The sequence below is a fragment of the Monodon monoceros genome, unplaced genomic scaffold (genome assembly GCF_005190385.1).
Source record: "Monodon monoceros isolate NGI ecotype Baffin Bay Population unplaced genomic scaffold, NGI_Narwhal_1 Super_Scaffold_12, whole genome shotgun sequence".
Lineage (NCBI taxonomy): Eukaryota > Metazoa > Chordata > Mammalia > Artiodactyla > Monodontidae > Monodon > Monodon monoceros.
The window spans coordinates 137,283,231-137,427,409 of NW_021703768.1; the positions used below are offsets into that span (position 1 = coordinate 137,283,231).

Sequence of the window (144,179 nt, forward strand, 5' to 3'; positions counted from 1 at the left end):
AAAATGTTAACTGAATTAGGGGAAATAAGTGATGTAATCAGTGAATACTTTAACAAGAAACTAGAAAATAAAAAAGACCCAATCAGAAATGAAGAATTCAATAGCTGAAATAAAAAACACACTAGAAGGAATGAAGAGCAGACCAAATGATACACTCTGCTTGATTTCCAAAACAGCAACGTTGTAAAATGGTCTCAGTAACTACACATTTTAATCCGGAAGCACTCCAGTATTGTTTCTGGATTGGTGCTTGCTGACATTCTGTCTGCCCCTAATTTTACTTTACACCTAGTGTAAAGAGAAACATGGCATTGCCACTTTGCTAAAATGCCATTTCTTAAGAATGACAGAATTTTCTTGATCAAACTGTGGAAAACAGGCTCCACCCAAGTTATATCACTCCCGGAAATTGTAATATATATTTATAAACTGTAACTCCCATTGTTAATAATGTGGAGGTATTGTCTGTCTCAGGCACTGCTTAAACCCCAGTGTTTAGAACAGTGCCTGAATGAATGAATGAACCTGTGCAAAACAGAACAAAGGAGGCTAAGAGAAACATATTTTTAAGGAATTTATCCAAAGACTCACAACTTATAAGTTGTACAACCAGAATTTTAACTACAGATTTCAGCCCAAACCCTGTGCGCATTCCACTGCGCCAACTGTTTCCATCTTGCTTCCAACGGTTAATGTCACCATGTCCGTGGAGAGCAGCATAATGTAGTAGTAGTTTGAGCCATATGGAATTTCCTTTCTGAGTTGAGTGCCATTTAATCTATAACATGAAGTATATAAAGGAGTCACTCTGCTAATAGGTAGGCTATGTTATGCAGAAGAATCAGTAAGTTCAAGGGCCCATATGTCAGGGAAGAGTACAGATTATTCTAGAAACTGACAAAAGGCCAACATACTTGGAATTTGAGTGACTGACAAGGAAAGTGTTTGAAATGAGACTAAAGGGTAGGCAGAGTCTAGATCCTACATGGTCCTGTAGGTTATATAAAGGAATTCAGATTTTATTCTAAGCACAGCAGGAAGCCACTGGTTTTAAGTTAAAGAGTGACATGATCAAATGTGAGTTTTTGAACAGTCACTCTGGCTATTGCATGGAGAAAGAACTAAGAATGGGCAAAATCTACATACATACACTACACCTTCACACCCCACATGCCACCTGTGGAAGGGTGTAAAGGATGGGGAAAGAGAGTATTTTGCACAGCATTAGGTACATGGTGACAGTGGAGTTTATGATAGCATTCCACGTCTCTGAACACCAGATAGAGATGTGTCTCCCTCTCTCTCTGTCCAAGCTGCCTGCCCTCTGCAGCAGTATGAGAAACCTCACGGGGAACGGGACCCTACCCTACAGATGGCAACTCTGATATGAATGGAACACTAAACTAGACATAATTTCATATGCAAAACATACAGCATGTAACAACTTACATGCTTTCTATTGTTAAGGTGCATTTTATTCCTGAATTCTATCCAATTGTTAGCAACGGTTTTCCTTAATTTTTTTCTATGGCCAGGTAATTCTTACCTCTATTTTTTTTTTTTTTTTTACCAGCTCTCTGTTTTCTTTTATTTTCTAGGATAAAATTCAGGCATTTAAAGTTGCTCATGGAAAAGGCAACCTCCCTACACCATTGCTGGGAATGTAAATTGGTGCAGCCATTATGGAGAACAGTATGGAGGTTCCTTAAGAAACTAAAAATAGAGGTGCCATATGACCCAGCAATCCCACCCCTGAGCATATATCCAGAGAAAACTATAATTCAAAAAGATACATGCATCCCAATGTTCATAGCAGCACTATTCACAACAGCCAAGACATGGAAGCAAACTAAATGTCCATCAACAGATGAATGGATAAAGAAGATGTGGTACATATATACAATGGAATAATATTCAACCATAAAAAGGAATGAAATATGCCATTTGCGGCTACATGGATGGACCTAGAGATTATCATACTAAGTGAAGTAATTCAGAAAAAGACAAATACCATATGATATCACTTATATGTAGAATCTACAATATGACACTAATGAACTTATCTACAAAACAGAAACAGACTCATAGATGAAGAGAATAGACTTGTGTTTGCCAAGGGGTGGAGTGGGTAGGGAAGAGACAGACTGGGAATTTGGGATTAGCAGATGCAAACTATTATATTTAGAATTGAGAAACAACAAGGTCCTACTTGTAGCACAGGAAACTATATTCAATATCCTGTCATAAACCATAATGGAAAACAATATGAAAAATAATATATATATATAATTAAATCACTTTGCTGTACAGCAGAAATTAACACATTATAAATCAACTATACTTCAGTAAAATAAATTTTTTAAAAAAGTTCCTCATGATCTGGTCCCTGTATCTTTCTCTATTCTCACCTTTATAAGCAATTCCCATTCATCCATCACACACATACAAACATGCATACACACACACTTTGTGCTGAAGCAGTAATGAATATAGTCATTGCATTCTATGATTTTTCCCATGCTTTTATATCTTTTGGGATGTTTGCTTTTTGATTCGACAAACTTGTATTCAATCTTAAAAGCTCAGTTGCTGTCATATTCCCAGAAAGCCATCCCTGGTACTCCTTTAGCTGGAGGCAGTTATACTTTTCTCTAAATTTTCTCTATACCTTATTTATGGATATATTAATGAATTCATTTATCAAATTGTTATTTATTTATTACCAGAATGAATTTCCTGTTAAGCGATTACTTTTCATTTGTTTTATGCTTCTTGTGTCTAGTAGCATTGGGCTTGAGGCAGTTTGGCCATTCAAGGAATATGTTCTAGATTGAATTCTACTTTTCATCTATACAGATATTCTGAATAACTACTATGCATGTGCAAATAAAGTAAATTCAGATTATGAAGTAAAAGTGGAAACCAGGATAATTATTATTAGTCATTTGTCCAGTCCCCCTTGCAAAAAAGTATTGCAACTTGACAAAAGGAAACACAACATAAATTCTTAGTGAGATTGCAAACATTCTTAGGCATTTTTTTTTCTTTGTGGTATTGGAAGTCTATATTTATGAAAGAGATAATGAAGAATAAAGGATAAATTAAAAGTCCAAAACAAGCTTTAAACAAACTTTAAAAATAATGTTTCCACTGAAGGCCTCTACCACAATTTATAAAGGTTTCTGGTCTTTACTCTTTTGTTCAGAATGCTGCTGACCTTTGAAATTCAAGGAACTGGGAGGGAATCATTATTTATTATTTGAGGTGGCAGTGCACAACCAGGCTGATTTTCGCTCTGACAAAAGAGATGAGAGCTTGTGAAAGTACAGGAAAAGTTAAAAAAACAACCAAACCAAACAAACAAAAAACCTCATCCATTTATAATCCTGGTAATAATAATAGAATATAACATACTTTCTAGACTCAAGATCCCAGAAATTAAAAAAGAGAATACATTTGCCATAAAGAAGAGGTTTAGGTGGATATAGTTTTCTGCTGAATGTTATTTCTTCCTCAGATTTCCTCGCCTCCTTTCACAAGGCCACTGGAATGTCTAAAAATAATGTTCTAATGAATTAATTACTTCAGAAAAAGAGTCACAGACCTCACATGGTTATGTGAATTCCACTAGATTCTAGATATTTGTGGGTGGGATCTTTGTTTATATCTTGTTCCCCCTACAGATCCTGTACCTAAAATAGTGGAACAAACACAGTGGAATCTCAGTATTTGTTGGACTAATGAATGATATATTGAATACCCAACTTAAATATAAATGGAGATAACTCTATTCTTTCCAATGGTCATGCAAATATATACATATATATGTATACATATATATTTTTAAAAGATTTTTTTGTTTTGTTTTTTAGATTTATTTTATTGAAGTATAGCTAATTTACAATGTTGTCTTAATTTATACTGTACAGCAAAGTGATTCGGTTATATATATATATATTTATACATTATTTTTCATATTCTTTTCCATTAAGGTTTATCACAGGATATCGAAAAGAACTCCCTGTGCTATACAGTACGACCTTGTTGTTTATCCATGCTATATATCTATAATAGTTTGCATCTGCTAATTCCAAACTCCCAGTCCATCCCCCCCCATCAGTTGAATGGTTCTTATCTCATCCCTGACATCTACTTTGTCACCAAATCTTGACTGTGTCTTCCCATTTCCATTGCTACCTTCTTCTTAACTCACCATCTCTCTACTGTAGGTCCTCCAACTGAACATTTTCTTCCTACTGCTGAGAGAGCGTTTTTATTGAAAATAGCTCTGATATTTCTCTTACCCAATCCTCTGATTGTTAAGTTTTGCCACATTTGTTCTATCGCCCAATCTATATATAAATATATAGCCATTATCTTTCATCTTTTCCTAAACTTTTCAAGAGTAAGATGTATGCAGAATGTCCCCACTCCAAACAATACAGTATTTATGTTCCCCAAACAAGGATACTTTCTCAAATAAAAATCATATAACCCTCTCTCAATTTAAGTTCCTCAATCAGGAACCTAAAATTGGTACAAAATTCAAGCCCACATTCCCATTCAAATTTTGTCAGCCGCCACAATTATGACTCCTTTCCCATTCTGGTTCTCAATCTTATCCAAGACACCATAGTGCACTAAATTGTCAGGTCTCTTCTGATTCCTCCATCCTGAATCAGCTCCTCAGTATTTTCATGTCTTTTTGTCTTTCATGGGTTTAAAGGGGGCAGGTCTTAAACTCTATAGCATGACGCTCAACCTGGGTCCATCTGATGATTCTTCTTGTCCTGATGGAGGTCATGCATTTTTGGTAGGAATTCCACAGAAATGATGTTACACACTTCTTGGAGCATCACTTGAGGGGACACCTGATGTGAACAATCCTTCCTTTGGTCACTTTAACTTTAACTACCTAGTAATACTGGCCTCTGCCAAGTTCTTCCCCTTTACAGTCATCATTTCCCCAGTTTAATTGATTAGCATTATATTGTAGGAAAGTATTTAAAAATAATTCCATAAACCCATTCCTTATCAAACCACCACCAAATAATTTTGGTATCCATTAACAGCATCTTCTTAATTAACCATGATTTCTGATGTTTGCCAAATGGCAATTCTCTATTTCCATTATCCCTACAAAATTTGTTGGCAATCTATTGTAAGGAAGAATTTTATTTCTACATAGGTTTATTTATATAGCTATAACATAATATATAGGCTATCTATAATAGAACCCACAATTCTATTCATTCATTCATTTGTTCATATATTCTACCAGTATAATATCATGGGTTAACATCTTATTCATTGGGGTTGCAATCTATCATTGTTATTTATTTTGATGCCAAAATCATCCCAAACTGTCTCCTATGTGCTTTAGGAGTCCCAAAATTCACTGAGCATTACATTAATTTCAGGTACAATATGATGTTCAAGCCTTATCTCATCCTTTCCCTGCCTAGTCTAGGAATAGTTAGTTCTCCAGGAAGCCCTGGTTCCTTTCAGTGAAGACATCATTTAGATGTCTTGGCACTCACTGTACTCATTGTTGTAAGATTGCTGTTGCCCTATTAATTAATGGGCAGAGCTTGGAAATATATGTATATGACTCCATATACAACTACAATTACTTATATGTATAGTTGTATGTATATGTTACAAAATCATGAGTCCATATTGAAATCTCCAGTTTTAGTCTAACACTTCATGCTTCTTTTCATCCTTTACTTTTCTTTGTTAATATCTTCTTTTGCTTCCAGAGGCTTCATATTATTCTCAATGCATGTATTTATTTGCTCAGTGTAACCACACTCTAGCCATGCAGGTCATCTCTTCTGTCATCTCCAACCTTCTCACATCACTCCCATTCTTGGTCATCAAGTCTTCCAGTCTGCTGAGCAATGTGTATCTCTAGCCCTTTTCCAGTGCCCTGCCTTCCTGGTCACCATCAATCCTACAATCCCACAGCTCCATGCAGTTCTGCAACTCCCTGTCCCCTCACCACCTCACATGCTAGGTGACATATGTTCTCCTTTACACAGGGAAGAGAAGGAAAAGAAAAACTACACATGAATTTTTAATAGCATTTTTGTCCACTGATGAGTACTTCACAGAAGATTCATCATAGTTCACACTGTACATTCCTAGAATACCAACAGAAAGAGAAAGGAAAGAAGAGGGAAAAAAAACATATCTCTTTCTGTTTGCTTTTGGGGTTATATATGTAAATTTGAGTCAACTAAAGAAATAATTCTACAATGGTACCTAAGACTTTGTCCCTCTGCAGTTCTATCCCCAGGGGAAAAAATTAAATTAAATTAAAAGGTGTTTATTTTATAATTCAAGAACTCTATCACTTGTAAACCCTGAAATTAGAATAAAAAAGGTTGTGGTGCAACACTAATTATATAAACAATTCTAAGTTTCTCTATAGAGAATACTCACGTAAAATCTTACGATTTTAATTCAATAAAGGCAACTATATATATTATATGCAAAGTACAGCCCTTATATAAGACCATATGTAGGTAGGTCATATTTACTGTCACTATTCAACAATAGTTTTATAAGTTCTCAGAAGTATCAAATTCTTCCACTTTCACTATACCACGCAACTGACTTTAAGACAACATAAAATTACACTTAGAGTATTCTGCTCCTCTCTTCCAGAAATACACAGTATTTTGATAATATCTTGATGGATGACTTGAGCCATAAACAATAAAATATCCCATGTCTAGAAAACATCCTGACTACAGACCTACAAAATTAGTAAGAATCATGAAATCTCACAGATCCTGAGATGAATCAGTTTATGGAATGATGATTCTTAGAGAGCATTTAATCCAATGCCTGAACTTCACAATAAGGGGTAATCATTGGGGGATTATACTACTTCACACAACAGGAAGCTTACTGTCAATAACTGTAAAGGGTCTGAGATTTTACTCTACCTGTAAAAAAACTGGCCTGTAACAGTTTCATGAATGCAAGTGAACACAAGACTCTGGGTCAGAAATAGAATGCTTTATTAATCACAGCAATAACATGGGCCACAGTGTCAGCTTTTGCACCGCTCCCATGAGTCCCATTTCCACAGGGAAAATCAAAGGGCTGGGTGATGCCTGTTCATAAAGTTGGTTGCATTACAGGAGAGAAATTCTAAGCTTAGGAAACCAGAATCTTTTTTAACAGGCTGTAATCTTGCCTAAGCTTTATCTTACAGGTCAATATTATCTTCATCATACTGAAAAGTAAACAAACCAGCTCTTTGTTGCAGAAGGAGATGCAATTTCTATATTCCAAGCCTGTTCATTATACAAACATCCTTGAAAAATTAATAAGAAACAAAGGCTGTCAGTACCACTGCTTGCAAGATAGGCAGAAATGCAGAAGACTCATGGGAAATTGTCTCTCAAGGCTTAGCTTCAGGTTGATTCCAGGATGGCTTTAGCAAGTCAGCAATAGCATCATGGACCCAGTGGTCCAGAGAACTTTGGTTCTCTGTTATCCTTAGCAAGTTGATGTTTTTACTCATGGTTGTAAGATGTTTACAGCAGTTTCTTGGTATCATATTGATGTCTGGCCTGATCTAGTGAAAAAGAGATGTTTCTACTCTTGCTTCTCTTTTAATGGTGAGGCCACATTGACAGATTTACATGCCTGTTCTTTTGGTCAAGATTGGGTCGCTCATTCATGCCTAATTAATGACTGTCAAGGGGTAGAAGACCTATCAGAATTCTTCCCCTCTATTTTCTTTTCTGAGTCATATGAAGGGGAACATCCAATCAAATGGAGATTCTGCAGCAAAGAAATAGGCAGATGGGGCAACCAACTGAGACTGCCAGGCTCCTGGATTCCAGGAACATTTCTACTTCTCTGCTTTAAAAATTTTAAACTTTTTTTTTTTTTCATTGCAAAGGAGGAAAATGGTCTTTCTCTTCCATATAGAATAATAGGATATAAGCAATTGCAAAGTTTTTATATTTTGGGAAAATCACAATGGTGGAGCTAAGTAGAACACACACTTTCATCCTATTATCTGAGAGTCTGTGATTCTTACTCAATTTATGAGACTGAAATTTAGAGATTTCCTTTTTTTTACCCTGAGGATTAGAGACAATGAATATCAATGTTACTACACCTTTAAGGAACCCTTCTCAAGCTTCTATTCTGAAGTGTTTCTTCTTATTTACAACTTGAAAAAAATATGAGTAGGATTGCTCTTAAAAATTGAATTTTCTTAAATTCCTTTGAGAGCTTATCATTATTATCTTCATCAAGAAGTCATCTCCTGAATTACCAGAGAGCCAATTAGCATGATTATGAGAGCAATTTATATTTGAATGGTACCTAAATAGGTATTTTATGGAAGGAAAGTGAAAAATATCTATTTGATTAATTTAATTACTAAAGGTGAAATTCAAGAAAAGAGAGTACTTTCCTTCCACTAGATTGGCTTTTCTTTTCCCCTAGGCTAAACTTTTACATCCAAGAGCTCTCAAACATGCACCCTGCTGTGATGTAATGGAATCTTATGAAACTGGATTACCAAGTACTTCTAGAAACCTAGGGAAGACTCTTTAATCTTTTAACTGGTGGAAGCTTAACTGAATATAATAAAGGCCTTTTTTTTTGAAGGAATGTGTTCTCATGTCTCCCTTCTTTAAGGGAAGTAATTACATACAGTGTTCTACCTGGTTTTTAAAATCTGATTTGAAATATGTCACATTTAGTTTCTAAACAGAGGACACTTCAGTCTTTGATCTCTGACATTGGTTCAAATGTTGTTTCTTTAGTTGGTTTTTGTTAGTTTTTTTTTTTCTTTTTTTAAACCAGGATTGTACCTTCTATCAAAATTTCAGGAAAATAAATGTATCCTAGTTCATACATACACCTGTCTACATGGTAGAAGGGGCAAAACTAGGGTCCTGGACCAGGGCTTTCACCCTAGAATAAGTTGCCGGGAGCACTTCACATAGTAAGAAATTTGAAGTAAGGTTCAGGAAGCCCCAGTTAGCCTCTGTTACTGTGTGACATTGGAAAATTTGCTTAACTGCCCTGGGATCTTTGTTTCCTTATTGTGAAGTTCAGGCACTGGATTAAATGCTCTCTAAGAATCATCATTGCATAAGCTGATTCATCTCAAGATCTGTGGGATTTCATGATTTTTACTAATTTTATAAGACTGTAGTCAGGATGTTTTCTAGACACAGGGAAATGCTTTTAAGCCTTGAAAATTCTTGTTTTATAAATGCTTTAAAGGTTCAGTTCCATGATTTTTATCTCACTGTTTTCTTTTCCATTTGTGAAAAACAAACACTAAGCTTCCTGGCTCTTTATCTTCCTAATTTCCAAATTATCGAAATATTATTGCCTTTTTTTTCTCATTGACTATATTTCTCCTATGGAAATAAACAGATGAATTTAATTGATATAAAAGAGAAGGTTCTACCGTGTGCAACAATGTCCTCTTCTTCTGAATTTGTGCTCTAGGACATCAGTAAAACTTTTAATAGAATAATGATAATAAAACAGAGGTAGTGAACGCCACAAGCCATGCCATATTCTCTTTGAGAACTAGGTGGAGTCCATATAAAAATAAACAAAACATAAGTAGACTATGCTCTTACATTATGTTCAGTAAGTAGGCTACTTTCTTGAAATATATGTCTAATCTACCTAATCATTATTTTCTAGTTAAACTACTTATTTATTTATTTATTAAGTCCACTGGGTATGCAACAGCATGACGCAATTTTCCACTCACTCAGCCTCTGCCATAATCTGATGGAGGTAGTGTTGCTTTCTGCCAAAAGCTTTGTGAGTAGTGGTTCTTGGATACATTCTCTTGCATAAGGGTATGTATTTCATGAACTCAAAAGGAAAAAGTTTCCTAAGGGAATAATGTCAGAGGTAAAATTCTTTTTAAAGGAAGATAGATGGTAGGCGAAAGCAGCATTGATGAACTTGAGTTCTACTTCTTCATATGCTGATTGATTTCTCCCAGAAATCTAGCTGGCAAGGTGGATGGAGGTGATGAGAGTTGTGGATGGGATATAAATAACTGCAACATCGTTGTTTTAATTTTAGAAAGGCTAAGGGATCCTAAAAATGTTATTGTCTCCCAAGGAAATAATCATTTTCTCTGAAATTGGGACTGTGCAGATTTTTGTTGATGCTGTGGTCACTGGTTCATTAGCTTAAATGGTACTACTTCAGTGAAAAGAACCCTGGCTTCAGTCACAATGCTCAAATGCCACAGTGGCCTGTTTCTCAGCATCCTCTCAATACCAGGAATGGTGAACCCTGGAAAAATGGAAGTCTCCTTGACTACAGATATGAAGAGATACGTAGATTCTGTGCTCCTATCCTGGGATCATGGGAAGTCTGCAAAGTGGCAGAGAAATCAAACCCATCTTCAGCATGGAGCAAGCTGAGTGTTAGTGGGAGAACCAGTTTAGATCAAATAAGCATCAGCATTTTGTGCTCTTAAAAAAGTGGTTCTTTAAAAATTGGAGAATGGAATTTTTTTTTTTTTTTTTTTGCGGTACGCCGGCCTCTCACTGTTCTGGCCTCTCCCGTTGCGGAGCACAGGCTCTGGACGCGCAGGCTCAGCGGCCATGGCTCACAGGCCTAGCCGCTCCGCGACATATGGGATCTTCCCGGACCGGGGCACGAACCCGCGTCCCCTGCATCGGCAGGTGGACTCTCAACCACTGCGCCACCAGGGAAGCCCTGGAATTTTTTTTAAAAAACTTTTATTTCATAGAATCAGTTTCCTCAGACATGCTATTTCTATTGGTAAAATGAGTCAGCATGCCTTTTTCTCCTATGACTGTTGGTTAGGTTCATGGAATTGGCATTGCTCCATGAATAAATACTAGTGGCCTGTTACTAGCCCATCAAAGAAGTTACTACTGCAGCAGTTTGTCCCCTCTTAATATCTGCTCTGGACCATTCCAGTAGATTCCAACTTGGCTTTCTAATATCTAGTTTCGTGCCCCACCTCACTTACCTCCTCAAATCAGTCTCTCTTATGCATTCTTCACAGTGACGTCAGAGAGGTCTTTAAAGAACACAAATTTGATCATGTTTCTTTTTGCCTAAAATTGCTTAAGAGTGCCACATTGCCTAGAATATAAAGCCTAAGTTCCTTAGATTTGCATTAAAAGTCTTTCACAGTTTTGCCTCTGTCTACCTCTCTAAATGTGTAATTCTGTCCCAGGACCATGTATCTACTTAAAAGCCAACTCAGTTTTACTCTCTAGCTATAGCAAAGATGCTGAAGTTCTTGGGAAACACCATACTGCTGTCTCTTTTCATTTACTACATTTTCTACCCATCTTGTATTTCCATTTCTTCTCTACTTGCAAAATTCCTATTCAACCCTCAAAACTTAAGTGAGCTTCTTTTGGAAAAACTTCCACGACATACTCAAACATTCTCTCTTTTCCCACATCCTCAACATTCGCACAGTAGCACATGGTAATTTTTTAATGGTTGTTTTATTTATGTATGTAATGTTTATGACTAATTTTCAGGATCTTTAATGAACAAATGTGCCTGCAATCCTATAAGAGGAGTGTGGAACGTACAGGGCGTATCAGGAATTGCATCCAATTGCTGGTAACAGACCTGGTTGGAATGGCTTAAACACATTAGGGTTTTATATTCTCACTGAAATCAAGACAAGAGGTAGGGCTGATGTGGTAGTGCCACAGAGTAAACTGAAGTTTCATTTATAGTGTTTTGTAGAAAAGAAAAAACTCTGACAGTTTTTCTTTTTGTAACACAAGTGCGTGATTTAAAATCTGCCTAGGCATCCACTTCAATGATGGCTATCTGGAATAAACACAGTGCCAACCACAGGGCCAGATAAAGAGCCAGGCCATGCCCCCCTACACGCTTTGTTTTAGAGATCTTGGTTAATTTCAATAACTGACTATTTGGAACATTGTTTCTCTCTTCCTGTGCCTTAAATTTCCACACTTAGGTTTTAAATTCACCAATACAGAATGAGCCTTTGAAACTATAGGCCCTCACCCTAGACCCCAATCAGGCTGATCTCCAAGTGCGCTGGCTCGCGCTCTCTCTCTCTCTCTTTCTCTCTCTCTCTGAGACCTGCCATGGGGCCCTAAATGTGCCATGTAATTTCCAGGACTTGTAAGTAACAAACCTTTTCTTTCCCCCTAAAGTTTCCTGATGGTTATTGCTGGGGGTGTCTTGTGTAGGGAAGCAAAATTTGCACCCCAATGTGTGTCTCTTTGACATGAGGATTATTTTAGGTTGACTATTTTTAAGAGAAAGAAGACTCAGGAAGTCTTTCTTTTTACTTCCCCCTAAGCTGCCTAAAGAATTAGATAAAAGGGGCTGCAACAGGAATGGAACTATCACCAAAGGTATCTACCAAGAACCGGTCTATGTGGGGAGAAGGAACTTGGCAGGGCCTGGAGAGTCCTTGGTAAAGTCCTGTCTGTGTCCCATTGTCTCTGCGTGGCCCAGCAAACATTTGTTTATCAAACATTTGTTTTTCCATCTCCATGTGAATCGCCTTCCTTCCCTTTGAAGTCCCAATCCAATACCCCCAAAGTTCCCTTTTGTCTTTAGCTGTAAATAGATAGTGCTTAAGGTGAGGGTTTTGGCCATTTTAGTGAGTTACTTGTTTTTCCTGGGTCTCTTGCATGTGAGAGACCCAGGAAATTAAATTAAAATTATTAAATTTTTTGCTCATTTTTCTCCTGTTAATCCGTCTCATGTCAATTTAATTCTTAGAAGGGGCTTCCCTGGTGGCGCAGTGGTTGAGAGTCCTCCTGCTGATGCAGGGGACACGGGTTCGTGCCCCGGTCCGGGAAGATCCCACATGCCGCAGAGCGGCTGGGCCCGTGAGCCGAGGCCGCTGAGCCTGCGCGTCCGGAGCCTGTGCTCCGCGACGGGAGAGGCCACGACAGTGAGAGGCCCGCGTACCCACCCCCCCCCACAAAAAATAAATTCTTAGACCAGCCAGAAGAACCTGGAAGGGCAGAGGAAAGTTTTTTCCTCCCGCACACTTGCAGTCATAATAAGAACCACAAGGGCTGGTCCAGCCACAACCCTGGTTATCAGTAGGCTGAGACTGGCACAAAACAGTGGTATCATGCTAACTTCTTGGATTTTATCCTAATAACAGCCCAATGTCACAAGAATGTGAACTACTGGAACTCCAGCCTTCACATATAACTACCAACCAGAAAAGTAAAACAAGAAAATGGCAAAATGGATCCCTTCCAATCTTACATACAGCCCTCTCTAAAGAACTTTTCTCATAACACAATCCGAAATGAGATTTACATTTCATTGTAAATAGAGGCTGGGAAATATAGTCACCTGGTTATTTTTATATATATATATATATATATATATATATATATATATATATATTACCCTAGCTCTACTCCTTCTCCAAATAAAACATAAAAACGGTGTTCCGTTACTAAGAAGGAAGAGATGTGGATAAATAAATTCTGCTAGAGGTGTTTCAAACTATGAAACCCTAATTTCACAAAACATTAGCATTTCTAGAAACGTGCATTCTTTGCAACACAGTTTTGGAAACAATGGTCTAGATAATCTCTTTTAAACATTTTTCCCAGTGTAAAAACATGTCATTAATTACTAGTTACCCAAGGAGTGAATTTCAGATCCCCTCAGATTTGATATTCTACTCTTCTATTAGATCAAAACCTGCCTTTTTAGTTAAGATAAATTTTTGTGTTCCCTTTGGCTCTGTGCATTTGTGAAGCATTTCCCTAGGATGATAATGATCTTTTCTCTTTAGAGGTATTTTCCAGAAACGCATCATTTTTCTTCCAAAGGACCATAGTCTAGACGCACCTGGAATAAAGCATGGGTCAGCTATTTTCTCATGCTAGATGCTCAGTTTTGGCACTTCTGCCCATCTTATTATGTAGACAATCTGTTGTCTGCTATGGCATCCACTAGAAGAAAAACTGTTATGTGCTGTATTTCAGCTGCTGTATAGAGCCAGGCTTTTCAAACAATGCAGATAAAAACCACCAATCATCTTGTCCCATGACTGAACCTAACAATCGTTGGGATACTACAATTCTCTATCAACTGATGACAAAGCTGCCTGCTTTATAAGGGAAGAAACATCTGCAGCATAAAAGATGCTGCATGAAAATACAGGCTGCTTATTCTGCAAAGATCCTGGCTGTGGAGCCAAATTGTTCAAAGGTTCAAATCCTGGCTCAGGCATTGGGTAGATGGAAAAATCTCAGTCAAAGAGCTTTACCTCTATGAGCTTGAATTTCCATCTCTGAAAGGAGCATCAAAGCATTTTGCAGAGTAATTTCAAGGTTTCGAAAAAAGCCAGTAAAGTGTTGAGCATGGTTCTTGGCACACGTGTTCCTCCATAATTTGTTGTTTTCCTTATCTTCGTATTCCTTCCCTACCCCTCGTCATCCTTTTCCTCATTTTTAGATTGCTATTTTTAGTAGCAGTAGAAGTATTAGTGTTTTAGTAGTAATAGAAAGTTAGTTGCAAATATACTTCATCCTGTTCTACAAACATTTTCAGGTAAAGGCATGTTTTTTCTCATTTTTTTTCACAGTCCATACACCTGCATTCCACTGTGCAAATGTATTCCTTATTTTCAGAAAACTCATGGCATCAATAGACTTTGTGTCTTTTTAAAAATAATGAGGGGGCTTCCCTGGTGGCGCAGTGGTTGAGAGGCTGCCTGCCGATGCAGGGGACACGGGTTCGTGCCCCGGTCCAGGAAGATCCCACATGCCGCGGAGCGGCTGGGCCCGTGAGCCATGGCCGCTGAGCCTGCGCGTCCAGAGCCTGTGCTCCGCAACGGGAGAGGCCACGACAGTGAGAGGCCCGCGTACCGCAAAAAAAAAAAAAATAATAATAATAATGAGGAATGTGAGCCAATTTAACTTCACAAAGGAACAGAGACAGCATCTATCCCACCTGACTGCCTACTGTACTCTATAATTTTCAACAAGATCTGGCTCCTGCACAAATGGCTAAATTCATCCTGTATCCCTTTTCTAATAACTCATTATATTCCAGCCACACTGCCTTTCTTTCTCTTTTTCAAGCTTCAGTGTTTACTCCTGCTGCTTCTCACTCTCTCCCTCTATCTCTTTTTCCCACCTTTTCACTCTCTCTCCCCCTCCTTTTCCCTGTCCTCCTGGAATGTTCTTTCCCCAAAACTCTACATGGCAGATCTTATTCTAAATGCTATCACTTCAGAAAGGCCTTCCCTGACCTCCCTAATTAAAGAAGCTGTCCTAGTGACATTATCCTTTTCATTTAGCTTCATAACATTTATAACCATCTGGGATTTTAAAATCTATTTATTCACCTATTTATATTTGTCCCTGTTCACTAGTAGGCATGCAGCGAGAGGAGGGAAATTGTTAGTCATGGCTAGTGCTCTATTCCTGGTACCCAGAATTATACCTGTCACCCGCAATGTGCTTGATATACCCTTGAATCAATGAATTAATGCTAAGTAAACATTTATTAAGCATGAAGAAAGGGAATCACAGGGTATTGTTTGCTCTTTTATCCTTGCTCTTTTATCCAGTTCTTTTATATGCCGTATCTCTTTATTTTTCTATGTTCTGTCAAGAACCATGAAGTATCTAATACTTTATCCTACTTGTAAGCTAACACTTTATTCTGCTGCAGTTTCATGGATGCTGGCAGAAGACATAAGACTCCTAAATCAAAGATGAAGTACTTTATTATTCCAGGCACAGCAAGCAGCACGAGCATCATGTTTGCATCAGTGCTCCATGCCCCAATTTCCACAGGGTGACACGCACAGGGCCAGGTAACATCTGCAAATTGAATGGGGTGCATTACAGAAGAACTTTCAACTTAGGGAACCCACATCTCTTACTATGAGAAGTGAGCATGCTTGCCCTCTGTTCCAGATGGGAACAATATCTCTACCTTCCAAGGCTATAAGAAAATACGCTTTTTGCTCTGAAGAGAGACACTCTCTTATAAGGATGTTTACTAAAGAAACATCCAGGAAAAAATAATTTGGAATAAAGCAACGATTGTCCTCTGCTCATAAGATGTGCAGAAATGCTAGAAAACAACAGAGGATTGTCTCCCAACAAGTCCCTCTAACTCTTACTCACATTTCACCCCAATGCCTATTTTGCTCTTCTAGCTTCTATCTTATATATGACTTGTTCAATCCATTTGTCTACTCTGAATGCTTCTGGTTCTCAGAAGCATCTTTGCAGAATAGTCTAATATTAGTGAGTAAGGAAACCCAGGTTTTCCAGCTCCGAAACCAGTATTACCTACCCCACCCCGTGAGTACAGCCCCCTAAATAGTTGAAGTGGCGGCCACTGTTTCTCAGGGCTATCTCCCTAGGTATACTAGACAAAAAGTAGTCATGTAATGCTTTTCAGTGAGAATAGAAGGCTGGCTATCTTCTGAAGCACTCAGAAATATTAAACTCGGCAGGAGAAGTTTAAGAATGATTGCACTGAGGGAATTCCCTGGCAGTCCAGTGGTTGGGACTCTGCCTTCCAATGCAGGGGGTGTGGGTTCAATCCCTGGTTGAGGAGCTAAGACCCCACATGCCTTGTGGCCAAAAAACCAAAACAGAAAACAGAAGCAATATTGTAACAAATTAAATAAAGCCTTTAAGAATGGTCCACATCCAAAACAACAACAACGACAAAAAAGAACCGCTTCATTAAAAAAAATAAAAATGACTGCACTGAGAAAAATCCCCTCATGTGAATTGTTGGTATTTGTAATAATCAGAATATCCCTAATCAGCATGGCTCCAATACTTTGGAGCTGGAAATATGCCTGTCATAGTTTGCAATGTAATCTGTCTATATCTGTAAGGACAGGATTAGGGGAGGGAAGTTTTTAGTCCAGTAGAAGCTTAGGCACCAATACCAGAGTGTCAAGTTTTTGAAAATGCTCAGTAAGGTCTTTTGCCTTATACATAAGGGATACATGGGCTGATATACAGTAAAACAACCTTCTTGCCTAATAATTGCAATGAGGGACATAGCCTTTAGAATTCAAAAAGTAGAGAAGGGGATGGGGGCATATACAATTTGAAAACTGCAACATTAACATACTTTTACTTATGCACAGATTCATGGAGCCAAGGAGAAGTAATTGTGCATTCTGACTGATCTAACCAGTGTTCATATGATCTTGATCTTTCTAAACATTTATCACTAGAGTGTAGTCTTTAAAATAGGGTTATCTAAAGCCTATAATGACTGCCCATGCTGATATACATTAGCATCACTTCTTCTAGGAATCTTGAATTCATCAATTAAATCCTAAATTGTACAGTGCATTCAGAGACATGTGTTCATTGATGTGTGGCATTTGCATGCTTATTTTGTAAATTCTCAAGTGATGGTGACACAGCTGTGTTCCCTAAATAAAAATCTTATTAGTGTCACTGTCTCCAGTAATGGTACCTATGGTGAAATTTCCCTCAGATTATTGATTTCTAACCTCACTGTGAGGAACAAATATTAATCTCAGTCTATAGAGAAACTGAGTCTCAGAAAGGTTTCTTATAGTAGTGATAATAATAATATTAATAAGAATAGAAATAATATCAGTTACCTTTTTTAAAATGTTTATTGAGCATTTATTATGTGCTAGGCACTGTGCTAAGCACTTTATCTATCCAATCTAGGCCTCATAGGAAAAAATTTGAAGTGGCTCTTATTCCTAATTATCAGGCAAATAATCAGAGACACAGAAATGTTAAGTGATTTAGCTCAGTAATTAGCTGAGCCAAGACATGACCCCTGTTTCCCTGAAACTGCTCTGCTGTACCTCTACTTGGACATTTCATGCAATTTGTTTTGAACAAAACCTCTAAGCCACCTTTATGGCCTTCCAAGATTGGACATCTAGCCCCTACCTGCAAACTCTATCTTCATCTAAGAGCAGAAGGGAAGTCCTCTTTATAACCAGTCTGGAGACTGATGCATGCCTTACTTTCCTGGATCATGCTACGTTGACTATCAAGCTAAGCTTTACTCACTTAAACTCTTTTGAAATGCAAATTTATTTAAGTTGGGTGGGAAATAAGAAATGTTAATCTCATCTACCACAATGCAATAGTAAAATGTAACAGAGTTTTGGGGTTTTTTTGCTTTTTTTTTGTTTTTAATTTATTTTTTTAACATTTTTTTAAACATCTTTATTGGGGTATAATTGCTTTACAATGGTGTGTTAGTTTCTGCTTTATAACAAAGTGAATCAGTTATACATATACATATGTTCCCATATCTCTTCCCTCTTGCGTCTCCCTCCCTCCCACCCTCCCTATCCCATCCCTCCAGGCAGTCACAAAGCACCGAGCTGATCTCCCTGTGCTATGCAGCTGCTTCCCACTAGCTATCTACCTTACGTTTGGTAGTGTATATATGTCCATGCCTCTGTCTCGCTTTGTCACAGCTCACCCTTCCCCCTCCCCATATCCTCATTAACTTAGAAGTGTTTCAATAAAATCCTGCAGATATATTTATCAATGATTAAGCCTGATCCTTTCATCCTTTAGACAGAAAGCTATGCTTTCAATCCATAGAAAACAGATGCCCAAAATGTAATGTATATTCATTATGGAAGAATTGTTTTCTTTCCTTGTTCAAAGATGCAAAGCAGAATTATACTTTTCTCTTGACCATGAGGTTAACTTTTTTTAAATTTCCATAAGAAATGAACTATCATGGTACATATTTTAGGAGTGAAAACAAAGAAACTTGAGACATTTAAATTTACTCTCTGTTTTAAAGCTTACTCTCTTTGCTGAGGCTATGTGAAAATAAAAACAAAACAAAAATAAAACCTTCCATATGAGAGAAAAGAACATGCTTGATAGGGATTTGGAGTTGTTTACTTACATACCTGTTATGCAAAGCCACAGGACCAAACTTAAACATCTTTCAAAGTAAGGGATAAAAGGGGATTTATTTAACAATAAGCCTATGAGAATTACAAACCAGTGAAGAGTTCCAAAGTCTGCGGACAGAGAACTAGGCAAAGAACTCTGGTTCCCATCAATGTGATGCTAACATATTTAAACATAATGCTCTCTAGGGTAGGAGGCAAGCACAAAATAAATTCTGCCTGAAACCCTGAAACAAAAAAAAACAAAAAAAAAAAAAGAAAGAAAGGCTGGGGGGCTGTAAGTCTCCATACTGGTGATACTGTAAACTGATCTGGTATTTATAGCGTGAACCCCAGCATCTTTCCTACTCAACCATGTCTGTTCAGTTGTTTGACAGCCTCTATCTTTCCATCATTTGTTATGGAGTTTACAGTAAACCTATAAGCACATTATTTGGAGCAATGCCTAAGATTCTGAACAGGTTATCTTATTTCTGAAGGGAATTGTTACCCTGGATAACTAGGTAATTAGGAAAAAGTGAGTTTGAGCTTCTAGCACTAGGCTGCCACTTCCTCCTCCACTTCTAAGAGAAGTGAATGAAACCTCAGCAATTCTGAGAATCCAACACTTTCTGAGTGATAATTATAATAACAAACCTGTCTCTGTAAACACATAAGAGTCAGACTTCTGGGGTTTTAATTGAACTCAGGTGTTGTTGATTTATTTCTTCTGTATCCAGGCATTTGTCTTAACCTTTTTCTTTTGGTTATTGTTTTATTAAAAATTTTACAGAAGATGTACACACTTACTTAAAAATTGTACTATGTGGAAAGGAAAATATAAAAAGGTGTGATCTCTGTTGATGGTTTTGTGTATCTGAAATGTGTGCCATTTCAGACCTATATTTTATCTTGTTTTTATATGTATTTTGCAAAACAGAAATCATACTATTTACATGTTTGCTTTTTCATTCAGCTATACATTGCAAGTATCTTTCTGTGTCAATGGGTAAAGATTTACTTAGGTCTTTTTAAACACTGCATATAATTTCATGATGTGAATACACCAAAATTTATTCAACCATTCCCCTATTTTTGAACTTTTAAGATGCTTCTAATTTCAGAGGTATTTACAGATGATTCTACATTAAACCTCCATCTACATACACCCTTTCCCACTTGCACTAAAATATCTAAAGAATGAATTCCTAGAAATAGTAATTACTTATTTAAATTTTGTATATATGTATTTATCATTTGATATATACTAACAGAATGCTTCCAATTTTATCACCAGCAACTTTTCAGATGAACATTAAATAAGAACATCAAATTCTTTAAAACATTTTTATTAATCTGATAACCATGACATTATCTTGCTTTAGTTTGTATTTTCTTGATCACAAGTGCAGTTAAATATCTGCTGTCATGTTTCTATTAGCAGAATTTCCATACTGATGTATCATTTCATCCTCCGTACTCATTCTTCTGAGTTGTTTGTCTTTTATTATTGATTTAATTGATATAGAGGACTTGTCGATTCCTTCCTTCACCAGGAATCCATTTTTATTTACAGTCGGAGGTGTAAATCTAATTTAAAGGTTTTTGTTTGATTTTAATGTATGATTCATAATCCTGTTCATGTATTAAATAATAAATTATTTTACTGATTAGGAATACTACCTTTTCATATAAAATTTCTCATATGTGTATGAATCTGTTTCTGGGCCAGAAATTTTGAGTTTATTTACTATAGCTTTTCATGTATATTTTTCTACGTGGTAGAACAATCTCTATGCCTAGACTTTTTCTCCCCCCAAAAATTCTTGATGATTTTGTTCACATGTACTCCTTCAGAAGAACTTGTGAACTGACTTCACCAGTTCTAAAAATAATCTGACTATCTAGTACATTTGTGAAGATTTTATACGAAATAAACTCTGGAACGTCCAAGGCAGTAATATATATAGACTGAATTCTGCAAATGGGCATGAGAGAGTGAAACTAGTAGTCCTAAGCAGGTGTGTCCTTCAACAGAGTAGGCTGTTAAATAAAGAAATCTCAAATTTGAATTTGGAAACTAAATAGAAATTATGATTTGTAAAAAGGGTGGTTACTGAGGCCTCTTCAAATAAAAATGACATGAACAAATCACTACTTAATATTGTCCAGGTGTCATTTTTTAAATTTTTACATAAAATTTTATTTTTCCATATATTTCATGTGCTGAGCTCTGAAGACATTACCTATCTTTATGTCTTAATCAATGTTTCAAAAGAGAAGGGATTTTAGCAACTTTAGAGTAAGAATGATATTTTAAAGGGCTACATTTTCAAATTTTACAAACGCTTTCTCTACCTGTATCCCTGCATTATAGTAGAGGAGCTACTATAAGGTTTAAACAAATTTAGTCCTAAAATGTTTGGGTTTTTTTCATCTTACATTTTCCTGGTACCTCACAAGCTCTTCTCAAGGAAGGTATTAGCCTGTCTCCTGTTTTTATTTTCCTTTGCTCTTATATATTGCTCAGGGCCAAGTTATACACTGATTTGGAGAAATGTGAGGGGAGGAGGCCACAGTTTGTAATGGAATTTTTTTCATAATTTATGGGGCCTCCCATGAGCATATATATGGGCTATAGATGCTGCTCTGTCTGAGAACAGGGCTTGTATTTGCATCCTCCTTAAGCCTTTGAGAAAGGTTTTCTGAACCCTGACTGACCTTCCCCAGCCCTGTTCTTCCAATGCCACAGGGCAGTTCTGAATTCGCTGACTTGCTTGGGAGCCTGACAAAAATTTCTCTAGGCAATGAAATCATGATTTAAACATATGGCTGTCAGACTAACTTAGGACAGTTCAATCCCTGAAATAGCTAGTTTTCCTAGAGGTATGGAGTCTCTCAAGGTCACCTAAAGTGTAACTATAGTATTTTAACCTGGTTCACCGAACTAATAATGAAGGATAAGGACAGAACATCTGTCTAGTAAGTTGCTTTTCAGACACTGTTTCTAAGTTCTGGCTTTATAGCACTTGGCTCGTTTAGAAGAAATATAAGCACCCTTTTAATTCAGATGGATCTATTGAAAATTGTGAAACAAAACAAAATGTTTTGCATGATTTTCAATTCAATAATAGTTGATATTTGTGTTTAACTTGAATTTCAGAACATCGATATGATTTGCTTGGTTCATCAAGGAATGAACTTCCCTGCTAAAGGATTCCCACACACATAAATAGAAGAAAAAGCATGGTATAAAAATAGATCTTCATAAGAGTTTTCCCTGATTCCTTATTTGTCTAGTAAAGGTTGCTTTTCAATTTCAGAATCTGCTGAATCCATAATAAATGGCTTGTCCTTCAATGTTTCCTTCTAGAGTTTCTGAACTGCTTCCTACTTCAGCAGCATCTACTCCAGTTATCAGAAAAGAGTAAAGCATAGCAAGAATAGATAATTTTCCTCAACCTTTTATTCATTAATTTTCATCCCATTTATTTTGTATTCTGTTTCATCTAATTTCAGTATTAAGCCATCTTATATTTTCACTAAACGTACATTGTCTTACTGGCAAAATAGTTGAGCAGAAGTTGGATGGGGAAGAATTTTTCATCTCCTGTTGTGGGGTTATGGCTGAGTCTTGCAGATGCTTCAGCCTTAAGCATTTTATGTCTCATGTCCTACCACCTGCTGAGTCTAATTTCTCTGAAATAATGAATTCACTTTCCTTGCAAAGGCCAATGGTTTCTTACTACAGCCTCCAACTATATGAGGAAAAAGACTGAATGATCAATCTGGTATTTGATACGCTTTGGCTGTATTGGTTCAACTGCAAAGCTTCAACTTAATTGTTTGCCATGTGCAAAACCTTAATTTCAATATTTGAAAAACTAAGTTACTGGAAAAGTCATATGTTATCACAGATTATTACATTGCAAAGACTGTGTTAACTACAACTACCAATTGTTGAAAATATTTTGTAGGTATTATATCATGGATGTTCCATGTAAAATAAAGTTATTAATCGTTAATACAATACAAATAAAGAAAGTGAAGTTTAGAGAAGTTAGGTGACCAAACAGTAAGTCATTGACAGAGAACGAAAATGTCTGACTCCAAATTCTACTTTCTTAAATATATTATTCTGCTTCTCTGTATCAAACATTTAAACATTTTACTTCATAAGAACTACATTTCACTATCACAAACATTTGTGATCAGAAATATTTTCATCAGTCTCTCATGACAGTTCTACCCCCAGGCTACACAGAAGGGACCTACCTTCATTGCCTTATAATTATGAATTTTTGGAAGCCACAAAATCTATGCCTCGGTTCAAATCCAGGCTCTGATCTATACCCCAGGTGTCTCTGGGAAAGTCCCTTATTCTTTTTGAACCTAGGTTCTCTATCTGTAAACAGCATTATTGTGAAAATGCAGTTGCAAAGATTATGTTGAGGGTGTCTTGTATATTATAGTTATTAAATAGGCGATAATCTCTATTGTGAGGGGAGAGAATAGTATTGTGGAGATCATTCTCTCATCTCCTTAAATGAAATTTATGAAAGGTCTACTTTATATTGAAATTCTAACACTGAATATGAGTAATAACAAACAGTAAGCCCACTCAACTGCTTTCAGAATCGCACTTTACCTCTTTCAAAGGCAATTAGGAGCTGTCATCTTTATAAGCAGTTGAAGTGTAGGACAGATAAATATTTCTTCATTTGTCATCTTGAGGCTTTAAGTTGGTATTGGACTTTATGATTTTTGATGTATCTTTTTACTCATCAAGAGTAATGCTCACTGGGCCAAGTATCCAGTTCTCATGGTGAACAGCCTACATTTCCAAGATTTGCATGGGTTTTTTGTTTCATAAATACAATTACTCAAAAGTGTTTATCATTCTCCTTTAAAACTCTTTAGTTCCTCCCTACCCCTGCCCAAGCTCATATGTATACATGTGTATATACATACATATAATTGAATATATATATAAGAATATATGTATAACACAATATATATAACTGAATATATATTATATTACAAGAATACATATAATTAAAGGAGGTTTTGAAATATTCTCTTAGAAAAAGCTTGGTGAATGTTATTATAAGCAAAACGGAAATGGGTTAGGTTGAGATTCTTTAGTTGTAAACGATAGAAAAAAAAGTCTAATTAGTTCTATTTTCTACATTTAATACAAGGACATAAGTTACATTTGGATACATTTATTAACAACCTAATAAAAATGCGTTCATATCTACAGACTCGTTTTCACTTCATTGTACAGAACACAATTATTATAAACATCAAGAATTGGGAGCTATTGAACAGATGGGGCATTAGTGTCTTAATTCTTGATCTTTGGTCTAGTAAATCCTTCCATTTCATATCTTTTGCACAAATCCTATGGCCATTCAGGGCATGATGAGTGATTTTTTAAATGCTGCTTTAATGTTCATGTCACTTTTTGTGTTTTACTATTTCAAACAAATATGTAAACACAGGTGATCAAACAGGATAATGAGGACACATTAAAAATCTTTGAATATTCCAAACTAGGCATATCCTAATCCTGCCAGAAGATTCTGCATAAACTAAATGCAGTTTCTTGGCACCAACATATCTAATGTTTTTTATTATTTCTGATAACTAATATCTGAAAATTGATCCCTGACTCAGAACTTTATTTTTCCATGCTGCACTTAATAAATGATACTGATTATCTATTCATTATGTTTATCTTAAACAAAAATAGGAATATATGAACATACTAATGGTTTATAGGACATTACACAGAGACCATATGCACACATGCACACGCTCAAAGCTTACTGAAGGAAACACACAGACATCGCGAATGCCTTAATTTTGCCATAAAAATAGAGAATGCATGTTTCCTCACGCAAGTCACATAGGATATAACATTTAAAAATGTCGAATCTAGGGTTGTGACAGTATTTTAACAAACTATGTTTGTTTCCTTACCTCCCTCCTGGCTTACACTGCAATCTTCAAGTTGCAAATGGAATCTACAGAGTCCAAAACCCTTGTTCAAAGTTTTAGAAATTATGGATATTTATATGGTATTTGAAAATCATTTCTTTCAACGATCAGCATATACTATAATCCCTCTTAACTTTGAATAAAACTGCAGCTTCCTGCTTGGATTGATGGGATTGACATCTCAAAGAAAAGACTCAAAGAAAATGGGTGAACCTGAGTTACACATGAGTTGCTGATAACTGAAAACTGCCACAGAAGAGAATTGGATACTGTCCTACTTATATGACTATTAAATAGAATCTGACTCTCACATGTGTATTTTATTCCTGATGGTTATTGGTTGGGTCCTTCTTCAATCTTGTGGAAAAATAATGTTGTAAACTGTACCTTTGGGAAAACTACGGCTGACTGTAGTAGCCCGTGCTTGCAGAGTGTGTGTGGTCGGTTCTATCTTGGACCATATTCTCCTCAAATCTTTCTGGTTTGGGGGAGAGCAGCTAGGATGATGGGGAAAGACTCTGAGTTCACCTCCTCTCACGAGCACACCAAAGTCACAACTATCTGCAGAACAACCATCAATAAAAAAGACTGGAACCTACCAGAAAAGACCTTCTCCAACACAAAGAAGGAACCACAATGAGAAGGTAGGACGAGCAGAGGCGCAAAGTAATCAAATCCCATCCCCCAACCCCCAAGGCGGGCGACACACGCGCTGGAGAATAATTATTTTGCAGAAGTTCTCCCACAGGAGTGAGAGTTCTGAGCCCCATGTCATGCTCCCGAGCCCGGGAGTCCAGCACCGGGAAGGCGAGCTCCCAGAGCATTTGGCTTTGAAGGCCAGCGGGGCTTCATTGCAGGAGCCCACAGGACTGAGGGAAACACACTTCACTCTTAAGGGCACACATAAAATCCCAGGGCAAAAGCAGTAATTTGATAGGAGCCTGGGCCAGGCCTACCTGCTGGTCTTGGAGAGTCCCCTGGAGAGGCAGGGTGGCTGTCCCTCACCGTGGGGCCGTTCATCCGCGTGAACATGGCGGCTGCGTGTTTGCCTCGTTAGCACCGATTCGGCACCTGGTCCCACCCAACAGCCTACAGGTGCCGGAGCTGGGAAGCCTCGGGGCCAAACAAGTAACGCGGGAATAGAGCCTTCCCCATCAGCAGGCAGGCTGCTTAAAGACTGAAGAGCCCCCCCCATGTCTCCATAGTCGCCCCTAGACACGGCCCAGCCCACAAGAGGGCCAGGGCCCGGCTCCACCCACCAGGGGGCAGACTCCGGCCCCTCCCACCCGGAAGCGCGCACAAACCTCTAAAGCAGCCTCACCCACCAGGCGGCAGACTCCAGAAGCAAGAAAAGTAGAATCAGCAACCCAGGTCAGACCCTACCCTGGGACCACCTGGGCCCTGGCTCTGTCCACGATCAGACCAACGCAACCTTCGGGACACCCCCTACCCCTTACCCAACTATGCGAGAACCATCTCCCACCACCAATTATCTGAATCGAGCTCTGGGATCCCTGAGCCCGCAGCCAGACTCCAGGAACCAGCTCTGCCTGCCAGTAGACTGGCAGAAATCCCGGACCTGGCTTCACCTGCCACTGGGTGTGCAACAGCCTGAGTCTTTAGGACCTTAACTCTGCCCACCAGTGAGCCAGCACTAGCCCTGGGACTCCTAGGATTCCTCAACCGGCCCCCTTGTGACCAGGCCCCACTAAACAGCAGCCACACAAGGCAGGGCCTGGCAGCGAACCAGACTAGGGGCCAACCAAGCCTACCAGACAGCCCACATAGTTAGCCACCACAATAGAAGGACTCGTGCAGCCCTCTTAGGGGGAACCCCCAGAGCATATAGCTTGGGTGACTGCTGGGACTCAAAGAACGCCTCCTATAGAGGGCGACTTCTCCAAGGCCAAGAAACATAACTAACCTACCACAGACATAAAAATACAAATAGCAACTTAGAAAAAATGAGGTGGCAGAGGAACATGTTCCAGATGAAGGAATAAGATAAAACCCCAGAAGAAGACCTAAGTGAGGGACTTCCCTGTTGGCACAGTGATTAAGAGTCTGCCTGCCAATGAAGGGGACACAGGTTCGAGCCCTAATCCGAGAAGATCCCACATGCCGCGGAGCAACTAAGCCCGCGCGCCACAACTACTGAGCCTGCGCTCTGAAGCCCACAAGCCACAACTACTGAGCCCGTGCTCTAGAGCCCGTGCTCCGTAACAAGAGAAGCCACCACAATGAGAAGCCAGCACCGCAATGAAGAGTAGCCCTGGCCTACACACAGCAACGAAGGCCCAATGCAGGTAAAAATAAATTAATTAATTAATTAATTTTTAAAAAAAGAACTAAGTGATGGGGAGACAGGCAATCTACCCGAGAAAGAGTTCAGAGTAATGATAGCAAAAATGATCAAAGAATATGAGAGGAGAATGGATGCATAGAGCGGGAGGTCAGAAGTTTTTAACAGAGAGTTCGAAAATAAGAAGAACAACTGAGATGTATGGTTTGGATTGTGTATAAAATACTCTATGCCTAGGGCAGGAGTAGTGAGAAGCATTCTTTTTCTCAGGATACCTTAGCATTAAGAATATGCGCCTAGGATTTAAGGTGGCATGTGAGCTACTTGCCATAGTAGCTTGTCTGATAACAGAATTTTATGGTTCAGTTAAAGCTTATGGAAAATGTGGATAAAATAATCAGTATTGCGAGTAATATGAACATGCTGTAGATAATGCAATAAATGTTTGATAAATAATGAATTTGTGTTGAGATAAAAAAGAGAGAAGGAAACTGGCATTCACTGGATACATACTAGGTGCTATGCAAGAGGACTATGTGATTCGCATTTGTTTTCCCATATTATCCCACAACCAGCTAATAATAGTACCTCATTTTAAAACTTCAGAAAATGAGATTCAGAAAAGTTGAGTAACATACCAATGGTCACACATCTATTAGGGGTCAGTGACTTCAGATCTATATCCATGTATGAGAACTCACGGTGCCATCCTAACCTGGGTTCTTCTTATGCAAAAATCTTGGGGGAAATTACATAATCTTTTGGATTTGTCAAAGAGGTTGGAACAAACAATCTCTACATTCCTTTAGAATGTCAAACATTTATGACTTAAGTGTGAGAAAAGTTTGGTTTTCTTTTTACTGTACTCACTAAGTCTCTCACCATGCTGAGATGTCAAACTAGCCTTCCATCCTGGGAAAAAGAATTTGTCTAACTAACCTGATGACAAAGAAGTCTCGCTTAAGGAACAAAAATTACTCTATTACTTATCACAGTTCTTTTCTTTTTATGAACTGAACTATTAGTTCAATATCAATTATAAGAGAAGGGCTAGCCCTCTGGACACGTGTATAGTTCATTAACAAGATGGTCTGTATTATATACAGGGAAATTAGAAAAAGGGGAGCTAGTTTAGTGGGTGAAAATATTCCATATAAATATCCAAATATATATATATATATATATATATACACATAAATGGGGGTGAAATCATATTTAACTGCCATGTGTACATTTCTTGTTACAGATTGATAACCATTAAAATGTTAGCATTAAAATATATTTTCAGTGTATATGTCTGAGCCATGCAAACACATTTAAAAAGACCACTTTATCCTAGATTTCAGCTGAAGCTTATTTGGTATTTTATCATTTTACTTATCTCTTCTCCCTCATCTCAAATTATTTTGTAAATGTTAAAAAGCCACACTGAATTAATGAGAACATGCTTGCTATTTTTTTCTCATTTGGTTCACATTTAGTTGGATGAAGTAAAAACATTTCTGCTGAAAAGAATCGGTACACTTCTTCAATTAGGTCAGGGCTTCCTGCCATTTAAAATTGACAGAAAAAGCAAAATGTACCAGTCTGCAACACTGGAAATAGAGCTGTTAGGCCTCCCCAGGATCCCTGGTCCTAGGTTTGACCTCAAATCCCTTCTGCCCAAAACTAGTGACTGTTCAAAGGGCCTTCAAAACTGGCCTCATGAGACTGAAGGAGAACAGCAGGAAACTCCAAAATACTAAAGTCAGCCTGACACCCTGTTGCAGTTGGATGCACTAGATCATCAAATGGAAGAATCTCATCATGAATAAATACCTTTTTTAAATACTTGGAGGTAGGTTTTATGTGACTGCTATTAAGACAGTCGAACATAGATATAAGACGAATAAAACAGATCTTAACATGAGCTCACAACCACATAGTAAGGAAATAAAGTAATGTAGAAACATGGTTAAGAGAATAAGCTTTGAAGTTGGAAGATCCGAGTTTGCATTCTAGCATAAACACTCACTTGCTGTGTAACCTTGACCAAATCTCTCGCTCTCTCTAATCCACAAATTATTGAGTGATTTGTAAAAGAGGGATATAAGACTATCACAGACTGGTTTTGAGAATTAAATGGAATGATTTGTGCAAATTGTTAGCACATTACTTGGCACTCAGTAAATATTTTAAGAATATTAAACATCATGGTTATTGTGAGTTCAAGAACTTAATTCAATCAGATGCACACTTACTTTGAAGAGATTTATCAAGAATTTCAACAATTATATAAAAGTCAATTTAATAAGACAATATAAAAAAGTGATCTCCTTGCCATTAATTTCTTATGGTTTACTCCCTAGTGTTATCTGCATATGTTAATGATACCTTAGATGGAAAATAATAAGCATACTCATAATTTAGATTTGCAATTGCTGTTTTTGGAATAGTCAAATTACCATTTTTTAAACACCCACAATTTATTTATTAAATTTATTTATTAAAAACATACATGTCCCAAAACAAATTATAGGTACATCATCTAGTTAAACTACCTTGTGAATATTGTATCTTAAACAGAGAATCAGAATATGGAATTTCCATTTCCATATTTGTACCATAGCTTTAAGATAAACCCATAGCTATTTATAAATATTCATTTGTTTTAAAATGTATGGAAATGCTGTGCAATTGTATCCTGTTGGATAGTCACATAACACTTTTAGTCTCAAGTAAAATGTGACTGGCATTGTTTTCAGAGATTATTGTTCAAATGATAAAGTTTCAGCAATTGTGCTCGAAAAAACAATCAGTAGAGTGATTTGGTTGTATGTCATTAGGTATAGGATATAAAGTCATTCTCAATTTGTAAAGGGAAGTAAAATGAGCTGTGACAATTTAGTCAGGAGGAAAAACAAAGTCTAAAAGGTCACTTTTAGGACTATTAGTCTTTGTTGAATCAAAACTATGGAATCGCATTTTATATTGCCAGGTAAGAAAATAATGTTTTCTAATTAACTCGGGGTTTCAAAACCTTACCAATGTGAGCTTTATTCTCAGAACTGCTCAATAAATAAGTAAATTAATGGATAAGCACATAAATAAATAAAAATTGGGTAATGTCACATAAGGAAGCTCTGATGTTCCTTCAATGGTTATTGTTAAGAACACATTACATAGGCTTCCCTGGTGGCGCAGCGGTTGGGAATCTGCCTGCCAGTGCAGGGGACATGGGTTCAAGCCCTGGTCCGGGAAGATTCCACATGCCCCAGAGCAACTAAGCCCGGATGCCACAACTACTGAGCCTGCACTCTAGAGCTTGCGAGCCACAACTACTGAGCCCACGAGCCACAACTACTGCAGCCCGCGCGCCTAGAGCCCATGCTCCACAACAAGAGAAGCCATAGCAACGAGAAGCCCATGCACCGCAACGAAGAGTAGCCCCCGCTCTCTAACGAAGAGAAAGCCCGCACACAGCAATAAAGACCCAACACAGCCAAATATAAAAACAAATAAATAAATAAATTTACTTAAAAAAATACATTACATTTGTTGTGTCTGAATAGAGTAGGCAACTAAACAAGGATATTATAAAATGATCTTCAAATCTCCCTTCCTTGAAGATTTATTTCTAAAATAACTTCCCAATGACACTTCCCTTTCAAAACTCAGAAGAAACAAGTCCAATTCTAAATGTGGTCTTCAATTATATATTCCTTATTATTTCATTCACCTGTCTTAAGTTTTATTCATGTTAGCTGACTGCATTGCAGCACAAAGTCAATGAACACTTGCAGAATCAAAAACGCATGAGTTTTTGTGTTTGGACTGGCCAGTATGGACTGGCCATTTTGGATTTTTTTCTTCCCTTAGCCAAGATCTGACCCTATCTGAAATGTCTCCTCTGGTAGAAATCCACGGAAAATGACTAGGGAGCTCACCAAAGTTCAGCCCTTATTCACCAGAAGCACTGCACGGAGGCACCCACCTTTTCTTTTCAGCACCTGCTACCTAGTCCAGGGGGAAGTGCTAAAGGGACAATTCCCACAGCCTCAGGTCATTTCAGTAAGCGCTCCCAGGAACACAACACCCATCTCCTCTCTGCTACAAACACCCATTCACAAAATCTGAGGAGAGAACTACAGTCGTCCCTGATTCCTTGGAAATTTAGTTAGACTGATGTAGAAACACACCCTCCTTCCCTCAGTGTATAATTATTCGTGGGTGAAGAGCCACCAGGGAGGGTAACACAAGAGGAAAGAGGGAAAAAAAATTAGAAGCGGGTTTTGACCTGACTTCTAAAAGGCTTTCTGTTAATCTCTCTTCCCCCTCTCTCATTTTCCTAATCCCGAGAATGATGGAGTTATAGGCAAGGGAATGATTCCGGAAATGCAGATATGACTCTCAAACCTAGAAATGATCTGGGCGATTTATTTAAAGTTAAATACTCCTCGTGCTAGGAACCCAGCACAATTTATATTTAAAGGAAGCCGTGTTTTCTCCATCATGACATAAACAAACAGTTGCCTCCAAAGATGAAAAACCCGGTTCCGGAGCGTGTTCTTGCTGTCCTCTAAGCTGCAGACTGAGGGCCGGTGGAGAGCGCTCACAACCTGTGAAAGTGCGGAGGACTCTCTCAACCCGGTGGCCAATTCCCCACCGGCCAGAACTCTTCCCTACCAGCCCTCATCATTCGTGACTCTGCAAGACACAGGGACTCAGACGTGTGTGGGAGTGCGTGTGAGGGAGACAGGCGACAGAAGAGTGCGCTTTCCACATGTGGAACCCTGCATCTCCCTGTCTCATAGCTTGCGTCCGTTCATATGCATGCAGTGGTTAAATATTTGATCAAAGGTGGAATAGTTATACTCATCAGTTGTATTTTTAATAGTCACGCCTTAAAATAGAGGGTTCATAAATTGAAAGTGTGAAAAGATTCTGAGTATCGTCCCTATGTCTCTAACCCTTTCTACTCTTCCCTCCCCCATGTCTACTCCCCCCAAAAAAGGAAAGCTTGCAGCAGATTGTAGAAGGATTTGAGTCTGCAGCTAGAGAGAAGGGGATTAGGGCCAGAGCGGTGCAAGTTAAATTGTGCTGCCTATAAAAAATGGGCGGATTGGTCTCCAGATCCAGAGGCTGGTACCACCTTCCTTTCTAAAATAAAATCTCTCTGGCATGAAGTCACCGCCTATTTCACATCCGGTTTGCCCTGGGACGTATTACTACTGTCTTGGTAAAGAAAAATCTTTTGTTGTATAGCTGCAGATTGGATACTGGGAAGCAAATTTGGGTGTGAAATCTTCAGCAAAGGAGCACGCAGAGTCCATGATGGCTCTGACCGCTCAGAGCGAGTGAGTGAGCGGCAGAGCGAGGACGCCCCTGCGCTGCCGGCGCGCCGGGACTCGCGGACTCGCGCTGGCTCCCAGCTCTCCACGATTTTCTCTCGCAGACTTTTCTCGGGTCTTGAGCGATCCTCTGCCCAGAGGGGGCCCGAGGTAAGTGCGGCATCGGACCGCCACACACAAGCTTTGAACGTGCCTTTTCCTTGCTGGAGTGACAGGAATGCAATAGAAAACAGAGAAGGAGGGAACAGGACAAGAGCCTGATCCCGCAGCAGGTAGAAAGAACGAATGTTTTTCTTTCAGGGTGAAAATCGCAGCGATCTAGGAGCATTATTATTATTATTATTTTCTCCGTCTCTCTTCTTTTCTTTCCCTCTTTCTTAGGCAGAGTTGAATGTATTCCGCGGGGTGGGTGGTGACATGTTGTTTTGGTCTTTTTGGGGTTTTTTTTGTTTTTTTTTGCAAGACGGAGCTGGGGTGAGGTGGGGAGGGGCGTTGGGTGCATCGTCTAAAGTTAAGACGCTGGGATAGAAAACCTATCTCAATGTTCCATCGTAGGGAAGGCACTCTCTCTTTCTGGCTGCAAAAATGCTTCTTTTCTCCTTTCTAGTGGACGCTGCTGTAATGCCGTCTGGTGTAGGGGTCTCATTCCGAACACGAAAAACTCAAGTTATCATTTGCTGTGGGTGGCATAGATATGGGTGTTCAGAGTGTGTGTTTGATGGGGCGAGGTTGAAGGTGGAAAGGGGTAAGGAGACAGCTTAGCGTTTCTTTTAAACTATTAGGTTTGCATTTGCAAGAAACTTTCTTACTCAACAACTCAAGTGCCATGATAGGTTTGTTTTTCTCTTTTCAAAATGTCAGAGGAGGACAAAAAGCTATGCTATCTTGCTTTGGGGTTTTGTTTTGTTTCACTTACCCCTTTGGGAATTACCCTTTTTTATAAAGACCAACAAATATTAAAAGGGTACGAGAAGTTGTTTTTCCTTCATAACGGATGTTGAAGGTTAATAAAAGGGTGAATTATAATTATGCAATTTAGGTGCAATATTTTAACATAAGGATATTTACCCAATATTTCTTGTCGTATTCAACTTATCTATGTCAAAAGCAGTCACTAAATTAGGGAAAAACTATGAAGCTCCCAGTTCTTACCTCTAGGTCTAGACCATTTCACTCTAAACACTTTAATTATGTTTCATTGCTTACATGCCTGTTTGGAATGGTTTTTACTGATATAAATGATCCTGGAGAGTGCGGAAAGCATTTGTGTAGATGTATGTAAAGGCATACCACATTAAACTATAGAGTGCCTAATGGAAAATATGCTTTAAAAGACTTGCAATCCATTAATCACTGACCCTGCTAAGGAGTACAGATTCAGGGAAGTGCTAACAAATTTTACCTTGAACATTTCTCATATTATGACTGGAATCAGTTGTAGCACATTCAAATAGTGTTACCATGTCTGCTCATTCACCAGGTAGTGCTCTGATTTTTAAGAATTACACAAATAGATTCTAATTTTTAAAATCCTCTAAGCTTTCCATGCTCCTCCATTCCTCCAACATCCCACTACCAAGTCTAAATTCAACAATCAGAGGGTGATTGATTGCACTTTACCTAAGAGGGAAAAAAGATTCCCTTTTTCATGCAAAGCAAAGCACTCCAGCTTCCATCTGTTTTAGATGAAACATTTTCTAGCAGCAACCTGGCAAAATCTGAGAGGGCTTAAAAGACATGTGAGGGCATGCTTGTGTGCATTTATGTGAGTGTGGTTTGTATGTGAGAGATCAGCACATGGCTTGACTATAAAGTATGTCCTTTAGCCCCACAGAAGCATTAGCGAGCATATTTAACGAAGCAATCACAGGCAGAGAATTACAAGCATGATTTCGGCATTCAACTGTTTCCTATGATTTTATTTTTTAAAAAAAAAAGATAAATAGCAGTTGCTTCTGAAATCAAGGTGCACCCAGAATCCAAAGATGAATTCAGTCATCAAAGCATATGAACCTACCCCATCACAGCCTCCAAACATGCTCTCCCTGTTGCAGACACCAGCTGAAAATTGTCAGTGCACAGTTCAGTTGTGGGAACTCAAATAAGAAAGGTCAAATTTTTCAGATGATAACAAGAAGAGATTAATGCAAACTACATTGTAAATATAAAACCTAGAGGAAAAACAACTCACAGTTTTTATGTTAAGCAATCTTGTCACCTGAGAGAATTTCAACTTGTATTCTTTTACAGGAGAAATTTAAACACTGATATTTCTGAATGGAGAAATGGAAGTGAAAGTGGAGAATGGATGGTCCAGGTTTCCATTGCTTCCAGTGAGGTGTCATAGCCCAGTGAGGTCATTTCCTGACTTCAAAGCATTTATCTGAACTGCCTCAGTCAGCCCTAGTGGTTATAACCTGATGTTTCTTGCAAGGGACATTGATCTCTACTTGTTCTACTTTTCAGCTGCACAAGCCCACAATGAAGAAAAGTCCGGGTCTCTCTGACTACATTTGGGGCTGGACCCTCCTTCTGAGCACATTGACTGGAAGAAGGTGGGGACCCTTTATTTTAAATCTGCATGAGAATTTCTGTAACTTTTCATTTATTCTTTCAGGGGGAAGAAAATTGTCCTTGGAGGAATTCATGACTAAGGGAATTCAAAAAACTTAACTGCAATAAAATTCCAGCTAATAAAGAAGAACAATATGAAAAAATAATCAACTTATTTGCATGTTGGTTAGAATACGCTTAACACGCTTCTGTTAAGGAACGTATTAATTCAACATTTAATTCTTAAATTGAACTTTTCACTGCTTAGTTGTAACTGAACAAAACATGTGGTTTCCTAATTCACAGAAAAAGTTACCCCAATTAATGTCAGCATACTATGTGAGTTGATTTTCCAACAAGAAAATTTCTAACCAGTTGCAAAGATCATAGAATAACTTCTAACTATGTGGAAGTGGAAAGGTTAGAATAATATTTGTAATTTGAAAGTTATAAGTTTTTATAAATGCATGTGCATTATGTTTTGAAACTGTTATTTATGTAACCAATAGAAGTAGAATATACTACACACATATTTAAGAACGTTAGATAAAACTGAACTTCTCTATTTAAGTTTAACTACTGTGGAGACAAGTTATGAGAAAAAAATGTAATCATATGATTAACCATATTCAGAATATTTGCTAATGATCCCATCAAATGCATAGACATATTATACTAGCAAAGATACAAATGACCAAATATTTCAGATTCTCCTTTATCTGCTTTTATATTTTTTTGTGTAGTCCACTCCTGTGGCCCCAAAGAAAGTCTTAGACATATTACAAAAATCTAAGATTCTCCATAATGTAATGAAAAGTGAACCCTTATGAGTTAAGGCAGAGAGATGGAATAGACTAGAAAGATAAGGACTAAGGAGGATTTTTTAAATTGAGAAGTTGTCTATTTTTATTGTTTGTTATTGTGTATGATAAATAATGACCGCCAGATGAACAGAAAGTGCATTATTGCCAGATACTCTTAATCTGAGGAGTTAAATGTTCTTCACCGCTCTTGAAAAATTGTATGAAGTGTTGCTATTGTAATGACCTGTAGATGGAGTTAGTGCACAATGTTTTATTATATAGTGGTTCATATGGAATCAAAATCACGTACTGTAACTGACATTTCTCTACAAATTATATATTCAGTTTAGGAAACATTACATTGGCATGAGTATTTAATAGCAAATAAATAATCTTGATCTTTATCCTAGGGTCATTGTCTGACAATTACATAGTAAATTAGAATTAAAAATGAAGCATAACCTGATTAAGAAAAGCACATAAAAGAAAGATTATCATTCCAATTGGCAGAGCAGAACGGGTTCTCTGGGAGGGAGGGAAGTCTCTTTTGGCATTTGTACTCCAATGCAAACAATTGGTGAGTACAACATTTATAAAATAAAACCAGGGGGAAAAAAAGCATTTCCTGAATTTGACATAAGCTATGAAAACAAAGAGAATGCAGGTATAGGTAGTAGATCACCCCATATCTTGGGAATCATATTAACAATCTAATTTGCTCTGTCATATCACCCCATCTCATCTTTTTCTCCCTTCTTATTTTAGTGATTCTTCCTTAGACTACTTGGTCAGGCTCTCGTCACAACTCAAAGTGTGTTAGTATTTCTTTTCCACCTTTATCAAGATGACCTTCCAGTATCCTTGAAAGATGCATGCATGGCAGTAGGTTTTGTGACAATGAGTTTTTATAAATAATTGTATTCAGAAAACTATTTTTGCTTTACTGCTGTCATCTGCTAGCAAGACATCCTGGAAGACACAGCGCTCGTTGAAAATTTGATTTCAAAAACTAGTAAGATCTTTAATTCTGCCAAAGGAGAGTAAACCCTCAATCTGCACAGTATTAATATTGAATTTAGGAGAATGGAGAACTGTTTCATAGAGGTACATTTCATATATTTCATATCATGAATAACTTTTAGTTATAATAGCTTATTAAATTAAAATTTTATCAGAAAAGCTTTACATTTTGCCAGTATAACATTATTATCCAAATAATAGTGTTTTTTTTGAACTGATACTTTGATTATATTTCTTGCTTCTGTCAAATCAGTGAACCCTGGTTTCAAATGTTATTATTTTTCTTAGATTGATCAGTAATATAAACACACAAGAGAGATGCCAAAAGCATATTAAATTGAAAGTGATATTTTTGTGTCCGTTTTTTAGTTCACACTCTATATTCTTTTTTTTTTTTTCTTTTTGCTCAAGGTCAGAGCTATCATTGAAATATATCAGTAAGTGTGATCCCTCCTAACATAGAATACTCTTCTCTCAAAGGATTTTGGAGGTGTCATTCTAATCATTACATAAAATATGATTCAAGGAGCATAGATAGTAATGTGATTGATGTAATAAATACATAATATGTGAACTGCAGTCATTACGTGGTCAAAATTCAAAGACTAGTAACGACTGGTAAGGGATAAAAACTAGACCTTCACATAGAAAGACTTAAATACAATTACTCTGATATAGAAGAATGAAAATAAAGTTTTAGACTAAAAGTTAAAGAAAGCTGGATTCTAGTTCAGACTCTACAAATGGCTGTGTTTTCTTAAAACGCTAATCCTGCATTAGTTTAACAAAACCATAAATTAAGAATACTGGACCATATCTTTTCCAAGCTATCTTTTACTTCTAAGACCAGAAATGACAAAATTCAATTAGTTAGAGGTTTGAATAGACAAATTATAAAAATTGGTTCATAAACCTTAAGAAGAATGGAAATTACACACTGATGTGAACATGTAATTATCCTAAGAAACAAGTTTTATCTATTTTTCTCATCTAAATACCAGAAAGAACAACAAAAACACAAAACATAGATATATATGAAGTGGATAAAGGGACGGTTGTTGGTAGGTGAAATCTTAGGATTATGCTACATGTTAAATTAAATGAAAACAAAGCTATTACGTACTTTGGTAGCTCAGAAATACATTTTTTTTAATTTGGGAAGAAGTTTCCCAGATCTAGGTTTTTTACTAAAGTGCATTAATGTTCTTGCTTGCCCAGAGAAAACATTCATTACAACATTGTATACATGCTGAGAATTATAAATGTAAAGACACAACTTATTTCCTGTAATTTTCCTTCCATAGTTAGAAATATTAGAATAAAGAGCATATCATCTATGAGAACAAATATGAGAAAATGGTAAGAATTAAACTATGACATTTTTTTACTTTACCAGAAGAAATTTTCAAATTAAGATTCAATAGAAAGGAAGTTGGAAAATTGCGGAAGGTTTTATTTGGAAAAAGGTTTTAGTAGAAATGTATAATTTAGATATTGCCTCCCTTTACATTTTTTTCAGCTATGGACAACCCTCATTACAAGATGAACTTAAAGACAACACCACTGTCTTCACTAGGATTTTGGACCGACTCCTAGATGGTTATGACAATCGCCTGAGACCAGGATTGGGAGGTGGGTAGCATTATCGTGTTTTTATTTTACAGAACAATATTAAACATTTACTATTAAAGTATTGCTTCCCTCTCCATGTTAAAGTAATAAGAATGGAAGCACGTAGTGTAATGACATCCTATTTTTAGTATATTGCTCAATATTAATTCAATTTTCCACGGTCATCCCATGTACATACCCATACGTAGTAGAAGGCAGATTCAAACTTCTCATAATGTCATGAAATAAATGTTACGTTTACTTGACAATCAATCTTTTCCATGTATGATTTGATTTTACAAGGGAAAAAGGGGGGTAATATCATCTCTTCCAGCTCAAATACTGCATCTCTGTTTCATTAGGCATAGCTATGTTTGCATTGAATTCAAGTAGAGTACCTCTGAATCTATTGCTCTAAACATTTATTTGGGAATATTACATATTGATCCACTATTTTGTGTTAGATTACCCCCACCTCTAGGATAAAAGCTGAATGAGATAGATGATAGTGTGTGTTTTGTTTTGACTGTGAATTTAAACTTAAACCCTAATTTTCTATAGTTAAAATGTTTTGGGTTTTTTTTTTGTATACCAGTTCATTGGTTTTACTAATGAATTTCTACTCAGGAAGAAGTTAGCACTTAATAATACAGTATTTATAACAATAAGAGTAAATAGTGCAAGGCATTACACACTTATTTAAACAGTCCTTGAGTAAGATAATCAACCTATCTTATTTAGTTATTTAATGAAGCCAAAACAAAATATTGATCTCAGAGTAAAACAAGTGAAGCAAGGAAATAAATTATTGTTCAAAGTCACATAGGAAACCAAGGATAGAATCTATGACTCCCAACTATAACTTATGCTGCACTCTCTCCAGAGCATTTGTTGAAACTATTTAATAGCAATATTTAAATTACAATGCAATGACAATATTAAGAAATTCATCTCCTCTTCATCTAGACAGCAAAGTTATGCAAAGAATAAGAAGGTTAAGAATTCAATTTTTGATTTTAAAACAGAATGGTAACATGGATTTAGTCTTCCTGTTAATACTCTGGGCAGTGTAATGACACAGGTATGGATCATAGGTCTGTTTTGAGGCTGCCAAATGTCATTAGTGTCTCAGAGGTTTAAGGAAAACTCCTTTATCGAAGACATGACTCGGATATATGTCAAAGGTCTTACCAGGTGTCCTTTCCTATCAATCTCAAGCATTCGTTCTAGGACACACTATACAAATTCCTTCAGGTTTGTACTCCACTTGGTTTCCTTTTACTAAGTTCTTTGAAAAAATATTAAGGAACAAAATGCATTGGTCACAAAATGGAGTGCATAATGTGTATGTGATGTATTAATATAAGGTCTGTGTAGATCTAAACCTCTGGAGTGGTTTCAGGAAAATTGTTCTTGGTTCATAAAATTTGAAATAAATTACAAAGACTGCAGGTGGGGGAGGAATGTACAAAAAGAAGAAATTCAGGACAGTGATAATAACTTTTAAAAAGAAGACTTTTAAAGTACTAATGGGCATGCATCTGATTTCTTTACTTCTTATTCTTCCTTCTCCATGATATCTCCTTAGAAAATCAGCAGAATTTTATAACACATCTAGAAAATCTTATCTTCATTCTAGTTTAGGAAATCCCATTTAATACTTTACCTTGTGAATGTGAGTATCCTCTATAAGTTCTGTGCATAGTTTTCAGTTTGTTAAACAATTTTACACACACACACACACACACACACACACACACACACCCCTTCTTTAATAATCAGCTGTTTGGTCATATTGTTATTTGGAGTACAAATAACAAGCCCATGACTGCTCATTTACATTTAATTATGTGTAATAACTCTTTAATCAAATATAGTGTAAGCAGGAAGCATTTCACCTACTCCTCATATGCATACCTAAGTCTTGGAGAGCCACAGACCTTGAGGATGTATAATATAGACTAAGAATGGGTCAAAAAGCTAATTTTCAAGACTCAAGATAATGGTGGATTTATTAACAGAAACAACTACATTAATTCAGGCTGCAGTTTTGGTGGAATCTACTTTATTACCTACTTAATCCCCTCAAAATAACAAAAATAGATATTTAAAGAAAAGAAATAGTAGTTGGCTAAATATAGACAAGATATATTCTTTTTAATTGAAATGGATATAATATGCTACAGTAATAGAGAATTCAAGGGCTCAGGAAAATCAAAAAGAATGGATATGCTTTAATTTTTGCTAAAGATGATTTTTCTGATATTTATGATTTCTGGAAACAGTGATTTTGAGATTATGATAGACATGAAAACAAACTAAAAAGTAGCCCAAATAGTTTCCTCTATTTCTATTTTATCTATCATCCTGGAGCATACTGCAATTAAATCTGATGGATTTGAGATTTATGAAAAAACTTTAATACTAACTAAATTTTTGTCATTTTTTTGTCATGCTTTTTCAGTCTTAAGGGATATAATGGCATGTGTTTATTACATATATAGCATGTGTTTACTACATATATCTGCAGAATCATTAACACGTTTAAATACATTTTGAGAATGTTTATCTGTCTTTAGAAAACATCTTAACATGTTTAAGTACATTTTGAGAATGTTTATCTGTCTTCAGAAAACATCTTAAATATTAAACACAGATTTTAGATATTTTATGAAACATAATCAGCTACAGAATAGAGAAAAATGTTAACACCATGATTTTTGGATGCTATAAATTGAAATTATCTAATATATATATTTCTGCAAAATTATTTAATTTTATTTCTTTATCATAGATTTCTGGTAAGCTAAGTATGACATGCATTCCAGTAGCTCTCCCATTATAAAAATGGATTTTTTTACATGATCCATTTGCTTTCAGATGTGAAAACTATGTAGAGGCAATACTTGAAAGATTATCATTAGCTTATAAGGCGGTAAAAATTTCCTCTTAGTAGGTTCATGATCACAGCTGGGATAATCTTCTCTCGCAAGAGATAGGAGCCCACCCTTTTCTTTATTATGATAAAAGTCTGGTTTTATAAAAATAACAACATTGTGCAGAAGGCAGGGATATTTTGTTCTGAATGTCTTGAGAAAATATAGAAATGTGATAAGCTAAGACTTGAGACTAATGTAAGAAACTCTTGTACATGCAGATTCATCATGACCTGTTTTTCAGAAACACACACAGAATCCAAAAGTGTAACATTATTCTTTGGAGATGTACACCCTGGATCCAATAACTAAGAAAACAGATATATAACGTGGTTCATCCAGATGATAGGAATCAGTTGCAGATATCGTTAACACTATTTCAAAAGGCTATCTTTTCAGGGTTAAGAGCAATCCTGAGAAAGTAGAAAGAAAAGGGCAACCTAGAGATATCCTGGAAGACACATATCTTTTTAAATAAAATAAAAGAACTAAAAAGGATAGACTGTGTGGAATTCTAATAATATACTCTATTCAAGGATGTAAAGAGAAAAATATGTTGGCAAGTTCATATTTTAAGTATAAAATTAATGAAGAAAGCTTTAAATAGACTTGAATTGAAATAGTCAGTAGTCAGAAAATACAAGTCGAAACTGTCAGTGATTGTTGGATTCATTCTCATTTAATATCTCTTTCTTTGAGGACAAGATGTGGAGGGCTGGTTCTTCCTTGCAATCAGGGCCTGAAGGATGTTGTTGTTGTGTTTTGTTTTGTTTTTTTGCTGTACGCGGGCCTCTCACTGTTGTGGCCTCTCCCGTTGCGGAGCACAGGCTCCGGACGCGCAGGCTCAGCGGCCACGCTCACGGCCCCAGCCGCTCCGCGGCATGTGGGATCTTCCCGGACCGGGGCACGAACCCGTGTCCCCTGCATCGGCAGGCGGACTCTCAACCAGTGCGCCACCAGGGAAGCCCTGAAAAATGTTTTTGAAAAGCTCTTGCCTAAAGCATGGTACCTAGAGAAGAATAAAATGGTTGAGGGAGGGGAGGAGGTAAAATCCAGAAAAAAAAAAAAAATGGCAAGAGAAGAAAGAAAAGGTTACAGAAGAAAGGAGAGCAAAAGAGGGTACTGAAAATAAGGAGAAAGAACAGAGAAAAGTGAGAGGGTTGGAGAAGGCGAAGGAGAGCAACTTAGAGAAAATGGAAAAGGCATGTGTGGTAGGAGGATGGGTAGGCTCAGGTGTTCCTTGGTTAATCAAGATTCCTCTTTTTGCCTTAAATCAAGACCAAACCAATCACCTTCTGAGAAAATCCATTTCCTCAAGGTTTCTCCTTATTGACTCTGAATCTAATAAACGAATGAAGCCTGAATTTTCTCCAACTTCCGAAAAAATTAAATGATGCTCCCCCTGAATTACACCTATCTGGGTAAAATTTCAGCCACCATCATTTTGGCTTTCCCTGCACTCTGGGAGAGGGAGTAAGAACAATCCAGAAACATAGATCCAAAACTACATTCTGAAGAAAGTTTTCAGATTTTTAAGAAGTAATGCCCTTCCAGTGACAGCTTTCCCTTCCTTTCTGCCACACCATATATACAGGCTACATCTCTCTTTCTTTTGAAAGAGTACACGTGTGTACTCATCATGTGACAAACCCGGATGGATGGGGGGAGAAGTAAATAAGTAAATAGGTGGGTAGGAATGGAGGTAGAGAATGGGCTTTATTTCTACTATATGCTTAACACATTTAGTTAAGATTTTCTTCTTTTTCCTATAAGTGTTATAGAATTTGGGGGAATTTTTTTGTTTGTTTTAGATTTTACTTAATTGAAGCTATCAGTTAGGTGAGTATTTGTGACTGGAATGTAGCTGGGATTTTTCCCTCAAGGTACTTTAGCACGACATACTATTTAACAATCTATGCTTCAAAGCAGACTTACTCCTTATCTTCTTAATTTTCCCAATTTTTGATTTTTTACACCTGTATGAGACCTTTTAGACTTCACTTAGCCCTATTATTGCCAGAGATCTTAGCTTTAAGATATAAGCATCTCCAATAAGGCAAGGAGACTGGGTTGGATATGAGTGCTACTGGCAAGGTGGTACGGGCTCCTTGGGGAATTAGCTTGGGATATTGGGTTATGTTTCTTTAGGTCAAAATAAGTAAAGGTGGGAAACTAAGAGTGTTCTGGAGAAAAAAATCAGATTAACTTGTGAAATTTTGTGCAACTCTAAACTTTAGGTGACTAGACTTTGTTCTATCTCAAGATGATATCTGATATTCATGTGATCTTTTATTATGTTTTTGTATCCTGTGTGATGTTGAGATCAGAGGCAACCATTTTATTCATGTTCACCTAACTTAAAACACACATTTTGTATTTATATTAAAAAGCCAGAATTTCTAAAATTTAGAGGGCAAGATATCCGTGTCACAATGTGTTCACCTTCAATAAAATAAAAAGATTCTAAATTACTGACAATACCCCCCCAAATTTAAAAAGGTTAGATTTATCCAATATTTTTTTATTGTTGTTGTTACATTTTCTTTACCAGATAATGGCTTTCCGTATCAGCTTTTGAAATTCTACTCTGGAATTCTTTTTGAATTTTCTATAGGTGTATCTGATGCTTTTAATGCAAGGTGTGGAACAGATGCTCAGACTTTGGCATAATGCAATCTATTTACACTGAAATACTATATCTAGACATTCTATAATTCAGTTGAATTTTAGAGAAAAAGCAGTTACCAAAAACCCAAGAGGAATTGTTAAAATGAACAGAGAACACCTTTTAACTTTTACTGGCTGAGAAATCCAGTCAGCTCATGAAGCCAGCTCATCTAATGAATCCAACTGAGATGCCCAGAGGAATGTTCTAGCATATTTAGAAACTTTCTGCTTCCACCTTTTCCTATTGTATATAAATCATCTTGCCAAGCATTTCCTAAGATAAAATGTAGCCACTGGGATTTTGCTAAAGTTATAACGGCCAAATTATTAGTAAACAGCTGCAGTTTATATTTTGTGCAGTTACTTTTGGACTTTTTATATAGTTTCCATTTCCTATCTTGATTCTAGAACCAATGTGAAATATTAAAAAATATACATATTTTTTTTCTGTATATGATTTTTTTTTTGCAGCCTGAACTTGAGTTCTTTATTTGAAAAATAGTGTTTGTAGTGTTTCTGAGGTAAGAATCCCATATTTGAAAAATAGTGTTTGTAGTGTTTCTGAAGTAAGAATCTTACTGTTAATAGTCATGGACTCTGCCATTTTGAAGAACTTAAAACCAAGTCCTAAGTGGACGCCATATCCCTCCATAATATATATAATATATAATGATATTATATTATTATTCTCATATAATTAAAATTCAATAATAGGAACAGAAAGTAGGATACCTCAAAGCTACTGCAGGTTAGGCAATTTTGATCAAGACTTCTACAGACCAAAAGAAACCTATTCCTCCAACACAGCAATCACATTCTTCTCTACAGCTTTGCTCTCTCCCAACAGAAAATGCCATGATATAAGGAGGGAAGGAGGCAAATTCTCAGTCGAGAAGAAATAAATGTCTCCGGTAATAAACTTTACCTTTTTTTCCCTGGGAGATTCTTGTATCATCTGAGTTCTTGGAACCTGAAAACACAAAGGACCAGGTATTGGTTAGGCACCTCGAAATGTGATTTTCTACCCCATATCCAGGTTTAGTAGCTGAATATCACCAACATTAAGTTGCTCTACGTTATCAGGGAGGGGAAAATTGCCAACTATTCTAAAGAATTAAGGGAATGGAAGTGAAGGACAAGGAGCAAAAATGTTGCCCCAGGCAGATTGGCAGGGAGCTGAAACATTGTCCAATCCAGGAGTATAAATTGATGGTTATGTAGGGAGCTCAGGATACTTTCAATTTCCAAACAGGACCATTTCAAAGTGGGGTTTTAAGAAATACTTTATTATGATGACTAATGTTAGCCAATTCATTCTCCATATAGTGACTGCCTCTGTGAATTAATAGAAGCAAAGTAGCTTGAAGGAGGCAATAAACCTCCTTCATTAAGTTATGAGTATACAGAACTGGGCCCAGTGAATATTATTCTGAGTTCCTCAATAGACAGCATTTCCAGTGAAAATAGGGCCAATGCCATATTAAATAAATTGTTGTAATAGGGATTCCTAAGGAAACACCACCTACAATTCTTCACTATTGATTCCCTCTTCCATTATTTTAAAATTACAGTCACTCTTAAAATCCACTCTTCACACATCAGCTGTCTTCTTAAACTGCAAGTAACATTCCTTCACTTCATTACCCAAAGACTTATTGCATTAGAACAAAGGTCAGCTGCTTCTATAAGAAGCTCTTTAGGTGTGGCCCCTCTTTCCTCTAGAGTGTCATCTTGTACCGTGATCATCAGCTTCACCAAGCTCCAGATGTACTGGACTTTCTGTTTCTTAAGTCAAGCGCATCTATTCTCACCTCAGTTCTTCACCTTATTCTTTCCTTTCCCTGAAATGTCCTTCCCTGTCTCTGTTCATCCTTGAATTTTTCTCACCTTTTAGGTTGCAGTTCAAATGTCATCTCTTCAAAGACACTCTTTCAGAACATTTATAATGATCTGACATTAAATAGTATAATTTGTGCATATGTGTTCGTACACAACTACGTATGTAATTCTTCCTATCTATCTACCTACCTACCTATCTATTTATGTTTCTAACCTATTTACCTAAAATATGTTTTACCTAAGATTGTGAGATATGCTACAGAAGAAAAAGAGCAATTGCACTTTTGCTCATCAATGTATCGATATTACTATTACCTAGAACAGTGCCTTCCTGGCACATAGAAAATGCACAGTAAACATTTGTTGACTAAATTAATGTACCCAGTAAATACATCTCAAAGTGTTTTTGGCATTAAAATCATATTTGACCCTCACTCTAATGCAATGGAGTTGACTGTGCGGGTATTATTTCTTCATTAAAGAAGTGATAAAACAGTCTCAGGGACATTAAAGGATTGTACCTAAAGTCACACAGCTTGTTCTCTAGGAAAATCAGAGTTAAAATCCAAGTGTTTTGACTCTTAATCCAATGTGCTTATTACTCACTATACTGCACTGCTTTTCTCATTTCTGCCTCAAGCACTAATCATCTTTTTGAATTATCACTTCAAAACATCTGTTACTTCAAAACTTATCAGCAGGATATCAACATTGTAGGAAATCCCCAGTAAAAAACAGATTTACTGCTGTCTAGCTGTTATAGAAGGATATAATATAGTGTGTATATATATGTGTATACATATATGTGTGTGTTTGTGTACATATATGTGTGTGTGCTCATATGTGTTTATAAATTATATATATATGTTGTATGTAAAACATATCTTTGAAGAGTGTGCTTGTTTAAAGACTGATTTTAATTAATTTATCATCATAAACTTCATTTACATTGATGTACTATATTAAGATATTCTTAGTCACTGCAATAACAACCATCATCATCATAATCTCATTTTATATAATTCCGTTCTATCTTTATCCTTTGAAAACTTGAACATGTGTATTCAGTTATACTAATTTGAAAGAATCTGCTGATTTTTTACATTGGACAGAGAAGGATTATTGTGATGAAAGTATTTGATTGAAAAAAATTATTTGCTGAATTATCTACTCTGAACATTTCTTCCAACTGAGTTATTTTAATTGATTTCCACTTGCATACAATTTCCTCATTACCTAAGAGGTTCATTCATGTTTAACTTTGGCTAGGTGTATAATCTTCCTAGCTGAACTTCATCAGAAGTTCCTGACTCATGCTGTATGCTCTTAAATAGAATATATCAAAGCAAAAAAATATTTTGACTTTTCCTCATGTAACCCGTAGAAAGGCCTTGAGTACTTTATAGGTACTTCTAATAACACTTTAGAGTCTAACGCTGTCAATAAAGTCTAGTATTAGAGCACGTGATTTAAATTCTGTTTCAATGTTCCTTAAATAATAAATTATATATGTATATTATATATATATATATATATATATATATATATATATCCCCCTACAACAGGGATTTCATGTTGAGGGGGGGATGACAAAGTTTTTCTAGAATTGGGAAAAAATAAGTTTCCTCAGCAGTTGCCCTAGCTCTCAGACAAAGCACATAGGTATGAGCTCATCTTCCATTTAAGCCTGGTATACCTGAAGAGCACTTGATTACAAACCACCATTTCTTTGTCAAAAAAGCAAGTTAACCATGCCTCTATTTACAGTTTGGCTGAAGTTGATTCACAACAACCCTCTGTCTTGAACCTTTGCACTCCAGATTATAAACTTTCTATCTTAAAGCAGAATGACTTCACATGCCACTCACGGACTCCCTGGTGAGCTGGAGTGAAAGACACACTTTGGTCAAAGGATCCTATTCCTTGTCTCTGAGATGGTACTCAACTGAGTGAGAATGTGGTTTGAGGATAATCATTAAGTGTATATTTGAATAGAAAAAAATATGTAAGGGAATACATCAAGATATTAACAGTGGATTTATGTGGATGGTGGTATTCCAGGGAATTTAAATTTTTTAAAAATATTTTTCTGAAGTTTTTAAACTTATACTATGAACTTTAAAAAATTTTTATAAACAACATAATATGTTATATGGGCCTCATGCTTACCCTAAAGCTTTTGTAATGTTTTAGAGTAGCATTCCCAAGTAAGTTTGGGAAACACAGAGGTAGATGATGTTGACCACGCTTTTATTTAAAACATGGTTTCTTAGAGACATTAGCATGCTAATGTGCAAGACAAATCTTTCGGAGGCATACATAATAAGCAGAGTTTTACAGCAATGGAAACTTCTTGCTCCACTGCATACTTACTAACAGCTGATGACAAATCAAAGAAAACTGTTTGGATGTGTGACAAGGGAAATATATTAGAAGGGAAAATATAGAAAGTGAGTGTTCTCTTCTGATTATCTTACCCCCCCAAGTTGAAGATGGAATCATCTGCTAACAATCTAAAATCAGCAGAGGGAAATGGTCCGTATATTTGGCAAGTGGATAGCTCACTTCTTCAGACCATTTTATCATGCTAGATAAAACAGATTTGTGGTGTGTATGTGTCAATCACAATCTCCCAATTTATCCCTCCCCCACCTTACCCCCTGGTAACCATAAGTTTGTTTTCTACATCTGTAACTCTATTTCTGTTTTGTAAATAAGTTTGAATCCTATTTTTTAGATCCCACAAATAAGTGATATAAGGTATTTGTCTTTTTCTGTCTGACTTACTTCACTCAGTATGACAATCTGTAGGTCCATCCATGTGGCTGCAAATGGCATTATTTCATTCTTTTCATGGATGATTAATATTCCATTGTATATATGTACCACATCTTCTTTACCCATCCCTCTATTGATGGACATTTATGTTGCTTCCATGTCCTGGCTATTGTAAATAGTGCTGCTATGAACAGTGGGGTGCATTTTTGAATTATGGACTTCTCTGCTGGATCATATGGTAGCGCTATTTTTAGTTTTTTAAGGAACCTCCATACTGTTCTCCATAGTGGCTGTACCAATTTACATTCCCACCAACAGTGTAGGAGGGTTCCCTTTTCTTCACACCCTCTCCAGCATTTAAAAAAAAAAAAAGAAAACATTGGTTGCCCCTAAAACATCTGGTAAGCCAAGTTGTGTAAAGCTAGCTACCTTGGGGAGTTACCTTAAATTGTAGAAATTATACCCTCCTCACACCCCCGAAATGGATAATAGTGATAAAGGAGTCCAAGAGAACTATCCCACACCACCAAGCACTTGCAAGTGTGCAAACTGAGATTCGTATATATTTCCCAAATGATTATGCATTTAATGACAGATCTCTGCCGTAAAAATAAAAATGAAAGAAAGGACATAATTTTAATTCCATAAGTGTCACTCAAATCTGTAAGATATTCACCATAAATCTTATAGTTTATAATCTGGAGAGAACCAAAACTCAAACTTGGGAACAAAATGAGGTTTTTTGCTTGATCTAGAAGGGGAAATCTTGAAAGAGGAAGATGAAAGTGAGCTCAGTTAATAAGATAGATTCTAGCTTTTGTGACTAGATAGCATATATTTTCTTTTCATTATGGTTTTTAATTGAAAGTCATTCCTGACATTCTAATAAAGTATGAGCTCTTGATGGAGTCATAAGAAATAGCAGATATTTAAACTAAGAAAAGAATCAGGGCTTCCCTGGTGGCACAGTGATTGAGAGTCCGCCTGCCAATGCAGGCGACACGGGTTCGTGCCCCGGTCCGGGAAGATCCCACATGCCGCGGAGCGGCTGGGCCCGTGAGCCATGGCCGCTGAGCCTGTGCGTCCAGAGCCTGTGCTCTGCAACGGGAGAGGCCACAACAGTGAGAGGCCCGCTACTGCAAAAAAAAACAAAAACAAAAACAAAAAAAAAGAAAAGAATCAGTCTTGTAAAAAAAAAATATATATGGAAAGAGTGTGTGCAACAGAGAGATGTATACATTGCGGAAGTGACTGCTGGAAGGGGTGAGAAGGGGGACTGGTATGAGAGGCAAGTGGTTAATACAGCTGAGACTTATTGCTGACAGCTGCTCTTCTTAAGCGACGCAGTTGCTGCAGGATGTTGGATGTTAAAGCTGAGGTTGGAAATGAGTTCTAAAAACACATCTCTATTCTCTTTGTCTCAAACTACCTCCTCTATTTTGAAGCGTTAAACAGTAAACCCCACATAACTATTATGTCAGGGGCTCATTTAAGCATTTTGGAGCCAGTCAAATTGTTGGGGGGGAAATGGCCTAAAAATATTAGATTGGTTATTGAAGCGACTCTCTCCACCTCAAAATTATTATATCATTTGTTGAGCCAAATTTATACTGAAAGTATTACCTGTTTACAAGTGAATTGCTAAGGGATAAAATTTTTGATTTTCAAAAGAATTCTTATTGCATGTATTGGATCACCTTTTTAATGTCCTACTCCAAAGATACAAATGTCCTGATAAATGAAATGAATTGCTTAAAATACTGGACTGTTATTTCTCAGAGCTAAAGTTGAAAATTACGGAGTCATCTGTTTTCATTTTCACCTCTTAACAAACTGTTTCCTTTTATACAGGCAACATTTCTCTCTTTTTTTTTTTTTTTTTTTTTTTTTTTTTTGGTGAGTGACTGTATTTCCTTGAAAATATCTGTGTTGAGTTGTCACCAAACTATAATACATATGTTTTATTGGTTGAAATATATGCCTCAGAGACCAATAACATAAAATCACATTGAGCTTGAAATGGAATCTATTAAATGAACTTTTGCTGTACCGTAATATGTTCTTCTTATCCTCAAAACTGAAGAAACTTATATAGGTTGTCAGATTTTTTTTCCCAGGGAGTAATTTGGATAATTAACTTATGATTTAGTGCCAGAAAGCAATCATTTATAAAACATACCCTTGAGTCCTTAGACAGTTAATAAAGCTCACTACAGTACACTATATACTTCCCAAGAGTAGCCTAAGTACCTGGAGCATCTGACGAGCTGTATAAGACTGTTTAAGCTCAAACCATATCCATATGCTAACATATTTTTATTATAATATGAAATGGCTTGGTATCACTCAGGAAAGTGTGTCCATTCTTAAAGAATTCATTAAGCATCATCTGACCTCTCCATAAAATCTATCTCCCAAAGTGGCATATTTAGGCTCCGTTTTTCCACTGAAAGATATTCACTGTGAAATTTCATGTGTAAGCAGTAAATTATCAGGACTACACAGTGGACCAATTTTAGAAATTGCTAATCAAAGCCTATAAATTTCCCATTTGGGTGTGAGTTTGTGGTGGTGAGATCTAATAAGGGCTGTTGATAGACATTCACTGTCCCAATTTCTTGCTTCATCAGAGCGTGTAACTGAAGTAAAGACTGACATCTTTGTCACCAGTTTCGGACCCGTTTCAGACCATGATATGGTAAGTGACTGCATTTTTGGTTTTCCTGGGGTATTTTCTAAATTTAACTTTTGAACGAAAAAATATAGATTAGGTATTTAGGAAGAAGCTCGCGATGCCTTGGCTATATCTTTGTGTCTCTCTGTGTGCATAATATGTAATATGTAATACATATAATATTTATGTAGTAGAAAATACCCATTTACTTTCCAGACCAGGCCTACTTATGGTTATCAACCACTGCAGTCTTCTTTTGTTCCATCCCTGAAATTATTCCTTTGCCTTGGTTTATGTTCTGCGAGACAAGTACTGTGAATTACCTTATATTTTAGTTAGGAGGACATACTGATTGAAGAATGCTAGGTTTCTGGATAGCCAGTGCTATTATAAAACAGCCATAAACACTGCAATTGCTGAATTATTTTTGGTTAAAAAGGAGAAATGTGTTTAAAAGCTGAGTGAATACTTGACCAGAATTAGACAGAGAATGAAATAACACCTGTGGGAAACGTTCAGCTTCATTGCAAAAGGCAATCGTTAAATTATTACCAAGAGTGCGAATAAAATGAATACATACTTGTTCTCTCTTTTCCCAACCCAAATGAACTAACATGAATTTCTCTTCTATCTGATGGGAGCTGGTAAATCCGTAGAGCTCTGCAGATATTGTATAATATTTCTGAACTCATAACAGCCAAGCTCCTGTATAAGCAAAAAATCATAAAGAGGCCATGAAGATTCATCGTTATGGATATTTTGAAGATATATTAATTAAATACTATTTTTGAAATGCCTTTTTGTTTATACCACCTTAACATTAAAGTCTTCTGATTTCATAGTAGCTCAGATGATTCAGAATAAAAGTTACAGAAAATATCAATTTAGACCAGCATTTCCCAAAGTGTGGAAATTCACAGGGCACCCAGCTTGGCAGGGTTAAAGCTCTGACCAGTCCTGAGGTAAAGTAAACTGTTTAACTGCATTTAATCTAGTGTGTTCCAATCATATTTGTCCAAAACCCTTTTCTTCAAGTGATACTTGTTGACATTCTGTGAGTCATACATTGGGAAATGCTGGCTTAGGATAATTAGATACTTTATGCCTAAGAGAGGTTATGAAATGCACCAACTGTACAAATTAGAGTCAGTGGAGCATATGAGAGACAGCAGAGTGCTAGGTAAGAATACAGATCTCTGAACCAGAATGCCTGGGTTTATAATCCCATCTCCTCCATTTATAAGAGTGTATCCTCGGGGAAGTTGCTTAATATGTCTCTGCCTCAGTTTCTTCATGTGTAAAATGGGAGTAATAATAATAATACTTCATGGGGTTATCACAAGTATTAAACGAATTAATACATGAAAAGCACTTAAAAATCATTGGCGTATCACGAGCACTCAACAAATGTCAGCCACTATTACTATGTAAGAAATAGAAATATAAAAGTTAGCCATAATTGTGGATTTATTCCTCTGGCAATTCATTTTGTCATTGTGGTCAGTCCGTAGACCACTTTATTGAAATACTGTGTGATACAATTATTTTTGCTAAATTGATTGCGGTCTGAGGACCTATTGTGATTCTCCCATATTGGAACTCAGTCTTCCCACCACCCTATTCTCTCATGCTACTTTCCTAATCAAGAACATTTAATAGATCCTAGTCAAGTTTAAGGTCAAATTTAAACTCCTCTGCCTGTATCCCATACAATCCATACACGATTTACCACTAGACCTCACTTGTTCCCAATATTTACTATTTAGTCATTCATGTTAGTACTACTTTCTGTGAGGCATAACACTGGGGGTTAGCAGGACTGGCTCTAGGATTCAGGCTGGCTGAGTTCAAACTCATCACTAACAGCAGCATGACCTTGGGCAAATCAGTTAAGGCTGTAAGGCTCAAAGTCTCTAAAGTGAGTATATTATTATAATTACCTATCCTTGTAAGACTGTTAGGAATTTTAAATGAGATATGTAAATAATGGTCTATTGATTGTGCTCAATAAATAGTAGCTATTATTATTTTGCCTCTGAACCCTTTATCAAGCCATGCACTCTTTGTGGAAATTTCCTCTATTCTCCACCCATCTAAATTCTGTATTTCCACAAAAGCCCTAATCAGGACCCAAATGCTTGATGAAAACTTTTTTTTTTAAATTAATCCAATAACAAGTTAACTTTTCCTTTCTGCATTATAATCACATTTATTGACTGTAAAGTACAATTTAGCTTTTGCACACTGCTTTGTAAAGTTATTTATCTTACATAAATATCTTATTTTCCTAAAGTGACTCCAAAAAACATAAAGGCACTCTTGTTTTGCATCCCTCACAGTAACAGTGCATTGCTGTTTTACAGTAAGTGTTGAATTTCTCCTTATTTGGTGAAAGGCTGAGGAGTCTATATTATCTTTTAAAAATTAAGGTCTTCTGAAACTCAGTAAATAACACCCTCTTTCTTACCTGAATCTTGAGCCTTTTGAGAAATAAGTCTGCAGTGTAAGGGATATGGAAAATGAGAATATCATCTTTATTACTAATAATGATGGTATTGCAAAAGGTGGCTTATATCTGCAGACAAGTGAGTTTCCAGAGACTAAACACCAGTCAGATTAACCCACCCCATCAGCAGGCAGAGTTGGCTTCCCTCTGCGAGGGTGTAGACTGTCCGTGTAAAACTTCTAGCATAGAGGAACACAGCTGCATTTATGAGTCTAATGGACAGCCAGCATCCCAAATGCAGAAGACAAGAGGAAGAGGCTGAGATAGGCAAGATTGATTTCTCCTTCCAAATTCTCCTGTCGAATTAAATTATTCCTCCTCTCTCCCCTCCCCAAATAGAAGAGTGTGAGATAAAGGAAAACTTTCAGAAGTTTTACACTGGTGAAGCTCTCTTCTCATAGATGGAAACACTAAGAGAGGGGATGAAGCATTACAAAGAGCACATACTGATAATGATATTACTCCTAATAATAATAATAAATAACTTTTCTCTCTCTATCTCTGGCACCTAGCATGATGTCTCACAAAGAGTAGATGCTCGATAGAAGTTGTTAGGGACAGTGCCCAAATAAAGCCATATGCAATCAAAAAGTTTTCTCTTAAAAATATTTGGTATACCTTTGAGTTATTGGTTCAGATTAAGTATGATCTTAGGAACCAATGATGTCTTTTGTCTTAGACAAAAGATGCACTCTAGGATTTTGGATACACCATTAACCCTCAGATTATCATGAATCACTTTTTATTTATGGCCTTTGATCAAATATCAGGTAGGAAGAAGGGAACGGAGTCTAAACCAGTGATACCGTTTTGCCTAAAACTCTTGAACAAGACAATATCTGAATTGTTCTATCAAGGGATCAAATTAGCCATAGGCCTGCAACTGGTTTCCTAAGTGACAAGCAGAAACTGTACCTTACCACTTTGAGATTAATCATTTAAACTACATTACTGGGGAATTATCCGTAAGAAAGAGCAGTATGATTTAGAGGCTATCAAAATTAAAAGGCAGAATGACAAAGCTATTTTTCAAGACATGAAATGTTTTTAAACTGAGCACTGATAAAATATCTAATTAATAATAGTAACCATAACAACATTCAACACTACTGAATGCTACAATATGTTAGGCACTGTGCTAAGGGTTTTATAGATCATATTTCTTCTAATCCTCCTGCCAACATTTTAGCTAAGTGTTATTATTACCCACATTTTCCAGAGGAGAAAAGTGACCCAGCTAGGTAGCAACTTGAACTCAGCCTGTCCGTCCTTAGAGACTCCATAGCTCCCAAGGCATTTGACTTCATCTGGAATAGAAAACAAAATTAGGACAACTCCTTAACTTTATTTTAAAAACCATTAATTGGCAATCAAACCTCACATTCCCAGGGCACTAGGTTCTGACAGAAATATCCAGGCAGCACAATCATACAGCCCTGTTTTCCATAGCGCTTAAAATGTATTAAATCAAAGCACACACAGACAGTAATAAACGGTGCAAGGGGGAACGCTACAGTACAATATTTATTTAGGAATATAATGGATGTTTTGTCCCAGTCTTCAGAAAAAGGCTCATATTCTCTAGGGTCCTACTCTATTCAACAGGGTAACTTGGAGAGAATTTTCACTCAAGTGGTGTGGGCTAGAACACTGAACCCTGAACAAAGTGTTCACCAGAGCTTCTTATTTGTTCAGGCACTTTTCTGTGGAGTCTTCTGTTTTGCCTTCTTTTTTTTGTTTTGCTTAGTTATGACCACTTTCTCACTTTCTTCAGGTTTTCTGTCCTACCACCCTTCCAAAGAAATTGCACTTTTTCCATTCCCAGCTACCTAGAAATCTAATATAAATTTGTGTTGATTTAAAAAAAAAGAGAGAGAGAGACAATAACTTTTAATGTTTACTGAGAACTTCTGTGTTCTAGACTAGGGGTCCCCAACCCCCGGGCCACGGACCACTACCAGTCCGTGGCCTGTTAGGAACCAAGCCGCACAGGTTAGCAGCGGGCAAGCGAGCGGAGCTTCATCTGACGCTCCGCGACGCTCCGCATCGCTCCCATTCCCGCCTGAACCATCACTCGATTTACCTCCTGAACCAACCCCTCTGCCCACTGCCCCGGTCCATGGAAACATTGTCTTCCACGAAACCGGCCCCTGGGTGCCAAAAAGGTTGGAGACCGCTGCTCTAGACATTCTTGTAAGCTGTTCACTTGTGTTGACACTTCTCACAACAGCAAAGTGAAATAAGTATTTCCATGATCCCCAGTTTATAAATTGGCAACTAGGGCATTAGAGAAAATAAGAAAATGACCTAAGGCCGTTCATCTGGCAGAGGGACGATTCAGTTCTAGTTAGCAGACTTAGAATTTACATGTGTAACCATTATGCTCTGGCTCTACCCTCTCCTTCTTGTTCCAACTTCCTAAAGAAGGGGCTCTGGCCCAGCTTGGTCTAATGAATTTCGACCGTGGGGAGAGGTCACACTATACAAGTAGCTGCTGGGAGCTGCATGCTGCTACCATGGCAATATTGCAGGGGCCATTCTCAGGATATGGGAGACCAAATACACTCTTTTTTAGGCAAGAGGTGATCGTGATCAACTGCTTTATATCAGTTTTCATTTCCACTTCTAACAGAGGAAATCATGGAAATGAAAGCTAATCCAGTTAATTTTGCCCCTTGTACTTGTGTGTGTGTGTGTGTGTGTGTGCACACGCATGCTTGTGTAACTAGGTGTTCGAAAAGAGAGTATCTTAAATGAATTTGGGGATTTCATTGTCCACCATTATCACAGGTAAATAAAGCTAGCTGTAAATATGATAAACTTGTAAACCTTAGGACCTTGGCAAGTTTTGACATAATTTTTTGGAATCTTTGCCTTTGGGATATATCTTGTCAAACACTTGATGATAAATATAGTTTAAGTTTATTTTGTATGTAAAATTTGTTTTAGATTCAAAAATCTCCTTGAAGCAAGCAACAAGTGAACAAATGTTTCAGATTCATGGGAATATGGTCAGTTTAGACATCCTTGGAACCTTGGTTTACGAGAGACTGTTGCCTCCACTGCTGACCAGGCTAAAGTTGTTCAGTTGCATAAACTATAGAGCGCTGATTCCTGAGTAATAGAAATAGCATCATTATCATAGCCCTATCTCAGAAGCTTGTCTATTGTCCAGAGAAGAGAACATGCACAGCCCAGAGTAAACCCATACGCTCTGCTTCCCTAGCAAGCACTGCTACTCTGGATCTTTTCCTGATATAATCCACAGGCACCCCCCTCATTTCTCTCCTCAAGAAAAATACTATTCTAAACCCAGTTTACTCCTCCACAAGTTTTTCCTATAGCTTCCAAGTCCAAACAGTTTCTCCCTCTGTCGAATTTAACAGATGCTTAATAAATGTTTCTAAGTAAATTCCTATGCCAGGTATCCCAGTGCCTCTCATCTGACACTTCCAGACAGAGAAAACAAACAAAGTAACTTCTCCTGCCTGCAAAGATAGACTGGTGTCCTGTTACACTTTCTTTTTTTTTTTTCTATCTCAATCGCACTTACCACTATGCCTGGTACATTATAGACTAACCAATAATAATTCTTAGTTACCTGATCAGTAAGGGCTCAGCAATGTCAAATGTGTGCTTTGAAAATCTTCATTCAGTCTTTACCCAAACTTGCATTAACCCTGGGAAAGAGACAGGTAGTAAAATTCATGCACAAAAAGCCTGAACGCAGACACTATTGTGCATGTGCTAAAGACGATATGTATAAAAGATTTTAAAAAACAGCTTTCTGATGCATCAGGGTTTAGGGGATTAAGAAAACAGAGCATGATGTTTTCAAGTTAGTCTTCCTTCCAGTTTGGAGCATTCTAAGATTAATGGAGAATGTGGTAATCTTTATTTCAAACCATTGACTTCCAATTTTAGTGTCAGTGTAGCAAGTCCTGCAAAGAAGATGGATATTATTACCCCTTTCAATTTTAGGAGCTGGTAAATCACATTGCTTGTTTTCAGATTAGCAGATGTTTGTCTCTGGGTATTGCCATGAGGAATGCTGTGATTATTCAAATAAATAGATTCCCTGGCTGTGAATGATGATGAGCTTCACACATTTCTCCTGTGTCTCATACACACACATATATATACTCACAAGCACACACTCACACACACCCGCATATTCTGCATTCTTTTCTTTTTTCTTGGAAAGTATGCAAATTACCTGAAACAATTTCTTATTTTCATAATCTTCTTCACTGTGTAGAACTGAAAATCTACATACATTATTTGTGGAAAAAAAGTGTTCACTTAGCCAAAAAGAAGATGGGATTATCACATTCACATTAGCACCAAGGATGTCTTGGGATTGGGTGTGGGGTTTTCAGAAACCATAAGAGGGCCCCCCAAATGCTTTATTTTTATAACTAGAATTGCCTAACTTAAACATTTTCCTGTATGTAATCTGTAACATGAGTTTTGTTTTCACTTGCAATATATTCTATCTCTTCGAGTACTGATGTGGTGCAGGTGGTGGTGGGAACAGGGTGCTAGTTTCCTTTCACATGTCTGAGGAGATACTCAGCAGAAGTTTTCTCACCAAAAATTAATTCAGGCATTTAGATATTTTTCAAGTGATTATGTCAACCAACGATTCAACTGATACCAATATGTACAGGCCACCACAAGTTTACTTCTAGGAATATCATCTAGGTCATATTTTGCTTCTAAAGTTGCAAAAATTATGCATCGTCTGTGTAAGCCATTTGCATTGCAAAATACAGCACAGTGAACTCTTTGCCATTTTCCAAAATTACCTAGGAATATACAATAGATGTATTCTTCCGTCAAAGCTGGAAGGATGAAAGGTTAAAATTTAAAGGACCCATGACGGTACTCCGGTTAAATAACCTAATGGCAAGTAAAATCTGGACTCCGGATACCTTTTTCCACAATGGAAAGAAATCAGTGGCACACAACATGACCATGCCCAACAAGCTTCTACGGATCACAGAGGATGGGACCTTGTTGTACACCATGAGGTAAGGATGACTGTGCTTCCGTTCGTGAATTTTTCTAGACCTTCTCTTCCATGTGTAGGCAGTCAACAAGCTGATGGGCCATTGTAGAGCATCTGGTTTCCTGTTTTCCCTGTTTTTCAACTTTAATAATTATTCTACTATGAAAACTAAACTGGCTGAAATATTATGCAAGTATTAAAGTGTTAAGTAAAATGATTAGACAAAATGAAAAAAAATGTTTACAATGTATAAGTAATGCAATATATATATATATATGTCTCCCCAATATGTTCTAATTCAATAGAAGAACTTCTCCCTACTATTAACATCGTGGATTCCTGCATTCCAGTAAGGTCTAGATTAAATTTCTAGAAGCTATCTCATGGTATATATCTGAAAATGTTTCTATTTAAAAAGGAGAAAAAAACCAGAAAATAGAAAAAGTTCAAGATTTTTATATATAAATTCATGTGGAAGTATACATTTTGAAGAAGTATATTAATTCACAATGATGTTAATTAGACTGAGAATATAAATATTCTTAATTTTGCTTAAATTGAAGACTACATATATATTTTTGCTCCATAAACATTTCCCCCATTTTGAGATTACTGTAAGCCCAGAATCTGGATACCAATCATTCATTTATGGATGAATGAAAGAAACATGAATTGAATAAATGTTTGAATATTTTTAGAAAAAAAAGTTGTTTAAAAACATTCCTATTTTATGAGAAATTAAGAATTATCCAGGACTTGCGACTTCCCTGGTCGTCCAGTGGTAGAGAATCCACCTTCCAATGCAGGGGACATGGGTTCAATCCCTGGTCGGGGAACTAACATTGCACATGCTGCGGGACCACTAAACCAGTGCGCCACAACTACTGAGCTCACACACCTCAGCTAGAGAGCCTGTGTGTAGCAAACTACAAAGCCCGCATGCCACAACTAGAGAGAAGCCCACGAACTGCAGCGAAAGATCCCACATACCGCAATGAAGATGCTGTGTACCACAACTAAGACCTGACACAGCCAAAATATAAAATAAATACATAAATAAAATATTAAAAAAATTATCTAGGACTCATTCTGAAGAGATGCAGTTTTTTCATATCCAGATGACTTGTTGGAATGTTGTTTTTATAGATCTGGCCAGCACTTGGTAATTTAGACCATCCAATTATTCCTTTGGTATGAAAAGGTAATAAAGGCAACCCCTAGACTTGGCGGATTGTGTTTCGAGTGGGAGTAGAGTGATATTTTGACTTTGGAGAAAGCTGCCAGAATTCCTAGCTTTTTATACCCAAATGAAAGAAAAACTGCTTTAAGAGCCACTTTAGATAGATGTTGGACTCAACTAGTAAAAGTGTAATAGGACTGAAAGAATGAAAATTCCAGAAAAGAGAGAAAGTAGAGTATCAGTGGACAGATGTGTTGAGAACTTTCCAGATCATCTAAGCAGGATCTATTTATATTTGAAATTTGAAATATTCTCCCCTTGTAAAATATCCTACACTTGTTTTTGAGCCTAAATCTAGTATCCTTTCCTGCCAGCTGCTAATTATCTAAGGAGAGATTTGTGTATACTGAACAGTTTATCAGTTAATAGTTCCTGATATATGTAATATTCTTCATCAGTAACTAACCTATATCCCCCTTCTCCTAAATTTCTCATCACCTTTGCTAATGTGTTACCACTTCCCTGAATAGTTTGACTTAACTATATGAGTTTAATCATTAATTTACACATTTCATATTTACTTTAATTAATATTGTAATCACTTCATGATTTTACTTGTTATAAAGCCATCTTGCCACATTAGAGTTACTTAATAATATGGGTAAATATATTTTCTGAAAATTATGTGAGGAATTTGGGTGTAAATTTTCCATAGTTCCACCGAATGAGATCAAATATATTTCAGTGAATTCCTTTCTTGACTACCCTTCTTAAAAACATAAATAGAATTCACATTCACATTCCCATAACATAGGGACTAAAAAGAAGCTCAGCAGAGTACTGGCTTCAATTAGGCAGATTTGTAGGTAAAACTAAATGGTTGGAATATAGTGAAATCACTTATAAAGGAGACTTTAGGTGAATGTCAGCTTCACAGAACCTGAGGACAGTTCCTCCCTCACCTATTCCTTTGTTGTCTTATGCATTTGGTGCTATATTAGGGAAGGTGGGGAGAGATGCACTTAGGAATGGAGATATTTGCCTCTCTTCCTTGTTATCCATGTCTTCTCAACCAAGGATGAATTAGTATTATTGCAAGTATTTATTTGCTTACATCCCATTTTATTCTCAAAGGATTTGCTCTGGTAGGTGGATTAGTTGATGATGCCTATTTTGGAAAACTTTGGCAATGCTTGCCCATCATACAAAATCAGGTGTCACCTATTTTCTCAAAACAGACAAAAAAGTGGATAGAATCCAGTCATTGTTGTAAATAATTCTTTATATTTTTTATTTTATTTTTTAAAATTTATTTATTTATTTTTGGCTGCATTGGGTCTTCGTTGCTGCGCACAGGCTTTCTCTAATCGCGGTGAGCAGGGGCTACTCTTCGTTGTGGGCTCAGGCTTCTCATTGTGGTGGCTTGTCTTTGTTGTGGAGCATGGGCTCTAGGCGCGTGGGCTTCAGTAGTTGTGGCTCATGGGCTCCGTAGTTGTGGTTCATGGGCTCTAGAGCGCAGGCTCAGTAGTTGTGGTGCACAGGCTTAGTTGCTCCGCGGCATGTGGGATCTTCCCGGACCAGGGCTCGAACCTATGTCCCCTGCATTGGCAGGTGGATTCTTAACTACTGCGCCACCAGGGAAGTCCAAGAATTCTTTTTAGATCGTTTGATTATTAACAGCTCGGTATAGCATTGCCATTTGTGTTTGTCTCTCCTGCTTTCTTAATATATTTGCTATAGTTAATAACATCCCACTTGTATTTATCAGAAAGTATCTAATCTATAGAACTTTTGTTTGTATCCCATACTTCCCTTAATCGATAAGGCTGACGGTGAGAGCTGAATGTCCAATGCATTTGGAGGATTTCCCTATGGATGCCCATGCCTGCCCACTAAAATTTGGGAGCTGTGAGTAAATTTATTTTATTTTTATTTTTATGAGAGGCATGTCTTTGAGCAAGAAACCTCCAGTTAGTTATGAATGTTCAAGAAACAGATAAAGAACATCAAGAATATTTAAACAGTGATTTACTGCAAGTGCTTTCTCTAAGTAATAATCTTTGACTTCACTTTTTAATATTTTTTCAGGAAGGGGTTGTTCCCTATCTGTTGAACTAGAAGGAAGGGATTTAACTATTTAGTGGAAAAATTCTATTTTTGTTCAAGTAGTATTCATAAAAAACCAAATGGAGTTTGGATGCTTCTACCTCACAGATAATATCTTCTTTCCAATAAATGGAGATCACTGTGTTTATTTTATATCATTACTGACATTGGTTTGTTCTTAAGAATAATTTGACTTGTTTATCAAATGGAAATATTGGTAGGTGGCAAAGGACAATAATTAGGTCCTCTTAATAATGAAGCCTACACCCAAAGATGATGCTAGAAAAGAATTTAATTATAGTCTTAAAACAGTTCTAGATATGTTTGGATATCTCATGAAGTTCATGTATATATGAATGCTTTTGAAGCTATCTTAGATAAATCACCTTTATGATAACTTTCAGGGTTTCTGCTACTTGAAAATATGCAGGCGCACACGTTAGAGGAGCCCAGAGAATGGTGGTCAGCAGAGTTAGGTTCTCTTGTCTTCCTCTACTTTTCTGCTTTTGATTATAGTGTGCATGCATAAACATAAAGTGAGGAGGAATAATGTATTCCTGGTTTCCTGCAGGGGAGTTACGTATAAGGACTGAGTCAACCTCTTGACTAACCTAACCAGCTTTCTGTTCTCACTAGACAGGCAATCTGAGCAACTATTTTGGTGAAGGTATGATTCACAGAAGAAAAATAGTGGTAGTGTAGGAAGACAGCAAGCAAAGAAAATAGCAAAGGGCCTTCGGGTTCCTAGCAGCACTAGTCATGGAAAGACAACTTTCTCTATTTATAAATCTCATTCTATACTGAAACCCAAGGGTAGACTACTTCAAAAACTGTCAGCTAAACAGGACTTTGATGACAACTCCCTCCTCTCCATTTTCTTCCCCAATTTAATGTATGTTCTATACCATGAACTATTATTTTTTTTCTGATTACCGGTTCCATTTTTAACGATAACATTATGTATTATGTGTTACTTGTATGCCAGGCAGTGTACTAAATATTTGTATATGCATCAGCGCATCTAATCCACAAAATAATCTTATAGTTAGGGCTATCATACATCATAGTTTGCCTGAAACAGTACTGATTCATGACTAAATCCTGGTATAACTAATAGTACCTCCTTTTGGCTTCAAAACTATCTTGTTTTAGACAATTAATTTTATGTTTAGTATATTAGTTAGCTCACTCACTTTTAAGCAGTGAGTATAGCTTAAAAAAGAGGCGTTTATATTTTTATACAAGATATATGAAGGTAAGTGACTGTTGGTTAATTGCTGGTTAGTTCAGCATCTTAACAAGGATGCTGTCTTAAGACGTCCTTAGAAATTCTTCCTGATGACAGAATGGTTGTTGCAACTCCAGCCATTGCCTCTGCTTTCAAGATGAAGAGGAATAGTGGGAAAAGAAGAAAAGAGTGCCTGTGTCAAAAAAGTAAAATCTTTCCCTAAAGACCTAACAGGTATCTTCTCACATCTTATTAATTAAAGCTGTGTCACATGACCAATGCTAAATGCAAAGGAGGCTGGGGAAAAATATTTTTAACTAGGCACATTGTCATCCTGAAGAAAATCAACAGTGAGGAGAAAACAAATAATGTCTCATATAAGAAAACTGAAATTTAAAGAAAAACAAGTAAGCTGTTTTCCACCTCAGAGCCTTTGCACATGCTCTTTTTTCTGCCTGGGTTACTCTCCCCTTGGTTTTTAGCATAGCTGGTTTTATTTTTTAAATATAGGATTTTTATTTATTTATTTTTTTGGCCATGCCTCACAGCTTGTGGGATCTTAGTTCCCCAACCAGGGATCGAACCCTGGCCCTCGGCACTGAAAGTGCCGAGTCCTAACCACTGGACCGCCAGGGAATTCCCCGTGGCTGGTTTTATTTATCCCCCACATCTCAGCATAAATATCGGTTCCTAGGGCCTTTCTTAAAGCCCTTATCAAATCTTGTAGGTGCTCCCATCAGTCTTCTTGATCACAATACACATTTATTTTATACTATTTATCACGGAAATAATTATTAGTTTTGTTAACATTGTTATTGTCTGGAGACTGCAAACTCCATGACAGCAGAATCTATTTTGTTCTACATTTCCTAGCACAGAGCCTAATACAATGTAGGCACTCAATAAATATTTATTGAATGGATAAAGATGATAATAATCAGGTTTTAAATGCCCCTTCAGTGTTTAAGCCTCAGAAATGATGGCCTCAGAAAAGAGGGTTTAAGGACTGTGGGGAATGAAACCTCAACATCAAAGACTTAATATTGAAGAATAGGCTCAGGAGGCATATGCTCAGTGGAAGGGAACACCATGGAGAATTACTGTTGCCTGCCAGTAGCACGGGAAGATGCAGCAGTGGTCCATTTATTGTATTGTCATTTCTCCAACGTGGCCTAACTAGCGTATTTCAGAGATAAAGAAACTGAGGCAAAAGTGAGATAAAAATGCTTTGACCCAACTTTTAAAGCAAACACCTTGCCAAAGTATCAGAGAGAATAAGGAAAACACAAGCAAGATGATTTTGCAATAATTTAGTAAAGCACTATGTAATAAATGTTCATGAGGTGCAGAAGCAACTTCATCCATATGTTGATAAGAACCAAACCTGGAAAAGCAGATGTTTTCCTTACCACTCGCCATTAGATTCTGATTGTCAGTGCTACATTATACTTTCTGCTTGTTAGGGATAACACCCTCTGTATAAGGCCAGATAACTCAAACACAGTATATATACATAAGGCAGCTGACATCTTTTAACTGCTTTCTGAGGAATTTACAAAATAAGGCTTTGATTCTAGAAGAAGAGATTCAGATTATATTCTGACAATAAGGTCTAGGCAAGTGCTAGACGTAGTCAGGACATAATAAATGATCATTTCCTGACTGATTATCAAGCAGTGTCTTATAAACAAGGAGAAAGGGATAAATAGAAATTCAAAAGAATTCTGAACAATAAATAATTTTAGAAATTATTTAGGGTACCTGCCTCATACAAATGGAAAAACAAAGGCCCATAAAACTGAAGTGACAGATGCTCTTCTGATACTGTCTATGCCGTCTTTTTAAAAAAATTTTTCTTAAATAATCTACTGATTTATTTGAAATCTGAGCTTAATGTTTTTGACTACATAGCTGAAGACTCTTTCTAACCTTCTTTTCTTTATGCTAAATACTGTCAAATCAAAAAAGTTTTCATAGGACCTACTTTCCAGATATGGGAACAAAGAAATAATAAGATATATCACCTATTGTGGAGCTTTAGGTTGAGCTTTTAGGTGTATCTGTCTTCTATATTTAAAACAGCAAATTTCATCATGTGAATTTACTCTTCATTTTGGAAGGTCTCTATTGAGAGATGTAAACAATGAGTAATCTCTACCTTCACAACAATAGCATATTTATAGTAGATTTCATACACAATGGAGTTTCTAAAAATTGCAAATGAGACACTGAATTATATGAAATGAGAAGTCGATGGTAACACATTTTTCTTTTCCCTCTACAAGTAAATTAGCAGCCCACTGGCAACACATGACAAGATATAAAAAGATACGGTCCAGGGCTTCCCCGGTGGCGCAGTGGTTGAGAGTCCGCCTGTCGATGCAGGGGACACGGGTTCGTGCACCGGTCCGGGAAGATCCCACATGCCACAGAGCGGCTAGGCCCGTGAGCCATGGCCGCTGAGCCTGCGTGTCCGGAGCCTGTGCTCCGCAACGGGAGAGGCCACAATAGTGAGAGGCCCGCGTACCGCAAAAAAAAAAAAAAAAAAAAAGATAGGGTCCAGCCACTGTTGCTAATGACAGTGTGATAAAGTAGCAAGAGCTCTAAATTTTATGAAATGACACAAGGTTTAGAATTGGTTTCATCAATAGTTACATGACCACCAGTTACCTTTGCTTGGCTTTTGAGCATATATTAGAGAGTCTTTGCCTAGAAAATTCTTACTAACAGCAGTGGAGTAGAATGAATGCCATTCTATGTTCCTATCTTGGTTTTCCCACTAAGTAACTATGCACCCTTAAACAAGTCATTTAATGTACCTGTGCCCCAGCTTGCCATTTGTAAAATGAAATAAACTATGTGACTCTAAAAGTTCTTCCCCATTAACATTCAGTGATTCCAGGTCACCATAAACCCAGTATGTCCTCTTTGGTAAGACCCTTCCACTTGACAAACAAGAGTTTATCATGACCAGAAAAACATTTTACTGAATTTAGGTACCTACAAATTTTAAGTGATATGGTTCTTTTCAAATGTATGCTCTGGCCTCTCCCAAGGGATTTTTTTTTTAATAAATAAAGTTTTAGACCCTCCTAACAAATGCAATCGTGCCACTATATACAATTCTGAAATGCTTAATTTTTTTTTGTTTTTTTTTAAGTCAATGAGATGTGTTAAGTCAATGAGAGAAATCCTTTCACAATGTATATGTATAATAAATCCTCACGTTGTACACTTTAAATATCTTACAGTTTTATTTGTTAATTATACCTCAATAAAGCTAAAAATAAATTAATAAATAAAAGACTACTGCAGTTAAAAGAATTTCAGTGAGGACCACCACAATTAATAAAATAAAAAAGGCAATGACGATAAACTCCAAAATTATCTACTGTCACTCTTACATGTTTCTGAAAGAAGCCATAACCACTAAATTAATTCCTAGTATATTCTCTCAAACTTCTGAAAAAATTTGTTTAAAAAGCTATCTGATTGCAAGTTGGTTCAGGAATGATGATGGAGCAGATAGGATACCCACATAAAATCTGGGGAATACTAGCTACCTTTTTCTGCATCAATCACCCAGAAACAAGTGGTCACTCTAAAGAGAATGTGGTTCAGAGAATGAGGGGCACGGGCTCACATCTGGTTTTAGGCAGCCTCATGTTTGTGTGAAAAGGCCACCATTATTTTACATCTCATAGTATTGTAGTTTGGACAAATACAAATTTGGACAAAGTATCCAAGCCAGGTTACCATGGGGTGAGGGTTGTGTCGAGCAGGGACTCATTAAGACTTCTGAGCCACAGGCATATTTGCCTTTGAGGGCCATTCCTCCAAACATATATATTAAAAATGTATTTTAATTTTTATTTTCTCTTTTAAATTTTTATATTTTATGACGATGTTAATAAAAAGTTTGATTATATTCATTTTTTCTTCTGATTTAAAAAAAAAGTGAAACATGTCTGTGCCTCCTAGGTATGGAGCCTACTGTCCCTAATGGAGAAGTTGGCCAAGGGGTAAAGCTTTCACCATAAGGCTAACTTTTGCTATCATATCTCACACTCAGAAGCCCTGGAAACTGTTTTTGCTACTGCGATATCCCTTCAATGTTTATCTCTCTACATCTAAACAGAGGAGAATAGGTACCACCATTAGAACCTAAATGACGTGGGTGTTCTGTGACTAGAAATCAGAAAAGCTATGGAAGTTCTTCTCTTTCTCCTTCTCTGTCTCTCTCACTCTGTACATCTCCTCGTCTAACCTTCCTGAATTAAAGATAAGGATTATGACCTAACTTCTCCTATAGGAGGATGACTAGGTTAAAGTGTTACATGACAAATAAGAATGACTGAGAAGTGGAAAGAGCTGTACGGTCCTCCTCCTCCTCTTCCTCAGCATCATGAGAGTAAATATCTATGAGAAGGATAATTAATTAAAAAGAAAGTAAAATCACACACTTTAAAAATGGAGATATCACCTCACACCAGTCAGCATGGCCATCATCAAAAAATCTACAAACAATAAATGCTGGAGAGGGTGTGGAGGAAAGGGAACCCTCTTGCACTGTTGGTGGGAATGTAAATTGATACAGCCACTATGGAGAACAGTATGGAGGTTCCTTAAAAAACTACAAATAGAACTACCATATGACCCAGCAATCCCACTACTGGACATATACCCTGAGAAAACCATAATTTAAAAAGAGTCATGTACCAAAACGTTCATTGCAGCTCTATTTACAATAGCCCGGAGATGGAAACAACCTAAGTGTCTATCAACAGATGAATGGATAAAGAAGATGTGGCACATATATACAATGGAATATTACTCAGCCATAAAAAGAAATGAAATTGAGTTATTTGTAGTGAGGTGGATGGACCTGGAGTCTGTCATACAGAGTGAAGTAAGTCAGAAAGAGAACCAACAAATACCATATGCTAACACATATATATGGAATCAAAAATAAAAAAAGGTTCTGAAGAATCTAGGGGCAGGACAGGAATAAAGACGCAGATGTAGAGAATGGACTTGAGGACATGGGGAGGGGGAAGGGTAAGCTGGGACGAAGTGAGAGAGTGGCATGGACATATATATACTACCAAATGTAAAATCGAGAGCTAGTGGGAAGCAGCCGCATAGCACAGGGAGATCAGCTCAGTGCTTTGCGACCACCTAGAGAGGTGGGATATGGAGGGTGGGAGGGAGACGCAAGAGGGAGGAGATATGGGGATATATGTATATGTATATCTGATTTACTTTGTTATAAAGCAGAAACTAACACACCATTGTAAAGCAATTATATTCCAATAAAGATGTCAAAATAAAAAAAGGATGCTTAGTAAAATTTCCAGTGTTATCACATTTATCATGACCTTCCCCTGGCCTGATATAATCTGGACCCAGGCTACTGCCTCTAACCTCATTTCAACTCTTCATTCTGGCCACGTTAGTCTTCTTGTTCTTCGTTAAATATGTCAAGCTTTTACCTGCCCTGGAGGAAGAAACTTGTTAGCTCATCTATCCAGAGTACCCTTCCCCAAGACATGGCTCCCTCTCACATTTCTGTCATGTATTTGTATAAATGTCATTTCCTCAGTGAACCTCTTTGAGTCCCTTACCTAGAATAGGCCCCATCCCCTCCATTCTCTATCCTCATATCTGTTGTATACGGCTTTACTGCATTTAACACTACTTGAATTATGTATTCATTAGCTTCTCTGCTTTTGTCCCCACTACTGCAATGCATGTTCCACAAGATCAGGTGTTTGTTATGTTCACTGCTGTATCCTCAGCAAGGTACTCAGTCCTTTGTAGATGCTTAAATACCATTTGTTATGAGTGAACTGATAACTGAATGAATCAGGAAAATGTGTCAGTTTTCCTAAACTAAGGGATATGGGCTCTCCTTTCCTAGGCTGACCTCTGGAACCATGTGTTAGAAAATATGAAACTGATAGAACACACCAACTAACCAGGAGAAGCAAAGCAGCAAAACACATGGACCATCTTCCATTCTTTCCTTTTAGATGCTTACACGAGAGCGGAAGTTGTTTATGAGTGGACCAGAGAGCCAGCACGCTCAGTGGTTGTAGCAGAAGATGGGTCACGCCTAAACCAGTACGATCTTCTTGGACAAACAGTAGACTCTGGAATTGTTCAGTCTAGCACAGGTGAGTGCCATTTAGTTACTTTAGATAGGGGAGAAGGACCAGAAAAAGTTTTTGTAAGGATGTGCAAATTCAGTTAAGTCCCTCAATGACACAAGTAGAGAGAGTGAAAATTGCACTAAACTGGGGAACAGTTGGACTGGGAGCTAGTGTAAACTCTATAGACCTGTGACCTTGAATTTGACATTTAATGCCTTTTGGTCTCTGGGGGGTTTTGTTGTTGTTTGTTTGTTTACAAAATGAAGAAGTAGTTCCATGTGATCAGGGTAGCGTTGTATTTAGACATGTGAACTTTTGGAGATGAATATACGGGTTAAATCCTTATTCCTCCAGCTTGCCAGTTAATTGTGGTCACCTCACAGGGTTGTTGGAAGGAATGAATTAAATCCATGAAGAGTAATCATCACACTTCCTGGCACATAAAAAACTCTTAATAAATGTTAGCTATTAATATCATCTAGGCCCCATTTATTGTCATGATTCAATAAATCTTGGTAAATTTCTAGCGGCAATCGTTACGCATAGGATACCAAAAAGCCTTTTTTTCCCCACAAATCCATTTGTAACTCTAGCCAGGGATCTTCTACAGCTAAAATCTACACTGATCACTCCATTCTGGAATTAAAAGTAGATGGACCACCATCCTTCTTGGTACTGTAACTGTTTTACCAATGAAATACTCAGAATTACATCAGATACTATGAAGCAGCTGTATCTAAAATTTTAAACTTTTGAAGTTGCTTCAAGAAATAAGATGAGTTTAGTTATGCATGTATCCCTTTTGTGACTAAGGGATATGTGATCATAGGGTCAGATAATTATAAATAAAATTTGGATTCTAACAATTAGGAAAATGTACTCCCTTAATACCAATATTTTTAATTATGTTAAATTACTGAAAGCTTAGCAAGGATCAACAATTTTATGACTGTATCTAAAATTTGAAATTAGTTCATTCACTTTGATTTGTAATTCCTAAAAAAAAAAGACAATTAAGTGACATGTAAAGGCAGAATTGCTCTTTTTCTCAGGAAAATTTCTTCCTTACATTTCAGACTTTATATTAGGACCATGATCATTATAATCTGACCATTCTAGATTCAAGTAATAGGTCAATATATCTTACTCTGATTATTGGATAATTGCTGCTTAACAGGATCTGTCTTTTGCTTACTTTATAGCATCCATGGCTACTATAGAAGTTGAAATATTTATGTTTCTTGCTTTGAAAAACGGAGAAGATTTTCCCTCAGCTTTGCCTACCTTAGAAATGCACATGGCATAGTGGGAATGTCTTAGGCTTTGCAGTGAGAAAGATGTGGGCTCAAGTCCTAGTCCTGCCTCTTAGAAGCCTGGTGACTTTGGGAAGGTCATTTATCTAATTAGAAACTCTGTTCTCTTCTAATAATGGCGAGTCTGTAATTGTGCATTCAAGATGAGATAGTATAAAACACTAAACAGAGTGTTATACAGTAGATGCTCAAAATGGTGTGCAATAGCTGTTGTTATTGTCCTGAAAATATCCCAAAACGTGGAAAATACCGAAAATTTTTCTTCCTCACCAAGTTATGTTGGAAAAGATACTAAAATGATCAGTGCTTACTTTTTAAAACTTGAATGCTATTATAAACTGGATACTGTGGCAGGTGCTACAGTCAATGATAGACAAGACATATCTTGCTCTCATGAAATCTGAAGTCTAAAGGAAGACAAACACAAACTATAGTTATCAAAATGGGTGGTAAGTGCTGTGATTAACATTTTTGTGAGGGCAAGTACGTGTCTGTCTTCTGTATCCCTATGATTTACTACAGTAGATGAAACAGGAGGCACTAAATAAATATTTTGAATTAATGAATAAAAAATAAATGAATCCAGCCTGGGTAATCAAGGAAGGATTGCTGCAGGGGTTGACTTTCATTTTGTCAATCTGTATTTGTTGGGATCCAAGTAATCACTATCCTATGCCCAGGACATTCAGAATAATAGACAAAGAACTTCCCCTCAAGAAATTCTCTCCCTACTATCATTAGAACGGAGGTTAGAGGATGTCAGGGAAATAGTATTTCAAATGCAATAGCATGCATGCAATAGGACAAATATATACTACGGCTGCTGGGAGGAAGCAGTGCTTCCATTCTATTCTAACGCTAGTGACCTTGGTGTGTCACTGTATCCCTCTTTATATTCTAGTTCCCATGTCTGCAAAATAAGTGGCTTAGTCTGATGAACTTGGAGACCTTTTTCACTTTTGGTTTCCTAAATCAGCCTACCTACATTCTTGTTACTCAGAAAAGATATACAGTCCCAAAAGGGCAATAGGTGAGAAAGAGTGGTCCAACCCACCACCACCAAGGTGGCTAGACCTCATAAGTTAGGCTCATTAAAAGTCATCATTTCGTGTTAGAGCTGCAAGTTTATCTGTACAAAATAAGAGCTTTTCCTTGTCATTCCAATAATGACATGATATGGGGGGAGGGGGGAGGAGAATAAAGAGCAAATTCTCAAATGTGGGAGCTCAGTTTGATGTATGTTTTCCCCTCCACACTAAAACCCTGAACTACCCTTCCTCTGGGTCTCCTTTAGCTCATCAAAAATCTACCCTGTTACATTTCTATGAGAAGAAACAAAGATCTTTTGTAAGGTCTTCAATCCCATATTTCACAACTCCTACAGAGCCCTGAAAACATTAAGATAAATGACATTGAGTGCTATTATCTCCCTGTTTCTGCCAGAAGACTAGGAATGGTGGCAGAAAAGTACACACACATTGAGAATGATTAGATAAAAAGCATCTTCTCTTACCTTAAAATTCTCTGTGGGGAGAGAAGCAATTCAGGTCACCTTCTAGAAGGTTAGAAGGTGTTTCCCTGCTTGCGTGCAACCAGCACATGTGTGAATACTCACTCACACACACTACCAGTAACCTCTTTCAGGTCAAACACCTCTAGATCACTTCAGTGCCATAGGAGGGAAGATATGAGGCTCAATCCAATACTTGGAGTTTTCTCAGTGCAAACATATTAGAGGGACAGTCCCTTCATTGGAACCTGCCATCAGTTTGGGGGAAAAAATGAGTTGGAGACTTAGTTTGAAGTGCACTTATTCACCTGGCAGAGCAAACTTGTTACAAGGACACAGAAGGATGAGTCTAGTCAGTTCTCACATCTGATGCAATTCTCTGTTATCCATTCATTTATTCACTTAGTCCTTCAACCATTTGCTCATTTACTCTGTTTGACACTGTGATCGGGCCTGGAAAAGAGAGGTGAAGGACCCCATAGTTCCTGCACTCAAGAAGCTCATGGTTGAGTGATGTAAGTAGCTAATAGGCATTGCGTTGTTCTAATCCTTACAACAGTCCGAGGTTGTAACTATTATCATTATCTCCATTTTACAGATGGGACATAATTGAGGCCCAGAGAGGTTTAATAATTATTCCAAGGTCACACAGCTAGGCAGTGGCAGAGCTGGGATTTGAACTTGGGAAGTCTAGCTATAGAGTGTGTGCTCTCAACCACATGACACACTAGTAATAGGCAAGATAGACATGTGAAAATGCAACAATGTGGTATAGCATGGAGCTTAAGGGGTGGATTCTGGAGTTATACTGTGAGGTTTTGAATGTTGGTTTTACCACTTATTAACTGTGTGACCTTTCTCTGTTCATCTTTTCTCTTGTACTACTTGGAGATGATCAGAGGATCTACTTCATGAGTTACTGTGAAATTGAAATGAGAAAAATGCATGTAAACTGCTTACCAGAGTATCTGACATGTAAAAATTATATAATAAATATTAGATATTACTATTAATAGTAATGATGAAGTTAGTACAAGAAAGCTACATGATGACACCGAAGAAGACGTCATTTCTTCTTGAAGTATAAGGGAAGGCAGTTTGAAACTAGACCCCAGCCATGGCCCCCTGACTCATTCTAATATACCACAATATGCTTCCTAAGGAATTCTTTAAGGAAAGCCCACACAAAAATTATAATTGTAATTAAGGGACATGACAATGTGACTTATACAGAGATGCAAAGTTGTTAAATTTGGCATTAGGTATAAGAATAATATCACGGCTATAAAATAAGAAGAATGTAATATAAAATGCTTTTTTTAAAACACAACAATGATGACTGGAAAGTCGTCATATTTGCCTAAGTCAATAGACAGGTGTGATCAAAGGAAACGTAGGTGAGTTTTGTCTAATAAGAATGTCTCTTCTTGGGCTTCCCTGGTGGCACAGTGGTTGAGAGTCCGCCTGCCGATGCAGGGGACACGGGTTCGTGCCCCGGTCCGGGAAGATCCCATGTGCCGCGGAGCGGCTGGGCCCGTGAGCCATGGCCGTTGAGCCTGTGCGTCCGGAGCCTGTGCTCCGCAACGGGAGAGGCCACAGCAGTGAGAGGCCTGTGTACTGCAAAAAAAAAAAAAAAAAAGAATGTCTCTTCTTTGTGAATGACTTTTGTTTATTCTTAGAACAGATGACCAGGGAAAATTATAGGATCCTCTTTCCTAGAAACAGTCTTCTCTGGATGAGTTAAGGATGACTCTGCAGGGTTGAAATGAATGAGGAAAGCCACTGTTTTCACTGACCAGGGAGCAATAGTGGTGATCGACATTCACCAAAGGAGCCTCAGGACTTCTATTTTTGCAGCCTAATACATGATCTCCAGAGAAATAATATAACTGTAAAAAATGAAAACAGGTTTGTAGGAGGGAAGGTGGAGAGGGAAACTTACATAGTCATCTGGTCAACCTAATCATATTTCAGATGAGGAGATAGGTCCAGAGGGGTTAAGTGGCCTAGAACTATAACCATTGTTTCCTTATTTCTATTTCAGTATTCTCTGAAGCAGATATTAAAATACCAGCCCCTCCCTCAATGACATTTTTTATTCCTCATGCCTTTGAAAAAGGTAGCATCTTAGAAAACACAAAATTTAGAATACTTGAAAGGAAAGTGATAGCTTTACATGGAATAAGGATCCACTACAATTTTGTTAAAGAAATGAATGGAGCTAGAGAATCCATTTCTATCCTTTCTACCTTTACACTGTAAATCTGCATGTGACTCAGACTTTTTTAGAAGAACTTTCACATCTGTTATTTCATATTATCCTCACAGCATCCCAGGAAACAGTTAAGTAGCACATTATCATTTTTACTGAATAAATGAGAAAACTGAAGTCAAATAAAGTTAAGCAAGGAATTTACTCTAAGTAACCAACATTTAAGAAAGTAAAGGATGGAAGCCAGATCTAAAGAAACCCTCAATGCTGCTTTACAAAATTATATTCCTGCTTCTTTTCTTCTCTCTCTTTAATTTTGTATTGTGATGTATAAGAAATATTGTCACATCTAATTTACAAGCTTCCCTCAGGGTTACATGATGTGCAAGGATATTTGAATTACAATTCTTCTAGACTGTTAAATCAGAGGGAAATAATTTGACATGCTTAGTACATAAGCACTTGATGTCTAGAGATACTCTTTCAATCCAATTTACATGACTTTTTTGGGTTTTTTTCTTTCATTTTTAAATGATTACAATGTGATTCTGATTTTGCCGCCTTTTGCTCTCCTTATTTAAATGTTATTGATGGAAATAATCAATAAATAATATATAAAAAGAATAGATAAAAGTTTTATTTGAGCCAATCTGTGGATTATAGCCTGGGAGACACAGATTCAAGAAGCGCTCAAATTGTGCTCTACCAGACTACAAAAATGGGGGCGGCTTATAAAGGCAAAAACTGCAAAATTACATAAGCTGTTTGTCAGAAATTATAGATGGAGCTGGCAAGAAGTAAGGATGTTTATTAAGCAAGGGTTGGTTGGGGTCCGAAATGGATGCATAGTTACATGGGGAGAAATTGAGACCATAACGTTGCAGCTGGCAGCTGCTAGCGGATATTATTTTGAGAATGACTGGTGGTGTCCTTGAGTCTGGTAGAGTTCAGAAAATTGAAATTCTCAGTGATACAGGAATATATCTGAAACCACATCCACAGTGGCCACCCAGATCCATTTTGGATGCCTGAACCTCAGTTATTCCATTTAGATTTTTAAATGAATTCTTTTCTTTAATGGTTAAAGTCGATGTACAATACATGCTTGACAGGCCACAAGACAGGCTGTTCTCGTTAGCAAAAAGTATCAACCAATTCATGTATAAGCCAGAATGACTTCCCCATGCCTCAACATGTGAAAATTTCTTCCATCAACATTTTGTACCAAAACTTCTTAGATTTTGTTCAACTGAGGAAGGTGACGTCAAAAGATTTGAAGTTTTCCTCTACTTTTTCTAATTTGTTAGTGAGGAAGTGGTTTATAAAACAAATATAATGTCACATGATAGCTCCTCCAAAAAAATAATCTGCAGAATCTTCCCAAAATGTCACATTGTGAACAACAAAAGATGATAATGGAATATATATAGACATTCACCTTTCTGGCATTATATGACAGATGGAATTTTTTCTTTGAGCTGATGACATTTTGCAGGCTACAATTGAATGAATGGTTAGGAATGATAATGCGTACTCCTGGGAGGTGAGATGTAACCTGACTATATCTACCCAAGGCTACATTTTAGCAGAGTCCCAGGAAAAAAATGTGTTTTTTTTGCATTTTTCTCAAATTTGAATCACTTGTTTATTTCAGATGACCTTGGAGACATTATCCAAGTTATCTACAGAAAATAGAAAAAAATTAGATAACATTTTATTTACCTTTCAAAAAAGAGACGCTAGTGGATGTTAATTGCAATGAGTATTCTTAAGCCTCATTCATCCCTTTTCACCATAGGTAGGTGCTGAATATTGAGGATATGTAAAGCCATGCTATACTCAAAGAACTCTCTCTCTTCTTAATTAGCTTTCAGTTTGGTGGAGGTGTGTAAGTACATAAATAACTAAAATTAAAAGTATATAATATATTGATAAGTGTAACAGAAGCTGTAAATAAATTTGAAGTTACTTAATATTGATCAGTAAATGGCAGGTGTTATCATTAATAACAATCATGAAAACATAACTGAATGTATCGATGATTTCCTACTATAGAGAGTACAGGGAGCATTTCTTCTACCAATAATTCTACCAATTCTGACTGGAAAAACAAGAAAAGAAATGGAGAAAGCAACTAAAATTTATTTTAAAACTCTTATGTAGAATGATCTTCACTAGAGCCCTTATTCTGTATTCTCCCCACAATATACTTATCACTATTTTATAATGAGGAAACTGAGGATCAGAGAGTTTAAGGCTACACAGCAAGAAAATAGCATATCTGGGTTTTGAACCCAAATTCATTTGCTTCTAAAGCTAATAAAGTGTCCCCATACAGTACATTTCTTCCTCTTCTACTATGGACTGAGCCCAACCCATATACGAACAAAATATTCGGCTATAGAAGAGGTCAAGTAGGGAATTTTGTTGATCAGATTACTGAGATATGAAAATGTGTGGTGAGACATGAGATGTGATACTGAAACACGTGTCAGAGCTAGGATGTGGAGAGTGTTGGGTATTGGTTAGGGAGTTTGCTTGTTAGTATGTAACACTGGAGACACTGTTGATTATCACATTGTGGGAAGGGAGAGTGGCTACAAGTGGCATCTAGTGGGCAAGAGGCAAGGTATGTGGCTAAATATCCTACATTACACAAGACAGCTCCCACAATAAACAATTATCTGTTCTGAAATGTCAGTAGTACTGAGGTTGACAAATCCTGATGTGGATAATGGGAATCCATTAAGGTGTTTTAAGGTATGTACGTATGCTTTAAAACAATCACTCTGACCTCAAATTTAGGGAAAATTGTAGTTTAGGACATGACTGTAGACCAACAAGACAGTTCATAGATTATGGTAGATTTACATTGTAAATCTGCAAAGGAGATAAGAGCAATGACCATGAGATAAGAGATAGACTGAAAGATACTGCACAGGTGAAATTAAAATTGTGATGATCAACTGATTCCTTTCGCTCTCTTTTGGAAGTCCTACTAACAACCAAGGATTAATTCCAGGTTTTTATCAATAGCCTGAGTGAACAGACAGATGAGAGTGCCATGAATTTAGAAATGGATGCTAAGTGGAAAAGAAGCCCTGCTATATGCTAGTCATTATTTTTTATGGAAAAGTTTAAGTAATATCACTTTTGAACATATTTAGTTGGTGATATCAATGAAAAATCAGTATCTATGAGATGTCTAGTAGATATTAGGAAATACAGTGGTTTTTGAGAGCAATGTCACTTAGAGATGTAGATTCCCGCAGCCATCTGGATAAAAATGACATTAAGAGCAGGGGTGAGAAGGAAAATTCCTTATTAGAGTCAAGAAAAAAAATAGAGATGATGACAGCTAAAGACGGAACTATACCAGGAACCTCTACATTTGCTTTGCAGAAAGATGAAGATTAGTGCCCAAGAGACAGGAAGAACTCATAACTCTCTGACTGAAATATCCAGTGAGTTAGCAAAAGAAACTGAAAATGAGAGCTAAAAGGAGAATGTGAGTCTAGAGAGTGCTATCAAGATGGTAGGGGCAGTCAGCATTGCTTAATTTTTAGAGCTACAAAGAAGATGGTCAGTGGGTTTGAAGATTGAGATCTTTAAGACTGAGATGTTCAGTTATGGATATTAAGAGATCGTGAGCAGTTTTAACCACATTATAGGGGCTGAAGCTGGATGGCCATGAGCTGAGGCATAAATCACAGGCTGAGGAGGGAAAAGTTTGAAGTTGAAGGGAAGGAGGAAGATAGAGAAATGTGAATACCGAAGACAGCAATATTTTCTTAGTAAGAATACACCTATTTTTCTCCTACCCACACACAGATAACTAAGTATATATTCAGAGTGAGTAAAGCTAAAAACTTCTAAGACTGGCAATTAAGAAATAACATCAACTAAAAACAGAAAACACCTCCTACAATTTGGGCTGTGTGTTTATTTCTTTGGGCCTCTAATCAAATCAGACTTTGACATATATAAAGACCATGGAGAGTGCCTAGCTACTCCATTATTTCCCAGACTGGTCTAGGAATTGAGACAAGTTCAAAAGCTAGTGACAAATAGGATTTTTCTGCCCTCACCTTAAAGAATGGTTTGTGTGAATAGGTGGGACCTGAAGAGTTGCATGTTTCGAAACCTTCCCAGGTGATGGTGATGAAGGTGTTCCTCAAAACAAATTTTGAGAGTTCTATCACACTCTTCTCATCTTGATAATCAGGGTAAGCCAAATCCAAGGTCAGAGAGCTACTGAAAGAAAGTGCAAGAGCTGGAATTCAGCTCCCCTGACTTGGGCACCAAAGCTCCTCCATTAGACAGGCTGACTCTTTTCTGCAGAGGACAAACTGGTGTCTTCTAATCCACTGGTGTACATCATCAGGATCTAGCACATTGCCTTCAGGGTTATTAAAGCCAATCTGTAAACATATGCTCAGATTTGTCTCTTAAATGTATCAGGTACCAGGATTAGGACATAAGAAAATCGATGAGATCTCTGGCACATCAATCTCAACCTCAGTGCCATTTTGGTGTTTGTTTGTTTTTTTAAATTTTTATTGGAGTATAGTTGATTTACAATGTGTGTTAGTTTCAGGTGTACAGCAAAGTGAATCAGTTATACATATACATATATCCACTTTTTTTTTTTTTTAGATTCTTTTCCCATACAGGCCATTACAGAGTATTGAGTAGAGCTCCCTGTGCTGTACAGCAGGTTCTTATTAGTTATCTATTTTATATACAGTAATGTGTTATGGTGTGTTTTTTAAATGTCTCTTTTCTTTCCTGGATAAAAGCTTTTCTCTCCAGGAACCAGATGTCACGTGGATAAAGGCTATGTCTAACCTCCAGGTTCTTGCTGCTGATGGAAAAACTCACAAATAATTTATTTTCAAGGTCAAATTGCTCACCTTACTGTCTGTTTTACCCTCCAGGAGAATATGTTGTTATGACCACTCATTTCCACCTGAAGAGAAAGATTGGCTATTTTGTCATTCAAACATACCTGCCATGCATAATGACGGTTATTCTCTCCCAAGTCTCATTCTGGCTCAACAGAGAGTCTGTACCAGCAAGGACTGTCTTTGGTAAGTGCCAATCAAGATGCACATGCAAGGGTCTGGAGGGCAAGTTGTATCATATCTGTGACATTGCAGATAGAATGAAAAAAGTAATAATACGTTAAAATCTGAAGTTAATACAATAGGAATGTTCAAGGAATTACCATTCTCATTATGACATGATTGTAAAAAATTTCTTTTTTTAAAATAGCAAGCTGTTTCAGTGCATGTTAATTGATGGGATTAATGAACACGTGATTTGCTATTTTAGGAGAAAAATGGAATGAAGCAGGTATGAAATGCATGTGATAGATTAAAATACACACATAGAAACATTAATACTTAAATCATACATTTAGAATCATTTAGAATCTAATGATTCTAAAACATTAATACTTAAATCATACATTTAGAATCATGTGTCAGTGTATTTTCTGAGAATCTGAGAAAATATAGTATCAGCAGGACTACTTCCTTACATATATGAAAGCAAGGGGTCCTTATGTAGAAAGAACTCATTGATGACCATGACACCAGTACAGGAATATCTCATTTTACCCAATGTGTGCACTTCTGAAGAGTTACAAATATTTTTTTCTATGAAAATATTTTAAATGCCTTAGATGCTTTAAGTCAGTCTAATGGAAAAATGTTTAAAGGGTAATAACTTTTTACTAATAGGAAAACTCACTCCCTAATTTATAATTTTAGAAGTTTGTATTTCATATAAAGAGGTATTTCCTGCCTGTGTCATAGTACACTGTCTTAAGTGTACTTTTCAGGCTGATGAAAACAAGATTTCATCACCAAAAACTTACTGATTCATTCATTCATTCACTCATTCAATAACTGACTTTTTCTTTGAAATCTACTATGAGGTCCTACTATGTTCTATGCATGGAATGTAGCTGTTACCTTAACATAAACCATTCTTTTCATGAATGTTAAATTCTGGAGCTTAAAATTTGAATAACAATAAAATCATGCAGAATACTTATTGAATGCTTTTATATCAGGCTTTGTTCTATGAAACAACCCTATATTATCTTATTTAACACTAAAAGAATCCTCTGTAATATTATCCCTGTGGTATAGACAAGAAAGCTAAGGAGCGAGATATTAAGTAACTTGCCCAAGTTCAGAAGCTATGAGGTGAAGAAGTCTGGAGTAAGACCCAGACTCTTAGCTCTAGAGTCTGTGCGCTTAATGATGATGAGGTACAACTACCCATGTACTTCCTGCTGCAATGACAAGGCATGGAACGGGGTTGTCGTGGGCAACATAATTTATCTGGAAATTATAACCACATATCTAATTGGTGAAAGGTACAATTATCAAGGTTCATTCCAAAAATATCAACTAGGCACATGCTATGTTTAAAACCCTTTACTACAAAACAGAAGCCTTCAGGTGCTTACATTCTAAACTGAGGATTATCCTTGTGCAGAGACCCCTGTGGCATCAGTCATCTCAGGAAAAAAAGCAAGACTCTGTTACAAGGGCACAGAAAAACATCTTTTCTTCTGAACTTAGCAAGGTGCTTCTGGGGTGGAAACCACGAAATCTTTGCTGTGACATTAGCCTAAGAACAGCTAAATCAAGACCCAGAATGATTTCACCTGCAGAGCAAAAGAGTAGTTCATTTAAAACTCTTTTTTTCCCTTAACACAATTTGTAAATATTAACTAGTGTTTACACCACTTATTAGAACTGAAGATTGAACTCTTGTCAGATGCTCACTTCTATATGTGTATGTAGTTTGAGCCCTTTATTCACTTGAATTTTTTTAAATGAGAACAAAAGACATGTACTTTATGTTTTATGTTTATTTTTGTAGAATGAGCCCAGCACTGTAGTGAAAATGATTTTTCAAAATGCTCACTTCCCCCGCCTTGGTCCCCAACAAATCCTACCCTTCCTTTTTGGAAATCCTCTAAAGCACTTTGGAATGTTTTATAAGTCAAAAACCTTGTTCTTAACATTTTCAACAGTCTGCTATCTCAGCTGACTCATGCCCTTTTGGTAAACATAACTGCATATCTGTAAACTCAACCCTGGCAAGTGTTTCTGTGTATCAAGTTATATATTTCTAACGTTTTAAGTTCAATAAAATCACAAATACAATTTTCTGAGACCTTCAGCCTTCTAACATTTATTTAGTACACGTCTCTATTCTTTCTAGTCTGCGCTCAGCACATTCCTCTGAGCTGTGGGGAATGCCTGAGAGGGTCATGGGTATTTAAAGAAAAAATACCTGAGGGAAAAAATAAAGCAAAAGTTGTACCTTATAAGAGTTTAGTAAATGGCATCCAAAAGGCAACAAAGCTGGAGCCATTTCATGTCTTAAAACATCATCTTCTTAACCTTCCATCCTCTTTCTCATTTGGAGGCTGTGGTCATGTAAATTTGCTGCCAGACAGACCCAAGTTTTAGGTTCAATCTTCAGTCTTCTAAGTGTCAGTTGCCTATAAAATGAGAGTACAATTAAAATAAAATAGTGCCATTTAAAAGATTAAGTGAGAAAAATAAAACAAAATTTGTAAATTGTTGGGCTCAATACTTGAAACTTAATAGACACTCAGCATACTTTTGGTTTCTTCCCTTTCCCTATAGCAGGAATTGTAAGACCACACACACACACACACACACACACACACACACACACACCTCTCTTTATGTTATTGTTAACTGTTTTTAATTTATGGATACATTTTTTTTAAGAACACCCATTCCCCCATTACTTTTAACAGTTGGTGGCCCACATAAGCCAAAATTCAAATAAAAAATGGAATTCACTTTAGCAGGGATTTATCCAAAAGGACTGAAGTTGTTCATAATAAGTTATTAACTTTGGGGCTTCCCTGGTGGCACAGTGGTTAAGAATCCGCCTGCCAATGCAGGGGACACGCGTTCGAGCCCTGGTCCGGGAAGATCCCACATGCCACGGAGCAACTAAGCCCGTGTGCCACAACTACTGAGCCTGCGCTCTAGAGCCCGTAATCTGCAACAAGAGAAGCCACCGCAATGAGAAGCCCATGCACCGTAACGAAGAGTAGCCCCTGCTCACCGCAACTAGAGAAAGCCTGCATGCAGCAATGAAGACCCAACACAGCCAAAAAATAAAAAAAGTTATTAACTTTGTCCTTAGTAAGTATCAGGCTAAGTGCTAAACACTTTATTACATTATTTTATTTAGTACTCACAATAGCCCTCTGAGTTAGACTTAGTAAAATTAATTTATAAGGAAATAATTACAAAAAATCCAGAAGCTCAGAACCGTGAGGCAATTTTCCCAACGTCACTCAGCAGTTACAGAGCTGGGATTTGAAACTGGGTTGCTCTGTTTTCCAAATACTGACATTTAATTACCTTGCTCTTTGCTCAAGTTAATATTGATATGTAAATCTGGGGGCTATTTTCCCACCAATATTCCTGAAACCATTTGTTGGTTACATAATATGGTTAATGTTCCAGAACTTTCTGCAACACCTCCAATGTTCATAGTAAGTCTATTTCCTACAACTGTGACCATGTATCAAAAATATGAGTTAATAAAAATCTCAGTGTTTCTTCTTAGTCCTATCACTGTCTAGTAGAGTTAAAGATCATCTATCTTGAAAATCATGGAAACCAGGGAATGTTGTATGCTTTAAAGCAGCTTAGAAAAATTAGCCACCAACCAGCTGTGTAACCCTGCTGATTCTCTAAAATTAATCAGAAGGGTGAATCATAGGTATGAGTTTTAGACACATGGGATGACAATATCTTCTGTGGCAATAATTTACTTATCTTTAAAATGCTTTCACATATTATTATATTTAATCCTCAAATAATCTTGTAAATGTGCAGAACTTTTCCTCTCTTAGAATTTCAACAATGATGTAGACAATCAAGAGAATGAAGTTTAAATCATCACTTTTAAAGTTATGGAGACTGAGGGCCCTAGAAGTTAACTCGCTTACTCAAGGCTACAGAGCTAAGAAGTAGTGAGGAACTAGTTACTGGAAGAGGTTAAGATTTTTTCAACATCATGCAACCTAAGCCACCCCCACTGGGTTCCTGTGATTTTTTTCATACATTTTCAAATGGCTTAAAAGGGAACTTACAGTATTCTAACTAGTTTAGTGCATTACATATAGTAGGTTGATAATATTAATTTGTTAAATGAACATTAATGGATGTCATCATTCACATACCAACACTTATAATAATCTAAGTAAACTAAAAGCAACTGATGTGAAAATTGCTTTGAATGTAGGTGATTTTAATCAGTAGGGATAGATTCACAGAATAGGGAAGATAGGGCAGCATTAGCAGAGAGAGTAAGACTGTGGACTTTTGAATCTGATGAATGTGTTCAAATTTGGTTTTGCTACTTCTGAGCTATGTGACCTCAAGCAAGTTACATGCAACTTATTTCAGGAACATCTTCAAAAGAGTATCTATTTGAAGAATCAGGAAAATATAGTATAAAGGCCAAAGAGTTAATAATGTAACAAGATATTATCCTAAAATAATTTAATTATCTATCAATGATGAATTATCAAAAAGTTACTGGTTTCTTGGATTGTATATTCAAAGTACACAGGTAGAATATTAAACAGAGCTGAGGATCCAGAGACTACTTATGGATCAAGGACAGTGAAGATACCTGCTTTCTTTTTCCTGCAGTTGGGGACAGTGAAGGAATATTATTTCCTTTCCTACCCAGAACACCATGTTCAAGACATCTATTTACGGGAGTTTACTATCTTATTAACAGCTTCTCAATAGCAGAGGAGTTTATCCCTCCAAGAGCTCTCCATCAATACTGCCATACCATGAACTGCAAACTACACTGGTGTTAAATTAAAACTCATCCATCCCAAACCAAAATGGGATGAACTTGAAAACACACTCTGTCTGTGTTTCCCTTTACATAAGTAGGCTGACCTCAGTGATGAAAGTTTGTAGTATGAACCTACAAATTCACTTTCTTTCTTTACAGGAGTAACAACTGTGCTCACCATGACAACTTTGAGTATCAGTGCCAGAAATTCCCTCCCTAAGGTGGCTTATGCAACTGCTATGGATTGGTTTATTGCAGTGTGCTATGCCTTTGTATTCTCAGCTCTAATTGAGTTTGCCACAGTAAACTATTTCACCAAAAGAGGTTATGCATGGGATGGCAAAAGTGTGGTTCCAGAAAAGGTAAATGCTTTAATATTTCCTGTGATATAGCACTATTATGTCTTTTAAAACATATAGGATGGGATGTTTGGATTTGGGGGAATGGATGAAGAATGCAGAGAGAGGGTAAAGAGGATTCTTTGTTTCTTATGTCACAAATGATTAAGTGCTATGAGAATTTTGTTATTGCTAAGCAAAGGTTGTTTCAGTGGATAGATGTTCAGAGTAGAATGAATGAGATAAAGGAGAAACACAAAGGTAAACATCTCTCCTCAAATATGCTTTCCTATGGTCCCCACTGACGTGAGAACAGTTTTAACAAACCTTACATTAGGAGCAATTATGCCATTATAATTTTTGTAACTTGAAAATTATAGTCTTCTGGTTGTTTTCCAAGCCTAATAACTTTGGTCAGAAATGTTATTACTTTAATGGCTCAATTGAATTGAGCTTGCAAAATGCATTATCTCTAATTTTCACTAAAGGGTAGGAAACACATTTTCTTTTTCCAAAATAGAGGTTTGCTTTAAGAATCATAACACACAGAATTCACAGAAAAATTCTTCACTGTAGAAAATTATCAAGTCAAGAATATCACTGTTCTTCTCAATTAGAACCTACTTTAGAGTGGATTTTAAAGCATAGTTCGGAGGGACTTCCCCCATGGTCCGGTGGTTAAGACTCTTCCTTCCAATTCATGTGGTGAGGGTTCCATCCCTGTCAGGGAACTAAGGTCTTGCATGCTGCAGGATGCAGCCAAAATAAATAAGTAAATAAATAAAGCACAGTTGGGGAGGATATTTCTACTTCTGGGGTTTGAAGGAAAAATATGTCAAAATGCAAGGGAGCCTTGGGATGGTGGAAAGAAGGGCAAAGTCAGAGACACAGAGATTCTAAGACATCTAGAAGTAATCTAGGAGGAATCACTCTACAGCAAATATAGAATTCTAGTGTCTTGAGTCAGTCCCTAAAAATACAGTTCTGTGGTCAAATACACTTGAATAATTCTGCATACTGTCACCAAGTCACAGTATAGGAAACAGCCTGAGAGGGTGTATAGTAAAGAAATCCATTTAATGATGTTTTTCCCATAGCTCCACAAATATACTTGAAAAGAGGATCCTTTGTGCTGGAAACATCTACCACATTTATAGAATCTAAAGCGTTACTGCTTATACAATGTACCACTAATACACGTATACATAAGAAAGAAAATATGCTGCCAAGCAAAAGCTCTTTGAGCTTTACCTTTCAGCCACAGGTGAACACCTCAGTGATCTTGTACACAAGCAACAGCATAGAAGGTTCTGCATCAGATGCACTATCACAACCAAAATGGGCCAGAACCATTCCTCAAAATTCACCTTGCCTTGAAACATCCTTGCCCAGTATAAAAAAATCTCTGAATTTTCAAATCAAGAACCTAGGCTCAGGTTCAGTAAAGAGGAGACAAGACAAAAGGGACTAAATTTACCAGTTGGAGAAAGGGGTGAGAGAGTGGAGACAGAGTTTGTGTCCAATACTTACCTTAGCCATTGATGGCCTCCATTTGTCCTAGAACAAAAGGGCAGTCCCAAAGGAAAGAGCACCAAAACTGAAGATGAGTGATCATAAGACACTACCAATTGTAAGACATAGCCCAAAGTCATAGATGTGGACATTTTAAAAATGCACATCTTAGAATCACTGGCATATTCTATTAAAGTTCTTCAAAATTAATTATATGCAAACATCGGTGATATGCAACTGAAAAATGAAATGCAAGCACTGGGAAAAGTTGCTTTTCTATCTTAATCCTTTCTTTGCATGCTGCAAGAGGCCAATGTCTTTCTGATTGTGGCTCATCAGTATCAGTGGTTAATGACTTGTTAGATGAATTGAACTTGATCTGGAAAGCATAGAATTTGGGTTGAGGCATTGGTAAGCTCATAGTTGAGTTTATATTTCTCTCTTTCTGACCATATGTTAGTCTTTCAAGTGCTGTGTCTCAAATAAAATATTTCAATCTCTATCAATCTACAGTCCGTGTTATTCAGTGTACACATATAGCTATAGGTATGGTCATATCTATATATTTTATGTATATATATATATATATAGATACATATACATAATGCCTATATCTGTCATCCTAATGGGAAAGAGAATATTTTTTATAATTTATCTATGTCTGTAAAAATCTTCCCCAGGGCTTTGCCAGTATGATTAGCTTATAATAAGGAGCATGATCACAGTGTGATCCAGGTCTCATTTTGACATTCAGAGAGAATAAATAACATATTTTTCCTGTGACCAGGTTTTTCAGGAGAGGTAAAATTTCAATCTCTGACATGGTATAACTTCAAAAAAAAAAGAAAATCCACATAGGGCATCATGTTTTCAAGCAAGCATATAGTAGCCTTCTCAAGATCCATCCTCATATGTTTAATTGCTGAAGGAAATACCAACTTCTTTTTTTTTTTTTTTTGCGGTACGCGGGCCTCTCACTGTTGTGGCCTCTCCCGTTGCGGAGCACAGGCTCCGGACGTGCAGGCTCAGTGGCCATGGCTCACGGGCCCAGCCGCTCCGTGGCATGTGGGATCCTCCCGGACTGGGGCACGAACCCGCGTCCCCTGCATCGGCAGGCAGACTCCCAACCACTGTGCCACCAGGGAAGCCCCCAACTTCTTAATGAATATGGGGGAGCTCAATATTTTCAGAAACGAAAAAAACTATATTATTTCCTGAGAAACCAACCAGATATTTCTAAATATCCTTTTCAACATGATGCTGCAAAAAGAAAGAAAAATAAAACACTTAAGTTGAGAAAATTTAGTATTAGGGTATTATGATAAATTGGCAGTAGGAGAGACGAAATCTACCAATAATACAAACTCTTCTCCAAGAATTCTTCCTGTGGCAGATTATTCATTTCAGTTTATCTAATAAGGTGTCTGTCACTCAACAAATTTTGTTTAGATTAGAACCCATTGCCTCTCTTCAACATCAGAGCGCATATACATTTTATCTAAAGGACATACATGCTTTTCAATGTATCCTTTAATATTAGATCTGCTATTTTCTAAGCAGTAGACTCAATACAAGTTCAGTCTGGCTGCTTGTGTTGAAATAATTCATATCACTTTTTGACTTGTAGTCATTTGGACCACATTCAGACAGAATCAATTTTACTCATTTTATTTTTGTACAAATAATTATAGAAATTTCTGTCACTCCTCCTAAAGCTTAAGCAAATCTGCCTTCACTATGAAATGGGTGTATACTTGGACTAAGTGGCCTTACTTTTAATGGTGTAATACTAGGAGAAAAAAAAATCTGGGCTTTTTTTTGGTTTTAAGTCCCAGTGAATGTATGCTTAAGGATTTGGAGAGGAGAATAGCAGATAGGTCATGGAGTTGGATAATAAAGAAATTAACCTGTTAAAATTGCACCTTGTGAGTGAGAAATATCAGCTCTTCTAGAAGTAATAGTTTATTCTGATTTGATATTAAAAATACAGATTGTCCAGAGTATATTGAGTCTGGTTGGTCAAGTTTAGCTGCTCATGAACATTCTCTGTGTAGTTTATTCACAATGTCAATAATCAGGCTTCACTCCCTAGGAGTTCTGATTCAAAATGCAAGATTGTGCCCAAGACATTTACACTTAAAAAAATTTTAACTGGTGATTTAGTGTGCACAAAAAAACAAGGCTCACTCTTCTAGACTAGTGCCATCCAGCAGGAATATAAGTGAGCCACAAATGTGAGCCATATATATAATTAACATATTTCTGGTAGCCTTATTTAAAAAGTACAAACCAGTGAAATTAAGTTTAATAATATACTTTAGCCAATATGTCAAAAATATCCTCTTTATGTATAAATAATGCTAAACATTATTTAGGAGAAATATTGTACTTTTTTTTTTTTTGCGGTACACGGGCCTCTCACCGCTGCGGCCTCTCCCGCCACGGAGCACAGGCTCCAGACGTGCAGTCCCAGCGGCCATGGCTCACGGGCCCAGCCGCTCCGTGGCATGTGGGATCTTCCCGGACCGGGGCACGAACCCGTGTCCCCTGCATTGGCAGGTGGCCTCTCAACCACTGCGCCACCAGGGAAGCCCTGTACTTTTTTTTATTTTTCATACTTAGCCTTCAAAATCCTATGTGTACTTTATACTTCCAGAACATCTCAAATTAGACTAGCCACATTACAAGTGCTCAATAGTCACAAGTTACGGATGGCAACTGTATCAGAGCACATAGCTCTAAACAATGATACACTTTATTTTTGAGAAATGTCTGTACGACAGAAACTCGAAGAAATACCGCACTTGTCAATTACTGCACAGATAACGTTGATAAGCAGCCAACACTGAGCAAGAATTGAATTCAGGATATCCTGACCACCCCTGCTTTGCCATTTGCCCATTGGAAACATGGGGAGAAGGAACAAATAATAATTAGCTCAGCAGTTTTTCACTGCAAAACAAACTACCCCAAAACTTAGTGACCTAAAACAACGACCAAGCATTTTGGGCTGGGAAAAACCTGATGGTATTTCTGTTAGTCTGACCTGGGCTCATGCCAAAAAGTCCTTGATACGTGGTCATAGTTGGTCCTGCCCAAAACATCCATAAGATGTTTGGTCCACACCAAAGGACTTTGTTATTTGATCCTGTCCAAAACCATTTGGCATGGACCCGATATGCTCATGGACATTTTGGATAGGACCACATTTCAAGGACTTGGCGTAAACCAAATGTCTTACGGACCAACTGTCTTATGGACATTTTGGACAGGAACAAATGTCCTGCAAGGTCACTTGTCAATCTTATAACTAGACGTTTGTATCTGCGTTTTTCATTTTTCCCCAAAATGCAGTTGTAAATTACGTTCCTTAGATTTTAAATAAAGCACATGTTTGAGTTCTAAAGGTCCCTTTGCTCAGCAACTTATAAACGTGCTTCCCACAGTTTACTAAACAAAATACTTTTACTCTTTCCTTCTACAGCCAAAGAAAATGAAGGATCCTCTCATTAAGAAAAACAACACTTATGCTCCAACAGCAACCAGCTACACACCTAATTTGGCCAGGGGTGACCCTGGCTTAGCCACCATTGCTAAAAGTGCAACCATAGAACCAAAAGAAGTCAAGACGGAAACAAAACCACCAGAACCGAAGAAAACCTTTAACAGTGTAAGCAAAATTGACCGACTGTCAAGAATAGCCTTCCCGCTGTTATTCGGAATCTTTAACTTGGTCTATTGGGCTACATATTTAAACAGAGAGCCTCAGCTAAAAGCCCCTACCCCACATCAATAGGTCCTGTCATTCACATTCTGTTGTTCAGTCCTCTGCGCTGGGAATTGCTTTCTGTTCTCAGCAGTAATTCCCATCTGCTTTATTGCCTCTATCTTAAAGAATTTGAAGATTTCTTTATTTCCATAATTCATATAAGAACAACAGACCCCTGTCTGGCAGTCCAGAGCAGAGCATACAGCTGAGAGACAGGATTCTGAAAGAGAGAGCAAGACAGAAAAATCACGACAGAAGGAAACAGAAGGGAAGAGAGAGGAAAGGTGGGGGAAGTAGGTCCAAAGACATGAGGAAAAGTAGAAGAAAAATCAAACTTAACTCTATAACTCTGGGTCATTTGTAGATATATATTTCCAAATATTCTAGAAAAAAAGATACTGTATATGTCAAAAATATTTTTATGTGAAGGTGTTTAAAAGAATAAATTATAAATGTTTAAAGAAGAAGCATTTTAAAAAATCTATGTCTTTATTGCACAAACTACAATGTGCTTCTTACATTTCTGTTTTGTTTTTTAAACCGATGTATAGCTTTAACATTCTGTTTCCAAAGCTAAAGATCCCCACTCTTTCTCCTTTTAAGAAATGCCTAATGCATTATTTTGTTGTTAAATGCTATTTTAAAATTTATGGAAAATTGCATTGGCAAATGTGCAGTTCCTCACTGTAGAGCACATTTAATCCAATGGAGACAAATGCTTTAAATAGGCTGCTTTACTATCATCTCAGCTTTTACCACTAGACTCAATGAGGAGTCATTTTAACAGATACACACTCAATAAAACTAAAAAAAGAAATAATAAATTTAAATAGAACAATTTTAAAAGATTTATTTTCCATCCTGTCTATATCCAGATAGCACATGCATCAAATAATTACTGGATTTTCATTCTGAAGATGTTTTTAGAGGGGCAAAAATATTTTGCAAGCTCTAGAATTGTTGAATGTATTATTTTATATAACAGTACATTAAAAGCTTTAGATTGAAATTTATGACTAGTAAACAAATATAGAATATATAAATTATATATGTAAATATATGGCATGAGATTGTAAATTTTTTTACTTTTTTAAAGGTTGTGTTCTTAAAATACTGTGTAGGACTCACCGCTCTTAGCTGTTAGAATGTTGTTAAATGCTATGGAAATACTTTTAGAGCCTGCATTTAAGACCAGAACAGCCTGAAGGAATCAGATGGAAGTTCCAATATATGGGTATTAAATCTACTTATGGAGAGAAAGCTTGTAATTGTCCAGTGTACAGCAGTAAATCAGTTGCTATCTGCTCAAGTCATCCCACATTTCCCTATTTTAAGCTCTTGTTATATAGAAAGAAAATGGAAAAGCACTAGTGGGAGCTAGAAAATCAACTGTATATTATTGCTATCTTTGCTGATACCAACTATTTCAATAAGTGTTGTACCATATGTAGCATTAAATATAAAAATACATGAAAGAATGTACAGGAAATAGCTTTTATTGAGTAATATTACATTTCATTTATACTGTAGCAATATATTTGTAGGCATACTACGTAAGGGCTTTAATGACAAGAGGTCCATTAATACTCCCTATGAAAATTCTAGTCTGTTTCATTACTTCCCAGATGTTTTAGAAATAAATATTTATGCAGAAGGTATTTTTGAAGCCTCCTTTTGTCTGACAGAATTTCAGAGATATTTAAAATTAGTGTCCAGAATCCACAGGTTATGGTCTAACCACATTTAGAATACTATGACATAAACCTGTCATCATAATTACCAAATAAGACAGTTGGGATCCATACCCAAGTTTTGAGCAATGTTTGTCTCAAAAAGCTGCTATCCAATGATGCAGGAAAATACAGTTTGTGTTTTCCTAAACAAACTCTGGTTTTGTTTTTAAATGTGCTTTATTGTTTGATATGGTCCTGCCTAAATTCAATGAGCTAGCCCAATAAAGTGTGAACCAGGATATTTCATCCTTCAGTATCATGTGTAGATATCATGTATAGAAATAAAGTAAAATATGGCTCTAACTTCTGTGTTGCTGTTAATCTTGTTATTTTGGGGCGTTAATCTAATGTGTTTATTAAGAGCATTTTTATCTTCCAGACTCCTCATAGCTAACATTTGGTCTGTATTTTGCTCATTAGATGTGAATATTTCTTATTAGTCTGCTTTCTGCTATGCAATGACTGCATTTCTATCATTTCTTAGTTTGTTAGTATATGTGGACAGTATTCTATTGTATAAATTGATTGCACAACTTATCAAAGACAAATGATTCTATGTAGCTTTTCTACAGTGCTTTGCTAAACCATGTAATACTAGTTAAGTCTTCCTTGAAAATAAAGATACACTCTTATAGAGGACAGTTCCTGTAAACTCCCAGGAAAAATTTTTTAAAGATGACACTGAATGTTTATTGCACCTTAGTGCAGTGAAGTGGCAATAAAACCTAACATGAATCGAGGTTGTTTATGGCAGATGCATGTATTGCTTTACAGAGTTTAGCAAAAGCTCTTAACTTTATGTCATACTGTATTCTATTATAATAATAAAGCTAACATTATTCAGTAATAAATGGAATGCTGGACTTTATTTTCATGTTATCAATATGACCTACCATTGCCTTGTTTTAAAATATTTTCAAGTAGGAGCACCTAAAAGTGCCAAGTGCTAATAAGAATCTAGGCTACTCAGAAGATTTTTGAAGATGTATCAGTAGTATTATCCTAAACTATGATTTTAAATGAATCACTTTCAAAAAGAGGAATTGTTAAACACCTGGTATCTGGTGCTGCCAGTAGCACCTCAAGGCAAAATTTGTAAAGCATAAATAGAAAAGAGTCAACATACTGAAACAATAGTAGTTTGTTCATATCTATTGTTAATACAGTAGATTTCTTTTCTGATCTACTCCCGGGAGACTGGTTTAATTGTTTTAGAGGAAGAGTCTCAGCATTATAGTTTTTAAACCTCCCACAGATCTATTACATTCCTTAATGTTTCTATAAGCACAAAGTTAAAGTACAAAACACTGAGAGGGACCTTCAGGATGGTGGAAGAGTAAGACATGGAGATCACCTTCCTCCCCACAAATACATCAAAAATACATCTACATGTGGAACAACTCCTACAGAACACCTGCTGAACGTTGGCAGAAGACCTCAGCCTTCCTAAAAGGCAAGAAACTCCCACATATCTGGATAGGGCAAAAGAAAAAAGGAAAAACAGAGAAAAAAGAATAGGGATGGAACCTGCACCTCTGGGAGGGAGCTGTGAAGGAGGAAAGGTTTCCGCACACTAGGAAGCCCCTTCACTGGTGGAGACAGTGGGTGGCGGAGGGGGGAAGCTTCGGAGCCACGGAGGAGAGCGCAGCAACAGGGGTGCAGAGGGCAAAGCAGAGAGATTCTGCACTGAAGATCGCTGCCGACCAGCACTCACCAGCCCAAGAGGCTTCTCTGCTCACCCGCCGGGGTGGGTGGGGGATAGGAGCTGAGGCTCAGGATCGGGAGGTCAGATCCCAGGGAGAGGACTGGGGTTGGCTGCGTGAACACAGCACGATAGCTAGCTGGGAGGGAGTCCGGGAAAAAGTCTGGAACTGCCCAAGAGGCAACAGACCATTGTTTTGGGGTGCGCGAGGAGAGGGGATTCAGAGCACCACCTAAACGAGCTCCAGAGACAGGCATGAGACACGGCTGTCAGCGTGGATGCCAGAGACGGGCATGAAACACTAAGGCTGCAGCTGCAGCCACCAAGAAGCCTGTGTACGAGCACAGGTCACTATCCACACCCCCCTTCCGGGGAGCCTGTGCAGCCCACCACCGCCAGGGTCCCGGGATCCAGGGACAACTTCCCCGGGAGAACGCACGACACGCCTCAGGCTGGTGCAACGTCATGCCAGCCTCTGCCGCCGCAGGCTCGCCCCACATTCCGTACCCCTCCCTCTCCCCGGCCTGAGTGAGCCGGAGCCCCCGAATCAGCTGCTCCTTTAACCCCGTCGTGTCTAAGTGAAGAACAGACGCCCTCAGGCAACCTAAATGCAGAGGTGGGGCCAAATCCAAAGCTGAACCGCAGGAGCTGTGCGAACAAAGAAGAGAAAGGGAACTCTCTCCCAGCAGTCTCAGGAGCAGTGGATTAAATCTCCACAATCAACTTGATGTACCCTGCACCTGTAGAATACCTGAATAGACTACGAATCATCCCAAATCTGAGGTGGTGGACTTTGGGAGCAACTGTAGACTTGGGGTTTGCTTTCTGCATCTAATTTGTTTCTGGTTTTATGTTTATCTGAGTTGAGAATTTAGAGCTTATTACCATTGGTAGATTTGTTTATTGATTTGGTTGTTCTCTTCCTTTTTAAAATGATTATATATATATATATTTTTTTCCTTTTTCTCTTTCTGTGAGTATGCACATGTAGGCTTCCTTGTTTGATTTTGTCTGTATGGCTTTGCTTTTACCATTTGTCCTAGGGTTCTGTCTGTCCATTTCTGTTTTTCGGGGTTTTTTAAAAATAGTTTTTAGCACTTGTTATCATTGGTGGATTTGGTTTTCGGTTTGGTTGCTCTCTTCCTTCATTCTTTGCTTCTTTTCTTTTTATTACTTTTCTATTTTTAACAATTTTTTTATTTTAATAAGTTTATTTTATTTTATTTATTTTCTTTCTTTTTTTTCTCCCTTTTGTTCTGAGCCATGAGGCTGACAGGGTCTTGGTGCTCTGGCCAGGTGTCAGGCCTGAGTCTCTGAGGTGGGAGAGCTGAGTTCAGGACATTGGTCCACCAGAAAACTCCCAGCGACATGTAATAACAAATGGCGAAAGCTCTCCCAGAGATCTCCATATCAACGCTAAAACCCAGTTCCACTCAACAACCAGCAAGTTACAGTGCTGGACACCCTATGCCAAAAAAAACTAGCAAGACAGGAATACAACCTCACCCATTAGCAGAGAGTTTGCCTAAAATCAAAATAAGTCCACAGTCACCCCACAACACACTACCAGATGCGATCCTGCCAACAAAAAGACAAGATTCAGCCCTATTCACCAGAACACAGGCCCCAGTCCCCTCCACCATGAAGCCTACACAACCCACTAAACCAAACTTAGCCACTGGGGGCAGAGAGCAAAAACAACAGGAATTATGAACCTGCAGCCTGTGAAAACAAGACCCTAAAACACAGTAAGTTAAGGAAAATGAGAAGACAGAGAAATACACAGCAGATGAAGGAGCAAGGGAAAAACCCACAAGGCCAAATAAATGAAGAGGAAATAGGCAGTCTACCTGAAAAAGAATTCAGAGTAATGATAGTAAACGTGATCCAAAATCTTGGAAATACAATGGAGAAAATACAAGAAAAGTTTAACAAGGACCTAGAAGAATTAAAGAGCAAACAAACAATGATGAGCAACACAATAAATAAAATTAAAAGTCCTCTAGAAGGAATCAATAGCACAAAACTGAGGCAAAAGAACGGATAAGTGACCTGGAAGATAAAATAGTGGAAATAACTACTGCAAGCAGAATAAAGAAAAAAGGATGAAAAGAATTGAGGACAGCCTCAGAGACCTCTAGGGCAACATTAAACACACCAACATTCGAATTCGCAGGCTCAGCGGCCATGGCTCACAGGCCTAGCCGCTCCGCGGCATGTGGGATCTTCCCAGACTGGGGCATGAACCCGTGTACCCTGCATCGGCAGGTAGACTCTCAACCACTGCACCACCAGGGAAGCCCCAGCATCATTCTCAATGGTGAAAAACTGAAACCATTACCACTAAGATCAGGAACAAGACAATGTTGCCCACTCCCACCACTATTATTCAACATAGTTTTAGAACTTTTAGCCACAACAATCAGAGAAGAAAAAGAAATAAAAGGAATCCAAATCGGCAAAGAAAAAGTAAAACTGTCCCTGTTTGCAGATGAAATGATACTATACACAGAGAATCCTAAAGATGCTACCAGAAAGCTACTCGAGCAAATCAATGAATTTGGTAAAGTAGCAGGATACAAAATTATTGCACAGAAATCTCTTGCATTCTTAAACATTAATGATGAAAAATCTGAAAGAGAAATTAAGGAAACACTCCCATTTACCACTGCAACAAAAGAATAAAATACCTAGGAATAGATGTACCTAAGGAGACAAAAGACCTGTATGCAGAAAAATATAAGACACTGATGAAAGAAATTAAAGATTATACAAACAGATGGAGAGACATACCATGTTCTTGGATTGGAAGAATCAACATTGTGAAAATGACTATACTACCCAAGGCAATCTACAGATTCAATACAATCCGTATCAAACTACCAATGGCATTTTTCACAGAACTAGAACAAAACATTTCACAATTTGTATGGAAACACAAAAGACCCCGAATAGCCAAAGCAATCTTGAGAAAGAAAAACGGAGCTGGAGGTATCAGGCCTGGCTTTAGACTATACTACAAAGCTACAGCAAACAAGACAGTATGGTAGTGGCACAAAAACAGAAATATAGCTCAATGGAACAGGATAGAAAGCCCAGAGATAAACTCACACACATATGGTCACCTTATCTTTGATAAAGGATGCAAGAATATACAATGGAGAGAAGACAGTCACTTCAATATGTGGTGCTGGGAAAACTGGACAGCTACATGTAAAAGAATGAAATTAGAACACTTTCTAACAGCATACACAAAAATACACTCAAAATGGATTAGAAACCTAAGGCCAGACACTATAATACTCTTAGAGGAAAATATAGGCAGAACACTCTATGACATAAATCACCACAAGATCCTTTTTGACCCACCTCCTAGAGAAATGGAAATGAAAACAAAAATAAACAAATGGGACCTAATGAGACTTAAAAGCGTTTGCACAGCAAAGGAGACCATAAACAAGACCAAAAGACAACCTTCAGAATGGGAGAAAATATTTGCAAACGAAGCAACAGACAAAGGATTAATCTCCAAAATATACAAGTAGCTCATGCAGCTCAATATCGAAGAAACAAACATCCCAATCCAAAAACGGGCAGAAGACCTAAATAGACATTTCTCCAAAGAAGACATACAGATTACCAACAAGCACATGAAAGGATGCTCAACATCACTAATCATTAGAGAAATGAAAATCAAAACTACAATGAGGTATCACGTCACACAAGTCACAATGGTCATCATCAAAAAATCTACAAACAATAAATGCTGGAGAGGGTGTGGAGAAATGGGAACCCTCTTGCACTTTTGGTGGGAACGTAAATTGATACAGCCACATGGAGAACAATATGGAGGTTCCTTAAAAAACTAAAAATAGTACTACCATAAAACCCATCCATCCCACTACTGGGCATATACCCTGAGAAAACCATAACTCAAAAAGAGTCATGTACCACAATGTTCATTGCAGCTCTATTTATAACAGCCAGGACATGGAAGCAACCTAAGTGTCCGTCGACAGATGAATGGATAAAGAAGATGTCGCACATATATACAATGGAATATTACTCAGTCATAAAAAGAAACGAGTTTGAGTTATTTGTAGTGAGGTGGATGGACCTAGGCACTGTCATACAAAGTAAGTCAGAAAGAGAAAAACAAATACTGTATGCTAACACATATATATGGAATGTAAAAAAAAAACAACGAATGATTCTGAAGAACCTAGGGGCAGGAAAGGAATAAAGACGCAGGTGTAGAGAACGGTCTTCAGCACACAGGGATGCGGAAGGGGAAGCTGAGATGAAGTGAGAGAGTGGCGTGGACATATATACACTACCAAACGTAAGGTAGATAGCTATTGGAAAGCAGCCGCATAGCACATGGAGATCAGCTCGGCGCTTTGTGTTCACCTAGAGGGGTGGGATAGTGAGGGTGAGAGGGAGATGCAAGAGGGAGGAAATATGGGGATATATGTATCTGTATAGCTGATTCACTTTGTTATAAAGCAGAAACTAACACACCACTCTAAAGCAATTATACTCCAATAAAGATGTTAAAAAATAAAAATTACCTTTGTAAAAAATAAAAGTTCAAAATACTTGTAATTGCTTGAAAGACAACGGAGAAATTTCAACAATAGGCACAAAACTGTACCTGCTTCCTACAGACAAGACCATGTGAGGCCAAATCTTTCTATGTCAGATGGTTGCCAGGTGAAAACAAAGTAAATTATATTTCTACAATACAACATGCATCTTCTTAAAAAAATGATTCAGGACTTAGGAAAATTAATACTTTTAAAATCCTCCAGTGAAATGACTTATTCAAGCCAAATAAAACTACCCATGAAAACTAGGTGAACCATAACATTCATTGATTTGTTGGCTTTCATAAAAATGAACGTAGTGAATGATGATTATTTTGGCTATCAAACTATATCCATGTCAAGGCTAACCATAACAATTATCAAAGGAATCAGAATAAGAATGGACTTGGCATGATGACCGACCATCTGTTTGAATTTAATTATACCTGTTCGTTAATCTCTTCTGTTGGAGTTTTCTAACATCCATCCAGCTCTTGTGACCAACAAGAGCAGTCATCTGACTTGATTATGTTATAGCCATGATTTAGTCAAATAAATTAACTCCAAATGTTAATTTAATTAAACTAAATTCTACTAACATTTGCTGAGTCTCTACCCTGTGTTAAGTACTGTGCTAGTCAATAGGGATGTAGAGATAAATATTTCATGGCCTTTTTCCATTTGGAAATCAATGCTATCATCGGGGAGGAAAACAAAGAATTAGGCAAAAATAATGATAAAAATAAAGAAAAGTAGAGGATGCTATGAAACACATAACAGGGGTTCCTTGCCACTCTTCATAAGGTTAGGTTATTGAATCTGTAGGAACTAATAATGTCTAAGATGAAACTTGAAATATAAGAGGAAATGAAGTAGTCCTGCACCACGGGACAGTGGCCTTGGGATTTAAGGCCAACCTATGAGGTGTTAGCCATTTAACCACTGACTAAACCGTTGGGACATCTTAGAACCCTTCTGGTATCATAGTAGTTACTGAGATTACAGAGATGAAGATAACAGTATGCTCTTGGAAAGATCATAATTTCATAGACAATCCAAGTGAACCTAAAGTTATAACAGTAAAAAAGATGTAAAGGGACAAAGTACAGGGCATTTATACTTGGGAAGTGGTATGAGGGAGGTCTTCAGATGAAAGTGTTAGCTGAGCTACGTTTTGAAAGATGATTCAACATTTATCAGGCACTTTAGTGTTGGGGGGGCTGCTGATGATAAGGGACATATTTTTTATTCAAAGATAATAACACGTTAAAACTTAACTCAGTCACAAAGTCTACTGCCAGGGAACTAACATGTATATGTAAAGCAGACAATATCACATCAAGTGAAGCTCTGGGGACTGTGAAAAACAGTACATGCCCCCAGTCTCTTTAGCCTCAGCTCCAGCTATTTGGTGCCATGTGGGGAAAGGGTCCTCATATTGCTATGTATTACAGTGTTAGGACAAAAAAAAACAAACACTTGATTCTGAATTTCTTTTTAACTCCAATTTTGAAACTATTGTTTGTCACATGTAATGTATCAGCCAGTTGAATTTGGCTAATTCAGCTGATTAGTGATCTCTGTTTTTCAGAATATCTATACAAATCCACACATTCATTTGGTAATCATTAATTGAACAGCTATACTATGTTTGGCGTTAAGATTATTTCACAGAGAAAGGGAAGGTTGTCTTCTGTATTAGTTAGCAAACATCAAAACTCTATTTGAAAGAATGCTGATTTACTACATTTTCAAAAGCCACATTATTTTTCAATAAAACATTTATAGTCTAAAAAGAGATCAAAGTTTCCATAGGATTGTAAAATATTAAGATTCTTTTTGGTTTTGGTTGATAATTCACCTGTCTTTCTCTGTAACATGTTATTATAGAAAAGATCATGTCCTAATGAATAGTCCAACAAAGTATAATTTATGCATATTACCTTCTCTGATCTTACCATAGAGTAGTTATAAAAGAAGAAATTCATATAGGTCTATTGATTCGTTTACAACACTGTGTAAGTGATTTTGCCAGATTAAAAAAATAATTTGTACTTAATTATAAAGATACTTTCAAAACTCATCTTTAAAAATCTTACACTGGATCTCCTTGGTCTATGTTTTATTTGAAAACTTAATCATCATATAAAGTATGAGAACATGAAAAAAATTGGCATTTCAGGTCAAAAGGAAAAGTCATCCTAAACAAACTAGAGATGATGGGGATGGCCAGCACAAACACTCTGGTATCCATTGAAGCAGAAAGAGCATGGCCACTGGAGTCAGAGACCCCACTTTAAATATTGACTTGACCCATTGCACAGTTCCTTCTGAGCCTCATTTACGCAGAAAACAAGAATAATATAGTAGTTAATGTAGACATTTCTAGAGTGGCGCAGTGAGGACCTGAACAATTCCTCTCCCCAAAAGCAATAATAAAACTTGACAGGTTTTCTAAAAGCAAAACTTTCCAGATTCTAGAAATCAACAACAATGTAAGGGGTATTTATTTAAAAAAAAAAAAAAGCACTACTGAAACTTTTGTAAGAATGTTCATATGTAACATTTTAATTTGCAATTGCACTCATGGCCCCTTCAGCTCCATTTTTGCAATAATGCTACCAGTGAAGCACAAGCTGTATAAATATGCATCTTCACCACTGGGGGGATGGGGGCTCTTACTTAAATTGGACCAAAGTACACAAAAATTCTATACCCATGGAAATAGTAGTAATCTTGTAGGCAAATGAATAGGAAAGCCAATACTTAAGGTAACCAGAAGTTACAATCCTTATTAAAGCAAACAAAAGACTGGCAAAAGAGGCAGAAATGGAAATTTAACAGGAGGATAAGGAAAAAAAGTCATCTGTAGTGGGCTGATTTCAAATCAGTATAATATGCATGTTCAAAGGATGAAAAAAGTTATGTTCAAATAATAAAGTATTATAGCAATGATACATTAAATACAGAATCTCAATAAAGAGAAGAAATCATTAAAAAAGTAAATCTAAAGGGAGAATCTGGACTTGGAAATAAGAATAATTTAAGTGATTAAGTTACTAGAGGAGCTCAGAAGCAGATTTGAGATTTTATTTTATTGTTTGCATATTGTATTAACATTACCCACAGCCTATGTTTACGGATTCATTGGTTTTATTTCAGAAACTAAAGTAACACTACTTGAGGAGTGAGGAAGGAGGGATGACTGGGGATTTAAGCAATAAAGTGTGGCATTACTAAGGAAAATCTCTACAGTTTGCTGTCAATGACAAGGAATTCAAAGTTTCATTAAAATAAATCTTGGAGATTTTGTCTCATTCAGTATAAAACCAGTAACTATAATAAATTCCCTCCATAAATAGAAGAGTGAGTAAAAATTCAATGGAAAAATAAAATTCGACGGAACTGTTAAATCAGAGGGTTTTTTCTTTCATAATAAAACACAAATATTTTTTGAAAATTAAATTGCTTTGTCCTTTAAAGAGGAAATTCAATTTCAGACATCATAAATAAGACTATACTCTCCCCTCTACATTATAGCACAGCTATTTCTAGGTCAAGCAGAAACATTTGTTCCTGCTGTTTGTAGCTATCTTTATTTTGCCCACTAGCTCTAATTTTCAACTAATATAAGAGCAGGGAGAAGTCTGTGGATATTATTACAAATTTTTATAATCTTGAAAGGTGAAGTATAGTTTATGCTCAGAATGATCTAGTTTTAGAGCTTGGCAATGAAATAATGAAACACTGCCTAGATGTTTATAACACTCATGGTTACAAAACGACATTGTTGAATATAATTTGGATTTCTGGCATCACAATTATCTCAAGGCAAAGGGTGCAATAAGGTCTCTTCAAAATATTGTTGAGTACTTTTCTTTAACAAAGTTATTCAACTATTAAAAGGTAAACATTTAAAATTGTTTTTATTAATATTGGTGAGTCTCTGTTCCTCAGCAGCCCTATTTCTGCACAGACCACCACTGGGAGTTGGTGAATTAATATGTGGAAACTGAATACACACATAGGTAGGTCAGTTGTCCACATAAATTCAGCTTTTTTCCTTCATGGCCACCACAAAAAAATAGAAAGAAACAGAAATATCAAAACTGTTTTTAAATTCAAGCCTTAGGTAGTATTCTCAGGAACATTTGTGATTCAAAAACTTTTTCTTGAGCAAAGGATTATTCAAAGGTAACATTAAAGTGCTATGTGGCCCAAAGAAACGGGACTTTTTCTCCCCAACAAATTTTGGCCAGGGCACCCTTGAAAAGTGTCTGTGTATTCTATGGATCCTAAACAAAACTTTCCATAGGAAAATAAACCACTGTATGAAATAACAGGGATAATCATCACTAATTTATAGCTCCCAATAATGTACTGCTTTCTTAGTGACAGGGATTACACTGTATCATTTTCATATATTATTTTATTTAATTCTCATATCCCTGTGATGTTGTGATGACAATCCCATTTTACAGATGAGAAAACTGAAGTTTAAAAAGATAAATGAACTAACCCACTGCTGTGTAGCTATAAAATGCCAAACCACAATTTGAAACAGGATTGGAATGAGGTCACTTTTTATGAGTTTAAATGGTCTTAAATTTTCTCTAAATTAATTCCTTTACTTTATAAATAAAAAAGAATGAAAGCCATAATGGATAAACTCCCTGTTAAAGGTAGATTCAAGATTATAGTGCACATTTTTTGAATGCCAATAAAAAAATATGAGAAAAAAACTATTTTTCCAAGTGCAAAAATAGTTGAAAAAACCCAACAATGAGATTATTGGGTCTGCCAACGAAATCTAATTTTCCTGGAACAATAATTTAAACAGTGCGTCTTCTGCTTAGGTATGTTTTAACATGTGAATTTTATTCATTTCCTATTGATTTTCTAATGCCAGGGGGTGGTATAAGTGGTGGGGAGGGGAATGGAAATATGGAAAATTGTAAGTACAGATTGGAATTTGTTATAAGCTTTGTCTTTTTTAGTAAAGAAGACTGCCACCATTAAATTAGGAAGGGCCAGTTGTGGAGGTGAGATCAAGATATTGGAGTAGAAAGATGCTGTGCTCACCTCGCCCCACAAACACATCAAAACTATCAGAAATATTGCCATCAAACAAAGGTAATTCCTAACATTTTCCTATCTACTTTTCATTGTTGTAAGGAGCAAATAAAGCTCATTTCCCCCTAAAAAAAAAAAACAAAAAACAACTACCACCATGTATGGAGCCACTTTCTCTGAGAACTACGACAGCTCTTCTATAACCAAGGTTATAAAGAAACAACCACAGAGAGTCTGGTAGGAGGGAAGGAGACACAGTCTAGTCTAGACCCACACCCCTGGTGGGTGACCCAAAAGGCGGGATATCACAGGCTAAAGAATCCTGCCTAAGGGGTGAGGAGTGGCTGGTTTGAAAACCAGTGGGGCTTATCAGAGGGTTGTAGGAAATTGAGACTCAGCTTCATTCATTAACATTATCTTTTTTCAGTGTTGTAGGCATTTGGAGGCCCCTACCTAGTCTACAACACTGCACATCTCAGTGGAAACAGAGCTGTTAGACTTTTTGATGCAGTGCCTTCTCCATATATTTTAGTTTATAACTTTCTCTCTCTTTCTTATATTTGGGAAAATAATAACTATGTATGTGTACATATATGTGTCATGCAGTATGTGTCTATTTATATCTTTCCCTCTCTTTCTCTCTCTCTTTCCATATGTAGAGAGAAAAATACAGAAGTAGACAGATAAAAACATAGGCACACACAGATACATACACACACATACATATGTAGTTATTATCTCCCCACATATTTCCTCCTATTTGCAGAATTTGGTGAAGAGAGGGTAAAAAGTATAACAAAGATGGTAACCAAATGTGGGGATTTTTTTTGGTCTAGAAATATAACAAGCACATAGGTGATCTAGATTCTAAATGAAATTTCTGAAGAGTTAATGCCTTCTTGTGGGGTCAATGACACCTGCACTTTTTAAAATAAAGAAAGGGCAAATTCTCTGTATTGGCATCCTTGGTACCTGTTTGCTTTTGTTTTGCCAAAGGTTATTGGGACAAAGCAGAAATGACAGATTGTCTGGAGACCATAAGGCTGCTACCAGCCCACAGCAGTCCAGGCAGGGCCAGGGAGCAGACTTCACAGACTGCCAGGCCCTGTTCTCTTTAATGAGGACTGCTAAACAAGGCAGGTGGCATCGAGATTGGGGCATCCTAGTATGACGTGGGAGAAATAAGTGAATACTCCCTTTCCACCTGTTCCATTTGGCTTCTCTTCATTCAATACAAATGTCCTTGGGAGCAAAAGGGACCTGCTTTTAAGGACAGGTCCAATATCATTTTTATTTATTTGTAAGAATAAAAAAATAAATAAAAACCTAAGGGGAAAAATTAAAAAAAAAAAAAAGATCCTGTTTGTCAGAAGCAGACAAGGGCAGAGAGCCACAAAGCCAAAGATCTCTACAGATATTACAGATAGAATGTGTGGTTTTCACCTCTACCTCCCCTGGAGAGGATTGCCTCCTGCATGGGCTTGGTTAAGTCCCTGGGCTAAACCTAACTTCCCTGTAAATATGTGCATTATGGGTTACACCTCCACCACCCCAAAGTCTTCTCTAACCTCTATGGCAGGAATTTTGTTTCAGATCAATTTCTAATTCTTATTTCCTCCCATTTAATTGCAGGTCTGCCTTTTGTTAGTCTCCTTATTCTCTTCACCAGCAATGCAACCTTCATTTGCCTTGCCAGGCATCCATAGCCTCACTAGCCACTCACTCCTCCACTTGTCCCTGGATCCTGAGACTCTTACTGGCCCAGAGACCGACCATGGAGGGATCTGACATGTAAGATCAGTATTAACCCAACGGCAAAGCTAGTCTGCTTTGAGTCACCTACAAACTCAGCTTCGATTGACTGCAAAGACTCTCCTCTTAACCTCAACAGAATTTCACTAAAACCACAAGAAAAAGAGTAAATAGAAGAGACAAAATGCACTATGAGTTCAGAGGTGAGTATACCCATGCGAGCTCAAAACATCAGGGAAGAATGCTCCTTCTTCCCAAGTGGCTAGATTAGGTGTTAATAAGCAGATCAGAAGTTGTGAGCATCACGAAGAGGACTGCACAAGGACAAAGGTGCCAAGTTAGAAACAGCCTGGGCATACTGTGAGAACGATGAGAAAAATGGGAAAGCAAGAGTGCAAGCCTACATTGTAAGACCATGTTCTAAAGTCATGTGTCTTGATGCTTGCGTTATTTCCATTCATGAAGGGATCTAATAAAGTGCAGTGCTTATGAGTATGGATTCTACTTTAGAGAAAACAAAATCCAAATTTCCTCTGTCTGTGTGAACAAAGGTAAACCCCATATCCTACCTAGGCTTACGTTTTCTGATTTAGGGTGGAAATATTATTTAGCTTCCAGATTGACTGAAAAAATTGAATGAGTTAATGCTTTCAAGAACTTAGTACATTGCTTAGCACATAGAATTATTCAGGAATTATATGATTATTATTAATTTTTCAATCATGCGATACTTTTTTTGAGAATCTATTAGGTTCTCTTTGTTGTGTTGGGCACTAGGGATAGAATGAGAAGACAACCTACAGAATGGAAAAAAAAATGTTTGCAAATGATGTGACCGACAAGGGATTGATCTCCAAAATATACAAACAGTTCATGTAGCTCAATATCAAAAAAACAAACAACCCAATCAAAAAATAGGCAGAAGATCTAAATAGACATTTCTCTAAAGAAGACATACAAATGGCCAAAAGGCATATGAAAAGATGCTCAACATCACTAATTATTAGAAAAATGCAAATCAAAACTACAATGAGGTACCACCTCACACCAGTAAGAATGGCCATCATCAAAAAGTCTACTAATAATAAATGCTCGAGAGGGTGTGGAGAAAAAGGAACCCTCCTGCACTGTTGGTGGGAATGTAAATTGGTGCAGCCACTCTGGAGAATAGTATTGAGGTTCCTTAAAAACCTAAAAGTAGGATTACCATATGATCCTGCAATCCCACTCCTGAACATATAGCTGAAGAAAACCATAATTCGGAAAGATACATGCACCCCAGTGTTCATTGCAGCACTATTTACAATAGCCAAGACATGGAAGCAACCTAAATGTCCATCAAAAGATGAATGAAAAAAGAAGATGTGGTATCTATCTATCTACACACCGCCATACTATATATATATATATATAATATATATATTTATATATAATATACACAATGGAATATTACTCAGCCATAAAAAATGAAATAATCCCATTTGCAGAGACATGGGAGAACCCAGGGATTATCATACTAAGTCAGATAGAGAAAGACAAATATATTCTATCACTTATATGTGGAATCTAAAAAACTGATACAAATGAACTTACATACAAAACAGAAATAGACCCACAGACATAGAAAACAAACTTATGGTTACCAAAGGGGAAAAGGTGGGGGGAGGGATAAATTAGGAGTTTGGAATTAACATATACACACTACTATATATGAAATAGATAACCAACAAGGACGTACTGTATAGCACAGACAACTATACTCAATATTTTATAATAACCTATAAGGGAAAAGAATGAAAATATAAATAACTGAATTAGTTTGCTGTACACCTGAAACTAACACAACATTGTAAATCAACCATATTTCAATTTAAAAAATGTAGAATAAAATTGAGTTCCTGTTCTAATTTCACTATCTATGGAAGAAAGTGGGAAGTTAGCTAACAAATTCAGCACCATATCATACATAGTGTGATTAAAGTAAGTACAAAGGCCCTGGATCTGCTGAGGTGGAGTAAGCAGCCCGTGGGGCTGAGGGGTTGAAGAGTTTACCTGATTCATACCTGGGAGGTCAGGTGAGGTTTCCAAGATACAGAAATAACAAGCTGTTAAGATGGAGGAGGGATCTTCCCGGCAGAAGGAACAGCAGGTGCCAAGGCTTCACATGGTTCACAACGGCCCAGCCAAATGACGCACCTGGAGCACACCCAGGCAGGACAGGAGCTGGGACTGGAGGGTTTCCCAAGGATCTGCCTTTTGTTCCACCCTGATTGCTGTGGGGATGGTGCAGGCTCAGATGTTACCTTCTGTGTACAAATCACAAGGAACGAGGAGGGAGGTAATGTGCTTCATACAATCTGCTGTGAGGGTTCAAAGCATGGACTTTGGAGACACGGTGGTTCTGTACTTTTATACTTGGTTGTCACCTTTGTGACTCTGGGCAAGTTAACTGCTGCAAATCTCATTTTCCTTATCTGTAAAATGGAGACAGTATTTCTCATAGAGTTACTATGGTGATTAACAATGATAATGTAAATAAGCAATTAGTTCAGTGCCTGGCCTATAACCAGGACTCCGTATTGGCTAGCTTTGCTTATCACTGACTATTTTATTAATGATAATAACTTTGGCTTCAGAATGTTAGAGTTCCAAAGCCATGCCTGCTGCTGTCACCACCTCTGCTTGTACAAATAAAAGTATAATCCATAAAATTTATAGTGAGAACAGGAAAACTTAACCTTGAAGGTGGAACTCCATGTTACAAAAGAGATGGAATTAGAGAAAACCTGGCTTAAAATATCATAACTCTGGTTTCTCTTTCACATTTCCTCTTTCTCCAGACTTGCTATCCTCCAGTTGTCTTCACCACTTGCTTCCGTGACCCAAGTCCTAGCTACACTTTCCTAGACTGTCTTCATTACTGTGCTCTAAGAAGTAGCGGAAAAGGTTTCATAATGAAGTCATAGTGGAATGGGTAGCCCTTTATAAAATGGGGCCCTACTGCCTTAAACACAGCTGATTTTACCAAGACTTGAAAATTGATACCAAGTTCTTTCAAGAAATTTGGAAGTTGAGTCACTTAAATATTATGTTTGAACTGAAATATCACAATGAAAATATCAGCTAGCACTTAATTTCTTACTCTGTGCCAGGTACTGGCTAATAACTTTACATGATGTGATATGGTGTGATCCAACTGTTGACAAATTGTTACTTACTTAAACATGGAGGAGTGAAAATAAATTGGGCAGGTCATCACAACTAATAAGTGAACTTTGTTAATTCAGAGTCTTTGAATTTAAAAGAAAACTTAAATTTGACTATGTAACCTGAAAACTCCAAACCAAGAAATAGAAAAAATAATTTCTTGCTGATCAAAGGAAGGGCATTCTTGGGCAAGCCCTCTTATTCTCTCCAAATGTTGACTTCCAAATTTGTAAAATGAATAGATAGGTTTGAGACATCTTAACAATTCTGTGTTTCTATGATTTTATATGAGCCCTCAATACATTTCTCAAATGAGCATTTTCTACATCTCCATGGGAAATTTATGGGAAATTTTAATTCAAAAAGGTAACTAGAGGATAATGGATTATACCAGTACATGAATGGAAAACACCTGTCACTCCTGTTCAAACTCCCACATTCCTCTTCCAAAAGAGCTACTGCTATTCAATCACGATACTCATTCATGCCAACACTGGCCACATTATCCCACTAAAAATCAGAATTGACATGTGAAATAAAACTTATTTGTCAACACATCTACACAGTGATGAAAGGCTACCCTAGAAAAGTGCTGCAGGTTTCACAAATACCATTTTGAAGTACCAAGTCTGCCATGCTGGGGCCAAAATGTTTCATTTTTTTCAACTCCTTGGATGCTATCTGTCTTCATGACCATATCAAGCCCCATGTCATTCCTGCATCCTTCCTTAGTAACCTCACCAGCACTAATTCATTCCTTCCTCTCCTTCCTTCCTTCCTTCCTTCCATCTGTTACCTTTTCCTTCTTTCTTTTTCTTTCTTTTCTTACTTTCTTTCTCTTTCTCTTTTTTTCTTACTCTTTCTCCCTTTCTTTTCTTTCTTTTTCTTTCTCTTTCTTTTTTTGAATTTTATTATTTATTTTATACAGCAGGCTCTTATTAGTTATCTATTTTATACATATTAGTGTATATATGTCAATCCCAATCTCCCAATTCATCCCACCACCCGACCCCCTTGCTTTACCCACTTGGTGTCCATAAGTTGGTTCTCTACATCTGTGTCTCTAATTCTGCCTTGCAAACCTGTTCATCTGTACCATTTTTCTAGATTCCACATATATACATTAATATACAATATTTGTTTTTCTCTTACTGACTTACTTCACTCTGCATGACACTCTCTAATCTAGGTCCAGCCACGTCTCTACAAATGACACAATTTCGTTCCTTTCTATGGCTCAGTAATATTCCATTGTATATATGTACCACATCTTCTTTATCCATTCATCTGTCAATGGGCATTTAGGTTGCTTCCATGACCTGGCTATTGTAAATAGTGCTGCAATGAACATTGGGGTACATGTGTCTTTCTGAATTATGGTTTTCTCTGGGTATACACACAGTAGAGGGATTGCTGGGTAATATGGTAATTCTATTTTTAGTTTTTTAAGGAACCCCCATACTGTTCTCCATAGTGGCTGTATCAATTTACATTCCCACCAACAGTGCAAGAGGGTTCCCTTTTCTCCACACCCTCTCCAGCATTTGTTGTTTATAAATCTTCTAATGATGCCAATTCTAACTCGTGTGAGGTGATACCTCATTGTAATTTTGATTTGCATTTCTCTAATAATTAGTGATGTTGAGCAGCTTTTCATGTGCTTCTTGGCCATCTGTATGTCTTGTATGGAGAAATGTCTATTTAGGTCACCTACCCATTTTTTGATTGGGTTGTTTGTTTTTTTGATATTGAGTTGCATGAGCTGTTTATATATTTTGGAGATTAATCCTTTGCCAGTTGCTTCATTTGCAAATATTTTCTCCCATTCTGAGGGTTGTCTTTTTGTCTTGTTTATTGTTTCCTTTGCTGTGCAAAAGTTTTTAAGTTTCATTAGGTCCCATTTGTTTATTTGTGGTTTTATTTCCATTACTCTAGGAAGTGGGTCCAAAAAGATCTTGCTGTGATTTATGTCATATTGTGTTCTGCCTATGTTTTCCTCAAAGGGTTTTACAGTCCAGTCTTACATTTAGGTATTTAAACCATTTTGAATTTATTTTTGTGTATGGTGTTAGAAAGTGTTCTAATTTCATTCTTTTACATGTAGCTCTCCAGTTTTCCCAGCACCACTTATTGGAGAGACGGTCTTTTCTACATTGTATATCCTTGCCTCCTTTGTCATAGATTAGTTGACAATATGTGTGTAGGTTTATCTCTGGGCTTTCTATCCTGATCCATTGATCTATATTTCTGTTTTTGTGCCAGTACCATATTGTCTTTACTGTAGCTTTGTAGTATAGTCTGAAGTCAGGGAGCCTGATTCCTCTAGCTCCGTTTTTCTTTCTCAGAATTGCTTTGGCTATTCAGGGTCTTTTGTGTTTCCATACAAATTGTGAAATTTTTTGTTCTAGTTCTGAAAAATGGAGTGGTAGTGTGATAGGGATTGCATTGAATCCGTAGATTGCTTTGGGTAGTATAGTCATTTTCACAATGTTGATTCTTCCAATCCAAGAACATGGTATATCTCTCCATCTATTGGTATCATCTTTAATTTCTTTCATCAGTGTCTTATAATTTTCTGCATACAGGTCTTTTGTCTCCTTAGGTAGGTTTATTCCTAGATATTTTATTCTTTTAGTTGCAATGGTAAATGTGAGTGTTTCCTTAATTTCCCTTTCAGATTTTTCATCATTAGTGTTTAGGAATGCAAGAGATTTCTGTGCATTAATTTTGTATCCTGCTACTTAACCAAATTAATTGATTAGCTCTAGTAGTTTTCTGGTGGCATCTTTAGGGTTCTCTATGTATAGTATCATGTCATCTGCATATAGTGACAGTTTTACTTCTTCTTTTCCAATTTGTATTCTTTTTGTTTCTTTTTTTTCTCTGACTGCAGTGGCTAAGACTTCCAAAAATATGGTGAATAACAGTGGCAAGAGTGGACATCCTTTTCTTGTTCCTGATCTTATAGGAAATGCCTTCAGGTTTTTCTGAAAAAAACACCATTGAGAATGATATTTCCTGTGGGTTTGTTGTATATGGCCTTTATTATGTTGAGGTAGGTTCCCTCTATGCCCACTTTCTGGAGGGTTTTTATCATAAATGGGTGTTGAATGCTGTCAAAGGCGTCTTCTGCATCTGTTGAGATGATCATATGGTTTTTATTCTTCAATTTGTTAATATGGTGTATCACATTGATTGATTTGCATATACTGAAGAACTTGCATCCTGGGGTAAATCCCACTTGATCATGGTGTATGATCAAGTCTGTTATTGGATTAATGTGTTTAATGTGTTGTTGGATTCTGTCTGTCAGTATTTTGTTGAGGACTTTTGCATCTGTATTCATCAGTGATATTGGTCTCTAAATTTCTATTTTTGTAGTATCTTTGGTTTTGATATCAGGGCGATGGTGGCCTCATAGAATGAGTTTGGGGTGTTCCTTCCTCTGAAATTTTTTGAAAGAGTTTGAGAAGGATGGATGTTAGCTCTTTTCTAAATGATTGATAGAATCCACCTGTGAAGCCATCTGGTACTGGACTTTTGTTTGTTGGAAGATTTTTAATCACAGTTTCAATTTCCTTACTTCTGATCGGTCTGTTCATATTTTCTATTTCTTCCTTGTTCAGTCTTGGAAGATTATACCTTTCTAAGAATTTGTCCACTTCTTCCAGCTTGTCCATTTTATTGGCATAGAGTTGCTTGTAGTAATCTCTCACAATCCTTTGTATTTCTGCAGTGTCAGTCGTTACTTCTCCTTTTTCATTTCCAACTCTATTGAGTTGAGACCTCTCCCTTTTTTTCTTTATGAGTCTGGCTAATGGTTTATCAATTTTGTTTATCTTCTCAAGAACCAGCTTTTAGTTTTATTGATCTTTGCTATTGTTTCCTTCATTTCTTTTTCACTTATTTCTGATCTGATTTTATGGTTTCTTTCCTTGTACTAACTTTGGGTTTTGTTTGTTCTTCTTTCTCTAGTTCCTTTAGGTGTACCGCTAGGTTGTTTATTTGAGATTTTACTTGTTTCTTGAGGTAGGATTGTATTGCTATAAACGTCCCTCTTAGCACTGATTTTGCTGCATCCCATAGGATTTGGATCGTCATGTTTTCATTGTCATTTGTCTCTAGTTATTTTTTGATTTCCTCTTTGATTATCTTCAGTGATCTCTTGGTTATTTAGTAACATATTGTTTAGCCTCCACGTGTTTGTTACTTTTTTCCCCTGTAATTTATTTCCAATCGCATACCATTGTGGTTGGAAAAGATGTTGATATAATTTTAGTTTTCTTAAATTTACCAAGGCTTCATTTGTGACCCAAGATGTGATCTATCCTGGACAAAGTTCTGTGTGCACTTGAGAAGAAAGTGTAATCTGCTGTTTTGGGATGGAATGTCCTAAAAATATCAATTAAATCTATATGGCCTATTGTGTCATTTAAAGCTTGTGACCTTGTTAATTTTCTGTCTGGATGATCTGTCCATTGATGTAAGTGAGGTGTTAAAGTCCCCCACTATTATTGTGTTACTGTCGATTTCCTCTTTTATAGCTGTTAGCAGTTGCCTTATGTATTGAGGGGCTCCTATGTTAGGTGCATATGTAATTGTTATATCTTCTTCTTGGATTCATCCCTTGATCATTATGTAGTGTCCTTCCTTGTTTCTTGTAACATTCTTTATTTTAAAGTCTGTTTTATCTGATATGAGTATTGCTACTCCAGCTTTCCTTTTATTTCCATTTGCATGGAATATCTTTTTCTATCCCCTCAGTTTCAGTCTGTATGTGTTCCTAGGTCTGAAGTAGGTCTCTTGTAGACAGCATATATTTGGGTCTTGTTTTTGTATCCATTCAGCAAGCCTGTGTCTTTTGGTGGCAGCATTTAATCCATTCACATTTAAGGTAATTATTGATATGTATGTTCCTATTACCAATTTCTTAATTGTTTTGGATTTGTTTTTGTAGGTCCTTTTCTTGTGTTTCCCACTTAGAAAAGTTCCTTTAGCATTTGTTGTAGAGCTGGTTTGGTGCTGCTGAATTGTCTGTAAAGCTTCTGCTTTCTCTGTCAAACTTGAATGAGATCCTTGCAGGGTAGAGTAATCTTGGTTGTAGTTTCTTCCCTTTCATCACTTTAAATAGATCGTGCCATTCCCTTCTGGCTTGTAGGTTTCTGCTGAGAAATCAGCTCTTCACCTTATGGGAGTTCCTTTGTGTGTTATTTGTCATTTTTCCCTTGTTGCTTTTAATAATTTTGCTTTGTCTTTAACTTTTGTCCATTTGATTACTATGTGTCTCAGCATGTTTCTCCTTGGGTTTTTTCCTGTCTGGGACTCTCTGCACTTTCTGGACTTGGATGGCTATTTCCTTTCCCATGTTAGGGAAGTTTACGACTGTAATCTCTTGAAATACTTTCTAGGGTCCTTTCTCTCTGTCTTCTCCTTCTGGGACCCCTATAATGCAAATGTTAGTGCATTTAATGTTGTCCCAGAGGTCTCTTAGGCTATCTTCAGTTCTTTTCATTCTTTTTTCTTTATTCTGTTCCATGGTAGTGAATTCCACCATTCTGTCTTCCAGGTCACTTATCCATTCTTCTGCCTCAGGTATTCTGCTATTGATTCCTTCTAATGTATTTTTCATTTCAGTTATTGTATTGTTCATCTCTGTTTGTTTGTTCTTTCATTCTTCTAGGTTTTTGTTCTTTAATTCTTCTAGGTCTTTGTTCAGCATTTCTTGCATCTCCTCAATCTTTGCCTCCATTCTTTTTCCGAGGTCCTGGATCATGCTATCATTATTCTGAATTCTTTTTCTGGAAGGTTGCCTATCTCCACTTCATTTAGTTGTTTTTCTGGGGTTTTATGTTGTTCCTTCACCTGGTACATACTCCTCTGCCTTTTCATTTTGTTTATATTTCTGTGAATGTGGTTTTTGTTCCACAGGCTGCAGAATTGTAGTTCTTGCTTCTGCTGTCTGCCCTCTGGTGGATGAGGCTATCTAAGAGGCTTGTGCAAGCTTTCTGATGGGTTGGACTGGTGATGGGTAGAGCTGGGTGTTGCTCTGGTGGGCAGAGCTCAGTAAAACTTTAATCCGATTGTCTGCTGATGGGTGAGGCTGGGTTCCCTCCCTGTTGGTTGTTTGGTCTGAGGTGACCCAGCACTGGAGGCTACAGGCTCTTTCATGGGGCTAATGGTAGACTCTGGGAGGGCGCATGCCAAGGAGTACTTCCCAGAACTTCTGCTGCTAGTGTCCTTGTCCCCACAATGAGCCACAGCCACCCCCTGCCTCGGCAGGAGACCCTCCAACACTAGCAGGTAGGTCTGGATCAGTCTCCTATGGGGTCACTTTTCCTCCCCCCAGGTTCTGATACACACACTACTTTGTGTGTGCCCTCCAAGAGTGGAGTCTCTGTTTCCCCGAGTCCTGTCAAAGTCCTACAGTCAAATCCTGCTAGTCTTCTAAGTCATACTCTGTGAATTCTTCCTCCCATTGCCAAACCCCCAGATTGGGAAGCCTGACGTGGGGCTCAGAACCTTTACTTCAGTGGGTGGACTTCTGTGGTATAATTGTTCTCCATTTTGTGAGTCACCCACCCAGTGGTTATGGGATTTGATTTTATTGTGATTGAGCCCCTCCTACCATCTCATTGTGGCTTCTCCTTTGTCTTTGGATGTGGGATATCTTTTTTGGTGAGTTCCAGTGTCTTCCTGTAGATGATTGTTCCGCAGTTAGTGGTGATTCCTGTGCTCTTGCAAGAGGAAATGAGCACACGTCCTTCTATTTCACCATCTTGAACCAATCTCCCTTCTTTCTTTCTTTCTTTCTTCTTTCTTTCTTTCTTTCTTTCTTTCTTTCTTTCCTTCCTTCCTTCCTCCTTCCCTCCTTTCCTTCCTTCCTTTCTTGCTTTCTATCTTGCCAGAAGCCTTACTGCCTCAACTTGGATTATATTTAATTTGGAGCATGATTATACAAAGTTTTATAAAATTAAATAAGTTTTTCTTAGATTCATTCATTTACTCATTATTCAACAAATATTTGCAAATTTGTTTTTACATACTAGGCGCTGAGCTAGGTACTATGAATAAAATATAAATAAGATAGACATAGACTCTACACTTATGAAACTTCCTATTTCAGAGCAGATAAGCAACAACTGAAAAGCATGTTAAACAAGATATAGGCACACATAGTAGCAGTAGCAGCATCTGGGACATGAAGGAAGTTTTCATACAGAAAATAATGTTGAGTTCTAGAGAGTATGTAGAAATTAGAGAAGTACAGATATGAGGAAGGGGGTTTCCATGGAAAGGGGCCATAAGGGGCAAATATCTAGAACCAGGTGAGAAACAACTGTGGTATATTGTGAGAATAAGACAAAAAGACTGGTAAATTAATGAAGAACAATGAATTCAGTAAGTCCCAGATGCAAGGTGGGGAATTTTAAGAGATAAGGTTGAAGGTCTATGAAGGGGTCTACTAATAAATGTCCTTGAAAGCAATCAAAATCAACTATGGATAACTTTTTAGAAAATGAAAGAACTTATTGAAATGGTTAAATCACAAAACTGATGGAAAAGGTATATAGCCAGTACACAAGAAATATAAGAACTATAATATTCCCAGGGAACTCAGTAGCAGGAATTTATGGTATTTTCTTTAAGGCACAGTCATTGCATTGGTTCAACTACAACCACCTTAGGTCCTTTTTGGCACTCTACTCTGGACTCAATTCTTAGAAGATTTTGATTGGTCTAGTTTGGGTCAGGTACTCACTCCTTGGAGAGACATAGTTGGTGGTGGTTCTAATAGAACACTATGAAATGGGAGGGGCAGTGTACCCCAAAACAAATATGCACGGGAGGGTGCTATGTTGGCCAAAGGAGCTGTAAGCAATAAAGTACAGCAAACTTAAGAAATACCTCCTATGTCATGATAAAACATTTGAATGCTAAGCTGAGGGCAATGGATTGGAACTGAACGGAAGAATGCTCTGAGCAGGTCTGTATTTAAGGAAAAGTACAAGGAAGGATGGCTAAGGGGTGGACCTTCCTGGAGGCCTGCAGACATACAGGTGTGAGATGATGGATGGAAATTTGTACAAAGGAGGTCGTAGAAGGGACAGAGAAAAGAAAATTGGTTTAAGAGATATGAGTCCTGTAGAATGAAAAGGGCAAGGGGATACAATATGTATCATAGTAGCCAGTATATTTCCATGAACAAAGCAGGAGCTCAGCAAATATCTATTGACAAGACTTAAATGCAGAAATCTGGCTTAGAAGGTGCTTAGTACATTTTGACATTTGTATATATTCTGTGCATCACAATATCTGAATTTTTTCAACTTGTTCTTCCTTTTTCACATCATTTAGTGTATGACTCATTCCACAATTTTATAGTTTCGCTGCCTAATTGTAAGTAGTACACAGTGGTTCATAGGGAGAATGAAATTATTTCATTTCAAAGAGAATCTCCATCTGAGAAGAAAAGGGAACATGTAGAAAAAAAAAAGGTTTCCAAACTTGCACGTGTTGCTTAAAATTTAAGAATGTATAAAACCTTGGTAAGGGCTTCCCTGGTGATGCAGTGGTTGAGAGTCTGCCTGCCAGTGTAGGGGACACGGGTTCATGCCCCGGTCTGGGAAGATCCCACACGCCGCAGAGTGGCTGGGCCTGTGAGCTATGGCTGCTGGGCCTGCGCGTCCGGAGCCTGTGCTCCACAACGGGAGAGGCCACAACAGTGAAAGGCCTGCGTACTGAAAAAAAAAAAAAAAAAAAAAAAAAAAACCTTGGTAAGTGGACACGTAAGGGTAATTGTGATAAATGTCCTAAAAATTTAGGTTTGGTACCGATAGCAGTTTTACAAAGCTTAGATTTCAGCTTCTCTCTCTTCCCTAACTATAACAAACACATCAGTGCTCTTTACCCGTTTCTGAGAAAATAGAAATAATTTCCTCTGCACATGAAATTTGACAGCAATTAATTGGAAGACACGGATGTTAATAAATTTTGATATAATCTGATTTAAATTAATTCAATAACTTTATATGTTAAGTTAGTATAACGGCAGCCCAAATTTCAGATAATTTTGTGTTTCGGGAACAGAGAGGGATGAACAAGGTAAAAAGAAAATCACCAAATTTCCAAAACAGAAGAAAAAGAAACATTCTAGAGAGAAGGTTGCTGTAGCATACCAATGAGAGGAGGGATTTGGGAGCTACTCATGGAAATCTATAGTTATCACGCTACGCACCACTGTCACAAAAAAGGAAAATGAGAAAGCAGATCCCAGCCTCAAGAGACATAGAATTGAAATGTAAATTAAATGTAATCATGCCATGTATTACCACCTCTGCTCCTGCACAGCTCAAAAACCCATTTCAGCATAAACATTGTGCTGTGCTGTTCCATCTTTAACGAGCTGACCTCAAAGGGGGGAAATATGAGCTATTTTTACAACTGAAGCTTACTCTTGATTGAGGAAATCTGATTGTAAGGGCAGTTTTGACACACTGTTGCAATTTAAATGAACTCTTCAAATTTGAAAGAATATCATCTATCAATCTTCCAGTAAACCTCTCCTTTTCTTCCTCTCTTTGTCTCTCCTCCCCTCTCTCTCTCTATTTTCTTATTATTGAGATTTAGTTAACATGTAACATAGTATAAGTTTAAAGCATACAATGGCTGATTTGATACATTTATATACGGTAATATGATTACCACCATAGTGTTAATTAATATCTCTATAAAGTCCCTTAGCATTTCTTTTGCGTGGTGAGAACACTTAAGATCTAGTCTCTTAGCAACTTTGAAGTATATAATTCAATGTTATTGACTATAATCACTATGCTGTACACTAGATCACTAGAACTTAACTCATTTTCTAGTTGCAAATTTGTACCCTTTGGCCAACATCTCCCCAATTTCCCCACCTCTTGGCCCCTGGTAACCAACATTCTATTCTGCTCTCTGTTCACAGTCAATCTACTGAATATTAAGGTTAACAACATGATCTTAAAACCCAAGAAAAAGATAAGACAGATAAGAAGGTATCATCAGAAAAAATACAAGAAGGTAGGGAACTATTATCTTGAAAATACTAAAAAAAAAAATACTGATAAACTAAAATTTAATGTGCACATAAATTATCATTCTAAAGTGAGATGAAGACTAAAGAAATTTTCAGACTTATAAAGAATGTGAGAGTTTATCACCAAATTAAGTTTATAAAAAATAAGTCCTAATTAAGGTAATCCAGAATCCAGAAATATGCAATATAAATAATGAAAAAAACAGAAACTTCTAAACTCTTTATAATTAAATCAAATTTCACTAGCAATACTAAGTTCAATTAACTACTAATTGTAGTTAATACTAAATATTAGTATTTATTTTGAAAAAGAACAATAAAGACTCTTCAGATTCTGGTCATAATGGAGTAACTGGGATCTAATTTCCCTTCTCATAGTAAACGACTAGAAAACTGGAAAAACACAAAAGTCTGCAGCGTTTAGACACTGGAGGAAAGACAGCAAGGACTTTGATCACCAAGAAAAGGGAAACAAATAAGATGAGCTCTGTGATCACCCCAGATTTCTGTCCAGATTCAACCTCCTAATAGTCCAGTGAGGGTGATCCTACATGGAGCACTGTAATCTCCCTGAGAAGAATCATCAATCAGGGAAATGCATATTACAACCACAATGAATGGCTCTAATCACCCACTGAAGTGGCTAAAATGAAAAGTATTGAAGGATGTGGACTCATCATAAGATCTAGCAACTGCCCTCTTAGGTATTTGCCCAAGGGAAATGAAAACATATGTCCATGTGAAGACTTGTACCTGATGCTTATAGAAGCTTTATTCATAACAGCAAAAAACAAAACAAAAACAAACAAAGAAAAAAGTGAGAAGCAATCCAAATGTCCTTCAACAAGTGAATGGATAAACAGTTTGTAATATATTTATTTAATAGAACACTATTTATAAATAAATGGAAGAAAGTACTAATATACATAACATCATACATGAAAGTCAAAAACATGTTGAGTGAAAGAAGCCAAACCGAATAGACTAGATACTGTATGATTTTTATTTACATGAGATTCTAGAAAAGAAAAATCTGATAGTGACAGAAAGCAAGTCAAGGTTTGTCTGGATCCAAGCATGTGCAATAATGATAGAAAATGAGCTTCACTGAGGTTAAACAGTTGAATAATTTGTCATAATTTGTTGAATCTATACACTTTTGTTATTTTTAAATTACACCTTAATGTAGTTAATTAAAATGTAATAATGAAAAATCTAGAAAAACATTATATAGCTAATAAGCATATGAAAAGATACTCAACTTTACTCAGATTTAGGGAAACGCAATGTACACCATAATCAAATTTACAAAAATTAAAATGTCTGAGAATACCAACTATGGACAAGAGTGTGGAAAATCATAACCTCTCAAACCTGACTTTTGGGGGTGTTAATTAATACAACAATTTTGGACAACATCTGGTAGATTCTGAATGTGCTTGCCCCAATAAGCTATGTGTACAATGTCACATGCAGTTAGCTAGCTGGGGTTCAAATCCTTTTCCTCTAACTATTATAAACTCTTGATTTGATTCCCTTATTTGTAAAATAAGGACAATGATTAAAGCTACTTCCTAAAAATGTTATGAGCATTTGATCAGTTAATATATGTAGTATATGTAAAGTCTTAGAACAACGCCTGGTTTGACCTGGGATGGTTACCCAGGGAATTTCAATTCTTTCAACATTTATTTATTTTTTCTTTGAAAATTATTTAAAGCAAATTGACCATGTTAAATTTTGTAAAGCATGTGCTGAGTCACGTGTAGTTATTTAAATGGTTTACTATATTGGAGGTTTTTTTGTTTGTTTGTTTGTTCTGCGGTACGCAGGCCTCTCACTGTTGTGGCCTCTCCCGCTGCGGGGCACAGGCTCCGGACGCGCAGGCTCAGCGGCCATGGCTCACGGGCCCAGCCGCTCCGCGGCATGTGGGATCTAACCGGACTGGGGACGAACCCGTGTCCCCTGCATCGGCAGGGGGACTCTCAACCACTGCGCCACCAGGGAATCCCTATATTGGAGTTTTATCTTCAAATAAAACTTTATAGTTTTTCTTACACAACTAATCCTCACCTTATCTGCTGGCCCCAGTAGCAGTTATGTTTATAGTCCCTCCTCTAAATTAATGAGACATTTTCAGCATAGATTTCAAGAATATTTCACACTTACAGACTCACTTTACATACATGTATAGCATATCCTTGTAGTTTTATCAGATATGAATACTAAAACTGAATTTGCATTACTTAAATATTAATATAAAATATTTAGTTCTTTAATCATATTTAACATCAATTTCTTTTACTAAGATTTTGCCTTCTTTTCTTGTAAACTTACTTGTTTTGCTTAATTCCTTTCTATTTTAGTCAGGTTTAATAATGGAGCGCCTACACTCAAGCATCTGGAGATCAATTGCTTCTTTTATATGAATTTAAATGTTGATTTTGCCAATTATTCATTGTATCATCAACTGACCAGTTCTTTTCATTCCTATCCTAGTGCCCCAGATTCCATCATTGGTTATGTTTTGAAAACGCATTTTATCATTATATCATAAATCATTTGTGAAGCATTTTCCAAAAATCAATGCACAGAATCATGTAACTTCAACATTTTCCTTAAAGGTAAATTGAGTTGTCAGACTGAATGATCTGGGAATTAACAGAACAAAATTGAAAATTGTTCTTTGAGAAAGGGGGAGGGGGAGATGGAGAGGGAGGCAGAGACAGAATAGAATGAAACTAATAAAATATTAGTTTTAAAAAAAAGGTTTTCCTAGTGCAGCCTCTTCTACTGCTGACTCTTTCATAAAACTGAGGTTTAGAGAGTTTAAAGGCATCACTAAAACGGAAGCAGCAAAAAAAACTGGAACAAATATTTGTTGACAGATTTAAAATAAAAGTATGTTTGTTACTATTTGCTAAAATATGAACTCAGATTAAATGCTTTTTAGCTACTAGGAATTTATATTTTTTTAAGTATTTTTTCACACACAATTACAGAATTTTTTTTATACGGGGGGGCATTAGTGGTATTGTATTTATCATTTTTGAGGTTTATATTCTAACAAAATATATTACTTTGGGAAATTTTATTGTTAAAAATTTATCTGGACATTTCAGAAAAGCACAAAGATTAGAATAAGAGTTAGAATTTATTGTCATGGCATACTCAACACCTAGGATCATTTCAGTCCCGTCCCTGAAATTAACTAATTGTTAGAGTGAATAAAATGGTATATTACATTGAAAAAAAAAAAAAACCTAATGAGAAAGATATAGATATAACTTATTTCACTGATTAGCTGCAACATACAATCCATCACAATTGTACAGCACCGTGGTTAAGAACATGTTTTGTAATTTGCATTTCTGGTATAAGCTTTTCTAGCTATGTGATCTAGGGTGAATTACTATACTTCTCTGTGTCTTAATTTCCTCATCTTCTAAAGGGGAATATTAAAAGTTCTTAGTCCCATAGTTTCGGTAAGAGAATTAATAAATTAATACATGCAGAACACATAATGTTATGCACCCAATGTATGTGTCCTCCCAAAATTTTTATGTTGAAGCCCTAACCCCCAATGTGATAGTATTTGGTGGCAGGGCTTTTGGGTGGTAGCTAGGTTTAGATGACTTCATGACGGCGAAGCCACCTGAATGTGATTAGCATTCTTACAAAGAAAGGAAGAGAGCAGAGCTTGCCCTCTCCCCACCATGTGAGGACACAAGGAGAAGGCACCCACCTGCAAGCCAGAAAGAAGGCTATCAAGAACCCTACCATGCTGGCACCCTGATCTTGGACTATCCAAGACTCCAGAACTCTGAGAAATAAATGTCTGTTGTCTAAACCATCTTGTCTATGGTATTTTATTATTGCAGCCCAAGCAGACTAAGACACATAGAAAATTAGTACATAATAAGTAGGCACTAAATGTTACTTTGTATTATTTTGCCTTTTGTTTATTAATGAGCATGTAATTTGCACTCAAACTTTTGATTTAGGCATGTTTACTAAAATGTTAAAAGGGAAGGAAACACAGAAATTTAAAACTAAATGTCAGCCCAAAGCCAGTCTATTATAACCACCTTCCCACCTTCGTTTTACAATTTACAGCACAGTTATGGTTCAACATTTCACAGCTACACAAGTAGTCAGTGAATAGCACCAGGATAGAATCAGGGGTTTCTTACTCCAGGGTCAGCACTCTTTCCACAACATTTCTCCTATTTATCTTAAATACCTTTTTTTTAATGCACCATAAGTCATAACACTCATCTCAGAATGTAAGTTTAGAGTGATAAATAAGAAATAACAATTCATCTGACCACCATTTCTATAGATATAAAGTACTTAAAATGTTTGCTAAGATTTGTTATTAATTAATGATTCTTTGTAGAAGAATTTGATACCTTCAGTTCTGGCTAGTTAACCACTTGGTAATGACACTTGAGGACTGCCGGTAAAATATGGCCAATTCAACACTAGGCTATCAACACTGCTTCCACTGTACACCCCCATTCAAATGTCCATAAGCCAATAATACAGGCACATATCTAAAATGATGAAATGCATGGAGGAAAAACAACTATTGCATAGAGTTGTCAACAGAATATTGGGAGACAGAAACCAGATGGTCAAGTGGTAATTGACATGACAAAGCAGAGAAAGCTGAACATGTATGCCCATCACTTTTCTCAGCAAGAAGCAATGCCACGCACACAAGGCCATATGGTTACTGGACAGCTACATGTAAGTGGATGAGATTAGAACATTTCCTCATACCATATACAAAAATAAACTCAAGATGGTTAAAGACGTAAATACAAGACCTGAAACCATAAAACTCCTAGAAGAGAACATAGGCAGAACAGTCTTTGACCTAAATCGTAGCAGTATTTGTTTGGATCTGTCTCTTAAGGCAAAGGAAATAAAAGCAAAAATTAACAAATAGGACCTAATTAAACTAAAAAGCTTTTGCACAGCAAAGAAAACCATCTACAAAAGGAAAAGACAACCTGCTGAATGGGAGAAAATATTTGCAAATAATATGACCAATAAGAGGTTAATATCCAAAATATACAAAGAAGTCATATGGCTCAGTATCAAAAGGAAAAAAACAACCTGATCAAAAAATGGGCTGAGCACCTGAATAGGCATTTCCCCCAAAATGACATACAGGAACAATAAAAGACGCTCAACATCACTAACCATCAGGGAAACGCAAATCAAAACCGCAGTATCGGGTGGCGCAGTGGTTGCGAGTCCGCCTGCCTATGCAACGGACACGGGTTCGTGCCCCGGTGTGGGAGGATCCCACATGCCGCAGAGCAGCTAGGCCTGTGAGCCATGGCCGCTGAGCCTGCGCGTCTGGAGCCTGTGCTCCGCAACGGGAGAGGCCACAACAGAGAGAGGCCCGCGTACCGCAAAAAAAACCAAAACAAAAAGAAAACAAACCCGTAGTATCACCTCACACCTGTCAGAACGGCTGTCTTCAAAAAGTCTACAAATAACAAATGTTGGCGAGGATGTGGACGGCTGGTTGCGGAACCCTAGGGGGGCCCCGGGGCCAGTGCTGGCTCACTGGTGGGCAGAGTCAGGGTTCTGAATTCTCTGGGGCTGTTGTACACCCACTGGCAGGTGAAGCCAGACCCTGGGGTTAGCACCGGACCACTGGCAGGCAGAACCAGGTTCTGGGGTCTGGCGGCACGGCCCCAGAAGCCCAGAGCTCTTTTCAGATTGTTCCTCAGGCCGGAGTAGGGGTGTGGTTGGGCTGGGGGTGGGGAGACGGCTCCTGACACAGTTGCGTATGGGGTGTGGGCTGTCCCGAAGGCTGGCTTGGCCTGCTAGTGGGCAGGGCCAACGCCCAGCCAGCCGGTCCCAGGGTAGGGTCTGACCTGAGTTGCTGATCCTAGTTTTCTTGCTTCTGGTGTCTGCCGCCTGGTGAGTGAGGCTGCTTTAGAGGTTTGTGCGCGCTTCCGGGTGGGAGGGGCCGGAGTCTGCCCCCTGGTGGGTGGAGCCGGGCCCTGCCCCTCACGTGGGCTGGGCCGTGTCTAGGGGCGACTGTAGAGACAGCGGGGGGCTCTTCAGTCTTTAAGCAGCCTGCCTGCTGATGGGGAGGGCTCTGTTCCCGCGTTACTTGTTTGGCCCCGAGGCTTCCCAGCTCTGGCACCTGTAGGCTGTTGGGTGGGACCAGGTGCCGAATCGGTGCTAACGAGGCGAACACGCAGCCGCCATGTTCACGTGGATGAACGGCCCCACGGTGAGGGACAGCCACCCCGCCTCTCCAGGGGACTCTCCAAGACCAGCAGGTAGGCCTGGCCCAGGCTGCTATCAAATTACTGCCTTTGCCCTGGGATTTTATGTGTACCTTTAAGAGTGAAGTGTGTTTCCCTCAGTCCTGTGGGCTCCTGCAATGAAGCCCCGCCGGCCTTCAAAGCCAAATGCTCTGGGAGCTCGCCTTCCTGGTGCTGGACTCCCGGGCTGGGGAGCATGACATGGGGCTCAGAACTCTCACTCCTGTGGGAGAACTTCTGCAAAATAATTATTCTCCAGCGCGTGTGTCGCCCGCCTTGGGGGCGGGGGATGGGATTTGATTACTTTGCGAGTCTGCTCCTCCTACCTTCTCATTGTGGCTCCTTCTTTATGTTGGAGAAGGTCTTTTCTGGTAGGTTTCAGTCTTTTTCATAGATGGTGTTCTCCAGATGTTATTTTGATGTGCTTGTGAGAGGAGGTGAGCTCAGTGTCTTTCTCTGCCATCTTGGCTGCTCTCGAGGATGTGGAGAAAAGGGAACTCTTTTACCCTGTTGGTGGGAACATAAATTGGTGCAGCCACTATGGAAAATAATATGGAGTTCCCTCAAAAAACTAAAAATAGAACTACCATATGATCCAGCAATTCCACTGCTGGATATATATCCAAAGAAAATGGAAACAGTAATTTAAAAAGATACATGCACCCCAAGGTTCATAGCCACATTATTTACAATAGTCAAGATATAGAAGCAACCTAAGTGCCCTTCAATAGATGAATGGATAAAGAAGATGTGGCATACACACACACACACACACACACACACACACACACACACACACACAGGAGTATTACTCAGCCAAGAAAACAATGAAATTCTTCCATTTGCAACAATGTAGATGGAGCTAGAGAGTATAATGCTAAGTTAAATGTCACATAGAGAAAGACTCTATGTTATCACCTATATGTGGAATCTAAAAAATAAAACAAACAAATGTATGTAACAAAACAGAAAGACTCACGGGTATAGAGAACAAACCAGTAGTTAATAATAGGGAGAGGGAAGGCGGAAGGGAGAGATAGAGGTATGGGATTAAGAGACACAAACTACTGTGTATAAAATAAATAAGCAACAAGGATATATTGTACAGCACAGGGAAATATAGCCATTCTTTTGTAACTTTAAATGGACTATAATCTATAAAAGTATTGAGTCACTATATTGTACACCTGAAACAAATATGGTAAATCAACTATACTTCAATTTTAAAAAAAAGGTTCGCCATTGGAAATACCAGATAGTTATGACCATAGGACTTGAGGAAGGGACCTGAAAACTTGAACGACTTGGAAAGCTATTTAAGAAGTTTTAGACCTCCCCTCCACCCCAGATCTCCTTACCCACATCCTGCCTCTCCCCCACTCACTTACATCTGCATGCAGCTACAAGCCACCTCTCCAACCTGATGGCAGACAGCAGATTCATTCTCTGGATGAATTGAATCTGGTGAGCTCCACACGAGGGCACCAAAAAGCAGGTGTGACAACATCCCAACAACGGCGGGTTGGGGATTTGAGAAGTCCTAATAAGTAACAACCTTCTTTCCTGTCTGAGTTTAGAATCATCTGAGATACAGACATATTTTTGATAGGTGGAAATCAAAATATAAGATTTATGATGAGCAGAGACCACTTGGTAGTCTATGCCTTTAGATCTGAAACAAAATTAGACTTCCTAATTTTTCTCTGAAGAATTATATTGACTTACATACTCTATCAAAATCAGAACTCTGAAGCTTTAGGTTTCCCCTGTAGACTTCTCCACCATAACGTTTAGAGCACAGAGAACGTGAGGTTGCTTGTGGTTGCATGCTGGCTCCCAAAAGGACAGAGAAGAAGGGGTGGTGCTGAGCATAGCCAGTTCCCTCTGATATGCTCCTGAATCAGATAATGGAATTAGTGAGAGTTGGGGAGAGAAGACGGAAAACTAACCCTTTTTCTAGGGAAACCTATTAACCAACATTGTAAGTTACATAAAGTAAAAGTACTGTACCATGGGACATCCCCAACCTCTTTCTTCTGCTCATTTCCCAGAAGGCTGGCATCCAGGCATGGGGTGGCAGCCTCAACCCTCACTTCCAGCCAACTCCAGGCGGGTGGGATAACTTTTCTCTAGAGAAATCCGTGTTTTTGACTGAAAATATCCAGAAACACTAAGAATTTTTTTCTATAGAATTCTTAACACATAACCATATATTTCTTCTTCTTCTTTTGTGTGTGTGTGTGTGTGTGTGTGTGTGTGTGTGTGTGTGTGTTTTATTTCTTGACATTGAGAGCCCATTGAGAGCCTCAGGCTGAAACCTGTTCCCTTTGGACATTTATTATTTCTTATTTCTACTGGGTGATGTCTTTCTCCTGCCATAGCTCTTTGTTATCTGCTAACTTTGCACCATCCCCATACCCTGTTCAGTTCAAGGACCCATCATTCCTCACCCGCAATGCAATGACAGCCTCCTTAACTGGGCTCCCAGACTCCAGAATGGTCCATTTTGGGGACTTTGCACACATAGCTACTATCTTTTTCAAAACCTGAATCTGCCTCTGCAATTGTGATGTATTGACTGCCATTTACAAAACACCCAGAAGGCCTTTCTAAGTCTGCATATCATTTGTCTCTGCTTGTTTGCTTGCTTTCTTGCTTCATTTCTTTTCCTTATTTCAAAAGTAATACATGTTTATTACAGAAACTATAGAAAGACAGATTATTGAAAGGAAGAAAATAAAATTACCCATACTAGCACCAGTCAGATCAAGGTGAATCACTTTGAGCACTTTGGCATGCATTTTTCCAGTAAAGCCAAGTCTTGAATTTGCCTTTCCATCTACATTAATTTGGTCATAAGAACCTGTTTACTAAGAAAACATTTTGATCTTATCACTCATTTGCTTTTTGTTTTGAAAATAGCATGGATGTTTCAAGTACAGATTTAAACTGCTGAGAAGTATACAGAAAAACTATTACAATGATAATATCTATCCATCTTGAATCATAGTTCACTATTGAAATGTATGAGATAATTTGCTCTAAATTTTTGTAAATTAGCTGAGTAATAAAATACAAATCATAAATCTTTTATTCAGCTCATAGGCCATATCACTACATAAGAACATCAACCTAAAATAAAATAGAGAGCAGCTAGCACTGCAGGCAGTGAACTTTGACAGAAATTTAAAACTTAATGTAAATACCATTTAAAAGTTACACTGAGTGACCCAGTAAAAAATGACTTTGTAGACACAATCAACAGGGAGTAAAACTTACAGTTTCTAAAACTGCTTGGTAAATTTTTTATTGCCTAAAATTGTCACGAGAATCAATTCTTACTGACAAAACTTATGTCTGAAAAAAATTGTTTTTCTGTGGTTTGTTTCCTTATGAGACTGCTGTCTTATCAATTGCATTTTTGGAAAATGTAATACAATGAAATGAAAAGAAACGAAACCACAGAAACTACAATCCACAAGATTCAAAATAAACAAAAATTCAGTAAATTAAGCAAATCTTCATTGTAAAATGTGTCAGAAAATAACTGTTCTTCTTTACAATCATGTTTAAACTGTCCTGTTCATAATATTAAATCAAAGAATTATATTTGCTTCTCTGGGATAGTATCAGAAAAAACCTTTTGATAAAAATCCATCAATGTTGGTATAATTGGGTTAAAATATTCCCTAATAAACTGAGAGTTAAAAGGTCTGGCTCAAAAGAGCAGGAACAAAATGGTGGGGTCATAATTCCATGTGCTATTTGTTTCCCACTCACACTGGATTAAAAACATCATGCTATACATTTTCTTTGGTTGCCAATATTCATTAAAAATTATAAATAGTTTAAAATAAATACAATTTTACAGCTAATATATTTCACGTCTAGTCTTACTTATTCTAGCCTGGGAGATTTTTATTTAAAATACTGTTATAGGTTTTATCTTAAAAAAATAAGAACCCTTTATGGCTTAAGAAAGAAATGTTATTGAACTTCTATGTGTCCCTTATCCTCTCACATTCTCATCACTTGTTACAAACAAAAACTCCATCATACTCCTGATACATTTCTTCCTTTTATAACCATTCAAATCTCCCGACACACCTGAGCTCGAGCCTGGCTCTGCCATTTATTAGTGGTAGGATCTTTTTAATTTTTATTTATTTATTTATTTTTATTGGAATATAATTGCTTTACAATGGTGTGTTAATTTCAGCTTTATAACAAAGTGAATCAGTTATACATATACATATGTCCCCACATCTCTTCCCTCTTGCGTCTCCCTCCCTCCCACCCTCCCTATCCCACCCCTGTAGGTGGTCACAAAGCACTGAGCTGATCTCCCTGTGCTATGTGGCTGCTTCCCACTAGCTAGGCAGGATCTTTTTTAAATTCCTAAATCCTTATAGTTCAAACTTTCCTCAATTTAAATTGGGGGAATAATCTTACCATGTCCTTTCTGCTGCTGTATGAGCCAAGGAGATTATTCATAAAACTACTTAGCACTATACTTGGTATATGGTACATAATGTAATAAATGTAGCATTATTACTATTGTTGTTGTCCTTAATAAAGTTAAGATTAGTTACTAAATCCATACAATGCCCTCCCTTTGAAATGGCTTTCAACTAGAAACTTAAGAGTAAAGCAACTGAGGGGTTAGGATAAAATATAAAACTTAAAGTCACATTTTATAAAGGCACTAAAATGGCCATGCAAATAATGAGTTATTTGTATAAAGGTACAATAATATTTGTAATATAATTTGTAACTTTTTCAAAATGTATTAATAAAAAGTTAGCTCCATTTGGGGCTTCCCTGGTGACGCAGTGGTTGAGAGCCCACCTGCCGATTCAGGGGACACGGGCTTGTGCCCTGGTCCGGGAAGATCCCACATGCCACGGAGGGGCTGGGCCCGTGAGCCATGGCCACTGAGCCTGGGTGTCCGGAGCCTGTGCTCCGCAATGGGAGAGGCCAAGAGGCCCGCATACCGCAAAAAAAAAAAAAAAAAAAAAAAAAAAGCTTCTTTAAGACAGTACAGAAAAATGTCTTCTAAAAGATGATAGTGATAATGGAATAAAATACAACCTCCAATGTGCTGATATATCATTTTCTATACTACTATAAGACAATTGATGGGAAAAGATTTATGCATGTGAGTACTATGACCCATATATATGAAAAATAAGCGATATACTATCAAGATGTGTGCTCAGAATACCCATCCTATATTTGGACTGCTAAGGATATTCCTGTTTATTTACTTGTTTGTTGTTATACATTCTCCATGGTAACTAAATCTAATTAAATTTAGTCATGCTTACTTTTACTCAGATTCACACTAAAGAATAACTTTAATCAAAAAAGTATGACAGGGCTTCCCTGGTGGCGCAATGGTTGGGAGTCTGCCTGCCGATGCAGGGGACATGTGTTCGTGCCCCTGTCCGGGAAGTTCCCACATGCCGCGCAGCGGCTAGGCCTGTGAGCCATGGCTGCTGAGCTTGCGTGTCCGGAGCCTGTGCTCCGCAATGGGAGAGACAACAAGAAGGGGCCGGCGTACCAAAAAAAAAAAAAAAAAAAAGAATGACACATATTTTCAAGTTTAGATTAGGAACATTGAAAAATAACATTTTAAGGATTTCCAAATGCAGAATAGGTAAATTATTCAGGAATTATTATTATATAATCTAAAATAAACTATGATTAAAATCAAGTGGAAAAAAGGTGGCAGAATACAAAGGTTTAAATGAATACAACAAGAAAAATCTTATTTTCTGCGGTATTTGGACTTCCCATGCAAAGACATAATGTTAAAATATATTTTATCAGCAATTTATGATAAATCGCATGTATTTATCATGAAAATTTTATGAACTAGAAATTGCTATTTAACTTCCAATTGGTTTGTCTTTAGGATTGTTTGAAGGAAAAAGTAGCAGAGAATCATCTAAAAAATGATATTAAATTTTCAGGGTTATCTTCAAATGCAACCTCTAAAATTGGGTAGCTATAAGAGATATCAATCATATGCACAGATCTAATAAAAAATATCTCTCATATAAAGGTACAGCTCTAATCAGTGCTACCGATCAATGCTTATCTCTTACTGGGTAGAATGTCAATTAAATGGGGAAAAAAAGTAACAGAAAGTAAAATACTTTTTTTCCAGCTAATGTCTTTTCAAATAGCTGGTAGATATAGTACATTTAAGCCTAAATATATTTAATATTGCAATATTGTTATATTTAAATAGATTTTCATGGAATGACATTGCATATATTGGCTGACATAAATGTTTATATAGCATTTGCAACCTCTTCATTTTGCATGTTTATTGATTCCGAAAGTCTCAATCTAGAAATCACTTAAAGTTTCAAAGTATTAAATATAATAAAAGTAATATAGTTGTTTTGATATTTGCAGTTGAAGCATAATTCCAAAGAAGTTCTCAGGCTCTAAATTATCTCCCTGGCTCCAGACACATTTCAAAGAATATTTCCTAATTATCTCTGGTGCCTGTACATATGCTTTTGCCCAAGGGATCTCTCTCTATGTATAGATATCATATTTGGCATAATATTTAATGACATACTCTCATTCCTTCAAGTCAAGTTAGTCATAATATCAGAACATATTCCCTTTTATAAAACCATGTAGACTTTTGAATATCTCAAAGGTCCAATGGGATCAAACTCATCACTTTGTCTATTTTTTTGTACTTTGAAGAAATTTTGAGAAATACATGTAAATCAATTAGTGTTTTCTAAGCATCTGGTCAGGAAAAAGTAACATGTGTTAGCCTTGTAGGGAATACAATGTGTACAAGTACATTCCCCATACTGATTGAGTTCTTAACCAAGATGTGTGTTTGTGTGTGAGTGTACTGTGTGTATGTGTACTGTGTGTATGTGTACATGTACATTTGTATGTTATGGGGAGCATTGAGGGTAATGGTAAAATATGGGCATAAGAAAAATTAAGCTGCAGCAATCCAAGGTAGACTAGAAGGAAATGCCCAAAATGTGTGTTATCTTGGCCATATGTGCTCTGGGAATTCAACTAAGAAGGTGGGTAAGGAGGACCTTAAAGATGGCAGAGGAGTAAGATGTGGAGATCACCTTCCTCCCTACAAATACATCAAAAATATATCTACACAAAAAAAACAAAAAAAAAAACAAAAAAAATATATCTACATGTGGAACAACTCCTATAGAACACCTACTGAACTTTGGCAGAAGACCTCAGACTTCCCAAAAGGCAAGAAACTCTCCCACATACCTGGATAGGGCAAAAGAAAAAAGAAAAAACAGAGGCAAAAGAATAGGGATGGGACCTGCACCTCTGGGAGGGAGCTGTGATGGAGGAAAAGTTTCCACACACTAGGAATTCCCTTCACTGGTGGAGACAGGGTGTGGGTGGGGTAGAAGCTTCAGAGCCACTGAGGAGAGCGCAGCAAGAGGGGTGCAGAGGGCAAAGCGGAGAGATTCCCGCACAGAGGATCAGTGCTGACCAGCACTCACCAGCCTGAAAGGCTTGTCTGCTCACCCACTGGGGCAGGAAGGGGCTGGGAGCTAAGGCTCAGGCTTAGGAGGGCAGATCCCAGGGAGAGGACTGGGGTTGGCTGCGTGAACACAGCCTGAAGGGGGCTTGTGCGCCACAGCTAGCCGGGAGGGAGTCCGGGAAAAAGTCTGGAACTGCCTAAGAGGCAACAGACCATTGTTTTGGGGTGCGTGAGGAGAGGGGATTCAGAGCACCGCCTAAACGAGCTCCAGAGATGGGTGCAAGCCATGGACACCAGAAACGGGCATGAGATGCTAAGGCTGTTGCTGCATCCACCAAAAAGCCTGTGTGCATGCACAGGTCGCTATCCACACCTCCCCCCGGGAGCCTGTGCAGCCCGCTGCTGCCAGGGTTCCGTGATCCAGGGGCAACTTCCCCCTGAGAACACATGGTGTGCCTCAGGCTGTTGCAACGTCACGCTGGCCTCTGCCACCACAGGCTCGCCCCGCATCCGTACCCCTCCCTCCCCCCAGCCTGAGGGGGCCAGAGTCCCCTAATTAGCTGCTACTTTAACCTCGTCCTGTCTGGGCGGGGAACAGATGCCCTCAGGTGACCTACATGAGGCAGGGCCAAATCCAAGGCTGAACCCCAGGAGCTGTGCGGAAAAAGAAGAGAAAGGGAAATTTCTCCCAGCAGCCTCAGGAGCAGCGGATTAAATCTCCACAATCAACTTGATGTATCCTGCATCTGTGGAATACCTGAATAGACAATGAATCATCCCAAAACTGAGTCAGTGGACTTTGGGAGCAGCTGTAGACTTCGGGTTTCTTTGTGCATCTAATTTGTTTCTGGTTTTATGTTTATCTGAGTTTAGTATTTAGAGCTTATTATCATTTGGTAGATTTGTTTATTGATTTGGTTGCTCTCTTCCCTTTTATTATATGTATCTATTATTTTCCTTTTTCTCTTTTTGTGAGTGTGTATGTGTATGCTTCTTTGTGTGATTTTGTCTGTATAGCTTTGCTTTTACCATTTATCCTAGGGTTCAGTCTCTCTCTCTCTTTTTTTTTTTATTAGTATGGTTTTCAGTACTTGTTATCATTGGTGGATTTGTTTATTGGTTTGGTTGCTCTCTTCTTTCTTTTTTTTAATACCTTTTTATTTTTAATTTTTTCTTATTTTTTATATTAATAACTTTATTATATTTTATTTTATTCTTTCTTTCTTTCTTTTCTTTCTACCTTTTCTTCTGAGCCATATGGCTGACAGAGTCTTGGTGCTCTGGCCAGCTGACAGGCCTGAGCCTCTTAGGTGGGAGAGCTGAGTTCAGGACATTGGTTCAGCAGACACCTCCCGGACCTACATAATATCATACAGCAAAAGATCTCCCAGAGATCTCCATCTGAAGGCTAGACCAGCGACCAGCAAGCTACAGTGCTGGACACGCCATGCCAAACAACTAGCAAGACAGGAACACAACCCCATCCATTAGCAGACAGGCTGCGTAAAATCATAATAAGATGACAGACACCCCAAAACATACCACCGGACGTGGTCCTGCCCAACAGAAAGACAAGATCCAGTCTCATCCACCACAACACAGGCACTAGTCCCCTCCACCAGGAAGCCTACACAACCCATTGAACCAACCTTACCCTCTGGGGGCAGACAGCAAAAACAACAGGAACTATGAACCTGAAGCCTGTGCAAAGGAGACCCCAAATACAGTAAGTTAAGCAAAACGAGAAGATAGAAAAATACACAGCAGATGAAGGAGCAAGGTAAGAACCCACCAGACCAAACAAATGAAGAGGAAATAGGCAGTCCACCTGAAAAAGAATTCAGAGTAATGATAGTAAAGATGATCCAAAATCTTGGAAATAGAGTGGAGAAAATACAAGAAACGTTTAACAAGGACCTAGAAGAACTAAAGAGCAAACAAACAGTGATAACACAATAAATGAAATTAAAAATACTCTAGAAGGGATCAATAGCAGAATAGCTGAGGCAGAAGAACGGATAAGTGACCTGGAAGACAAAATAGTGGAAATAACTACTGCAGAGCAGAATAAAGAAAAAAGAATGAAAAGAATTGAGGACAGTCTCAGAGACCTCTGGGACAACATTAAATGCACTAACATTCGTTTTATAGGGGTCCCAGAAAAAGAAGAGGAAAAGAAAGGGACTGAGAAAATATTTGAAGAGATTATAGTTTGAAACTTCCCTAATGTGGGAAAGGAAATAGTCAGTGAAGTCCGGGAAGCATAGAGTTTCCCATACAGGATAAATCCAAGGTGAAACATGCCAAGACACATATAAATCAAACTATGAAAAATTAAATACAAGGAAAAATATTAAACACAGGAAGGGAAAAGCAGCAAATAACATACAAGGGAATATCCACAAGGTTAACAGCTGAACTTTCAGCAGAAACTTTGCAAGCCAGAAGGGAGTGGCAGGACATATTTAAAGTGATGAAAGGGAAAAACCTACAAACAAGATTACTCTACCCAGCAAGGATCTCATTCAGATTCAATGGAGAAATTGAAACCTTTACAGACAAGCAAAAGCTAAGAGAATTGAGCACCACCAAATCAGCTTTACAACAAATGCTAAAGGAACTTCTCTAGGCAGGAAACACAAGAGAAGGAAAAGACGTACAATAACAAACCCAAAACACTTAAGAAAATGGTAACAGGAACATATATATTGATAATTACCTTAACTGTAAATGAACTAAATGCTCCAACCAAAAGACAGACTGGTTGAATGGATATAAAAACAAGACCTGTATATATGCTGTCTACAAGAGGCCTACTTCAGGCCTAGGGACACATACAGACTGAAAGTGAGGGGATGGAGAAAAAGATATTCCATGCAAATGGAAATCAAAAGAAAGCTGGAGTAGCCATTCTCATATCAGACAAGATAGAATTTAAAATAAAGACTATTACAGAGACAAAGAAGGACATTACATAATGATCAAGGAATCAATCCAAGAAGGAGATATAACAATTGTAAATATTTATGCACCCAATATAGGAGCACCTCAGTACATAAGGCAAATGCTAAGAGCCATAAAAGGGGAAATTGACAGTAACACAATCATAGTAGGGGACTTTAACACCCCACTTTCACCAATGGACGGATCATCCAAAATGAAAATAAATAAGGAAACACAAACTTTAAATGATACATTAAAAAAGATGGACTTAATTGATATTTCTAGGACATTCCATCCAAAAACAACAGAATACACTTTTTTCTCAAATGCTCATGGAGCATTCTCCAGGATAGATCATATTTTCAGTCACAAATCAAGCGTTGGTAAATTTAAGAAAATTGAAATTGTATCACCTATCTTTTCCAACCAAAATACTATGAGACTAGATATCAATTGCAGGAAAAAATCTGTAAAAAATACAAACACAAGGAGGATACAGAATACAGTATTAAATAACCAAGATATCACTGAAGAAATCAAAGAGGAAATCAAAAAATACCTAGAAACAAATGACAATGAAAACACGATGACCCAAAACCTATGGGATGTAGCAAAATCAGTTCTAAGAGGGAAGTTTATAGCAATACAATCCTACCTCAGGAAACAAGAAACATCCCAAATAAACAACTGAACCTTACACCTAAAGCAATTAGAGAAAGACGAACAAAAAAATCCCAAAGTTAGCAGAAGGAAAGAAATTATAAAGATCAGATCAGAAATAAATGAAAAGGAAATGAAGGAAACAATAGCAAACATCAATAAAACTAAAAGCTGGTTCTTTGAGAAGGTAAATAAAATTGATAAACCATTAGCCAGACTAATCAAGAAAAAAAGGGAGAAAACTCAATAGAATTAGAAATGAAAAAGGAGAAGTAACAACTGACATTGCAGAAATACAAAGGATCATGTGAGATTACTACAAGAAACTCTATGCCAATAAAATGGACAAGCTGGAAGAAATGGACAAACTCTTAGAAAGGTATAATCTTCTAAGACTGAACAAGGAAGAAATAGAAAATATGAACAGACCAATCACAAGTAATGAAATTGAAACTGTGATTAAAAATCTTCCACAAACAAAAGTCCAGGACCAAATGGCTTCACAGGTGGATTCTATCAAACATTTCAAGAGGAGCTAACACCCATCCTTCTCAAACTCTTCCAAAAAACTGCAGAGGAAGGAACACCCCCAAACTCATTCTACAAGGCCACCATCACCCTGATACCAAAACCAAAGATACTACAAAAAAAGAAAATTAGAGACCAGTATCACTGATGAATACAGATGCAAAACTCCTCAACAAAATACTCGCAAATTCCAAAAACACATTAAACACATTAATCCAACAACTCACTTGATCATACACCATGATCAAGTAGGATTTATCCCAGGGATTCAAGGATTCTTCAATATATGCCAATCAATCAATGTGATACACCATATTAACAAATTGAAGAATAAAAACCATATGATCATCTCAATAGATGCAGAAAAAGCTTTTGACAAAATTCAACACCATTTATGATAAAAACCCTCCAGAATGTAGACGTAGAGGGAACTTACCTCAACATAATAAAGGCCATATATGACAAACCCACAGCCAACATCATTCTGAATGGTGAAAAACTGAAACCATTTCCAGTAAGACACAGAATAAGACAAGGTTCCCACTCTCACCACTGTTATTCAACATAGTTTTGTAAGTTTTAGCCACAGCAATCAGAGAAGAAAAAGAAATAAAAGGTATCCAAATTGGAAAAGAAGAAGTAAAACTGTCACTGTTTGCAGATGACATGATACTATACATAGAGAATCCTAAAGATGCTACCAGGAATCTACTAGGGCTAATCAATGAATTTGGTAAAGTAGAAGGATACAAAATTAAGGCACAGAAATCTCTTGCATTCCTAATACTAATGATGAAAAATCTGAAAGAGAAATCAAGGAAACATTGCCATTTACCAATGCAACAAAAAGAATTAAAAACCTAGGAAAAAATCTACCTAAGGGGGCAAAAAACCTGTATGCAGAAAACTATAAGACACTGATGAAAGAAAGATGATACAAACAGATGGAGAGGTATACCGTATTCTTGGATTGGAAGAATCAACATTGTGAAAATGATTATACTACCCAAAGCAATCTACAGATTCAATGCATTCCCTATCAAAGTATCAATGGCATTTTTCACAGAACTAGAACAAAAAATTTCACAATTTGCATGGAAACACAAAAGACCCCGAATAGCCAAAGCAATCTTGAGAAAGAAAAACGGTGCTGTTGGAATCAGATTCCCTGACTTCAGACTATACTACAAAGTTACAGTCATCAAGACAGTATGGTACTGGCACAAAAACAGAAATATAGATCAATGGACCAGGATAGATAGCCCAGAGATAAACCCACGCACATATGGTTACCTAATCTTTGATAAACGAGGCAAGAATACACAATGGAGAAAAGACAGCCTCTTCAATAAGTGATGCTGGGAAAACTGGACAGCTACATGTGAAAGAATGAAATTAGAACATTCCCTAACACCATACACAAAAATAAACTCAAAATGGATTAGAGACCTGTAAGGTCAGACACTATAAAACTCTTAGAGGAAAATATAGGCAAAACACTCTATGATATAATTCACAGCAAGATCCTTTTTGACCCACCTCCTAGAGAAATTCAAATAAAAACAGAAAGAAGCCAATGGGACCTTATGAAACTTAAAAGCTTTTGCACAGCAAAGGAAACCATAAACAAGACAAAAAGAAAACCCGCATAATGGGAGAAAATATTCGCAAATGAAGTAACAGACAAAGGATTAATCTGTAAAATATACAAGTAGCTCATGCAGCTCAATATCGAAAAAACAAACATCCCAATCCAAAAACGAGCAGAAGACCTAAATAGACCTTTCTCCAAAGAAGAAGTACAGATTGCCAACAAACACATGAAAGGATGCTCAACATCACTAATCATTAGAGAAATGCAAATCAAAACTACAATGTGGTGTCACCTCACACTGGTCAGAATGGCCATCATCAAAAAGTCTACAAGCAATGAATCCTGGAGAGGGTGTGGAGAAAAGGGAACCCCCTTGCACTGTTGGTGGGAATGTAAGTTGATACAGCCACTATGGAGAACAGTATAGAGGTTCATTGAAGAACTAAAAATAGAACTACCTTACAACCCAGCAATCCCAGAACTGGGCATATACCCTGAGAAAACCATAGTTGAAAAAGAGGCATGTATCACAGTGTTCATTGCAGCTTTCTTTACAGTAGCCAGGACATGGAAGCAACCTAAGTGTCCATCAACAGATGAATCGATAAAGAAGATATGGCACATATATACAATGGACTATTACTCAGCCATAAAAAGGAATGAAATTGAGTTATTTGTAGTGAGGTGGCTGGACCTAGAAACTATCATACAGAATGAAGTAAGTCAGAAAGAGAAAAGCAGATACCGTATGGTAACACAGTATGGAATCTAAAAAACAAAAATGGTTCTGAAGAACCAAGGGCAGGACAGGAATAAAGGCACAGATGTAGAGAATGGACTTGAGGACTCGGGGAGGGAGGAGGGTAAGCTTGGCTGAAATGAGAGAGTAGCACTGACATATATACACTACCAAATGTAAAATAGCTAGCTAGTGGGAAGTAGCAGCACAGCACAGGGAGATCAGCTTGTTGCTTTGTGACCACCTAGAGTGGTGGAATAGGGAGGGTGGGAGGGAGACGCAAGATGGAGGGGATATGGGGATATACATATGCATATAGCTGATTCACTTTGTTATATACCAAAAACTAACACAACATTGTAAAGCAATTATACTCCAATAAAGATGTTAAAAATAAGAAAAAGCTGGGCTTCCCTGGTGGCGCAGTGGTTGGGAGTCCACCTGCCGATGCAGGGGACACGGGTTCATGCCCCCTGCCGATGCAGGAGACACGGGTTCGTGCCCTGGTCCGAGAGGGTCCCGCATGCCGTGGAGTGGCTGGGCCCATGGCCCGTGGGCCGTGGCCGCTGGGCCTGCGCATCCGGAGCCTTTGCTCCGCGGTGGGAGGGGCCGCAGCGGTGAGAGGCCCTCTTACTGCAAAAAAAAAAAGAAAGAAAAAAGAAGCTGACACATGGCAGAAAAGAGACAGATCTCTTTCTGCAGAGAAGGGATCTTCTCTCTCTTTTTTTTTTTTAATTTTATGTCTTTATTTTTGGCCATGTTGGTCTTCATTGCTGCACACGGGCTCTCTCTCGTTGCGGAGAGTGGGGGCCGCTCTTTGTGGTGCGAGGGCTTCTCATTGCGGTGGTTTCTCTTGTGGCGGAGCACAGGCTCTAGGTGCGTGGGCTGGGTAGTTGTGGCTCACAGGCTCTAGAGTGCAGGTTCGGTAGTTGTGGCGCATGGGCTTGCTTGCTCTGCGGCATGTGGGATCTTCCTAGACCAAGGCGTAAACCTGTGTCCCCTGCGTTGGCAGGTGGATTCTCAACCACTGCACCAGCAGGGAAGTCCGGGATCTTCTCTTTTTAATGTTTGGTCTTAAAACATCACCAAGAGTATCTTCCCTACCTTTGCAAATGTTAAAGACATTAATTTTTAACTTAAAGCAGCTATTTTAAATTCTGTAATGTCCTATACTTGCAAACCAGTTTACAAATGTTTCCCATTACTACTTCCATGCTCAAAAATCAATAAGTTGTTACAGAATTTTGGGGGGGGAGGTGAAGGAGCTATACATTAATGTTAATATATTCTACAAGATGCAAGAAGGAGGAGATATGGGGATATATTTATATGTAAAGGTGATTCACTTTGTTATAAAGCAGAAACTACTAACACACCATTGTAAAGCAATTATACTCCAAAAAAGATGTTAAAATTTTGTTTAAAGAGGTTGGGTAAAGAGAGTTGTTCAAATCTGAACTAGACATTGAGAAAGAAAAAGAAAAAATTTAGGAAAGCAGAGAGGATGGTTAGTTTAAGCAAATAAAAAGCAGAAGTATTTATTTTTCACATATTGGATTCAGATACTCAGACATGTTGGCTTTGTTCTCTGCCTCCCCATGAAAGTGAGATAGTTGCCTCCCGGACAGTATCTACATTTAGAAGTTTAAGACTGTAGGAAGAAGAATGTCTCTCTCTTGAAAAACCCTTGTACATATAGACAAGAATAAGCTTTGATTGGGCCATGTGTCTATCTTGAGAGTAATAACTATGGACAGAGAATGTGGTGCTTTGATTGCCCTGGACTGAATTATATGATACCTTGAAGACAAAGGTGGGCTCAGACCCACCTTAACACCCCCTGCCAAAAGAAGGGAGAATGAATGTGCATGACAAAAACAATAAATATCCGATATACAAAGGCTCATATGTAATCATCTAACACTTATATTTGTTTTCAGAAACTTACAGGATATATTGGCATAATTAAATTACCAGCCTTTTACAGACTGTACCACAGAGTTTGTAATTATGTAAGTTCTTACCTTTAGTGTTATATCTAGGATTAATGATCAGTACCATTTAATGAGGGCCATTTATCATGTGTTGTGCTTGGTGCTTTTTGTATGTCATCTATAATCTGTTGTAAACCCATTTCATTGAAAGCATTTATTTTTTATTCTGTCAAGCTTTGAAAATCAGAAGCGTTTTTTCTTCTTGTTGCCCCCCATCCTGCTTTATTGAGATATAATAGATTAACAACATGGTATAAGCTTAAGGTGTACAGTATATTGATTTGATACCTTTGTATGTTGCAATATGATTACCACTGTAGTGTTAGCTAGTACTTTCATCATGTCATATAACTACCTTTTCTTTTCTGTGGAGAGAACATTTACGATTTACTCTTAGGAGGTTTCAAGTATATCATACAGTATTGTTAACTGTAATCACAATGCTGTGCACTAGATCCCCAGAATTTATTCATCTTCTAACTGGAAGGTTTTATTCTTTAACCAACATCTCCCCATTTCTCCCACTCCCCAACCCACAGTAATCACCATTCTACTCTGTATTTCTACAAATTGGGTTTTTTAGATTGCACATATAAGTGATGTCATACAGTACTGTGCATCACTGCCTTGCAACTAAATCCAACTCTAAGTTTTAGGCTTTCTATAAGTTTCTAACATCTCTCACATTATTCTCTTTTCTTCTTTGGAAATTATCAGTGTTTCCCTTTTACAGTTTATTTAGTTTAGTTAGAGTTTCTGAAGAAGAATGGCACATTGTCTTATCAAAGATTTCCTCTTTCTACTGTTATCATAAATATGCGAGATGATGGATATGTTAATTAACTCAATGGGGGGAATCCTTTCACAATGTGTACATACATCAAATTATCACAGTATATACTTTAAACATCTTATACTTTTATTTGTCAATTATACCTTAATGAAGAAAAATAATTTTTCAGTAATTTAAAGAAAAATATACAATGTACAGATAGAAAAACATTCCATAGTCTCGATAAAGAAACTAGCTATTGAGATGAATTTAGTAAATCAACAATATTAGTTACAAAATACTACAGTATTGTTACTATCTTTTTAATAACTTTGATTATTCATATTGAAAGGTTACCATATGCAATACATTCATTATACACGAGGCAAGCGAAGATGCAGCCGAAAGATCCAATATGCTCATATGGCCCAATTTACTCAAGGTGACTCAACCAATTTGTGTTATAATCAGAAATGAACTACAGCTCATAATGGAATCCCCATTTCACTAGACTATTGTCTCATAGACTTGGGTGGCATTCATCATGATGACACATTACCCGTAGGCTGGACGAAAGAAGTGTGACACCCATAGTAAAAGAAAAGTAGTGAAGAAGAGAGAAAGTCTGTTTATTCAAGTTAAAGAGTATTCCTCTACTACAGTACCTCCAAATTTACCAGCATGCTTATTTCACCCCACAGGCCTATTAGAGTAAGTGGAAACAAGATGGAAGTGCAATATTTGGGGAAAGAAACCATCTAGAGTGACATATTTGACTCCATTCCTTCTTCTTCAGTACCCAGACAGAATATTTGGTCAACACTAACCAAACATATTTTATAAAGCCATTTTCTCAGCTCTCTATTATTTGTTCTCTTTAGTTATCATGAATAAAATGCATTTTCAGAGGAAGAAATGTATAAAAGATATTTAAATCTGACTTATCGTCCTCTTAACATGGCTTACACCTTCACTTATGACCTTACTTATCTGCAAAAATTAAATGCAAGTTTATTACAGTGGATGTATATTTTACAGCTCACAATATTTAAATAAGTTTGAACAGTAATTGCATTTCTCAACAGCTGCTTGGGAGGGTGTAAAATACTATTATTTTTTACCTTTACCTGCAGGAGAATGACTTCATTATTACTTCCTCTATAATAGACAGTCTCTACAATCATTTACTTTGACATGACATAATCTGAAATATTTTTATAAATAAATGAAAAAACATTTTTCTTCATGGATACCTTTCTATAATCTGTAAGTTTGGACAACATATAAACACACAGACATACACTCACACTTACATTATACACACATACCCCAGAATGAAAAAGTTAACTCAAATAAATATTTGAAGATACAGACAAAATTTTTCTAAATCTTCTCTTCTTTCAGGTCAATCCTTTTCAACATTTGGTAGCTTTATCAAACCATCTTGCAATGTGGTATCTACCCACTACTCAAAAGCAAAGAATTTTCTCCCTTATACAGATTCTATCCTTTAATTTATTAATACAAAAGGAAATCACAACTATTTTTAGGCACTTTCTACTATTAGCTCATATCGAATTAAAATTCCTACATCTCTTCTACCTTTATTTTGATGAGTAAATTCCCATGAATTTCCTTTTGGCAACAAGCATACATTTGTATTGTCACTTAATATTTTTTCTACTTAAAATGATCAATTACTTTAACCTCTCACGGACTTTTTTGTATCTGATTCTGTAATCAATCATGTTTGTTTCTTATACCTGTCATGTCAAAATTAAATAGGCGGGCTTCCCTGGTGGCGCAGTGGTTGGGAGTCCGCCTGCCGATGCGGGGGATGCGGGTTCGTGCCCCGGTCCGGGAGGATCCCACATGCCGTGGAGCGGCTGGGTCCGTGAGCCATGGCCACTGGGCCTGCGCGTCCGGAGCCTGTGCTCCGCGGCGGGAGAGGCCACAGCGGTGAGAGGCCCACGTACCGCAAAAAAAAAAAAAAAAAAAATTAAATAGGCAAGCTGTCAGTGTCCTCATCCAAGTCAATAATACATTTTTGAATGTGTCTGATCCAAAGAAAATGCCATAACATCCCAAGCTGACAGTGACATATATCCATGGCTTATAGGCTATGATTTCACCTCTCTCCATTATTAGCTATGAACTATTTCTACAACTAGTCCAATAGTAATATTTCTTGGAACTCTATCAAATGCCTAACTGAAATGAAGAAGTTCTATCACTTCAGTCTATGAAATCTAGGTATCGGAACAGGTACAATAAATAGAATATTCACTTAGATTATAATAACTAGTTTAAAATTCATGACTATCTCAATAAATTTTTCAGTAATTCTAAGCAATATTATGAAAAAAAGATACCACACATCCTTTTTAGAACCTCTTCACCATCATACTTTTCTGCATCACCCACTTAGGTCCATATTCTATGCCTCAATTTCTTTACACCAGAATTTTAGATCTCATGGATTAGTTAAATTTTAAAAAATAGAGATCCAGGAGTAATAAGTTGCCAGCTTTTTAATTTTCTAAAAGGCTACAAACAAGTATTATTACTTTCACTTAATGAAGAATATTTTTTATCAAAATCATGGGCATAATATCAGAACTTAAAAAAAAAGTAACTAAATTTACCTTTATGAAAAGTGACCACACACATACATTTATTTGTTTGTTTTCACTGGCTGAGAAAATATTTCCACACACCATCTTTTGGGAACCACTGATCTAGACCTTATTGTTCATCAATTGAAAAAGAAAGATTCCAGTTGCTCAGTACACATACAAAAAAATGCTTCATGTCAGGAAGTGTGGTAGGTGCTAGAGGGATAGAGAATTTCATAAGCTATG

The 144,179-nt window shown here is 37.3% G+C and overlaps 1 protein-coding gene across 2 annotated transcripts; it reads left to right on the forward strand.

The window, feature by feature from the left end:
* Positions 1 to 31,953: 31,953 nt before the first annotated feature.
* On the forward strand, positions 31,954 to 92,743 carry GABRA1 (gamma-aminobutyric acid type A receptor alpha1 subunit). 2 transcript variants are annotated; one of them, XM_029217366.1, is made up of 11 exons: positions 31,954 to 32,063; positions 32,469 to 32,704; positions 35,021 to 35,109; positions 38,450 to 38,562; positions 51,392 to 51,459; positions 58,754 to 58,974; positions 61,958 to 62,040; positions 69,499 to 69,642; positions 79,591 to 79,743; positions 84,704 to 84,906; positions 89,879 to 92,743. In XM_029217366.1, exons 1-11 carry the CDS (start codon positions 32,033 to 32,035, stop codon positions 90,188 to 90,190), a joined length of 1,653 nt encoding a protein of 550 aa, XP_029073199.1. In that variant the 5' UTR covers positions 31,954 to 32,032; the 3' UTR covers positions 90,191 to 92,743. The 2 variants fall into 2 exon arrangements, with proteins under 2 accessions (XP_029073199.1, XP_029073200.1); XM_029217367.1 differs by lacking the exons at positions 31,954 to 32,063; positions 32,469 to 32,704 and adding an exon at positions 32,796 to 32,826 and having other exon boundaries at positions 89,879 to 92,196.
* The last annotated feature ends 51,436 nt before the right edge of the window (positions 92,744 to 144,179 follow it).

Coding starts and splice junctions, on each gene's coding strand:
- GABRA1 (XM_029217366.1), top strand. CDS start 32,033: ATGCATGCAGTGGTTAAATATTTGATCAAAG. Junction 51,460..58,753: donor CCGTTTCAGACCATGATATG/GTAAGTGACTGC, acceptor AAAATTACCTAG/GAATATACAATAGATGTATT. Junction 69,643..79,590: donor AATTGTTCAGTCTAGCACAG/GTGAGTGCCATT, acceptor TTTACCCTCCAG/GAGAATATGTTGTTATGACC.